Below are 144,179 nucleotides of genomic sequence, written 5' to 3' on the forward strand. Positions count from 1 at the left end.
GAAAATCGCGATTTAGCCAGCTAGCTGACTAGCTAACATTAGCCAGCTAGTTGACTAGCTAACATTAGCCAGCTAGTTGACTAGCTAACATTAGCCAGCTAGCTGACTAGCTAACATTAGCCAGATAGCTGGCTAGCTTTATGGGTGTTGTGACATGAGTATGAAATTGTAATTCTGGTTGTTTTAGGGACTCATGAAACAACCAACAAACCAGGCTTTCGTTTTGTGTAACAGTGGATGTAAAGAATCTAGCTAGCTGAAGAATTTACTGCAAATTGAATGTACAATTTTGTAAGCTTGCCTTTTTGATATTTACCATGCAGATAGATGAAATAACGTAGCTAGCTATGTTCTTGCTTATTGTGCAGTGGATGATTAAAATACCTCTATGCCTATGGATGTGTAGCTAGCTATCTAGCCGATCTGTGTATGGACCCAAACGTTTGGTATACATATTAGTTCAGAACCTAGCTATGAACCTCAGCTATCATAGCCAGTTGTATCAACTTCAAAACAGCCTGAATGACATTAATGAAGCCTATGGATTGAGTAGAATATAATATCATGTTGTGCCAAGGATGCAAGTCGTATATACATGTAGTTATTACCATGCATGAGATCCCCACATTGTAGCCTGTACATTTAATATATTCACTGATCATGTACTCTACCTTGGCAAATAAAGGTGCAGTTTAGGTATGAATGTCTTTGAGATTATTTTTCAGTCATATCCAATACCAGGAGAATCAAATTCCAGTCTTTGAATGACGCTGTGTCTGCATGTATTACAATTATACACTTCAACAGTGTTTACCAATCTTGGTCCTGGGACATCAATGGTTACACATTGTATATAATAGACTAGAAACAGGATTTAACTAGTTAATTCATATATACAGAAATATAATGTTAAAAACAGAACACTACACTTCCTATGCATCATGTAAATACTCCAACATCGGTTCATCTCAACATCTAATGCCCTTCATCTGCATTGATCTGGTAAAACACAGGATAGGTGGAGTATTTCATCACATTACACTTCATTTCAACCAGTAGAGAATGTGAAACGCTTTATTGAAAAGCTCATTATCCAAGTGTTATAAATACAAGTTCAATCTGTACTTCAATGCACATCTGTTGTGCATTATAAAAACAGAGGAAGAAAGAGGAGGTGGAGAGAGAGGTGTAAAAGACAGAAAGGGAAAGAGGTAAGCACATAGGAGCAGGGAAGGCAGCACATGATTAATGAATCACAGTGCTACATAAATATTCTCTCAGCTCATCACAATTACATAATAGTGTCTCACATCGGCACAAAGGTTATCTTAAAAGCAGGTGAGGTGGTGATGATGGGACTGGGGGTTGGCATCCTCTCACATCAAAACATATCTGCAGACGAGAGACAGATGGAGAGAGCGAGCATGTTTAAGCCTTGTGTTTTTATTCTAACATTGTTAGTCATCAATCAGGAGGTGAAATGCAAAACTGACCTTGGATCAGTAAATCTGGGACTACTGCATCTATCTGTATTTCAATGTAAAGCATCTCTTTAATAATACTTCCTGTATAATATAAACTGACCTGGGATCATTAACTCTGGGACTACTGCATCTATCTGTATTTCAATGTAAAGCATCTCTTTAATAATACTTCCTGTATAATATAAACTGACCTGGGATCATTAACTCTGGGACTACTGCATCTATCTGTATTTCAATGTAAAGCATCTCTTTAATAATACTTCCTGTTGTCCTGACCATGTGACCTCTCACCTCTGATCATGCTGTGCCCTCTATGTAGCCAGTTCAGATGCAGGAGGGGTTCACCGACACAGCTGATATAACCTAGAGGACTTAGGGAGAAGGGGAGAGAGGGATGAAGTGAAGGAGAGAGACTGTTATTGAGAAAATAAGGTAGTTAAAGCCACAGTGTTCAACAGGAATCTGTGTGTGGCCTCACCTGGTGTCCACACCACACTTAGTGGCTGCAGAGTACTTTATGCTGAAAAACATGAACGGACACACAAGGACAAACAATATAGCGTAGTTATAGAAATAATGAAGTGTCTTACTATTCTCCATGGTTGGCCCTCTTGCCTATTCTTTGAAGGTGGAAGGAGCCACAGTTATACACCTGAGCCTGCTTACTGCACAACACAATCCATCAATCAGATTGATACATGAGTGTGTAGGTGTGGGTTATAGGGTGTCTAATTGTTCTACATTTCTTCAATATTAGTGATTTAAAATAGCCTGTTTTGTTTTTGCACAGACATCACACCCTCACCTAAACAGCACCCTCACCTGAGAAGTAGAAATCAAAGGGAGAGAAACTGTGAATTGAATAACTGCAGTTGACATAGCTAAGTAAATGGAAGAATACTCTTACTGCAATGTGAATAGCTCTTAAAAGAGCCTTTGGTTGTGCATAATGTAGTCTATGGTGTTGCCAGGGAACAGCACCCTCTTAAAATAGCCTTTGGTTGTGCATAGTGTAGTCTATGGTGTTGCCAGGGAACAGCAACCTCTTTGAAGAGCCTTTGGTTGTGCATAGTGTAGTCTATGGTGTTGCCAGGGAACAGCACCCTCTTAAACGAGCCTTTGGTTGTGCATAGTGTAGTCTATGGTGTTGCCAGAGAACAGCACCTTCTTTGAAGAAGTAGGAGGTGAAGATCTCCTGCACACGGATTGCCTCTCTTGCTGCGTTGTTGGATTCCATCCTTGAAACATCCTGCAGAGCAGCAGACTCCTCCTCTGGGACACGGCGGCGAGCTGCAGATCCCCTCCTGGTCCTCGTGTCCATCCTCATGAAGTTACGCAGGACACAGGTAGCCTTCACACACCTGAATTCCTCCAGAAGGCAGTCCCAGATGACCCTGGTCACCCAACCTTGCAGTGCCCTACACGGTAACTGTAGGCAATCGTTTTGAAGGAATCTCCAGTTACAAGGTATCTGTAGGAATATGGAAGACAATGTCATTATTAGACTTTTACATCACCAGGTCATTGTGGATTACTAAAGTATAATATCCCTGATAACAAATCATGATAACATTGGATTGATAGATGCATGGGCACATATATGTACATGTGTAGCATGTGACAATAACAGGATCATATCAAGGATAGCATCACAAATGAATACATAAATACCACTTGAAGCTTGATGATGAGTTGATCATTTGAATCAGCTGTGCAGTGCTGAGACAAAAACAACAATGTGCCTCTGAGTCCCCAGGACTGAGAACCACTGCTCTTCATTGGGACCTCTTCATATGTAGACTGGCTTTCAGAGAGCTCTTTATCTGAGGACAGAAAACCTCACAAGAAACACACTTCATTATAGTCAAATTACACCACACTGAATATTATGTTACTTTTATCTCCGTCCTCACTTCTAGGGACAGGAACTACACAAAAGTACCTGCCCTATCCAGAATAGCCTCCTCTCTCACTGACAGTTGGGGCTGCTATCCTTTCACCCTCCTCCATGGCTGGTAGCTAGCTACCTACAAAAGCATTTGGAGTTTGTTTTTTACAGTGATAAATACATCAAGATAGCTAGCTAATATGACGTTAGACAGCTGATGATATTTAATTCACTTAGCTATCTATCTATACAGACTGGTTACCTATTTAGATGTGATATGAAAGTATTGTGTGAAATTATTTTGATGTTAAAGTATTTTAAATTATTTTGATGTGATATGAAAGTATTGTGTGAAATAATTGTTATGTGATATGAAAGTATTATGTGAAATTATTTTGAGGAGTAACGGGGGCAGAGAATCAGCAGTAGAAACAATAACAAAGCGTACTCCCTGCCCGTTGAGAATCGATTCACATTTAGATGGAATATTTGACTATTTTAGCTGCCAGAGCCAGTCTACCTCTGAAAATAACATACAGTCCTTGGACCTTGAGGAGTAACGGGGGCAGCAATCAGCAGTAGAAACAATAACAAAGCGTACTCCCTGCCTGTTTCGGTAAAAAGCTGAGGGATGGGGCTGGAGAAATGCAACCATCCATGATATCAACATTCTAGTTAACCATGTTTTGGGGATATACCGTGTTTGTTTATATTTACTAACAAACATTGGAGTAAAAAAAAAGCTCATATTTTGGGTTCTGATGGGGTACGACAGTTGAAATAAGCTCATGAGGCATTTATAAGTGATTTCTTCAAGAAACAATGGGTACATATCATTAATGTATAAGTCCCAAAATGGATGTAACAACTGCTGATTCCCCCTTTAAGACTACATATTGGGCTAATCTAATAGGAGATATTGAGGACTACAGTATTTCAGGCATTGTCATTGGATGCATTTGATCAATTGTTAACGTTTTGTTGATGGTCCACTCTTGATGTTCAACATGTTACAGTGTAGCTTCAGCCATTCCTACAGAACAACATTAAAGTGTAGAACCCCTTTACTGCATATTGGTTCAACGACTGCAGAGACGGTACTTACTGGGGTTAAACAGATCTCCAACCTCCTCTTCTTCCTCCAATGTGACAGTTATCTCCCCCTCCTCTTTCACACCAAAAACTACATCCTCCTCTTTCTCATCTTCCTCCTCTTTAACTCTGAACGCGTCCTCCTCTTCTTTCAATGAAACGTCTTCCTCTTTCACTGTAACAGCCTCACCCTCTACTTCTTGTTTTACTGTGACATCCTCTTCTTCCTCCTCCTCTTTCACGACAATGTTCAGCCACAGACCTCCTTTCTCCGTCCAGCAGACCTTATCCTCTTCTTTAACAGGAGGGGAGAAGTTTATGGAGCTCATGTTCGGGGATGTTAGCTAGCTAGCTATCATTAGCGACTAGGCTAGTGCTAATTTAACCAGCCAGCTACTATAGCTGACTAATAAAAATTAACGTAATATTAAATTAAATAGGTTAACAAGTAGATAGGACAGAAGTGTGTCTAAAACACAGTAGGTAATATACACCGAAAGCGTATAAATAGCTTGAATCTTTCGGCTATGTTGGCTAGCAAGCTACCGAGGTGGTTGACGAGCTGTTTATGAAGAACCGTCCACTAGATTATACGTCACGCTGGCAGCGTCGCCTGAAAGACGCACATCGCCGTCTGCTGACTGGAGGGGAAACGCAGTTGAGGATCATATTTTATTTTCAGACAAAGATTATTGTAAATGGATTTAATTAAATAATACCATTATATTGAGACATACAAAGACAGGAATGTGTTGATTGATTAGTGCGGATAAAAAATGTTTACCACAGCATATTTAAGGCAGTTTCATTAAGTTATATTACATCTAAATTAGCAGCCAGCTACTGTAGGTCTATACTGCTCCTACATGGTGTAACAATACATCATGTAGATGTATATAATGAACAGACTCGGTCTATACTGCTCCTACATGGTGTAACAATACATCATGTAGATGTATATAATGAACAGACTAGGTCTATACTGCTCCTACATGTAACAATACATCAAATAGATGTATATAATGAACAGACTAGGTCTATACTGCTCCTACATGGTGTAACAATACATCATGTAGATGTATATAATGAACAGACTAGGTCTATACTGCTCCTACATGGTGTAACAATACATCAAGTTTTTTGTATATAATGAAAAGACTAGGTCTATACTGCTGCTACATTTTTGTATTATTATGTGTTATTTATTTCTCGTTTATTTAACCAGGTCGGCCAGTTGAGAACAAGTTCTCATTTTACAACTGCAACCTGGCCAAGATAAAGCAAAGCAGTTCGACACATACAACAACACATAGTTACACATGGAGTAAAACAAACATACAGTCAATAATACAGTAGAAAAATAAGTCTATATACAATGTGAGCAAGTGAGGTGAGATAAGGGAGGTGAAGGCAAAAAAAAAGGCCATGGTGGCAAAGTAAATACAATATAGCAAGTAAAACACTGGAATGGTAGATTTGCAGTGGAAGAATGTGCAAAGTAGAGATAGAAATAATGGGGTGCAAAGGCGCTAAATAAATAAATACAGTAGGGAAAGAGGTAGTTGTTTGGGCTAAATTATAGATGGGCTGTGTACAGGTGCAGTAATCTGTGAACTGCTCTGACAGTTGGTGCTTAAAGCTAGTGAGGGAGATAAGTGTTTCCAGTTTCAGAGATTTTTGTAGCTCGTTCGTATTAATGCAGATATTATGGACATTTTATTTAAAACATGTAATTAAACTATAATTGTAGCTCCTTTAATTTAGACCCAAAATGTATTTGCTATGTGTGCTAATGCCCGGCTATTAAAAGGAACAGGCAACTATTTGATACTCAGCCTCAGGAATGTTTGGTCACATGGAGTCAAGTGGTCACTAGATGTCTACGGTGCCAAAGAGAATTATAGTTGAGGGTGTTGGGAGTGTTAAGCGTGTTGATATAATGGTAATAATGTCACATGGAATCAAGTGGTCACTAGATGTCTACGGTGCCAAAGAGAATTATAGTTGGGGGTGTTGGGAGTGTTAAGTGTGTTGATATAACGGTAATAATGTCACATGGAATCAAGTGGTCACTAGATGTCTACGGTGCCAAAGAGAATTATAGTTGGGAGTGTTGGGAGTGTTGAGTGTGTTGATATAACGGTAATCAATCAATCAATCAATCAATTTTATTTTATATAGCCCTTCGTACATCAGATAATATCTCGAAGTGCTGTACAGAAACCCAGCCTAAAACCCCAAACAGCTAGAATGCAGGTGTAGAAGCACGGTGGCTAGGAAAAACTCCCTAGAAAGGCCAAAACCTAGGAAGAAACCTAGAGAGGAACCAGGCTATGAGGGGTGGCCAGTCCTCTTCTGGCTGTGCCGGGTGGAGATTATAACAGAACTATGCCAAGATGTTCAAAAATGTTCATAAGTGACAAGCATGGTCAAATAATAATCATGAATAATTTTCAGTTGGCTTTTCATAGCTGATCATTAAGAGTTGAAAAACAACAGGTCTGGGACAGGTGGCGGTTCCATAACCACCTGTTCCACTTCCATAATAATGTCACATGGAATCAAGTGGTCACTAGATGTCTACGGTGCCAAAGATAATTATAGTTGGGAGTGTTGGGAGTGTCCAGTGTGTTGATATAACGGTAATAATGTCACATGGAATCAAGTGGTCACTAGATGTCTACGGTGCCAAAGAGAATTATAGTTGGGAGTGTTGGGAGTGTTGAGTGTGTTGATATAACGGTAATAATGTCACATGGAATCAAGTGGTCACTAGATGTCTACGGTGCCAAAGAGAATTATAGTTGGGAGTGTTGGGAGTGTTGAGTGTGTTGATATAACGGTAATAATGTCACATGGAATCAAGTGGTCACTAGATGTCTACAGTGCCAAAGAGAATTATAGTTGGGAGTGTTAAGTGTGTTGATATAACGGTAATAATGTCAAAATTCCACTTTTAACAACCATCAGAATTGGTTAAAAAATGTTATGCCTGGTGCAGCAGTCTAAGGTACTAGATCACAGTGTTAGAGGTGTCACTATAGACCCGAGTGGTGCAGCGGTCTAAGGTACTAGATCACAGTGTTAGAGGTGTCACTATAGACCTGAGTGGTGCAGCGGTCTAAGGTACTGCATGGCAGTGCTAGAGGCGTCACTAGAGGCGTCACCCGGATTCGATCCCAGGCTTTACCACAACCTGCCGTGATCGGGAGTTCCATAGGGCGGCACACAATTGGCCAAGCGTCGCCCGGTGTTTCCTCCTACACATTGGTGCAGCTGGCTTCCGGGTTAAGCGGGAGGGTGTTAAGAAGCGCGGTTTGACGGGTTATGTTTCAGAGGACGCATGACTCGACCTTCGCCTCCTGAGCCCATTGGGGAGTTGCAGCGATGAGACAAGATCCACATTGGGGAGAAAAAACGGGCGTAAAATGATAAAAAATGCTTAAATAATGACAACAAACAAAGGTTGCATCCCAACGTGGCAATAAACAGTAGGCAAAGTGACCAGGACAAAATGAACTCAAACGTTTTACCATTGGAACACTTGATGTAATGATGTAATAATGGACAAAATGAACTCAAACGTTTTACCATTTTACCCTCCATTTACAACAACGTCACTGAGCACCATCACTGTCTTTCCTTCGTGGATCTCCTGCATGTTTACATATCTGGCATTACTCATCTCATATGTATATACTGTATTCTATTCTATTCTACTGTATCTTAGTCTATGTATTACTCATCTCATATGTATATACTGTATTCTATCCTATTCTACTGTATCTTAGTCTATGTATTACTCATCTCATATGTATATACTGTATTCTATCCTATTCTACTGTATCTTAGTCTATGTATTACTCATCTCATATGTATATACTGTATTCTATCCTATTCTACTGTATCTTAGTCTATGTATTACTCATCTCATATGTATATACTGTATTCTATTCATTAACAAATACTAAGAGGGACCAAGAGTCTTTTGATTGGTCAGTCATTGGGTTCATTTGTTGAAGTCAAATCAAGCTTTATTTATGCAGCACATTTCAGACATGGATGCAACACAATGGCTTCACAAGAAAAAACAAATAAAAAAATGAAATATTTAGTACACAACAAACAGAAGACTAACAACTGAAAGACTAATGAGCAGCCTAAGGAAATGCCATTGATTAAAATATTAATTGGATGCAATGCAAAGTTCAAGGTATTTTTTTTTTAGGAGGGGTTCATCTCTCCCTGGTACCATATAGAACAGAAACAGTAACTCATGCCCTGGAATGTGGTCTCTTTAGGTTTTAATCACCCAAAAGACATTGTAAATCTCCTGTCAGTGTTTTCTCCCAGAGGCCCATCCTCAGTAGAAGACACAGACACAATAGTTCTAAGAACCCTCTATTCTGTTGCATAAAACAACCAGTTGATGCAATAAAAGTATTATAACATAATGTTGCAGTTTTGCTCTCAGTGTCCACTGAAAGTTGACTAGTAACAACAACTGGGACCTAAAAGACACCCACCATGAGACCCACTAAATCTGCCCAAGAAGACGCAAACAAAAGAAAAAACCCACACCAAACTTAAAGACAGGAAGCAAACCAAAAAGGTGGAGCAACTAAAGGTGTTGACTCTCCACATCTATCAAGACAACTGGAGCACTGGACCAGACACTCTTAAATAGAACCTGGACCAGCACAGGTGAAACACCTTCCCACTAACGAGATGGACAAGCCAGCACAGGTGTAACACATACTGACTAACGAGGTGACACCAATCAGTGCGCCCTACGTGCTAACGAGCTAGACGTGGAAAAGTCCAACCTCAAAACATAAATGAAAAACCAAAGACTGTAACACCTTCCCCCCTTAAGAGAATGCTCACCACCAACAGAAAACAACTTCCATTTCACATTATAATCAACTACAATGCTTCACCTTCACCAATATAAACATGGTGTCTACTGACCAACAATTAAAAACAAGGAAAAAAACGTATTTTTCTAGCTTTTCAAAACTAGCTTCTAGAATTCTTGTCTTCCTAAAACTCACTAGATTCTAGAACTCTCGTCCCCTTGGAACACATGGAACTAAAAAAAAACACATGGAAATGGAAGATATATTTTACCTCACTGGTTAGAGGACAACCTGCATTTTGGAGTGATGCATTTAAATTTAGGGGTCGCTAAACAAAGGAACGCAACACTTATTTGTCATCACTCATCGATATCATGTTGAAATCAACTGTGTGACAGGATGGAGATGAGGTTGCACGTCCTGTTAAAACTAATAGCTCAAAAACCACACGGAATCTGGGAGTAATGTGTACATCCCTGGTTAGAGGACAACTTGTAGAAAACGGCTAGCTACATTTTGAGGTGTTGCATTTTGATTCAAGTGGGTCACCAACACGGTAAATGTAACACAGCTCTTTTTGTGTTAGTCACTTTTTGTTAAATCACATAAATAGTACTCTTTCATTTCAGAGCCTGGATTTTCCCCCTGATGCTAATATCCATATCATGTTGAAATCAATAGAACAGGGGACAAATGTTTAGGGTTCTACATTGTGACATCATTAAAATACTCCTTCTACAATTTTAAAACATTCTACATTGTGACATCATTAAAATACTCATACTACAATGTTAAAACATTCTACATTGTGACATCATTTCATTGATATCACGAAATAACTCCTTTGATCAGAGATCTTTGTCTCTTGTCAGCTATAAGATTTCTCTCCTGTGTGTATTCTCTGGTGTAGAGTCAGATGGCCAGATGTAGTAAAACTCTTCCCACATTGACCACAGCTGTAAGGTTTCTCTCCTGTGTGTGTTCTCTGGTGTATAGTCAGAGTGCTAGATGCACCAAAACTCTTCCCACATTGACCACAGCTATAAGGTTTCTCTCCTGTGTGTATTCTCTGGTGTAGAGTCAGATGGCCAGATGTAGTAAAACTCTTCCCACATTGACCACAGCTGTAAGGTTTCTCTCCTGTGTGTGTTCTCTGGTGTATAGTCAGATTGCTAGATGTAGTAAAACTCTTCCCACATTGACCACAACTATAAGGTGTCTCTCCTGTGTGTGTTCTCTGGTGTAGAGTCAGATTGCTAGATTTAGTAAAACTCTTCCCACATTGACCACAACTATAAGGTTTCTCTCCTGTGTGTGTTCTCTGGTGTATAGTCAGAGTGCTAGATGCACCAAAACTCTTCCCACATTGACCACAGCTATAAGGTGTCTCTCCTGTGTGTGTTCTCTGGTGTTGAGTCAGATTGCCAGAATGACCAAAACTCTTCCCACATTGATCACAGCTGTAAGGCTTCTCTCCTGTGTGTATTGTCTGGTGTCGAATCAGATGGCAAGATTGACCAAAACTCTTCCCACATTGAACACAGCTAAATGGTTTATCTCCTGTGTGTGTTCTCTGATGAATTTTAATGCCTGATGAGGTGAATCTCTTCCCAGAGCTGCTGTGAGTTCTCTTCCCTGTGGATCTCTGCAGGTGTTTATTGAGGTGTTCTGATCTGGAGAGACTCTTCTCTGCCTCTTCAGCATCATGAGGTTGTTGAGGCTCCCCAGAGGATCCACGATAGTGAAGTATCTCTCCTGTGTGAACAACAAAGTCAGACAGATGGTTAAAGGCCCACAACAGCGGAAATCCATTGTAAAAGGTGATGCCAAAAGCGTAGCCATGATGTTGTACAACAACTGACGTCTGTAATGAATGTTAAAGTTATTTGACAATTGTCTTCTTATGGCTGCAAGGGGCAGCACTGAGTAACCTGGAAAGAGGTGGCCATTTCAAACGGCCTCCTACTCAATTCTTGCTCGTACAATATGCATATTATCGTTACTATTGGATAGAAAACACTCTCTAGTTTCTTTAACCGTTGGAATTATTTCTCTAAGTGAACCAGAACTCTTTCTGCAGCCCATTTCCTATCCGGAAGTGAGATTTCCAAAAGCGAGGTCTCTCTTCAAGAGCTTGTCTATAAAAGGGCATGTCACTTGGGACTATAGAAACACGTCATACACCTTCCCTTGGGTGTCATGCGGAAGTGAGAGCAGAAAGGACTTGAATATCTCGTTCTGGGATTGAATACAACCTCTTGGAGTGAGAGGTACGCCATAATTGTTTTTTTTGAAGCCTGAAGTTTGACCTGGAATTGCCTCCTGGAAAACCGTCGTTATAGGTGAATATGATCTCCGGCTCGGATTTTTTTGATACATGTGAACAAATCATCATAATGTATGTTTTTTCAATATAGTTTAATCAGATTATTGAAATTTTTTCGGGAGTTTTACCGTGTTCCGTCGTATGACTGTGTTTACGTCTGAGAGATTTGTGCCACTTGGCTACTTTCAATGCTAATTGAAGAGGGATATTTGCCATTCTGAATCCAAACAACGACTCATCTGGACAGAGGACACATGTTTCAACATTCTGATGAAAGATCAGCCAAAGTAAGACTCATTTTATGATGTTATTTCATATATCTGTCGTGCATGTGAACGGGTCGTGGGCGCCCAAATGTGTCTCTCTATTGTGGCTACGCTAATATAGCGATACATTTTGTTTTCGCTGTAAAACATTTAATAAATCGGAAATATTGTTTGGAATCACAAGTTGCCTATCTTTCAATTGCTGCAAACTATATATTTTTCGGAAATGTTTTATGATGAGTAATTAGCTATTTGACGTTGGTGTCTGTAAATATTATGGCTGCTTTCGGTGCACTTTCTGATTGTAGCTGAAATGTAAAATATGATTTATACCTGAAATATGCAAATTTTTTGAAAAAAAATATGCTATACAATAAATATGTTATCAGACTGTCATCTGATGAATTTGTTTCTTGGTTAGTGGCTATTTATATCTTTATTTGGTCGAATTTGTGATAGCACCTGATGGAGTAAGAAACTGATGGAGTTATAAAAGTGGTGTCATTTGCTAACGTGGTTAGCTAATAGATTTACATATTTTGTCTTCCCTGTAAAACATTTTAAAAATCGGACATGTTGGTTTGATTCACAAGAAGTTTATCTTTCATCTGGTGTCTTGGACTTGTTAATGTGTGAAAGTTAAATATTTTAAAAAAATAGCTTTTGAATTTTGCGCCCTGCACTTGAGCTGGATGTTGTCATAAGTGTACCGATATCGGGCCAGCCAGCCTAACAGGTTAAAATGAGCAACAATAATCATATTTTGTATTGTTTTCACATTAGTAGTAGAATCGATGATTGTAGGCTAGAAATAAGTTATTCATGTTGTTGAAACTCTAAGCAGTGAGCCAGACGACTTTTGGTCTCCAATATAGGCCCCTTTCTGTGTTTAATAAAATTGCGGCACGAGGGCAAAGCACATACAATTTGATTGTAGAAACACCTCCCTGCTAATGAGGAAACCACTAGTTATGGATGTAGTATATCTGGTAATGAGGAAACCGCTAGTTATGGATGTAGTATATCTGCTAATGAGGAAACCACTAGTTATGGATGTAGCATATCTGGTAATGAGGAAACCACTAGTTATGGATGTAGCATATCTGCTAATGAGGAAACCACTAGTTATGGATGTAGCATATCTGGTAATGATGAAACCACTAGTTATGGATGTAGTATATCTGGTAATGAGGAAACCGATAGTTATGGATGTAGTATATCTGGTAATGAGGAAACCAATAGTTATGGATGTAGTATATCTGGTAATGAGGAAACCACTAGTTATGGATGTAGTATATCTGGTAATGAGGAAACCGATAGTTATGGATGTAGTATATCTGGTAATGAGGAAACCACTAGTTATGGATGTAGCATATCTGGTAATGAGGAAACCACTAGTTATGGATGTAGCATATCTGCTAATGAGGAAACCACAAGTTATGGATGTAGTATATCTGGTAATGAGGATAGCGCTAGTTATGGATGTAGCATATCTGGTAATGAGTAAACCACTAGTTATAGATGTAGTATATCTGGTTGTAGAAACTCCTTCCCGCTAGTGAGGATTATAGTTATAGCAAAGATTTTAGTTTTTCACAAAGTATTCTGAATGTGAATGGGTGAAAACTCAGGGGAGTAGCCTCCATTTCCAGGTTGCTTATGAGTGCATTTCACACTACTTTGGATTATAATTGTAAGGCTCGTTTGAATGTCCTGCTTAATATAATGTTTGTTTGATCATCGCAAATCAACCGCTTTGTACTTAAAAAACCCTTCAACCAGTAAAATGCTCTTTGTCTTTTCCATCAGCCTGACAATGAGGGTTTGTACACTGTTTGCCAAATTGTCCCATAACTTCACCTAACAACAAATATAGGAAAATAGCTCTGTGTGTTGTACAATAGCCTATCCATCAAGGAACAGTTCTCTACACATTATGAGCTAAGTATCTCTGTGTGCAAACAGACTAACGAGACCCTACTGTAAATCAAGCAGACAATAACATTATAAACACCAATTTGTTAGGGATGTTGGATCCAACGTGGAGCACGGCATAACTGTCTTTACCAGAGTAATGAATGAAGAAGCACTTTGGTTGTTGTTGCATGTCGTGATGTTTGTCATGTGACTGGCATTCAGAAAATTATTTCCTGCATCAGCTGATGATAGTTGAACATGTGACTAACTAAACAGCTACAGTATTAAGAATGATGTGTAATTATTGAAGAACCACGTTCATGACAGTATCCATTTGGGTGTTGTCAATAAAGTTAAGGTGACTCTAGGTTAGAACCATTTGATTAAGCAAACTCTGAAATTATTTTGGATTTCTGTGCCCATGAAAACTGTTTTCCCAGCGTAACATAAGGAGACACTAAATGTTACATAGTTAGAGTGCATTTCAGAGATCTGAATACAAAAAACTGTCCTAACAGGACAATAACCTGTAATGCGTTATCATTCTAAATGTACTGAATAAAGGAACAGTTCTCTGTGCTTTATCTTGGACTTATTTTTCTACTGTATTATTGACTGTATGTTTGTTACACTCCATGTGTAACTCTGTGTTTTTGTAAGTGTCGAACTGCTTTGCTTTATCTTGGCCAGGTCACAGTTCTAAATGAGAACTTGTTCTCATCTTGCCTACCTGGTTAAATAAAGGTGAAATAAATAAATAAAATAGATCAGCAACGGTGGCTTGCAAACAGTGGATAGTAAGTAGCCCACCTTTGGAATAACTATGTTAAGTCATAACTGTAGTATCCTGTATAACTATGTTAAGTTATAACTGTAGTATCCTGTATAACTTTGTATAGTTATAACTGTAGTATCCTGTATAACTGTAGTATCCTGTATAACTGTAGTATTCTGTATAACTATGTATAGTTATAACTGTAGTATCCTGTATAACTGTAGTATCCTGTATAACTATGTATAGTTATAACTGTAGTATCCTGTATAACTGTAGTATCCTGTATAACTATGTATAGTTATAACTGTAGTATCCTGTATAACTGTAGTATCCTGTATAACTATGTATAGTTATAACTGTAGTATCATGTATAACTGTAGTATCCTCTATAACTATGTACAGTGATCCCTCGTTTATCGCGGGGGTTACGTTCCGAAAATGACCCGCGATAAGTGAAATCCGCGAAATAGAAAACTTTTTTTTTTTTTTACAATTAGCAACTATTACATGTATACAAATACAGTGACTCACGTGTAGGCCGTTTCACTGCTCTTCAGACTGGGCCGCTGCATCCTGACTGCGCTCTGCAGTGTTCTCTTCTTCTGAAGCCCGCGGTGCAGGTGTGTTTGTTCGGGAGAAGAACATAGTGATAGGCAGCTGTTGTCGCTCTTTTTTCTTCTTTGCAAAAAGATCCTTGTACACCGACATGCCACCATCGATTACGTTGGAGAACTGTAATGAACGGCTCATCAAAGGGTCCCATTCCTCAGCTACTCGCTTAAGTTCAGTGGCCATTCGCACCATGGTTGCTAAGCGACCAAGCGTTAGTCCTTCCTCCTCATCTCTCGTGTCCTCTTCTCCCTCTTCTCTTTCATCGTCGCTTTGTGGCTTTGTCATTTCTGCCAGCTCTGCATCGGTCAGCGGCTGTGCGTCTCCATCAATCAGGGCGTTTATGTCATCCGGACTCATGTCATTAAAGCCGTCTCCTCCAATCTGTTTAGCCAGATTCACAGCTGTTTCTACGGCAGAGTGGTGGACCTCGTCAAGCGAGCCTCCGGTTGCGTTTTGCACTGCCTCTGGCCATAGTTTTTTCCAGCAGGCCTTCAGAGTTTCCGTTTTCATTTCCTGAATGGCCCTCTGAATGTTTTGGAGACACGATGCGATGGTGTATCCACGCCAGTAGTCCTTCAGTGAGAAATCTTGATACGAGTCCATAGCGTCAACAAGATGTTGCAGGGTGTTGCGCGTATAGAGAGCCTTGAAAGCACGGATGACTCCTTGGTCCATGGGCTGAATCAGGGATGTAGTGTTTGGCGGCAGAAATTCGATTTGCACACCATCATATGCCAAATCATTATCGTGACCTCCGGCGTTGTCAAGGAGCAGAAGCACTTTAAAGTTCAGTCCCTTTCCTCTCAAATAACACTTGACCTCCGGGATGAAACAGTTTTTGAACCAATCCAGATTGAGCGCTTTTGTCATCCAAGCCTTTGCATTGTACATCCAGTAAACAGGCAAATCATCCTTATTTTTGTTTTTCAGCGCCCTGGGATTTTTAGACCTGTAAATCAGCCCCGGTTTAATCATGAAACCTGCGGCATTTCCGCACATAACCAGGGTCAAACGGTCTTTGTGAACTTTAAATCCTGGGGCTTTGGCTTCTTCCTGCATGATGAAGGTGCGGGAGGGCATTCGTTTCCAAAATAAGGCAGTCTCATCCATGTTAAAAACTTGTTCGGGCTTATATCCCCCCTCCTCAATGATCGCCTTGAATTTATTGTTCACGAAGGCTTCTGCCTCAGCGGTATCCGCAGACGCCATCTCACCGTGCAGACAAACATTTTTAAGTCCAAAGCGTTTCTTAAACTTTTCAAACCAGCCCTTGCTTGCATTAAATGCGCTTGGCACTTTGTCAGCAGCACTTGCTGGGGGCCTGGCATCCTCTCCCACTGTGTCAGCAGCACTTGCTGAGGGCCCGGCATCCTCTCCCTCTTCCCCGTCACTGACAGCAAAGTTTTCATACAGCATTCTCGCTTTTGTGCAGATAACGTTTGTATCCAGGGTTATGGTTTTTTTCCTGCAGTCATTAATCCACAGAGCTAATGCCGTCTCCATCCGTACCATGGTCTTGTTGCGGACAGTTACAACCCTTTTTGCATTCGTATTAAAATTGACTGCTGCTGTCGTCCTTATGTTGTTTTCCTCCTTCTTTATGTAACGAACGGAAGATTCATTGATTCCGTAATGGCGAGCAACGGCTGCATAGCTTTTACCTTCCCTTAGCATGTCCAGAAGTTTAACTTTATCTGAGATAGGTAGCATCTTCCGCCGTTTGGGCCCATCCGCAGGTGCTTTTGTCGGTCCAGGCCGTTTCGTCGACATTATGGGTTTAGGAGATGTTCGAAATTACAAGATAATTTGGCCAACTTAATGTAAATTTGCCAAGCTGTTTTATGTACGTACACATAACTGCACGAGACGACAAAATGATAGCACAATTCGTAGCATGTTTTGATACAAGAAGCGGGAGTGAGTTTTTAGCGAATCAGAATGCAGAGCACAATGCACAAAAAAAAAAAAAAAAATGCATTATGAAAATCCGCGAAATAGCGAATCCGCGATAAGTGAACCGCGAAGTGGCGAGGGATCACTGTATAGTTATAACTGTAGTATCCTGTATAACTATGTATAGTTATAACTGTAGTATCCTGTATAACTATGTATAGTTATAACTGTAGTATCCTGTATAACTGTAGTATCCTGTATAACTATGTATAGTTATAACTGTAGTATCCTGTATAACTATGTATAGTTATAACTGTAGTATCCTGTATAACTATGTATAGTTATAACTGTAGTATCCTGTATAACTGTAGTATCCTGTATAACTATGTATAGTTATAACTGTAGTATCCTGTATAACTGTAGTATCCTGTATAACTATGTAGTATCCTGTATAACTATGTAGTTATAACTGTAGTATCCAGTATAGTCTGGGAGGAGGTGAAACCACTCAGGCTTATTTGATGTGATCTAATGTTTTGATCATGTAGTTTTCCTTACAAGCATTCAGTCACCAAAGGGGGTTCGGTCATTCCTTTGTTTATATACTGTCTCATTGACAAAAATATTTTGGATCATTTGTTTACATCATTCCTTTGTCTCGACATATACAGTAAACGTGCTGAGGTTCTACTGTTGCCAAGGAGACACATTTTATTATTTATTTACAGTTTGGAGGGTTGGGGGTCTGACATCCAGGAGACACATTTTATTATTTATTTACAGTTTGGAGGGTTGGGGGTCTGACATCCAGGCGACACATTTTATTATTTATTTACAGTTTGGAGGGTTGGGGGTCTGACATCCAGGAGACACATTTTATTATTTATTTACAGTTTGGAGGGTCGGGGGTCTGACATCCAGGAGACACATTTTATTATTTATTTACAGTTTGGAGGGTTGGGGGTCTGACATCCAGGAGACACATTTTATTATTTATTTACAGTTTGGAGGGTTGGGGGTCTGACATCCAGGCGACACATTTTAGTTCTAATGGTGCCGTTCTGTTATTCTTTTCAGCTTCTTTTTCCAAGCATCTTACATTACTCTGAGACTAGTTATCCTGGGATCTTACATTACTCTGAGACTAGTTATCCTGGGATCTTACATTACTCTGAGACTAGTTATCCTGGGATCTTACATTACTCTGAGACTAGTTATCCTGGGATCTTACATTACTCCGAGACTAGTTATCCTGGGATCTTACATTACTCCGAGACTAGTTATCCTGGGATCTTACATTCCTCTGAGACTAGTTATCCTGGGATCTTACATTACTCTGAGACTAGTTATCCTGGGGAATAGTTTCAATACATTTGCAAAAAATCGAAACCTGTTTTTGCTTTGGCATTATGGGGTATTGTGATGTCATTATGGGGTATTGTGAAACATTTTAGAATAAAGGGATGCACCGATATTACATTTTTGGCCAATACCGACATCCAATATTTTCCTTGCCCAAAAAAAACGATACCGATAACCGATATTTAAAACTCTAGAGGCCTTTTAGGCATTCTACTACAGCACTCTAATAGTTAACACACGGACTCAGCAGTCTAAGCCACTGCATCTCAGTGCAAGAGGCGTCACTACAGTCCCTGGTTCGAATCCAGGCTGTATCACATCCGGCAGGGATCGGGAGTCCCACAGTAGTTGTCTGTTATTGGTGTAGAGTGGACGACAAAGGAGAGTGAACGACAAAGGAGAGGGATCCCACATGTGGATATGATACAAATTATCATTATTACTGGAAAATATTCATTTAAAATCCAGGAACTTTACAACTTTAGCTCTCTAGGTCAAGCCAGTAGGTTACAGTAGGTTGTATCTCTCTAGGTCATGCCAGTAGGTTACAGTAGGTTGTATCTCTCTTGGTCACGCCAGTAGGTTACAGTAGGTTGTAACGCTCTAGGTCATGCCAGTAGACTACAGTAGGTTGTATCTCTCTAGGTCATGCCAGTAGGCTACAGTAGGTTGTATCCAAGTGGAAACAATTATCAACCCAATGTGGGAAGTGTCGAATTTGGTCAACAACAAAATGAATGGCTTATTTGCTACGTGAGGTTTACTTGATCCAACAGAAGGTTCGTAGTGCTTAAGTTGTTATGTGGACACGTGACATACCGACAACTTTGATAAAAAACACTATAGGAGTTGTCTGCAGATCGCTATGCATATTCATGCTAGTAGCTTAGCATCTCTCTCCATTGAATACAGGCGGTGCATATTCATGCTAGTAGCTTAGCATCTCTCTCCATTGAATACAGGCGGTGCATATTCATGCTAGTAGCTTAGCATCTCTCTCCATTGAATACAGGCAGTGCATATTCATGCTAGTAGCTTAGCATCTCTCTCCATTGAATACAGGCGGTGCATATTCATGCTAGTAGCTTAGCATCTCTCTCCATTGAATACAGGCGGTGCATATTCATGCTAGTAGCTTAGCATCTCTCTCCATTGAATACAGGCGGTTGACGACAACAACCCTCATAGAATATAAACAATAGATTACAATAAAAAGATTAATCCACTAATCCAAAGAAAGGATAGGCGGGAGCTAGATAACCCACAGTGCTACAGTAGGTTTTAACTCTCTAGGTCATGCCACTATATGACAATCACAACATGCCATGCCCCCAGTCTGCGGTCAGCAGATATATATTTGAGAAGGGTCTATGTTAAGTCACTTTTTGGAAACGGAACGGAGAAAACAAGGGGTAGCTTGCGCTCCAGTCGTCTGATTCTAGACATATCAGTCATCATCCCAGGGCCCTCCGTTGAAGAGGTATTGACGAGCCAACTCCGAATATCCAAAGTTAAAAACACATTTAAGGCGGTACTTACTGGTGTTAATCAGATCTCCTCTCCTCCTCTTCATCTTTCAATGTGACAGTAATCTCCCCTTCCTTCTTCACTCCAAAAACTTCCCCCTCTTCTTTTACTGTAACATCCTCCTCCTCTTTCACTCTGAACGCTTCTTCCTCTTCTTTCACTGTAACGTCTTTCTCTTCTTCTTTCACTGTAACAGCCTCATCCTCTACTTCTATTTTTACTGTGACCTCCTCCTCTTTCGCGACAATGTTCTGCCCCAGAGCTTCTTCCTCCGTCCAACAGACCGCCTCTTCTTTAACAAGAGGGGAGATGTTTAGTGAGCTCATGTTCAGGGATGTTAGCTAGCTAGCTATCATTAGCGACTAGGCTAGTGCTAATTTAACCAGTCAGCTACTGTAGCTGACTAATACAAAATAACGTATTATTAAATAGGTTAACAACTAGATAGGACCTAAGTGTGTCTAAAACACAGTAGTTAATATACACCGAAAGCGTCTAAATTGCTTGAATCTTACGGCTATGTTGGCTAGCAAGCTACCGAGGTGGTTGACGAGCTGTTTATGAAGAACCGTCCCCTAGATTATACGTCACGCTGGCAGCGTCGCCTGAAAGACGCACATCGCCGTCTGCTGACTGGAGGGGAAACGCAGTTGAGGATCATATTTTATTTTCAGACAAAGATTATTGTAAATGGATTTAATTAATAATACCATTATATTGAGACATACAAAGACAGGAATGTGTTGATTGATTAGTGCGAATAAAAAATGTTTACCACAGCATATTTAAGGCAGTTTCATTAAGTCAAACTAAATCTAAATAATTAGCAAGCTACTGTAGGTCCATACTGCTCCTACGTGGTGTAACAATACATCATATAGATGTATATAATGAACAGACTAGGTCTATACTGCTCCTACATGGTGTAACAATACATCATGTAGATGTATATAATGAACAGACTAGGTCTATACTGCTCCTACATGGTGTAACAATACATCAAGTTTTTTGTATATAATGAAAAGACTAGGTCTATACTGCTGCTACATTTTTGTATTATTATGTGTTATTTATTTCTCGTTTATTTAACCAGGTCGGCCAGTTGAGAACAAGTTCTCATTTTACAACTGCAACCTGGCCAAGATAAAGCAAAGCAGTTCGACACATACAACAACACATAGTTACACATGGAGTAAAACAAACATACAGTCAATAATACAGTAGAAAAATAAGTCTATATACAATGTGAGCAAGTGAGGTGAGATAAGGGAGGTGAAGGCAAAAAAAAAGGCCATGGTGGCAAAGTAAATACAATATAGCAAGTAAAACACTGGAATGGTAGATTTGCAGTGGAAGAATGTGCAAAGTAGAGATAGAAATAATGGGGTGCAAAGGCGCTAAATAAATAAATACAGTAGGGAAAGAGGTAGTTGTTTGGGCTAAATTATAGATGGGCTGTGTACAGGTGCAGTAATCTGTTTACTGCTCTGACAGTTGGTGCTTAAAGCTAGTGAGGGAGATAAGTGTTTCCAGTTTCAGAGATTTTTGTAGCTCGTTCGTATTAATGCAGATATTATGGACATTTTATTTAAAACATGTAATTAAACTATAATTGTAGCTCCTTTAATTTAGACCCAAAATGTATTTGCTATGTGTGCTATTGCCCGGCTATTAAAAGGAACAGGCGACTATTTGATACTCAGCCTCAGGAATGTTTGGTCACATGGAGTCAAGTGGTCACTAGATGTCTACGGTGCCAAAGAGAATTATAGTTGAGGGTGTTGGGAGTGTTAAGTGTGTTGATATAATGGTAATAATGTCACATGGAATCAAGTGGTCACTAGATGTCTACGGTGCCAAAGAGAATTATAGTTGGGGGTGTTGGGAGTGTTAAGTGTGTTGATATAACGGTAATAATGTCACATGGAATCAAGTGGTCACTAGATGTCTACGGTGCCAAAGAGAATTATAGTTGGGAGTGTTAAGTGTGTTGATATAACGGTAATAATTTCAAAATTCCACTTTTAACAAACTTCAGGATTGGTTGAAAAAAGGTTATGCCTGAGTGGTGCAGCAGTCTAAGGTACTAGATCACAGTGTTAGAGGTGTCACTATAGACCCGAGTGGCACAGCGGTCTAAGGTACTAGATCAGTGTTAGAGGTGTCTGTCACGATCGTGTGGCGGATTGATGGACCAAAACGCAGCTTTAGGAAAATAAGCCATCTTCTTTTATTTTAAAGATGACGAAAAATAAACACGAAACACTTAATACAAACTAACAAAACAACAAACGATCGTGAAGCTAATAAACGTCGTGCACATACACAGGCTACAAACGTTCTGACATAGACAACTACTCACAACCAATGAGAGCCTATGGCTACCCTAAATAAGGCTCCCAATCAGAGACAACCGAAATCAGCTGTCTCTAATTGGGAACTCATTCAGGTAACCATAGACTCTCCTAGACAACTAAACATACATAGACAACACTAGACACCTGTACTCAACACAAACCCATATACTACACCAACAACCCCTTTACCATAGAAACACCCAAAACAAACAAAACACAAACATTCCCCATGTCACACCCTGACCTAACTAAAATAATAAAGAAAACAAAGAATACTAAGGCCAGGGCGTGACAGTGTCACTATAGACCCGAGTGGTGCAGCAGTCTAAGGTACTAGATCACAGTGTTAGAGGCTTCACTATAGACCCGAGTGGTGCAGTGGTCTAAGGTACTAGATCACAGTGTTAGAGGTGTCACTATAGACCCAAGTGGTGCAGCGGTCTAAGGTACTAGATCACAGTGTTAGAGGTGTCACTATAGACCAGAGTGGTGCAGCAGTCTAAGGTACTAGATCACAGTGTTAGAGGTATCACTATAGACCCGAGTGGTGCAGCAGTCTAAGGTACTGCATCACAGTGTTAGAGGCGTCACTATAGACCTGAGTGGTGCAGCGGTCTAAGGTACTAGATCACAGTGTTAGAGGCGTCACTATAGACCCGAGTGGTGCAGCAGTCTAAGGTACTAGATCACAGTGTTAGAGGCGTCACTATAGACCCGAGTGGTGCAGCAGTCTAAGGTACTGTATCACAGTGTTAGAGGTATCACTATAGACCCGAGTGGCCCTGCGATCTAAGGTACTAGATCACAGTGTTAGAGGTGTCACTATAGACCCGAGTGGTGCAGCGATCTAAGGTACTAGATCACAGTGTTAGAGGTGTCACTATAGACCCGAGTGGTGCAGCAGTCTAAGGTACTAGATCACAGTGTTAGAGGTGTCACTATAGACCCGAGTGGTGCAGCAGTCTAAGGTACTAGATCACAGTGCTAGAGGTGTCACTATAGACCCGAGTGGTGCAGCAGTCTAAGGTACTAGATCACAGTGTTAGAGGTGTCACTATAGACCCGAGTGGTGCAGCAGTCTAAGGTACTAGATCACAGTGCTAGAGGTGTAACTATAGACCCGAGTGGTGCAGCAGTCTAAGGTACTGTATCACAGTGCTAGAGGTGTCACTATAGACCCGAGTGGTGCAGCAGTCTAAGGTACTAGATCACAGTGCTAGAGGTGTAACTATAGACCCGAGTGGTGCAGCAGTCTAAGGTACTGTATCACAGTGCTAGAGGTGTCACTATAGACCCGAGTGGTGCAGCAGTCTAAGGTACTAGATCACAGTCTAGAGGTGTAACTATAGACCCGAGTGGTGCAGCAGTCTAAGGTACTAGATCACAGTGTTAGAGGTGTCACTATAGACCTGAGTGGTGCAGCAGTCTAAGGTACTGTATCACAGTGTTAGAGGCGTCACTATAGACCCGAGTGGTGCAGCAGTCTAAGGTACTGTATCACAGTGCTAGAGGTGTCACTATAGACCCGAGTGGTGCAGCAGTCTAAGGTACTAGATCACAGTGCTAGAGGTGTCACTATAGACCCGAGTGGTGCAGCAGTCTAAGGTACTGTATCACAGTGTTAGAGGTGTCACTATAGACCAGAGTGGTGCAGCAGTCTAAGGTACTGCATCACAGTGTTAGAGGTGTCACTATAGACCAGAGTGGTGCAGCAGTCTAAGGTACTAGATCACAGTGTTAGAGGTGTCACTATAGACCAGAGTGGTGCAGCAGTCTAAGGTACTAGATCACAGTGTTAGGGGTGTCACTATAGACCCGAGTGGTGCAGCGGTCTAAGGTACTAGATCACAGTGTGAGAGGTGTCACTATAGACCCAAGTGGTGCAGCAGTCTAAGGTACTAGATCACAGTGTTAGAGGCGTCACTATAGACCCGAGTGGTGCAGCAGTCTAAGGTACTGTATCACAGTGTTAGAGGTGTCACTATAGACCCGAGTGGTGCAGCAGTCTAAGGTACTGCATCACAGTGTTAGAGGCGTCACTATAGACCCGAGTGGTGCAGCGGTCTAAGGTACTAGATCACAGTGTTAGAGGCGTCACTATAGACCCTAGTGGTGCAGCGGTCTAAGGTACTAGATCACAGTGTTAGAGGCGTCGCTATAGACCCGAGTGGTGGAGCAGTCTAAGGTACTAGATCACAGTGTTAGAGGTGTCACTATAGACCCGAGTGGTGCAGCGGTCTAAGGTACTAGATCACAGTGTTAGAGGTGTCACTATAGACCCGAGTGGTGCAGCGGTCTAAGGTACTAGATCACAGTGTTAGAGGTGTCACTATAGACCCGAGTGGTGCAGCGGTCTAAGGTACTAGATCACAGTGTTAGAGGTGTCACTATAGACCTGAGTGGTGCAGCAGTCTAAGGTACTAGATCACAGTGTTAGAGGTGTCACTATAGACCCGAGTGGTGCAGCAGTCTAAGGTACTAGATCACAGTGTTAGAGGTGTCACTATAGACCCGAGTGGTGCAGCAGTCTAAGGTACTAGATCACAGTGTTAGAGGTGTCACTATAGACCTGAGTGGCACAGCGATCTAAGGTACTGGTCCCGTGTGGCTCAGTTGGTAGAGCATGGCGCCTGCAACGCCAGGGTTGTGGGTTCATTCCCCACGGGGGGACCAGGATGAATATGTATGAACTTTCCAATTTGTAAGTCGCTCTGGATAAGAGCGTCTGCTAAATGACTTAAATGTAAATGTAAATGTACTGCATGGCAGTGTTAGAGTCGACACTAGAGGCATCACCCGGGTTCGATCCCGGGCTGTACCACAACCTGCCGTGATCGGGAGTTCCATAGGGCGGCACACAATTGGCCAAGCGTCGCCCGGTGTTTCCTCCTACACATTGGTGCAGCTGGCTTCCGGGTTAAGCGGGAGGGTGTTAAGAAGCGTGGTTTGACGGGTCATGTTTCAGAGGGCGCATGACTCAACCTTCGCCTCCTGAGCCCATTGGGGAGTTGCAGCGATGAGACAAGATCCACATTGGGGAGTTGCAGCGATGAGACAAGATCCACATTGGGGAGAAAAGACGGGCGTAAAATGATAAAAAATGCTTAAATAATGACAACAAACAAAGGTTGCATCCCAACGTTGCAATAAACAGTAGGCAAAGTGACCAGGACAAAATGAACTCAAACGTTTTACCATTTTACCCTCCATTTACAACAACGTCACTGAGCACCATCACTGTCTTTCCTTCGTGGATCTCCTGCATGTTTACATATCTGGCATTACTCATCTCATATGTATATACTGTATTCTATCCTATTCTACTGTATCTTAGTCTATGTATTACTCATCTCATATGTATATACTGTATTCTATCCTATTCTACTGTATCTTAGTCTATGTATTACTCATCTCATATGTATATACTGTATTCTATCCTATTCTACTGTATCTTAGTCTATGCATTACTCATCTCATATGTATATACTGTATTCTATCCTATTCTACTGTATCTTAGTCTATGCCCCTCTGACATCACTCGTCCATATTTTTATATATTCTTATTCCTTTACTTAGATTTGTGTGTATTAGGTATTTGTTGTGAGCTAGGAACACAAGCATTGAGTTAGATATTACTGCACTGTTGGAGCTAGAAACACAAGCATTAATTTAGATATTACTGCACTGTTGGAGCTAGGAACACAAGCATTAAGTTAGATACTACAGCACTGTTGGAGCTATGAACACAAGCATTTAGTTAGATATTACTGCACTGTCAGAACTAGAAACACAAGTATTTGGTTAGATATTACTGCACTGTTGGAGCTATGAACACAAACATTTAGTTAGATATTACTGCACTGTCAGAACTAGAAACACAAGTATTTGGTTAGATATTACTGCACTGTTGGAGCTATGAACACAAACATTTAGTTAGATATAACTGTTGGAAACACCCCATCTCTTTACATTTACTCTCTCTACATTGCTTATTTATATTCAGTGGCCTGACTGCATCCAGACTATGTCAAAGGCCCATCCTGGTAGATCTGAACCTAATGCAGCTTGGAGTGATCAGATGACAGAAGTCACATTTAGGTGCCAGGTGTAACAGGCTGTAGATGCTCCATATCCATTGCTTTGAGTGTTTTATATAATATGACTAAATATGTTAATTTCTGTGTTGCAGGGGCAGTCAAGAAATGGAACGGCAAGGCCACAGAACATGACATAAGCAGAGCTGTGGGAGAACACCTCCAGCCCCTGGTAGAGCCGGGGGTGGTGTTTACCACTCCACAAGCAGAGCTGTGGGAGACCACCTCAAGCCCCTGGTAGAGCCGGGGGTGGTGTTTACCACTCTACCAGCAGAGCTGTGGGAGACCACCTCAAGCCCCTGGTAGAGCCGGGGGTGGTGTTTACCACTCCACCAGCAGAGCTGTGGGAGACCACCTCAAGCCCCTGGTAGAGCCGGGGGTAGTGTTTACCACTCCACCACGCCTTCAGCAGGCTGGAAAAGTGATACTGTTTTTCATACTAAGATGGACCATCAGTCTGTTGATTGGTCAGTCATTGGATTCATTTGTTGAAATCAAATCAAGCTTTATTTATACAGCACATTTCAGACATGCAACACAATGGCTTCTCAGGAGAAAACAATGAAAATAAACAGGAATATTTAGTACACAAACATAAGAGGATAAAAAACAATAATACCAACTTAAAGACTAATGAGCATCCTAAGGAAATGCCATTGATTAAAATATAAAAATTTCCAATCCAAAAATATAAGCTTGTTTTTTAGGATGGGCTCTGAAAGTCACTATGGGGGTGTCCACTGAAAGTTGACTAGTAACAACAACTTGGACCTAAAAGACACCAACCATGAGACCCACTAAATCTGCCCAAGAAGAGGCAAACAAAAGAAAAACCCACACCAAACTTATAGACAGGAAGCAAACCAAAAAGGTGGAGCAACTAAAGGTGTTGACTCTCCACATCTATCAAGACAACTGGAGCACTGGGCCAGACACTCTTAAATAGAACCTGGACCAGCTCAGGTGAAACACCTTCCCACTAACGAGATGGACAAGCCAGCACAGGTGTAACACATACTGACTAAAGAGGTGACACCAATCAGTGCGTCCTACATGCTAATGAGCTATACGTGCTGAAATCCAACCTCAAAACATAAATGGAAAAACCAAAGACTGTAACACCTTAAGAGAAAAAATATATCCTATATTTTTGTTGGACAACAGAAAACAATTTCCATTTCACATTATCAACTACAATGCTTCATGAGCCCAAACAAAACTCATCTCCAATACGGAAAAACGTGCAGTCAAAATAAATTGTGATCCATGGCAACGCACTGGCTAAACGCAAAACACAAATCTTTTTAACTCTTGAGACAATCAGCAACCAAGTTGTCCTTACAACAGACATGTCTGATTTCAAGAGGAAACTCCTGCAATATCCGTAGTAACTTTCCACCTCACTGCGAAGCTTCTCTCTCTTTACAGGGATCACTCGATAGGCATGTTGTTGGATCGGGGCCCAGTCCCCAATGTCATGCTCTAGTACATTTGGGTTGGCACATCTGAGAATGAACCCTGCTATTCTAAAAGAAGGGCAACAATGTCAATATATTTATACCCGAAAATTGTCAGTTGATTGCATAAACAATTATGATTACTAAAAGTTACATGAATTGTAAACATGAATTACCAAAGCCAAATGTACACCCCTTTGATTATATGTATTGTCAATAATTCACTTAATGGTAAGGAATGGTATAATAAAAAATGTTTGAAAAAAATATTTGATTGCATAGTCTTATTTTCAATTACTTTTCAATTACATTTTGCTAGGTGGGATAGCCTCAATGTCAAAACACAGTTTTAACATGTCCAAATTAATAACCAATATGCAGAAACAGTTTGGGATAAATTGAAAACCTAAACATAACATGTGCTATTTACACAAACATCTGCCACAATAATCATATTTCCAGAAACGTTGTTTTGACAAGTAGCAATAAATCACTGATATCAATTAGGGGGGAAATCAGGTTGTACGTGATGTTGGAATGCATTTAAATGTAGGGGTCGCTAAACAAAGGAACGCAACACTTATTTGTCATAACTAATAAATTTCATGCTAAAATCATTTGTGCGACTGTGTTCTCTTGTGCATTGTCAGATAGCTAGATGTAACAAAACTCTTCCCACATTGATTACAGCTATATAGTTTCTCTCCTGTGTGTGTTCTCTGGTGCACTGTCAGTTCACTAGATTGACAAAAACTCTTCCCACATTGACCACAGCTATAAGGTTTCTCTCCTGTGTGTTTTCTCTGGTGTATAGTCAGAGAGCCAGATGTAGTAAAACTCTTCCCACATTGATCACAGCTATACGGTTTCTCTCCTGTGTGTATTCTCTGGTGCACTGTCAGTTCACTAGATTGACAAAAACTCTTCCCACATTGACCACAGCTATAAGGTTTATCTCCTGTGTGTCTTCTCTGGTGCACTGTCAGATAGCCAGAAGTAGTAAAACTCTTCCCACATTGAACACAGCAATAAGGTTTATCTCCTGTGTGTAGTCTCTGGTGTATAGTCAGATTGCTAGATGTAACAAAACTCTTCCCACATTGATCACAGCTATAAGGTTTCTCTCCTGTGTGTGTTCTCTGGTGTGTAGTCAGATTGCTAGATGCAGTAAAACTCATCCCACATTGAACACAGCTATAAGATTTCTCTCCTGTGTGTATTTTCTGGTGTACTGTCAGAGAGTCAAATGTAGTAAAACTCTTCCCACATTGATCACAGCTATAAGGTTTCTCTCCTGTGTGGGTCCTTTGATGAATTTTAATGCCTGATGAGGTGAATCTCTTCCCACAGTCAGAGCAGCAGTGAGTTCTCTTCCCTGTGGATCTCTGCAAGTGTTTATTGAGGTTTTCTGATCTGGAGAGACTCTTCTCTGCCTCGTCAGCATCATAAGGTTGTTGAGGCTCCCCAGAGGATCCACGATAGTCCCGTATCTCTCCTGTGTGAACAACAAAGTCAGATGATTAAAGGCCCACAACAGTGGAAATCCACTGTAAAAGGTGATGCCAACAGCGTAGCCATGATGTTGTACAACAATTGACGTCTGTAATGAATGTTAAAATTATTTGACAATTGTCTTAAAATGAGCAAGAATAGTCATATTTTAGTAGTAACATCGATGATTGTAGGCTAGAAATAAGTTATTCATGTTGTTGAAACTAAGCACTGTGCCAGACGACTTTTGGTCTCCAATATAAGCCCCTTTCTGAGTTTAATAAAATTGCGGCACGAGGGCGATGCACATGCAATTTGGTTGTATAAACTCCTCCCTGCTAATGAGGAAACCAACAGTTATGGATGTAGTATATCTGTCTGGAGCAAAACTGGTGAGCAAAGATTTTAGTTTTTCACAGTGTATTCTGAATGTGAATGGGGGAAAACTCAGGGGAGTGCATTTCACACTACTTTGGATTATAATTGTAAGGCTCGTTTGAATGTCCTGTGTAATATAATGTTTGCTACAGTATTTAGAAATATGTTTAATTATTGAAGAATCGCGTTAATGACAGTATCTATTTGGGTGTTGTCAATAAAGTTATGATTTTTTAAATGTATTTTTAATTACATTTTTCCCCCACCTTTATTTAACCAGGTGTCCAGTTGAGAACAAGTTCTCATTCACAACTGCGACCTGGCCAAGAAAAATCAAAGCAGTGCGACAAAAAAACAACACAGAGTTACACATGGGATAAACAAAAGTACAGTCAATAACACAATAGAAAAATCTATATACAGTGTGATGGAGTAAGGAGGTAAGGCAATAAACAGGCCATGCTATGGGTGGGTGTTGCTATGGTGACCAGTGAGCTGAGTTAAGGCGGAGCTTTACCTAGCAAAGACTTATAGATGACCTGGAGCCAGTGGGTTTAGCGATGAATATGTAGCGAGGACCAGCCAACGAGAGCATACAGGTCGTAGTGGTGGGTGGTATATGGGGCTTTGGTGACAAAACGGATGACACTGTGATGGACTGCATCCAGTTCGCTGAGTAGAGTGTTGGAGGCTATTTTGTAAATGACATCGCTAAAGTCAAGGATCGGCAGGATAGTCAGTTTTACGAGGGTATGTTTGGCAGCGTGAGTGTAGGAGGTTTTGTTGTGAAATAGGAAGCATATTCTAGATTTAATTTGGGATTGGAGATGTTTAATGTGAGTCTGGAAGGAGAGTTTACAGTCTAACCAGACACCTAGGTATTTGTAGTTGTCCACATATTCTAAGTCAGAACCGTCCAGAGTAGTGATGCTAGTCGGGCGGATGAGGGCAGCGATCGGTTGAAGAGCATGCATTTAGTTTTACTAGCGTTTAAGAGCAGATGGAGGCCACGGAAGGAGAGTTGTATGACATTGAAGCTCATTTGGAGGTTTGTTAACACAGTGTCCACAGAAGGGCCAGATGTATACAGAATGGTGTTGTCTGCGTCGAGGTGGATCAGAGAATCACCCGCAGCAAGAGCGACATCATTGATATATACAGAGAAAAGAGTCGGCCAGAGAATTGAACCCTGTGGTACCCCATAGAGACTACCAGAGGTCCGGACAACAGGTCCTCCGATTTGACACACTGAACTCTATCTGAGAAGTAGTTGGTGAACCAGGCGAGGCAGTCATTTGAGAAACCAAGGCTGTTGAGTCTGCCGATAAGAATGTGGTGATTGACAGAGTCGAAAGCCTTGCCTTAACCTTTATCACTAGACACCTCATAGTGAGCTACAGGTAGGAATCAGCAATGAATCCCAATAATGAGACACCTCTGGGGAGGGGTGTCAGCAACATAAACATTTTTTTTTTGATACACTGCCGATTTTGCAGGTTTTCCTACTTACAAAGCATGTAGAGATCTGTAATTTTACACTTCAACTGTGAGAGACGGAATCTAAAACAAAAATCCAGAAAATCACATTGAATGATTAAGTAATTAATTTGCATTTTATTGCATGACATAAGAATTTGATCACCTACCAACCAGTAAGAATTCCGGCTCTCACAGACCTGTTAGTTTTTCTTTAACCTGTTTGGCGTGCAAGTCCGACGTCGGTACACTTATGACAACAGCAGAGTGCAGGGCGTGAAATTCAAAAGATATTTTTTTTAAATATTTAACTTTCACACATTAACAAGTCCAAGACACCAGATGAAAAGGTACACATCTTGTGAATCAAGCCAACATGTCCGATTTTTTAAATGTTTTACAGGGAAGACACAATATGTAAATCTATTAGCTAACCACGTTAGCAAAAGACACCACTATTTTTACTCCATCAGTTTTTTACTCCATCAGTACAAATTCGACCAAATAAAGATTATAAATAGCCACTAACCAAGAAACAACTTCATCAGATGACAGTCTGATAACATATTTATTGTATAGCATATGTTTTGTTAGAAAAATGTGCATATTTCAGGTATAAATCATAGTTTACATTGCAGCTACAGTCAGAAATTGCACCGAAAGCAGACAGAAAAATTACAGACCCCAACGCCAAATAACTAAATACTCATCATAAAACATTTCTGAAAAATACATAGTGTACAGCAATTGAAAGACAGGCATCTTGTGATTCCAGACAATATTTCCGATTTATTAAATGTTTTACAGCGAAAACAAAATGTAGCGGTATATTAGCATAGCCACAATAGCCAGAAACACTTGGGCGCCCACGACCAGTTCACATGCACGAAATAGCATCATAAAATGTTTCTTACTTTTGGTGATCTTCCGTCAGAATGTTGGACAAGGTGTCCTTTGTCCAGAACAGTCGTTGTTTGGATCTGGAATGGCAAATTTCTCTCTTCATTTAGCATGGGCACTTGCCAAGTGGCACGGATCTCTCCAACGTAAACAAAGTCAGAGAACGGAACACGGCAAAACTCCCGAAAAAATTTCAATAATCTGATTAAACTATTTTGTAAAAACATACTTTACGATGATATGGTCACATGTATCAAATAAAATCTAAACCGGAGATGTTAGTCGTCCATAACGACGCTAGTCGTCCCTTCCCTTGTTAGTCGTCCCTTCCGCGCGCTCCAGAAACAGGAAATGGACGGTCACGTCATACAAAGAGCTTTAATTCCACCTCAGATCAAGATAAACACGAAATTTCTTCTCTCACCGCATCTTGACAACCAGGGGAAGGTGTATGAAGTGTACGTAGACTCTTACGTATCATGCCCATGTATAGGCAGGAAGTTGAACAGAGCATCGATTTCTGACATTCCACTTCCTGGTCAGGAAATGTGCTGCAGAATGAGTTCTGTTTCACTCAGAGAAATAATTCAAACGGTTTTAGAAACTAGAGAGTGTTTTCTATCCAATAGTAATAATAATATGCATATTGTACGAGCAAGAATTGAGTACGAGGCCGTTTGAAATGGGCACGATTTAACTGGCTACTCAATACTGCCCCTTGCAGCCATAAGAAGTTAAGAAGCCCTCCTGTTCCCCACTCATTACCTGTATTAACTGCACCTGTTTGAACTCGTTACCTGTATAAAAGACACCTGTCCACACACTCAATCAAACAGACTCCAACCTTTCCACAATGGCCAAGACCAGAGAGCTGTGTAAGGACATCAGTGATAAAATTGTAGACCTGCACAAGGCTGGGATGGGCTACAGGACAATAGGCAAGCAGCTTGGTGAGAAGGCAACAACTGTTGGCGCAATTATTAGAAAATGGAAGAAGTTCAAGATGATGGTCAATCACCCTCTGTCTGGGGCTCCATGCAAGATCTCACCTCGTGGGGCATCAATGATCATGAGGAAGGTGAGGGATCAGCTCAGAACTACACGGCAGGACCTGGTCAATGACCTGAAGAGAGCTGGGACCACAGTCTCAAAGAAAACCATTAGTAACACACTATGCAGTCATGGATTAACCTGTTGAGGCTAGGGGGTGCTGTTGTCACTATTTCTGGAAATCGTGTAATTTTTAAACGGCTTCCTACTCAATTCTTGCTCGTACAATATGCATATTATTATTATTATTGGATAGAAAACAGTCTCTAGTTTCTATAGCCGTTGAAATTTTGTCTCTGAGTGGAACAGAACTCATTCTACAGCAATTTCCCTGACATGGAGTCAGATTTCACACATTTTGGCCCCTGATCTGGAGTCAGTTTAAAGGCCACTGTGAACGCTATGAGCATACAGACACTGCTTACGTCTTCACCTGGATGCCTTTACGTGATGACGCTTTGAATGGCGTCGATTGCGCAATCACAGCCACTATAAATGAAAAAAACCTGTAGGTAGGAACTCTTTTCCAGATGCGTCGGGCGCGCGGTGGACACTGACCCTGCTCTTTTTCCAAGCATTAGTGTAGCCAGTTATATTTCTCCGGTCATGTTTCTACTCGTTATAGGAGTTAAAAACATCATAAGGTAGCTAATTTAAACCGTTTTATAGCAATTTATATCCGTTTAGTGCGATTTTGGGACATTTATTTCTGAGACACTGTGAATCTCTGGGCACGGTTCCAGTTCATGCCGAACGCAATGGGCATTTCTACATGGCAAGAGGACAGCTTTCGACCAAAAGACGATTAGACCGAAGAAAGGATTCTTTGCCCAAGATTCTGATGGAAGAACAGCTCAAAGTAGGAACAATTTATTATGATAAATCGTGTTTCTGTCGAAAAATGTTAGTGGCTTAGGACGCCATCTTGTTAGACATAGCTTCGCTTGGCGCAAACTGTATTGAAAAGTAAGGATAATTTAAAAAATGTAAATCAGCGATTGTATTAAGAATTAAATTGTCTATCAATCCCTGTCCACCCTATATTTTTTAGTCACGTTTATGAGTATTTATGTATACGACTAGATCACTGTCTAATATGGCGCACGACATTGTCTGACCAGCTGGGCAACTTTTGTCATTGTCTAACCATGATTTTGGTGGCTAAATATGCACATTTTCGAACAAACTGTATATGGATTGTGTAATATGATGTTACAGGAGTGTCATCGGAAGAATTCTGAGAAGGTTAGTGAAAAAATTAATATATTTTGGCGATGTTTACGTTATCGCTCTCTTTGGCTAGAATCAATGCTCTGGTAACGTTTGCATATGTGGTATGCTAATATAACGATTTATTGTGTTTTCGCTGTAAGACACTTAGAAAATCTGAAATATTGTCTGTATTCACAGGATCTGTGTCTTTCGATTAGTGTATGCTGTGTATTTTTACGAAATGTTTGATGATTAGTAATTAGGTAAACACATTGCTCTATGTATTTATTCTAGTCCATTTGTGACGGTGGGTGCAATTGTAAACTATGACATCTACCTGAAATATGCACATTTTTCTAACAAAACCTATCCTATACCATAAATGTTATCAGACTGTCATCTGATGAGGTTTTTTCTTGGTTAGTGGCTATCAATATCTTAGTTTAGCCGAATTGGTGATAGCTACTGGTGTTGGTGGACAAATAAAAGATGGTGTCTTATGCTAATGTGTTTAGCTAATAGATTTACATATTTACATATTGTGTCTTCCCTGTAAAACATTTTAAAAATCGGACATGTTGGCTGGATTCACACGATCTGTGTCTTTCATTAGCTGTATTGGACTTTAATGTGTGAAAGTTAAATATTTAAAAAATATTTTTTTTTTGAATTTCGCGGCCCGAAACACACAGCCAGGGCAACTAAGGAGTGGCTCCGTAAGAAGCATCTCAAGGTCCTGGAGTGGCCTAGCCAGTCTCCAGACCTGAACCCAATATACAATCTTTGGAGGGAGCTGATCTGTGTCTTTCATTAGCTGTATTGGACTTTAATGTGTGAAAGTTAAATATTTAAAAAATATTTTTTTTTTGAATTTCGCGTCCCGAAACACACAGCCAGGGCAACTAAGGAGTGGCTCCGTAAGAAGCATCTCAAGGTCCTGGAGTGGCCTAGCCAGTCTCCAGACCTGAACCCAATATACAATCTTTGGAGGGAGCTGAAAGTCCGTATTGTCCAGCGACAGCCCCGAAACCTGAAGGATCTGGAGAAGGTCTGTAAGGAGGAGGAGTGGGCCAAAATCCCTGCTGCAGTGTGTGCAAACCTGGTCAAGAACTACAGGAAACGTATCTCTGTAATTGCAAACAAAGGTTTCTGTACCAAATATTAAGTTCTGCTTTTCTGATGTATCAAATACTTATGTCATGCAATAAAATGCAAATGAATTACTTAAAAATCATACAATGTGATTTTCTGGATTTTTGTTTTAGATTCCGTCTCTCACAGTTGAAGTGTACCTATGATACAAATTACAGACCTCTACATGCTTTGTAAGTAGGAAAACCTGCAAAATCGTCAGTGTATCAAATACTTCTTCTCCCCACTGTATAGTGTTTTATGACAAACCTTTTTTACAAATACGTCAAGACACCAACTTAGACTTTACAGTGAAATGCTTTACTTACAAGCCCTTAACCAACAGTGCAGTTCAAGAAGAAGAAAACGTTTACCAAGTAAAATAAAAAGTAATAATAAAAAGTAACACAATGAGAATAACAATAACGAGGCTATATACAGGGGGCACCGGTACTGAGTCAGTGTGGAGGTTATATACAGGGGGCACCGGTACCAAGTCAGTGTGGAGGCTATATACAGGGGGCACCGGTACCGAGTCAGTGTGGAGGCTATATACAGGGGGTACCGGTACTGAGTCACTGTGGAGGCTATATACAGGGGGCACCGGTACTGAGTCACTGTGGAGGCTATATACAGGGGGCACCGGTACTGAGTCAGTGTGGAGGTTATATACAGGGGGCACCGGTACCGAGTCAGTGTGGAGGCTATATACAGGGGGCATCGGTACCGAGTCAGTGTGCGGGGTTACAGGCTAGTTGAGGTAATCTGTACATGAAGGTAGGGGAGTGTAGTAACTATGCATAGGTAAGAAACAACCAGTGAGTAGCAGCAGTGCACAAACGGGGGGAGGGGGGGGGGGGGGGTCAATGTAAATTGTCCGGTGGTGATTTATGAATTGTTCAGCAGTCTTCTGGCTTGGGGGTAGAAGCTATTGAGGAGGCTTTTGGTCGTAGACTTGGCGCTCCGGTACCACTTGCCGTGCAGTAGCAGAGAAAACAGTCTATAACTTGGGTGACTGGAGTCTCTGACAATTTTGTGGGCTTTCCTCTGTCACCGCCTATTATATAGGTCCTGGATGGCAGGAAGCTTTGCCACAGTGATGTACTGGGCTGTTCGCACTACCCTCTGTAGCGCCGAGCAGTTGCCATACCAGGTGGTGATGCAACCGGTCAGGATGCTCTCGATGGTGCAGCTGTATTACCTTTTGAGGATTTGGGGACCCATGCCAAATCTTTTCAGTCTCCTAAGGGGGAAAAGGTTTTGTTTTGCCCTCTTCATGACTGTCTTGGTATATACCCACGTGGGTGATTGAAAGATGAACTGAGGTCCACACTCCAGTCCAGTTGATGGTGGTAATGCACCTTAAAGTTGGTTTCCAACCACCATATAAAGTCGAAAGAAGAAAAAGAAGCCTAAAGGAAGGTGAAATTACGAGAAACGAATTTGGTTTATCGTTTGGGGTATTGCAACTGGTTACTTATTTTGATGTGATATGAAAGTATTGTGTGAAATTATTCTGAATTGATATGAAAGTACAGCGATTTATGTTTCTAGGAATGTATCGCAATTGAGAATGGATTCACATTTAGATAGAATATTTGACTATTTTACCTGCCAGAGCCAGTCTACCTCTGAAAATAACATACAGTCCTTGGACCTTGAGGAGTAACGGGGCAGCAATCAGCAGTAGAAACAATAACAGGTCTATTGCACAATAACAATAACAAAGCGTACTCCCTGCCCGTTTCGGTAAAAAGCTGAGGGATGGGAATGAAGAAATGTAACCATCCATGATATCAACATTATAGTTTTAACCATGTTTTGAGGATATACAGTGTTTGTTTATATTTACTGACAAACATTGGAATAAAAAAAGCTCATATTTTGGGTTCTGATGGGGTACGACAGTTGAACTAAGCTCATGAGGCATTTATAAGTGAATTCTTAAAGACACAATGGGTACATATCATTAATGTATAAGTCCCAAAATGGATGTAACAACTGCTGGTTGCCCCTTTAAGACTACATTTTGGGCTAAGCTAATAGGAGATATTGAGGACTACAGTATTGCAGGCATTGTCATTGGATGCATTTGATCAATTGTTAACGTTTTGTTGATGGTCCACTCTTGATGTTCTACACGTTACAGTGTAGCTCCAGCCATTCCTACAGAACAACATTAAAATGTAGAAACCCTTTACTGCATATTGGTTCAACGACTGCAGAGACGGTACTTACTGGGGTTAAACGGATCTCCAACCTCCTCTTCTTCCTCCAATGTGACAGTAATCTCCCCCTCCTCCTCTTTCACACCAATAACTGCGTCCTCCTCTTTCACATCCATCTCCTCTTCTTTTACTGTAACATCCTCCTCCTCTTTCACTCTGAACGCGTCTTTCTCTTCTTTCACTGAAACGTCTTTCTCTTCTTCTTTCACCGTAACAGCCTCACCCTCTACTTCTTGTTTCACTGTGACATCCTCTTCTTCCTCCTCCTCTTTCACGGCAATGTTCAGCCCCAGATCTTCTTTCTCCGTCCAGCAGACCTCCTCTTCTTTAACAAGAGGGGAGTAGTTTAGGGAGCTCATGTTCGGGGATGTTAGCTAGCTAGCTATCATTAGCGACTAGGCTAGTGCTAACTTAACCAGCCAGCTACTACAGCTGACTAATACAAAAAAACGTAATATTCAATTAAATAGGTTAACAAGTTGATACGATAGAAGTGTGGCTAAAACACAGTAGCTAATATACACCGAAAGCGTATAAATAGCTTGAATCTTTCGGCTATGTTGGCTAGCAAGCTACCGAGGTGGTTGACGAGCTGTTTCTGAAGAACCGTCCACTAGATTATACGTCACGCTGGCAGCGTCGCCTGAAAGACGCACATCGCCGTCTGCTGACTGGAGGGGAAACGCAGTTGAGGATCATATTTTATTTTCAGACAAAGATTATTTTAAATGGATTTAATTAAATAATACTATTATATTGAGACATACAAAGACAGGAATGTGTTGATTGATTAATGTGAATAAAAAATGTTTACCACAGCACATTTAAGGCAGTTTCATTAAGTTATACTACATCTAAATTAGCAGCTAGCTACTGTAGGTCTATACTGCTCCTACATGGTGTAACAATACATCATATAGATGTATATAATGAACAGACTAGGTCTATACTGCTCCAACATGGTGTAACAATACATCATATAGATGTGTATAATGAACAGACTAGGTCTATACTGCTCCAACATGGTGTAACAATACATCATGTAAATGTATATAATGAACAGACTAGGTCTATACTGCTCCAACATGGTGTAACAATACATCATGTAGATGTATATAATGAACAGACTAGGTCTATACTGCTCCTACATGGTGTAACAATACATCATGTAAATGTATAATGAACAGACTAGGTCTATACTGCTCCAACATGGTGTAACAATACATCATGTAAATGTATATAATGAACATACTAGGTCTATACTGCTCCAACATGGTGTAACAATACATCATGTAGATGTATATAATGAACAGACTAGGTCTTTACTGCTCCTACATGGTTTAAAAATACATCATATAGATGTATATAATGAACTGACTAGGTCTATACTGCTCCTACATGGTGTAACAATACATCATGTAGATGTATATAATGAACAGACTAGGTCTATACTGCTCCTACATGGTGTAACAATACATCATGTAGATGTATATAATGAACAGACTAGGTCTATACTGCTCCTACATTTTTATGTATTATTATGTGTTATTTATTTCTACTTTATTTAACCAGGTCGGCCAGTTGAGAACAAGTTCTCATTTACAACTGCGACCTGGTCAAGATAAAGCAAAGCAGTTCGACAAAAACAACAACACAGAGTTACATATAAACAAACATTCAGTCAATAACACAATAGAAGACAGAGAATATATTTGTATGTTTATGAATATTGTGAAACACGATCATTATCAATGATCAGAACTATAATTGTAGCTCCTTTAATTTAGACCCAAAATGTATTTGCTATGTGTGCTATTGCCCGGCTATTAAAAGGAACAGGCGACTATTTGAGACTCAGCCTCAGAAATGTTTGGTCACATGGAATCAAGTGGTCACTAGATGTCTACGGTACCAAAGAGAATTATAGTTGGGAGTGTTGGGAGTGTTAAGTGTGTTGATATAACGGTAAGGTCTGAATGCTTTCCGAATGCATTGCATATATAGGGGCAGTACTTAGTGACATCACTTCATGAAACAGGAGGTACAAATATATAACTTAGGTTCACAATATCAACATTCAATGTATCAAAATATATGACCAAGCTGGAAGTGGAAACGCCAGCACAGCCACAATCCTAGAGATTCACCGATGATCAACCTCCTCCTTCACATCTGACTCCCGATGATCAACCTCCTCCTTCACATCTGACTCCTGATGATCAACCTCCTCCTTCACATCTGACTCCTGATGATCAACCTCCTCCTTCACATCTGACTCCTGATGATCAACCTCCTCCTTCACATCTGACTCCTGATGATCAACCTCCTCCTTCACATCTGACTCCTGATGATCAACCTCCTCCTTCACATCTGACTCCCGATGATCAACCTCCTCCTTCACATCTGACTCCTGATGATCAACCTCCTCCTTCACATCTGACTCCTGATGATCAACCTCCTCCTTCACATCTGACTCCAGTGATCAATCCAGAGCGTCTTCTTTTTTAGGGGAACCCCGATGGACGACGTCATCCAATAGGACGCCATCACCACAACCGCCCACAAGTTAATTGTCATTGAGGTTATTAATGGGAAGAACATTAGCAATATATCCTTTCTGGTAACTTGTCTCGTTCAAAGGATTCACATTGGCAGGTGCACAGGGAGAAACACCATTAAAAAAACTCAGTTGATCTTAAACTGCGGAAACACTTTTGGAAGTCTTTAACTGCATCAAAGTCTGTGGCCTGTGATGTTGGGACAAATGATAGTCCCTTATTATACAAGAGACAAAATCCACAAATTCTACAGCACAACGGCAGAGTCATGTCTTCAGTGTAAAACTAACAATGACTCAATAATCCTTCTGGGAATGTTATGATGTCATAAAGTTATGGGAGGAGTTAGAAAGTTGGCTGTCAGAAGTACAGTTATACAATGTAAAATTACTTTTAATCCGTCTGTCTGTATATTTCAAAACATGACATTTGAGGGTGCAGTGAGATACCCCAGAGTTGGACGATACTTTTCTCATAAATCATCTTAAATATTATACTTAATTAAACCTGGAAATCAACCAATCCCCTGTTGTTAATTCAATAGAAAGGTAAAATGCTTTATTATCTAAAAGTTGAAAGTGACGGAGAGAAAAAAACTGGTGCTGATGCGGGCGCTGGCAGTGTTCTAGTGGGTCTGGGTAGGTGTGATGTAGTTAATGGAGATGGAGGTGTGTTCTAGTGGGTCTGGGCAGGTGTGATGTAGTTAATGGAGATGGAGGTGTGTTCTAGTGGGTCTGGACAGGTGTGATGTAGTTATTGGAGATGGAGGTGTGTTCTAGTGGGTCTGGGCAGGTGTGATGTAGTTAATAGAGATGGAGGTGTGTTCTAGTGGGTCTGGACAGGTGTGATGTAGTTAATGGAGATGGAGGTGTGTTCTAGTGGGTCTGGGCCGGTGTGATGTAGTTAATGGAGATGGAGGTGTGTTCTAGTGGGTCTGGGCAGGTGAGATGTAGTTAATGGAGATGGAGGTGTGTTCTAGTGGGTCTGGGCAGGTGAGATGTAGTTAATTTAATGGAGATGGAGGTGTGTTCTAGTGGGTCTGGGCAGCTGTGATGTAGTTAATGGAGATGGAGGTGTGTTCTAGTGGATCTGGGCAGGTGAGATGTAGTTAATGGAGATGGAGGTGTGTTCTAGTGGGTCTGGGCAGGTGAGATGTAGTTAATTTAATGGAGATGGAGGTGTGTTCTAGTGGGTCTGGGCAGGTGTGATATAGTTAATGGAGATGGAGGTGTGTTCTAGTGGGTCTGGGCAGGTGTGATGTAGTTAATGGAGATGGAGGTGTGTTCTAGTGGGTCTGGGCAGGTGTGATGTAGTTAATGGAGATGGAGGTGTGTTCTAGTGGGTCTGGGCAGGTGTGAGGTAGTTAATGGAGATGGAGGTGTGTTCTATTGGGTCTGGGCAGGTGTGATGTAGTTAATGGAGATGGAGGTGTGTTCTAGTGGGTCTGGGCAGGTGTGAGGTAGTTAATGGAGATGGAGGTGTGTTCTAGTGGGTCTGGGCAGGTGTGATGTAATGGAGAGGGAGGTGTGTTCTAGTGGGTCTGGGCAGGTGTGATGTAGTTAATGGAGATGGAGGTGTGTTCTAGTGGGTCTGGGCAGGTGTGATGTAGTTAATGGAGATGGAGGTGTGTTCTAGTGGGTCTGGGCAGGTGTGATGTAGTTAATGGAGATGGAGGTGTGTTCTAGTAGGTCTGGGCAGGTGTGATGTAATGGAGAGGGAGGTGTGTTCTAGTGGGTCTGGGCAGGTGTGATGTAGTTAATGGAGATGGAGGTGTGTTCTAGTGGGTCTGGGCAGGTGTGATGTAATGGAGAGGGAGGTGTGTTCTAGTGGGTCTGGGCAGGTGTGATGTAGTTAATGGAGATGGAGGTGTGTTCTAGTGGGTCTGGGCAGGTGTGATGTAGTTAATGGAGATGGAGGTGTGTTCTAGTGGGTCTGGGCAGGTGTGATGTAGTTAATGGAGATGGAGGTGTGTTCTAGTGGGTCTGGGCAGGTGGGGTTGTAGTTAATGGAGAATGTGGTGTGTTCTTGTGGGTCTGGGCCGGTGTGATGTAGTTAATGGTGATGGAGGTGTGTTCTAGTGGGTCTGGGCAGGTGTGATGTAGTTTTAATGGAGATGGAGGTGTGTTCTAGTGGGTCTGGGCAGGTGTGATGTAGTTAATGGAGATGGAGTTGTGTTCTAGTGGGTCTGGGCAGGTGTGATGTAGTTAATGGAGATGGAGGTGTGTTCTAGTGGGTCTGGGCAGGTGTGATGTAGTTAATGGAGATGGAGGTGTGTTCTAGTGGGTCTGGGCAGGTGTGATGTAGTTAATGGAGATGGAGGTGTGTTCTAGTGGGTCTGGGCAGGTGGGGTTGTAGTTAATGGAGAATGTGGTGTGTTCTTGTGGGTCTGGGCCGGTGTGATGTAGTTAATGGTGATGGAGGTGTGTTCTAGTGGGTCTGGGCAGGTGTGATGTAGTTTTAATGGAGATGGAGGTGTGTTCTAGTGGGTCTGGGCAGGTGTGATGTAGTTAATGGAGATGGAGTTGTGTTCTAGTGGGTCTGGGCAGGTGTGATGTAGTTAATGGAGATGGAGGTGTGTTCTAGTGGGTCTGGGCAGGTGTGATGTAGTTAATGGAGATGGAGGTGTGTTCTAGTGGGCCTGGGCAGGTGTGATGTAGTTAATGTTTGTATGATGTTGTCGTTTGTATGTTTTGTATTGTTTATAAAAAGATAAAAGAAAATATTTTTCCCAATGCAAAGTTACACCTCACTGTTCTATTTTTGGAGTTATTACATTAAACCAATCATAATTCAGAAGAATGCCAAAGTCAGGTGTGAAGTAATATGGAGGACCAGCCTATTCCCTATGATGTATACTACAACAGAAATAACTTCAAGTAGAGGCTTAACATGGTTAATACTCTTGCTCCGCTTTTGGGGGCACCCGAACTTGTCCAAGCCCCTTGGCGCTTTTCTTTGTCCACATCTGGTTGCTGGGTAGAGTAGCTCCTTCTTGTGTCTCCCCTTGATTCTTCACTCAAACAATTCCTAATATGGTACTGAACAGTCTCTCAACCCCCCTGGTTGGCCTAGAGTGATGCACCCCTCCCCTCTCCAGACTGACCACAGCTTTTATGGCCTGTGTTGGTCAGTCCTTACACACCTACACACATCTGTATTGTTTGTGTGTGTGTGTGTAACAAAACAAAATTCATCTTCAAACAATATGCTAACAGGCTATAGTGCATAAACATAAATCCTAACAAAATGTAGAACTTCAAATTAAGCCAATCGTATGCACTCATGACTTGAGTGATTTAAAGTAAACCAACGTTTTGGAAATACAAAACGCCATCTAACCAAATATCAAAGAATGTTATCTTAGTTAGCTATTTGCAGTTATCAGTTATATTAGCCAGTCAGCCAACGTTAGCTAAATGTAGTTATCTTAGCCAGCCAGCTAACGTTAGCTATTTGCAGTTATCTTAGCCAGCCAGCTAACATGAGCTATATGCAGTTATCTTAGCCGGCCAGCTAACATGAGCTATAAGCAGTTATCTTAGCCTGCCAGCTAACGTTAGCTATATGCAGTTATCTTAGCCGGCCAGCTAACGTTAGCTATATGCAGTAATCTTAGCTGGCCAGCTAACGTTAGCTATTTAGCCAACTAGCTATTAGCCTAACCAGGGTAGCCAATCAGCACGGTTATGGTCAGCGAGCTGGAGCCGGTTGATTTCAAGCAGGTTGATTTCCTCTGTCATTTTGAGCCCACGGCAAGAAGGCACCAGAGCCCACCGTGCTAACGGGTTCCCACTAGATAACACAACCACACAGTTAATGAAAAGCATGAGGTGACGCTTGAGCTAGATATCAACCTATCGAGCTAGTGACCTTCATGGTCTCTCAAGTCAGTGAGTCAACACAGGAAGGAGCAATGGATGGATAGTTCATTTATTTCCAAAGCTGCAATGATGGGACACACACAGTCTGGATGAATGATCAGTAGTGACGGGATATAAATAGCACTCCCACAGCAATTCTACATAAATCTGCCCTATAATATACTAACAAAAAAACAATTGAAATGTCTATCAAAGTCATTGTGATCGTATAGTGGATTTAACAATTCCTAATAATTCCTAATTTATAAATGAATCAATTGTTTCCATGTGTCTCATATTCACTACATCAGAATAAACTGTAATCCATTTTAGTATAAAAATATATCAAATTAACCTGGAAAATGACCCAATGTCCCCCTCTACAGGCGAGGAAGTGTAATACACCTAAACTAACAAAACCGGGCTAATAAACTGTCTGGTGTTCATGAATTTATAAAATATATACTTTATACATTTGTCATAAATGACCTGCATTGATGAGACACACAGTGTGGATGAATGATCAGTAGTCGACAGGGTAAAAATAGCACACCTAAAGATGATGCATTTTCCAGTTAGATACCAAATTGAAAGATCGAACTTTAGCATAAAACCCACATTGAAACTGAGATTTGGCAAATAACATATAAAGAGAGGCTTATTTGACGCCAAACCAACAACAGTAGTTACTAAAACATAAATGGCTAATGTATGATTTAAAAGGTGGATTTTATGATGTAATGTCAACTTTATATATTTCTATCCCGGGACTATTCCATTTTGAACTCACCCACAGCAATTCTCCATAAATCTGCTGTGGATTACCCAGAATCCCGAAATAAATTAATACATATGTGATAATTCAAAAACACAACTGGTTGTGCTTATAGGGAACCAGATCGTGAACACAACTAAGTTACTAAGTCTTTAACCACACTGTATTGTTACACTGGTGAGTAAAAACTCATGCTTCCTACACGAACTTTTTGTCTGAACATTATAATATATATTTTACGTCACACTAGCGTCATTGTCTTAAAGTCGCACATCTCCATCGCAGTCAGAGGTTCAGACTGAGCGTTACCCACTCCAGTCAGCTGATGGCGGTGTGCGATTTTAAGGCAATGCTGTTAGTGTGACGTATAATCTAGTGGACGGAACGCAATGCTGTTAGTGTGACGTATAATCTAGTGGACGGAACGCTTCTTTCAGCAGCAGCAACAGTTAGTCCGCCACCTCGGTAGCTTGCTAGCCAAAATAGCCGAACCAATAAAGCTCTTTAGACGCTTTAGTGTATATTAGCCACTGTATTTTAAACCCTTGTCTGTCGTCTAGTTGGTTAGTTATCCTATTTAATTTCATATTTACGGTGCTGTTGTTATTATTCAGCTAGCGGGCTGGTTAAGTTAGCATTAGCCTAGCTAGCTAACATCTCAGACCACGAGTTCACTAAATTACTCTCTTCCTGCTGAAGAAGAGACGGTCTGTTGGACGGAGAAAGAAGCTCTCATCAAAGAGGAGGAGGAAGAGAAGGATGTTACAATACAAAAACAAGTAGAGGGTGAGGTTGTTACCCTGAAAGAAGAAGAGAAAGACGTTTCAGTGAAAGAAGAGGAAGACGTTACAGTGAAAGAAGAGGCGTTCAGAGTGAAAGAGGAGGAGGGTGTTACAGTAAAAGATGAGGAGGATTCAGTTTTTGAAGTGAAAGCGGAGGAGGGGGAGAATACGGTCAAATCGGAAGAAGAGGAGGAAGAAACTGAATATCTGGGCTCGATTTCCCAAACGCAAGTTAAGGCATCCAGTGGTTCTAAAGATGAACTTAGCCATAAGATGGTTTTGAGAAACCGGGCCGTGATTACCACTGGTAAGTACTGTCTTAAAAACAGAGGTACAAACTCTGCAGTTGTTGAACTGATGTTTGGTGTTAAAAGGGAAATCTGCAATAGCCATTGATTCTTGGAGAATATAACACATGCCTCATGAGCTTAGTTAAATTGTTGTACCCCATCAGAATCCCAAATAAGCTTTTTTTACTCCAATGTTTAGAAACAATGTAAATCAACACTGTATAGCCTCAACATGGTTAAAACTATAATGTTGATATCATGGATGGTCAGTCCTTGCATCCATAGGTATGTCTATGAATTTGAGAGTAGTTAAATGTCTCCAGGCCCATCATCATCTTATTACCAAAACAGTGGTGGAATGACTGCTTTGTTATTGTTTCAACTTCAGATTGGTTGATTGATGTGTGGCTTTTTTAAAGAGACAACCTAGTATTTAAACAGCAACAAAATGGCTGCCAAGAGACTTGGTTTGGTAAACAGCTGAGGGATGGGGCTGGAGAAATGTAACCACTCTCAAATTCATAGAGAAAGCTATTGTAGCAACCCTAACTCATTACCCAGCGACCTCGTCAAGAAGTTCAGACATCTTGGTGTAACAGTTATAAGGTGTTGGCTTGACAGTCACTGGACCCAGGTTTGAGTCCAGCTCAGGGCTACCCCACGAATTCACTACACTATGAATACAAGGACTGGCCATGCATGATGTCATAATGATAGTTTAACCAGGTTTCTAGGCTATATATTATATTCTAGAATTCCTCCATGATGTCATAATGATAGTTTAACCAGGTTTCTAGGATATATAGTATATTCTAGAATTCATCCATGATGTCATAATGATAGTTTAACCAGGTTTCTAGGCTATATAGTATATTCTAGAATTCCTCCATGATGTCATAATGATAGTTTAACCAGGTATCTAGGATATATAGTATATTCTAGTATTCATCCATGATGTCATATTGATAGTTTAACCAGGTTTCTAGGCTATATCGTATATTCTAGAATTGCCAGTGAAGATTTCCTGTGAAGGCAAATTATTAGAGCTGTTGATAAGTCATTGTGTAATATTCAGCCAATTTTTTTTCATGCCTTTACATTAAAGGCAAGACATACCTAGATTCAATTACATTCATGAATTGGTTTGAAACCTTTGTTTTAAACCCTTCACAAAGTTGGTGCCTTGACGGATTTGTAAAAAATGGTTTATCATGAAACACTGTTTTTTAAATTTATTTAAGTGTAACCTTTATTTCAGTTAAGTCAGTTAAGAACAAATTCTTATTTACAATGACTGCCTACCCCGGACGATGCTGGGCCAATTGTGCGCCGCCCCATGGGACTCCCAATCACGGCCGGTTGTGATACAGTCTGGATTTGATCCAGGGTGTCTGTAGTGGCGCCTCAAGCACTGAGATGCAGTGTCCGCTGCGCCACTCAGGAGCCCCAAAATCATGTTCTAGTGCTGTCCCCAACTAAAATACATCTTGGTCAACCAAGAGTCATCTGTTCTTTCTACCAATCGCCCCATGTGTTTTTATAAAATCAAATATACGTACTGAATTTGTCTGGTGCTTTAAGCATTCTGTTGGATCAAATAATTAAGACACACAAATGACTCGAAGTCATAACTAGAGGGAGCCGGTCGTCAACACAACCCGACCAGAGGGAGCCGGTCGTCAACACAACCCGACCAGAGGGAGCCGGTCGTCAACACAACCCGACCAGAGGGAGCCGGTCGTCAACACAACCCGACCAGAGGGAGCCGGTCGTCAACACAACCCGACCAGAGGGAGCCGGTCGTCAACACAACCCGACCAGAGGGAGCCGGTCGTCAACACAACCCGACCAGAGGGAGCCGGTCGTCAACACAACCCGACCAGAGGGAGCCGGTCGTCAACACAACCCGACCAGAGGGAGCCGGTCGTCAACACAACCCGACCAGAGGGAGCCGGTCGTCAACACAACCCGACCAGAGGGAGCCGGTCGTCAACACAACCCGACCAGAGGGAGCCGGTCGTCAACACAACCCGACCAGAGGGAGCCGGTCGTCAACACAACCCGACCAGAGGGAGCCGGTCGTCAACACAACCCGACCAGAGGGAGCCGGTCGTCAACACAACCCGACCAGAGGGAGCCGGTCGTCAACACAACCCGACCAGAGGGAGCCGGTCGTCAACACAACCCGACCAGAGGGAGCCGGTCGTCAACACAACCCGACCAGAGGGAGCCGGTCGTCAACACAACCCGACCAGAGGGAGCCCCCCTCTGCTGCTGGACTTCGTAAATTCTGCCGTTCTGCTCCTGAAATTTTCAGTAATAGACTACACCAGCAGTCGGCAACCTTTTCCAGTTGGAGTGCCAATGTATCTGACCATTTTTACCAATCTGTGTGCCAGTAATGATTTTCAAATGCACATTTTCATGGAACAGTTTCATTTGAATTATAATAGTATCTCAAAATGATTGTCTGTGATTAATCTACATTCTATCAAAATCTAAATGAAAATTATACAAATCTAAAAGTAACTTTTATTGCCATTGCCAACTATGTAAAGATAGCCTACATAAGGCCAAAAAATAAAAACATGGCATTCTGCAGGTAGAAAATATCCTGATAAAAATAAATATCCTACAAATCACACTGGCTGCACATGGCCTGTCTACAACAAACTTGAAACATTGTATCAACTATCAACTGGGTCAGGAAACTCAGGGAGCAAGCTTGCAACATTGTATAAAATATTCTAGTCCCCCAGTTTCCTGCTCCAGTGAGTTCTGGACAGTAATCAGGTATTTTATGACATTTCCACTGGATCAGAGCATTACATTTTTCCCTTTTCTCCTGAGTGGTTATCGAAAGGGCGAGAGCTGGAAATATTTTATGAAAATACTTTGAGGAACTATTGTCACTTGCAATTGATTTTGATTAGACTTTGTTTACTTGCTGTTTGGATGTGAAGAAGAATTACTTTGAGAAGCTCCACAACTCATTAGTGGTGCAGCGTTAAGACAATGAGAAATACTATTAGACATCCCCAAATGGGCACATTTATAGGCCTACATTTGTGGGCAGGCCAGGTAGACTAGCCCTACTTCTATATGGGCAATTAGGTGTGCATCCTTACTCAACATTGACAGGAGTGTTTCAAACAAAAGACAATTAATAAATTGACAAAACTGATGCATCTTGCGGGGTAAGGTCTGGGTGATCTGCCATGGCTCGTTTCATTGAGTATTCGTTTGGGTCGGCATAGGGAATTAATCTATTTCTCCATAGTATGTTGTACGGAAGTTGACTGACTGAAAGGGAGTGTAACTTTGATTATAATTACTCTTCCCTTAAGGAGGGATTCGAGGTACAACACCTGTTTGTTCCCGCCCTTTCCTGGGTTGGTGAAGAGCGGCATTACATTTTAAGGAATAAATCCAAGCCTCACTCTCATCACCTGTGGACGGTGGTGCTTCCAGCGAGGCGTGGATTTAATAGTATGTTGTACCTAGTTTCCCTCCTTCAGGGAACAGTAGTTATAGTCATAACATGTGGATTTGATAGTATGTTGTACCTAGTTTCCCTCCTTCAGGGAACAGTAGTTATAGTCATAGCGTTACGCTTGTCATATGATGAACTTCAACTTAAATAAGGGATCTTGCTGTCGGACAGTTTTTTTGTATTCTGAAATGCACTCGAACTATATATAATTTAGTGGCTCCCTATGTTATGCTGGGAAAACAGTTTATGGGCACAGAAATACTAAATCATTTCAGAGTTTGCTAAATCCAATGGTTTTTAACAGAGTCATCTTGTAATCCAAGATGGCGTAGCATTAAGACGTGTTTGTTTTAAATGGGTTTTTTTTGTTGCTTTTTTTGTATATATTGCAATATATTTAAATCTTTTTTAAATTAAACATACCTTCCGGCAACCCGCCTCACCCATTATGATACGAATCTGCTATTTTTTTTTAGACCTTATAGCTAGAACCTCCATCAGTAGCTAGCCATCAGAAGCTAACCAGCTAATTAGCTACTAGTTATTTAGTCATTGTTAGCCACTGCTAGCAGCCTTTACCTTTTTAACTCAGACACCAGCCGCTTTTAGCCTGGATAATACCTGCCAGTCTACACAGCGCGATATCAACCCTGAGCATATCGGACTGTTTTTCTCCACTACATCACCGTATTCCTGCCGTATGCTCTGGACCATTACACCGGATAATCGCAGCTAGCTAGCTGCCAACGAGTGGCCCAGACCTGAAGCTAGCCTTGAGCCAGGCCCATCTCCCGGCCTGCTCAGTGGACCCTATGATCACTCGGCTACACAGCTGATGCCTCCCAGACTCTTCACTAAGACGACTAGAAGCCACTACATCACCAGATTCCTGCCGTAAGTTCTGGACCTTTGCACCGGATTGGCTACAGTGGCTAACGCCCTTGTCCGGAAGCTAGCACCAGTTAGCCTCGAGCCAGGCGCATCTCCCGGCTAGCGTAGTAATGACTACCTAACGGCTTCCCTGGTTCATATATTGCTGTTCACTGGACCCTATAATCACTTGGCTACATAGCTGATGCCTGCTGGACTGTTCATTAATCACGGGTCTCCATTTTGTTTATTTTGTTTCTGTCAGCCCCAACCTCGAACTCGGCCCTGTGTGTAGTTAACTGACCCTCTCTGCCCATTCATCGCCATTTTACCTGTTGCTGTTGTCTTAGCTGATTAACTGTTGTCTTACCCGTTGTTGTCTTAGCTAGCTCTCACAATCAACACCTGTGATTGCTTTATGTCTCATTTTATGTCTCTCTCTAATGTAACTATGCCTTAAATACTGTTGTTTAGGTTAGTTATCATTGTTTTATTTGACTGTGGAGCCCCGAGTCATGCCTCAGAGAACTCTTTTGTCCCACCTCCCACACATGCGGTGATCTCACCTATCATAACTGGTGCCTCCAGAGATGCAACCTCTCTTATCATCACTCAATGCCTAGGTTTACCTCCACTGTTCTCACACCCTACCATACCCCTGTCTGTACATTATGCCTTGAATCTATCCTACCACGCCCAGAAATCTGCTCCCTTTATTCTCTGTTCACAACGCACTAGACGACCAGTTCTGATAGCCTTTAGCCGTACCATCATCCTACTCCTCTGTTCCTCGGGTGATGTAGAGGTTACCCCAGGCCCTGTGTGTCCCCAGGCGCTCACATGTTGATGTTCTGACTATCCCGGTTTCCGAGCTGGTCACATCAGCCACGCTCAAGGTACTAAACGATATCATATCCACCATCGATACAAGACAGTACTGTGCAGCCGTCTTCATCGACCTGGCCAAGGCGTTCGACTCAACAGCCGGTAAGAACAACCGATCAATCAACAACCGATCGCTGCCCACACCAGCCCGACTAGCATCACTCTGGACGGTTCTGACTTAGAATATGTGGACAACTATAATCTCTCCTTCCAGACTAATATTTAGCTTCTCCAATCCAAAATTAAATCTAGAACCGGCTTCCTATTTCGCAAACAAAGCCTCCTTCACTCACGCTGCCAAACCTACCCTCGTAAAACGGACTATCCTACCGATCCTTGACTTCGGCGATGTCATTTACAAAATAGCCTCCAACGCTCTACTCAGCAAACTGGATGCAGTCCTTCACAGTGCCATCCGTTTTGTCACCAATGCCCCATATACCACCCACCACTGTGAACTGTATGCTCTTGTCAGCTATCCCTCGCTACATATTCATTGCCAAACCCACTGGCTCCAGGTCATCTATAAGTCTTTGCTAGGTAAAGTCCCCCATTATCTCAGCTCGCTGATCAGCATAGCAACACCTCCTTTGGCCACCTTTCCTGCCAGTTCTCTGCTGCCAGTGACTGGAACGAATTGCAAAAATCGCTGAAGTTGGAGACTTATATCTCCCTCACGAACTTTAAGCATCAGCTATCTGAGCAGCTTACCGATCGCTGCAGCTGTACACAGCCCATCTGTAAATAGCCCATCCAACTGCCTACCTCATCCCCATGTTTTTATTTACTTTTTTGCTCTTTTGCACACCAGTATTTCTACTTGCACATCATCTGCACATCTATCACTCCAGTGTTAATTTGCTAAATTGTAGTTACTTTGCTACTATGGCCTATTTATTGCCTTACCTCCTAACTCCATTTGCACACACTGTATATAGATTTTTCTATTGTGTTATTGACTGTACGTTTGTTTATCCCACGTGTAAATCTGTGTTGTTTTTGTCCCACTGCTTTGCTTTATCTTGGCCAAGTCGCAGTTGTAAATGAGAACTTGTTCTCAACTGGCCTACCTGGTTAAATAAAGGTGAAATAAGAAATAAAAAAAAAAAATAATCTTAACTTTATTGACAACACCTAAATGGATACTGTCATTGTGATTCTTCAATAATTACACATAAATCTTAATACTGTAGCTGTTTAGTTAGTCACATGTTCAACTATCATCAGCTGATCTAGGAAATCATTTTCTGAAAGACAGTCAAATGACAAACATCACGACATGCAACAACAACCAAAGTGCTTCTTCATTCATTACTCTGGTAAAGACAGTTATGCCGTGCTCCACGTTGGATCCAACATCCCTAACAAATTGTTTATAATGTTATTGTTTGCTTGATTTACTGTAGAGTCTCGTTAGTCTGTTTGGACACAGAGATACTTTGCTCATAATGTGTAGAGAACTGTTCCTTGATGGATAGGCTATTGTACAACACACAGAGCTATTTTCCTTTATTTGTTGTTTGGTGATGTTATGGGTCCTAGAGTAGGTCTATGTTAGGTGAAGTTATGGGTCCTACAGTATTGTTATGTTGTTGTTAGGTGAAGTTATGGGTCCTACAGTAGGTCTGTTATTGTTATGGGTCCTACAGTAGGTCTATGTTATTGTTAGGTAATGTTATGGGTCCTACAGTAGGTCTACTTCTTCGTTCATTACAGGTATATTTGTTGTTAGGTGAAGTTATGGGCCAATTTGGCAAACAGTGTACAAACCCTCATTGTCAGGTTGATGGAAAAGACAAAGAGCATTTTACTGGTTGAAGTGTTTTTTAAATAGAAAGCGGTTGATTTGCGATGATGACACAAACATTATATTAAGCAGGACATTCAAACGAGCCTTACAATTATAATCCAAAGTAGTGTGAAATGTACTCATAAGCAACCTGGAAATGGAGGTTACTCCCCTGAGTTTTCCCCCTTTCACATTCAGAATACATTGTGAAAAACTAAAATCTTTGCTTGCCATTTTTGCTCCTGGCAAATATACTACATCCATAACTAGTGGTTTCCTCATTACCAGATATACTACATCCATAACTAGTGGTTTCCTCATTACCAGATACACTACATCCATAACTAGTGGTTTCCTCATTACCAGATATACTACATCCATAACTAGTGGTTTCCTCATTACCAGATATACTACATCCATAACTAGTGGTTTCCTCATTACCAGATATACTACATCCATAACTAGTGGTGTCCTCATTACCAGATATACTACATCCATAACTAGTGGTGTCCTCATTACCAGATATACTACATCCATAACTAGTGGTGTCCTCATTACCAGATATACTACATCCATAACTAGTGGTGTCCTCATTACCAGATATACTACATCCATAACTAGTGGTGTCCTCATTACCAGATATACTACATCCATAACTAGCGGTTTCCTCATTACCAGATATACTACATCCATAACTAGCGGTTTCCTCATTACCAGATATACTACATCCATAACTAGCGGTTTCCTCATTACCAGATACACTACATCCATAACTAGTGGTTTCCTCATTACCAGATACACTACATCCATAACTAGTGGTTTCCTCATTACCAGATACACTACATCCATAACTAGCGGTTTCCTCATTACCAGATATACTACATCCATAACTAGCGGTTTCCTCATTACCAGATATACTACATCCATAACTAGTGGTTTCCTCATTAGCAGATATACTACATCCATAACTAGTGGTTTCCTCATTAGCAGATATACTACATCCATAACTAGTGGTTTCCTCATTAGCAGATATACTACATCTATAACTAGTGGTTTCCTCATTAGCAGGGAGGAGTTTCTACAACCAAATTGCATGTGCATCTCCTTCGTGCCGCAATTTTATTAAACACAGAAAGGGGCATGTATTGGAGACCAAAAGTCATCTGGCACACTGCTTAGAGTTTCAACAACATGATTAACTTATTTATATTCTACAATCTTAGATGTTACTACTAATGTGAAAACAAGACCAAATATGACTATTCTTGCTCCTTTTAAGACAATTGTCAAATAATTTTAACATTCATTACAGACATCAATTGTTGTACAACATCATGGCTATGCTGTTGGCATGACCTTTTACATTTACATTTACATTTAAGTCATTTAGCAGACGCTCTTATCCAGAGCGACTTACAAATTGGATTACCGCTGTTGTGGGCCTTAAATCATCTGTCTGACTTTGTTGTTCACACAGGAGAGATACTGAACTATCGTGGATCCTCTGGGAAGCCTCAACAACCTCATGATGCTGACAAGGCAGAGAAGAATCTCTCCACATCAGAACTCCTCCAGAAACACCAGCAGAGACCCACAGGGAAGAAATCTCATTGCTGCTCTGACTGTGGGAAAGGTTGCAAATCTTCATCAGAACTTCAAATACACCAGCGAGTACACACAGGAGAGATACCTTATAGCTGTGATCAATGTGGGAAGAGTTTTACTACATCAAGCCATCTGACAGTACACCAGAGAACACACACAGGAGAGAAATCTTATAGCTGTGATCAATGTGGGATGAGTTTTACTACATCTAGCAGTCTGACAGTACACCAGAGAATACACACAGGAGAAAAACCTTATAGCTGTGGTCAATGTGGAATGAGTTTTACTGCATCAAACCATCTGATTCGACACCAGAGAACACACACAGGAGAGAAACCTTATAGCTGTGATCAATGTGGGAAGAGTTTTGGTCAATCTAGCAATCTGACTCTACACCAGAGAATACACACAGGAGAGAAACCTTATAGCTGTGGTCAATGTGGGAAGAGTTTTGGTCGATCTGACCAGCTGACATCACACCAGAGAACACACACAGGAGAGAAACCTTACAGCTGTGATCAATGTGGGAAGAGTTTTACTACATCTGGCAATCTGACTCTACACCAGAGAACACACACAGGAGAGAAATCTTATAGCTATGATCAGTGTGACAAGAGATACTCTGATAAAAGATCTCTGATCAAACATCAGAAAATACATACATGAATGAGTTATTTTGTGATATCAATGAATTAATGAATTAATTTTAATGATGTCAAATGTAGAATGTTTTAACATTGTAGTATGAGTATTTTGATGTCACAATGTAGAATGTTTTAACATTGTAGTATGAGTATTTTAATGATGTCACAATGTAGAATGTTTTAACATTGTAGTATGAGTATTTTAAGGAGTTTCACAATGTAGAACCCGAATTCAATTGATTTCAGCGATATTTTATGATATGATATTAGCCTTGGGAAAAATCCAGGCTCTGAATTGAAAGAGTCACTTTTTGTTAAATCACATAAACAGTACTGACACAAAAAGAGCTGTGTTACACCATGTTGTTGACCCACTTGAATCAAAATGCAACACTTCTAAATGTAGCCAACTGTTTTCTACAAATTGTCCTCTAACCAGGGATGTACACATTATTCCTAGATTCCGTGTGGTTATTGAGCTGTTAGTTTTAACAGGACGTGCAACCTCATCTCCCTCTCGCACAATTGATTTCAACGTGATATCGATGAGTGATGACAAATAAGTGTTGCGTTCCTTTGTTTAGAGACCCCTAAATGTAAATGCATCACTCCCAAATGTAGCTGACTGTCTTCTGCAGGTTGTCCTCTAACCAGTGAGTTAAAATATATCTCCCATTTCCATTTGTTTTTTTAGTTGTTCGTTTCAACATCACGTACATCCTGATTTCCCCCCTAATCGATATCAGTGATTTATACATATTACTTTGTTATATATTATACATACAATACATATGAACAAACATTTGGTTTTGATATTTCATATTTCCAATTCATGTAACATTTAGTAATCATAATTATTTATGCAATCAACTGACAATTTTCGGGTATAATTATATTGACGCTGTTGCCCTTCTTTTAGAATATCAGGGTTCATGTTCAGATGTGCCAATCCAAATGTACTAGAGAATTGGGGACTGGGTCTTCCTGTCTTTAAGTTTGGTGTGGGTTTTTCTTTTGTTTCCCTCTTCTTGGGCAGATTTAGTGGGACTCATGGGTGGTGTCTTTTATGTCCCAGTTGTTGTTACTAGTCAACTTTCAGTGACACCCCCATAGTGTCTTTGAGAACCCCTCCTAAAAAACAAGCTTATATTTTGGGTTGGATATTGCATCCAATTAGTGTTTTAATCAATGGCATTTCCTTAGAATGCTCATTGGTCTTTCAGTTGTTAATCTTCTGTTTGTTGTGTACCAAATATTTTTGTTTATTTTCATTGTTTTCTCCTGTGAAGCCATTATGTTGCATCCATGTCTGAAATGTACTGTATAAATAAAACTTGATTTGATTTCAACAAATGAACCCAATGACTGACCTATCAACAGACTCTTGGTCCATCTTAGTATGAAAAACAGTATCAATCCCACTTTTCCAGCCTGCTGAAGGCGTGGTGGAGTGTTAAACACCACCCCCGGCCGGGGGCTTGAGGTGGTCTCTCACAGCTCTGCTGGTGGAGTGGTAAACACCACCCCCGGCTCTACCAAGGGCTTGAGGTGGTCTCCCACAGCTCTGCTTATGTCATGTTCTGTGGCCTTGCCGTTCCATTTCTTGACTGCCCCTGCAACACAGAAAGAAACACATTTAGTCATATTATATAAAACATTCAAAGTAATGGATGTGGAGCATCTATGGCCTCAGTTACACCTGGCACCTAAATGTGCCTTCTTCATTTGATCACTCCAAGCTGCATTCGGTTCAGATCTACCGGGATGGGCCTTTGACATAGTCTGGATGCAGTCAGGCCACTGAATATAAATAAGCAATGTAAAGAGATGGGGTGAATGAGTGGGGAAAAGTACATTTTACACAAATTACCTTCATAATATCAAAGAACAAATGTGTGTGCCTGAGGGGAAATAAACTTTCATACAGCCAAAAGGGGTGAGAAATTACACCAATACAATTTGCACTAACGTAAATAAACATAGATGATGGAACATATTCCCTTTTGCTTACGTAATGAACCACTAAGGGGACAAAAATATTTACCATCTAAACCATGTGTGACCTCTCACCTCTGGCTGTAGAAGTGTTCTTCCTAACCAGTCCCTCAACAGCTCTCTGACTGAGCTCTACCCTCACTGGGTCTTCAGAGGAGAGGAAGGCTGAGGAGGGATGGAAGGATGAATGGATCAGTCAGTCAATAAAGTGTAGAGCTGCTGTCTGACAAAATCACTATTTTAGTAGTTTATTAAAGTAAATAAGGCTTTATGACTGCTGAATACTAACTATCAATCACTTAGATCATGTATTTTCAGGTAGCGATACATCTTTGGGACGTCCGTAGCCCGTTGAAGTTGACTTTTAAAATGGTTAAGTTAGGGGTTAAGGTTAGGGTTTAGGGTAGGGATGTCTCAAGAATCCCTAGAGAATACCCAAGAGTTAACTTGTTGTCTGAAAATAAAATGTACATTTTCCTCACCTGCGTCCAGTCAGCAGATGCCGCTTAGGCCGGCCGTTGTGACTCCGTCAAGAATTCAGCAGAGCAAGTTTGTATGAAGGTCTGGTTATTAAATGGGTACATAGTTCAATAGTAATATCCTCTAAAACGCTCTGGTGACAAACTTTGCTGCCCTGTTTCCAGTTGTCCACATGGCTGGGAGAACCTATTCAAGTAAGTAAATAGATTTTGGAAATGTAAAGAAACAACGATGTATTATTAGCTAACTAGCTACAGTGCAGGCTAATTCAAATGAGCTGCTAAATGAGCTAGCTAGTTGGCTAGCTAGCTATCTAACCAACTTCAAATACTTTATAGATAGATAGCTAAGTGAATAAAACAATCACCAGCTACTTAACTTCATATTAGCTAGCTATCTATTTATCACTGTAAAAAACAAACTCCAAATGCATTTGTAGGTAGCTAGCTAACAGCCATGGAGGAGGGTGAAAGGATAGCAGCCCCAACTGTCAGTGAGAGAGGAGGCTATTCTGGATAGGGAAGGTACTTTTGTGTAGTTCCTGTCCCTAGAAGTGAGGACGGAGATAATAGTAACATAATATTCAGTGTGGTGTAATTTGACTATAATGAAGTGTGTTTCTTGTGAGGTTTTCTGTCCTCAGATAAAGAGCGCTATGAAAGCCAGTCTACATATGAAGAGGTCCCAATGAAGAGCAGTGGTTCTCAGTCCTGAGGACTCAAAGAGGGGCACATTGTTGTTTTTGCCTCAGCACTGCACAGCTGATTCAAATGATCAACTCATTATCAAGCTTCAAGTGGTATTTATGTATTCATTTGTGATGTCATCCTTGATATGAACTCTGAGATTTCCATACCCAACTATAACACTTTCCATCAAGATAGAACTGCCAAAGGGGGAGGAGTTGCAATCTACTGCAGAGATAGCCTGCAAAGTTCTGTCATACTTTCCAAGTCTATGCCCAAACAGTTCGAACTTCTAATTTTAAAAATTAATCTCTCCAGAAATAAGTCTCTCACTGTTGCCGCCTGCTACCGACCCCCCTCAGCTCCCAGCTGTGCCCTGGACACCATCTGTGAATTGATCGCTCCCCATCTAGCTTCAGAGTTTGTTCTGTTAGGTGACCTAAACTGGGATATGCTTAACACCCCGGCAGTCCTACAATCTAAGCTTGATGCCCTCAATATCACACAAATCATCAAGGAACCCACCAGGTACAACCCTAAATCCGTAAACATGGGCACCCTAATAGACATCATCCTGACCAACTTGCCCTCCAAATACACCTCTGCTGTCTTCAATCAAGATCTCAGCGATCACTGCCTCATTGCCTGTATCCGCCACGGGTCCACGGTCAAACGACCACCCCTCATCACTGTCAAACGCTCCCTGAAACACTTCTGCGAGCAGGCCTTTCTAATCGACCTGGCCCGGGTATCCTGGAAGGATATTGACCTCATCCCGTCAGTTGAGGATGCCTGGTCATTCTTTAAAAGTTACTTCCTCACCATATTAGACAAGCATGCTCCGCTCAAAAAATGCAGAACCAAGAACAGATATAGCCCTTGGTTCACTCCAGACCTGACTGCCCTCGACCAGCACAAAAACATCCTGTGGCGAACTGCAATAGCATCGAAGAGCCCCCGTGATATGCAACTGTTCAGGGAAGTCAGCAACCAATACACGCAGTCAGCCAGGAAAGCAAAGGCCAGCTTTTTCAAGCAGAAATTTGCATCCTGTAGCTCTAACTCCAAAAAGTTCTGGGATACTGTAAAGCCCATGGAAAACAAGAGCACCTCCTCCCAGCTGCCCACTGCACTGAGGCTAGATAACACAGTCACCACTGATAAGTCCGTGATAATCGAAAACTTCAACAAACATTTCTCAATGGCTGGCCATGCCTTCCACCTGGCGACTCCAACCTTGGCCAACAGCCCCGCCCCCCCCCCGCTGCTACTCGCCCAAGCCTCCCCAGCTTCTCCTTTACCCATATCCAGATAGCAGATGTTCTGAAAGAGCTGGAAAACCTGGACCCATACAAATCAGCTGGGCTTGACAATCTGGGCCCCCTATTTCTGAAACTGTCCGCCGCCATTGTCGCACCCCCTATTACCAGCCTGTTCAACCTCTCCTTCGTATCATCTGAGATCCCCAAGGATTGGAAAGCTGCCGCTGTCATCCCCCTCTTCAAAGACGGAGACACCCTGGACCCAAACTGTTACAGACCTATATCCATCCTGCCCTGCCTAGCTAAGGTCTTCGAAAGCCAAGTCAACAAACAGATCACTGACCATCTCGAATCCCACCGTACCTTCTCCGCTGTGCAATCCGGTTTCCGAGCCGGTCACGGGTGCACCTCAGCCACGCTCAAGGTACTAAACGATATCATAACCGCCATCGATAAAAGACATTACTGTGCAGCCGTCTTCATCGACCTGGCCAAGGCTTTCGACTCTGTCAATCACCATATTCTTATTGGCAGACTCAATAGCCTCGGTTTTTCTAATGACTGCCTTGCCTGGTTCACCAACTACTTTGCAGACAGAGTTCAGTGTGTCAAATCGGAGGGCATGTTGTCCGGTCCTCTGGCAGTCTCTATGGGGGTACCACAGGGTTCAATTCTCGGGCCGACTCTTTTCTCTGTATACATCAATGATGTTGCTCTTGCTGCGGGCGATTCCCTGATCCACCTCTACGCAGACGACACCATTCTGTATACTTCCGGCCCTTCCCTGGACACTGTGCTATCTAACCTCCAAACGAGCTTCAATGCCATACAACACTCCTTCCGTGGCCTCCAACTGCTCTTACACGCTAGTAAAACCAAATGCATGCTTTTCAACCGTTCGCTGCCTGCACCCGCACGCCCGACTAGCATCACCACCCTGGACGGTTCCGACCTAGAATATGTGGACATCTATAAGTACCTAGGTGTCTGGCTAGACTGCAAACTCTCCTTCCAGACTCATATCAAACATCTCCAATCCAAAATCAAATCTAGAGTCGGCTTTCTATTCCGGAACAAAGCCTCCTTCACTCACGCCGCCAAACTTACCCTAGTAAAACTGACTATCCTACCGATCCTCGACTTCGGCGATGTCATCTACAAAATAGCTTCCAATACTCTACTCAGCAAACTGGATGCAGTTTATCACAGTGCCATCCGTTTTGTTACTAAAGCACCTTATACGACCCACCACTGCGACCTGTATGCCCTAGTCGGCTGGCCCTCGCTACATGTTCGTCGTCAGACCCACTGGCTCCAGGTCATCTACAAGGCTATGCTAGGCAAAGTGCCGCCTTATCTCAGTTCACTGGTCACGATGGCTACACCCACCCGTAGCACGCGCTCCAGCAGGTGTATCTCACTGATCATCCCTAAAGCCAAAACCTCATTTGGACGCCTTTCCTTCCAGTTCTCTGCTGCCTGCGACTGGAACGAATTGCAAAAATCTCTGAAGTTGGAGACTTTTATCTCCCTCAACAACTTTAAAAATCTGCTATCCGAGCAGCTAACCGATCGCTGCAGCTGTACATAGTCCATCTGTAAACTACCCACCCAATTTACCTACCTCACCCCCATACTGCTTTTATTTATTTACTTTTCTGCTCTTTTGCACACCAGTATCTCTTCTTGCACATGATCATCTGATGATTTATCACTCCAGTGTTAATCTGCTAAATTGTAATTATTCGATTTATTGCCTACCTCATGCCTTTTGCACACATTGTATATAGATTCTCTTTTTTCTACCATGTTATTGACTTGTCTATTGTTTACTCCATGTGTAACTCTGTGTTGTTGTCTGTTCACACTGCTATGCTTTATCTTGGCCAGGTCGCAGTTGCAAATGAGAACTTGTTCTCAACTAGCCTACCTGGTTAAATAAAGGTGAAATAATTTTTTTTTTTTTTTTTTTAAATGATCCTGTTATTGTCACATGCTACACATGTACATATGTCTGCCCATGCATCTATCAATCCAATGTTATCATGATTTGTTATCAGGGATATTATACTTTAGTAATCCACAATGACCTGTTGATGTAAAAGTCTAATAATTACATTGTCTTCCATATTCCTAAAGATACCTTGTAACAGGAGATTCCTTCAAAACGATTGCCTACAGTTGCCGTGTAGGGCACTGCAAGGTTGGGTGACCAGGGTCATCTGGGACTGCCTCTTGGAGGAATACAGATGTGTGAAGGCTACCTGTGTCCTGCGTAACTTCATGAGGATGGACACGAGGACCAGGAGGGGATCTGCAGCTCGCCGCCGTGTCCCAGAGGAGGAGTCTGCTGCTCAGCAGGATGTTTCAAGGACGGTGTCCAACAACGCAGCAAGAGAGGCAATCCGTGTGCAGGAGATCTTCACCTCCTACTTCTTCAAAGAGGGTGCTGTTCCCTGGTAACACCATAGACTACACTATGCACAACCAAAGGCTCTTTTAAGAGGGTGCTGTTCCCTGGCAACACCATAGACTACACTATGCACAACCAAAGGCTCGTTTAAGAGCCATTCACATTGCAATAAGAGTATTCTTCCATTTACTTGGCTATGTCAACTGCAGTTATTCAATTCACAGTTTCTCTCCCTTTAACTGTGGCTCCTTCCACCTTCAAAGAATAGGCAAGAGGGCCAACCATGGAGAATAGTAAGACACTTAATTATTTCTATAATTACGCTATAATTGTTTGTCCTTGTGGGTCCGTTCATGTTTTTCAGCATAAAGTACTCTGCAGCCACTTAGTGTGGTGTGGACACCAGGTGAGGCCACACACAGATTCCTGTTGAACACTGTGGCTTTAACTACCTTATTTTCTCAATAACAGTCTCTCTCCTTCACTTCATCCCTCTCTCCCCTTCTCCCTAAATCCTCTAGGTTATATCAGCTGTGTCGGTGAACCCCTCCTGCATCTGAACTGGCTACATAGAGGACACAGCATGATCAGAGGTGAGAGGTCACTTGGTCAGGTCAACAGGAAGTATTATTAAAGAAATGCTTTACATTGAAATACAGATAGATGCAGTAGTCCCAGAGTTAATGATCCCAGGTCAGTTTATATTATACAGGAAGTATTATTAAAGAGATACTTTACATTGAAATACAGAGAGATGCAGTAGTCCCAGAGTTAATGATCCCAGGTCAGTTTTGCAGTTTTGCATTTCACCTCCTGATTGATGACTAACAATGTTAGAATAAAAAATTAAAACACAAGGCTTAAACATGCTCTCTCTCTCCATCTGTCTCTCGTCTGCAGATATGTTTTGATGTGAGAGGATGCCAACCGCTAGTCCCATCATCGCCACCTCACCTGCTTTTAAGATAACCTTTGGGCCAACTAGACACTGTTATGTAATTGTGATGAACTGAGAGAATATTTAGGTAGCACTGTGATTCATTAATCATGTGCTGCCTTCCCTGCTCCTATTTGCTTACCTCTTTCCCTTTCTGTCTTTTACACCTCTCTCTCCACCTCCTCTTTCTTCCTCTGTTTTTATAATGCACAACAGATGTGCATTGAAGGACAGATTGAACTTGTATTTATTACACTTGGACAATGAGCTTTTCAATAAAGCGTTTCACATTCTCTACTGGTTGAAATGAAGTGTAATGTGAGGGAGACTGGTAGGCGAAAACACAATAAATCGTTATATTAGCATACCACATATGCAAACGTTACCCGACCATTGATTCAAGCCAAAGAGAGCGATAACGTAATCATCGCCAAAATATATTAATTTTTTCACTAACCTTCTCAGAATCCTTCAGATGACACTCCTGTAACATCATATTACACAATCCATATAGAGTTTGATCGAAAATGTGCATATTTAGCGGCACAAATCGTGCTTACATAATGGAAATAGTGCCCAACTACTCAAGCAATCTGCCCGGCGCCATATTGAATATACAACTATTTATCGAAAACTATTCATAAACTTGACTAAAAAAAATACAGGTTGGACATGAAATGATAGATGCATTAGTTATTAATGGCCCTGGGGTCATCTCTCCCTGGTACCATATAGAACAGAAACATTAACTCATGCTCTGGAATAAGGTCTCTATAGGTTTTAATCACCCAAAAGACATTGTAAATCTCCTGTCAGTGTTTTCTCCCAGAGGCCCATCCTCAGTAGAACACACAGACACAATAGTTCCAAGAACCCTCTATTCTGTTGCATAAAACAACCATTTGATGCAATAAAAGTATTATAACATAATGTTGCAGTTTTGCTCTCAGTGTCCACTGAAAATTGACTAGTAACAACAACTGGGACCTAAAAGACACCCACCATGAGACCCACTAAATCTGCCAAGAAGAGGCAAACAAAAGAAAAACCCACACCAAACTTTAAGACAGGAACCAAACCAAAAAGGTAACGCAACTAAAGGTGTTGACTCTCCACATCTATCAAGACAACTGAGGCACTGGGCCAGACACTCTTAAATATAACCTGGACCTGCTCAGGTGAAACACCTTCCCACTAACGAGATGGACAAGCCAGCACAGGTGTAACAAATACTGACTAACAGGGTGACACCAATCAGTGTGTCCTACGTGCTAACGAGCTAGACGTGCTAAAGTCCAACCTCAAAACATAAATGGAAAAACCAAAGACTAACTAACACCTTAAGAGAATGCTCACCACCAACAGAAAACAACTTCCATTTCACATTATAATCAACTACAATGCTTCACCTTCACCAATATAAACATGGTGTCTGTCTAACAACAATTAAAAACAATATTTATTTTTCCCACAAAGAAACCTAAAACTAACTAGCTTCTAGAACTCTCTTTCCCTTGAAACGAGCCCAAACAAAACCCATCTCCAATAGGGAAAAACGTGCAGTCAAAATAGTGACCCATGGCAACGCACTGGCTAAACGCAAAACTTGCTGACTGCCCACCCTTGAGACAATCAGCAACCAACTCCTGCAATATCCGTAGTAACTTTCCACCTTACTTCTCTCTCTCTTTTCAGGGTTCACTCGATAGGCATGTTGTTGGATCGGGCCCCAATGTCATGCATTTGGGTTAGCACATCTAAGAATGAACGATTGTTAATAAAAATTGATTATAGACCAATTTATTATACTGCTTTCATGTGTGTATACACACAAACATCTGCAACAATTATCATATTACATGTATTTTTTTAAAACAAGCAGCTTTTTCAACTTGTAGAAAACAGCTAGCTACATTTTGAAGTGCTGCATTTTGATTAAAGTGGGTCACCAACCCAGTAAGTGTAACACAGCTGTTTTTTAGTTTGTCACTTTTTGTTAAATAATACTCTTTCAATTCAGAGCCTGGATTTTCCCCTGAGGCTAATATCCATATCATGCTGCAATCAATTGAACAGGGCAAAGGATAAGGTAGAACATCATTAAAATACTCCTTCTACAATGTTAAAACATTCTATATTGTGACATCATTAAAATACTCCTACTAAAATGTTAAAACATTCTACATTGTGACATCATTAAAATACTCCTACTACAATGTTAAAACATTCTACATTGTGACATCATTAAAATATTCCTACTACAATGTTAAAACATTCTACATTGTGACATCATTTCATTGATATCATGAAACAACTTCTTCATGTATGCATTTTCTGATGTTTGATCAAACACCTTTTATTAGAGTATCTCTTGTCACATTGATTACAGCTATGAGGTTTCTCTCCTGTATGTGTTCTCTGGTGTCGAATCAGATGACTTGATGTAGTAAAACTCATCCCACATTGATCACAGCTATAAGGTTTCTCTCCTGTGTGTGTTCTCTGGTGTGAAGTCAGCTGGCTAGATGTAGGAAAACTCTTCTCACAATGATTACAACTATAAGATTTCTCTCCTGTGTGTGTTCTCTGGTGTATAGTCAGAGAGCTTGATGTAGAAAAACTCATCCCACATTGATCACAGCTAAAAGGTTTCTCTCCTGTGTGTGTTCTCTGGTGTGGAGTCAGATGGCTAGATGTAGTAAAACTCTTCCCACATTGATTACAGCTATAAGGTTTCTCTCCTGTGTGTGTTCTCTGGTGCACTGTCAGAGAGCCAGATGTAGTAAAACTCTTCCCACATTGATCACAGCTATAAGATTTCTCTCCTGTGTGTGTTCTCTGGTGTATAGTCAGAGAGCTTGATGTAGTAAAACTCATCCCACATTGATCACAGCTAAAAGGTTTCTCTCCTGTGTGTGTTCTCTGGTGCACTGTCAGATAGCCGGATTTAGTAAAACTCTTCCCACATTGATCACAGCTGTAAGGTTTCTCTCCTGTGTGTGTTCTCTGGTGCACTGTCAGATAGCCAGATGTAGTAAAACTCTTCCCACATTGACCACAGCTATAAAGTTTCTCTCCTGTGTGTGTTCTCTGGTGTTGAGTCAGATGGCAAGATTGACCAAAACTCTTCCCACATTGATCACAGCTATTAGATTTCTCTCCTGTGTGGATCCTTTGATGAATTGTAATGCCTGATGAGGTGAATCTCTTCCCACAGTCAGAGCAGCAGTGAGTTCTCTTCCCTGTGGATCTCTGCTGGTGTTTATTGAGGCGTTCTGATCTGGAGAGACTCTTCTCTGCCTCGTCAGCATCATGAGGTTGTTGAGGCTCCCCAGAGGATCCACGATAGTCCCGTATCTCTCCTGTGCGAACAACAAAGTCAGATGATTAAAGGCCCACAACAATGGAAATCCACTGTAAAAGGTGATGCCAACAGCGTAGCCATGATGTTGTACAACAATTGACGTCAATGTTAAAATTATTTGACAATTGTCTAAAAATGAGCAAGAATAGTCTTATTTTAGTAGTAACATCAATGATTGTAGACTAGAAATAAGTTATTCATGTTGTTGAAACTCTAAGCAGTGTGCCAGACGACTTTTGGTCTCCAATATAGGCCCCTTTCTGTGTTTAATAAAATTGCGGCACAAGGGCGATGCGCACACAATTTGATTGCAGAAACACCTCCCCGCTAATGAGGAAACCGATAGTAATGGATGTAGTATATCTGCTAATGAGGAAACCACAAGTTATGGATGTAGTATATCTGCCTGGAGCAAAAATGGTGAGCAAAGCTTTTAGTTTTTCACAATGTATTCTGAATGTGAATGGGGGAAAACTCAGGGGAGTAACCTCTATTTCCAGGTTGATTATGAGTACATTTCACACTACTTTGGATTATAATTGTAAGGCTCGTTTGAATGTCCTGCTTAATATAAATGTTTGCTACAGTATTAAGAATTATGTGTAATTATTGAAGAACCGCATTAATGACAGTATACATTTGGGTGTTGCTAATAAAGTTAAGATTTCTTTGTATTTCACCTTTATTTAACCAGGTAGGCCAGTCGAGAACAAGTTCTCATTTACAACTGCGACCTGGCCAAGATAAAGCAAAGCGACAAAAAAACAACAGTTACATACACTTGGGATAAACAAACGTAGAGTCAATAACACAATAGAAAGTCTATATACAGTGTGTGCAAATGGAGTAAGGAGGTAAGGCAATAAATAGGCCTTAGTAGCGAAGTAATTACAAATTAACACTGGAGTGATAGATGTGCAGATGATGATGTGCAAGTAGAAATACTGGTGTGCAAAAGAGCAAAAAAAGTTAATAAAACATGGGGATGAGGTAGGCAGTTGTATGAGCTATTTACAGATGGGCTGTGTACAGCTGCAGCGATCGGTAAGCTGCTCAGATAGCTGATGCTTAAAGTTAGTGAGGGAGATATGTCTCCTACTTCAGCGATTTTTGCAATTCGTTCCAGTTATTGGCAGCAGAGAACTGGAAGGAAAGGCGGCCAAAGGATGTGTTGGTTTTGTGGATGACCAGTGAGATATACTTCCTGGAGCGCGTTCTATGGGTGGGTGTTGCTATGGTGACCAGTATTCTGAGTTAAGGCGGCCTAGCAAAGACTTATAGATGACCTGGAGACAGTGGGTTTGGCGACGAATATGTAGCAAGGGCCAGCCGACGAGAGCAGTGGTATATGGGGCTTTGGTGACAAAACGGATGGCACTGTGATAGACTGTATCCAGTTTGCTGTGTAGAGTGTTGGAGGCTATTTTGAAAATGAAATCGCCGAAGTCAAGGATCGGTAGGATAGTCAGTTTTACGAGGGTATGTTTGGCAGTGGGAGTGAAGGAGGCTTTGTTGCGAAATAGGAAGCCAATTCTAGATTTAATTTTGGATTGGAAATGCTTATTATTAGTCTGGAAGGAGAGTTTACAGTCTAGCCAGACACCTAGATATTTATAGTTGTCCACATATTCTAAGTCAGAACCGTCCAGAGTAGTGATGCTAGTCGGACGGGTGTGGGCAGCGATCGGTTGTTGATTGATCGGTTGTTCTTATCGGCTGTTGAGTCTGCTGATAAGAATATGGTGATTGACAGAGTCAAAAGCCTTGGCCAGGTCGATGAAGACGGTTGCACAGTACTGTCTTTTATCGATGGCGGTTCTGATATCGTTTAGTACCTTGAGCGTGGCTGACGTGCACCCTGACGTGCACCCATGACCAGCTCTGAAACCAGATTGCATAGCGGAGAAGGTACGGTGGGATTTGAAATGGTCGGTAATGTGTTTGTTAACTTGGCTTTCGAAGACCTTAGAAAGGCAGGGTAGGCTAGATATAGGTCTGTAACAGTTTGGGTCTAGAGTGTCACACCCTTTGGAGAGGGGGATGACCACGGCAGCTTTACAATCTTTTGGAATCTCGGACGACACGAAAGAGAGGTTGAACAGACTATATATATGTATATACACTGCTCAAAAAAATAAAGGGAACACTAAAATAACAAATCCTAGATCTGAATGAAATATTCTTATTAAATACTTTTTTCTTTACATAGTTGAATGTGCTGACAACAAAATCACACAAAAATAATCAATGGAAATCAAATTTAGCAATCCATGGAGGTCTGGATTTGGAGTCACACTCAAAATTAAAGTGGAAAACCACACTACAGGCTGATCCAACTTTGATGTAATGTCCTTAAAACAAGTCAAGATGAGGCTCAGTAGTGTGTGTGGCCTGTATGACCTCCCTACAACGCCTGGGCATGCTCCTGATGAGGTGGCGGATGGTCTCCTGAGGCATCTCCTCCCAGACCTGGACTAAAGCATCCTCCAACTCCTGGACAGTCTGTGGTGCAACGTGGCGTTGGTGTATGGAGCGAGACATGATGTCCCAGATGTGCTCAATTGGATTCAGGTCTGGGGAACGGGCGGGCCAGTCCATAGCATCAATGCCTTCCTCTTGCAGGAACTGCTGACACACTCCAGCCACATGAGGTCTAGCATTGTCTTGTATTAGGAGGAACCCAGGGCCAACCGCACCAGCATATGGTCTCACAAGGGGTCTGAGGATCTCATCTCGGTACCTAATGGCAGTCAGGCTACCTCTGGCGAGCACATGGAGGGCTGTGCGGCCCCCAAAGAAATGCCACCCCACACCATGACTGACCCACCACCAAACCGGTCATGCTGGAGGATGTTGCAGGCAGTAGAACGTTCTCCACGGCGTCTCCAGACTCTTGTCACGTCTGTCACATGCTCAGTGTGAACCTGCTTTCATCTGTGAAGCATTGGAAAGGCTTTTCTCCTCTGTATCCTCTCATGAGCTATTCGTGAAAATCTATTTTTGGGAGCAGAAAATGCTTTTCTCCTGTGTGTATTCTCTCATGCCTTTTCAGGTTAGTTAACATGGTAAACTCTTTCTACACTGGGAGCATTGGAAAGGCATTTCTCCTGTGTGTATCCTCTCATGAGCTTTCAAGTGCCCTATCTTAGTAAAACTCTTTCCACACTGGGAACATTGGAAAGGCTTTTCTCCGGCGTGTGTCCTCTCATGCAGTTTTAGGTTCCCTAACCAGCAAAAACTATTTTCACAGTGGGAGCAGTGGTGTTGTCTCACTGGTTTGGGCGTCTCTGGGTCTGGTTCCCCTGAAGGATTCTTCTCGCTGTCAGAGTGAGAGTCTGGTTCCTCTCCTTGCAAAGACACACAGAGTATGTCGTTAAACAGAGACCTAAATGAAACCTCCACATGATAAAACTGTCTTCCTATGAGGTTTAATCTAGACTTGATCCCCCAATAAAAGATCAGAACTGGTCATCACAGAGTGGCTGTAGTGCTTTGCATGCTGGGTAAATCCATTTTAATTCAATACATTTTTGACAGCATCCCTTTTGATTTAAAAAAATCTTTCCTTACATGTTTGACTATGGAAGAAGTGGTAAGAAAGTGACTTCATGTAACTGAATGTAAAAACATTCATGAGATTTACAGTACCAGTCAAAAGTTTGGACACACCTACTCATTCAAGGGTTATAATGATTTGTTTTACCATTTGATCTACATTGTAGAATAATAGTGACGAAATCAAAACTATGAAATAACACATACGGAATCATGTAGTAACCAACAAAAAGTGGTGAACAATTCAAAATATAGCCACCTTGATGACAGCTTTGCACACTCTTGGCATTCTCTCAACCAGCTTCACCTGGAATGCTTTTCCAACAGTCTTGAAGGAGTTCCCACATATGCTGAGCACTTTTTGGCTGCTTTCCTTCACTCTGTGGTCCAACTCATCCCAAACCATCTCAATTGGGTTGAGGTCAGGTGATTGTGAAGGCCAGGTCATCTGGTGCAGCACTCCATCACTCTCCTTTTTGGTCAAATAGCCCTTACACAGCCTGGAGGTGTGTTGGGTCATTGTCCTGTTGAAAAACAAATGATAGTCCCACTAAGCCAAACCAGATGGGATGGCGTATCGCTTCAGAACGCTGTGGTAGCCAGACAGGTGCGTGCCTTTCCAAATCATGTCAATCAATTGAATTTACCACAGGTGGACTCCAATCAAGTTGTAGAAACATCTCAACAATGATCAATGGAAACAGTATGCACCCGAGGTCAATTTCAAGTCTCATAGCAAAGGGTCTGAATACTTATGTAAATAAGGTATTTCTGTTTTTTATTTTTAATAAATGTGACATTTTTTCTCCAAACCTATTTTCTCTTTGTCATTACGGGGTATTGTGTGTAGACTGATGAGGATTTTTATTTATTTAATCCATTGTAGAATAAGGCTGTAATGTAACAAAATGTGGAAAGACAAGTGACAAAAAGGGGGTTAAAGACTTAAAGACATGTAAAAAAAAATAGATATAATTTTTTACATCTCTTAGATATCAGACAGACACTTCAGAACAAACTTCCTTTAGATGTTCTGGGGGAAACAATGTTACTATGGTTACTGTTGTTCCATGTTGTGAATGTTATCCAATGTGTTACTATGGTTACTGTTGTTCCATGTTGTGAATGTTATCCAATGTGTTACTATGGTTACTGTTGTTCACTGTTGTGAATGTTATCCAATGTGTTACTATGGTTACTGTTGTTCCATGTTGTGAATGTTATCCAATGTGTTAGTATGGGTTATAGCAGTATGGATAAATATTTTTTGTTGATACTTCCATGGGTCTTACAGTTCAAAATCAAATAGAAAAATGATCCTTGGTATAACCTTATAAAACAGTACAATACAGGGGAAGCCCTTCATGTTGTTTAAACCTTAAAACAATTCCATATAGCTTAGAAGAACCTCCCCCTCAGACAGGGCTTAGACTGTAATGGGTTAAAACTATCTGAGACTTACATTACTCTGAGACTAGTTATCCTGGGATCTAACATTACTCTGAGACTAGTTATCCTGGAATCTAACATTACTCTGAGACTAGTTATCCTGGGATCATACATTACTCCGAGACTAGTTATCCTGGGATCTAACATTACTCTGAGACTAGTTATCCTGGGGAATATTTTTAATAGATTTGCAAAAAATCTAAACCTGTTTTTGATTTGGCATTATGGGGTATTGTGATGGCATTATGGGGTATTGTGATGGCATTATGGGGTATTGTGATGGCATTATGGGGTATTGTGTGTAGATTGATGAGGATTTAAAAAAATAATCAATTTTAGAATAATGGGATGCACCGATATCACATTTTTGGCCAATATTTTCCTTGCCCCCAAAAAACGATACCGATAACCGATATTTAAAATTTTAGCGGCCTTTTAACATTCTAGTACAGTTAAAGAGTTAAACACACACCCGGACGCAGCGGTCTAAGTCACTGCATCTCAGGGCAAGAGGCGTCACTACAGTCCCTGGTTCCAATCCAGGCTGTATCACATCAGGCCGTATGTGAGGCTGTATCAGGCTATATCACATTATGACTGCCTTGCCTGGTTCACCAACTACTTTGCAGACAGAGTTCAGTGTGTCAAATCGGAGGGCATGTTGTCCGGTCCTCTGGCAGTCTCTATGGGGGTACCACAGGGTTCAATTCTCGGGCCGACTCTTTTCTCTGTATACATCAATGATGTTGCTCTTGCTGCGGGCGATTCCCTGATCCACCTCTATGCAGACGACACCATTCTGTACACTTCCGGCCCTTCCTTGGACACTGTGCTATCTAACCTCCAAACGAGCTTCAATGCCATACAACACTCCTTCCGTGGCCTCCAACTGCTCTTAAACGCTAGTAAAACCAAATGCATGCTTTTCAACCGTTCGCTGCCTGCACCCGCACGCCCGACTAGCATCACCACCCTGGACGGTTCCGACCTAGAATATGTGGACATCTATAAGTACCTAGGTGTCTGGCTAGACTGCAAACTCTCCTTCCAGACTCATATCAAACATCTCCAATCCAAAATCAAATCTAGAGTCGGCTTTCTATTCCGCAACAAAGCCTCCTTCACTCACGCCGCCAAACTTACCCTAGTAAAACTGACTATCCTACCGATCCTCGACTTCGGCGATGTCATCTACAAAATAGCTTCCAATACTCTACTCAGCAAACTGGATGCAGTTTATCACAGTGCCATCCGTTTTGTTACTAAAGCACCTTATACGACCCACCACTGCGACCTGTATGCCCTAGTCGGCTGGCCCTCGCTACATGTTCGTCGTCAGACCCACTGGCTCCAGGTCATCTACAAGGCTATGCTAGGTAAAGTGCCGCCTTATCTCAGTTCACTGGTCACGATAGCTACACCCACCCGTAGCACGCGCTCCAGCAGGTGTATCTCACTGATCATCCCTGAAGCCAAAACCTCATTTGGACGCCTTTCCTTCCAGTTCTCTGCTGCCTGCGACTGGAACGAATTGCAAAAATCTCTGAAGTTGGAGACTTTTATCTCCCTCAACAACTTTAAAAATCTGCTATCCGAGCAGCTAACCGATCGCTGCAGCTGTACATAGTCCATCTGTAAACTACCCACCCAATTGACCTACCTCACCCCCCATACTGCTTTTATTTATTTACTTTTCTGCTCTTTTGCACACCAGTATCTCTTCTTGCACATGATCATCTGATGATTTATCACTCCAGTGTTAATCTGCTAAATTGTAATTACTCGATTTATTGCCTACCTCATGCCTTTTGCACACATTGTATATAGATTCTCATTTTTCTACCATGTTATTAACTTGTTTATTGTTTACTCCATGTGTAACTCTGTGTTGTTGTCTGTTCACACTGCTATGCTTTATCTTGGCCAGGTCGCAGTTGCAAATGAGAACTTGTTCTCAACTAGCCTACCTGGTTAAATAAAGGTGAAATAAAATAAAATAAAAAAGGCCGTGATTGGGAGACTCATAGTAGTTGTCTGTTATTGGTGTAGAGAGGAAGACAAAGGAGAGGGATCCCACATGTGGATAGGAAGACATAAATGATCATTATTACTGGAAAATATTCATTTAAAATCCAGGAATTGAACAACTTTAGCTCTCTAGGTCAAGCCAGTGGGTTACAGTAGGTTGTATCTCTCTAGGTCATGCCAGTAGGTTACAGTAGGTTGTATCTCTCTAGGTCATGCCCGTAGGTTACAGTAGGTTGTAACTCCAGGTCAAGCCAGTATGCTACAGTAGGTTGTATCTCTCTAGGTCATGCCAGTAGGCTACAGTAGGTTGTAACTCTCTAGGTCATGCCAGTAGGTTACAGTACACTACAGTAGGTTGTATCTCTCTAGGTCATGCCAGTAGGTTACAGTAGGTTGTATCTCTCTAGGTCATGCCCGTAGGTTACAGTAGGTTGTATCTCTCTAGGTCCTGCCAGTATGCTACAGTAGGTTGTATCTCTCTAGGTCATGCCAGTAGGTTACAGTAGGTTGTATCTCTCTAGGTCATGCCAGTAGGTTACAGTAAGTTTAATCTCTCTAGGTCATGCCAGTAGGTTACAGTAGGTTGTAACTCTCTAGGTCATGCCAGTAGGCTACAGTAGGTTGTAACTCTCTAGGTCATGCCAGTAGGTTACAGTAGGTTGTATCCAAGTAAAACAATTATCAATCCAATGTGGAAAGAAGTTTCGTAATGATTAAGTTATGTGGACACGTGACATACCGACAACTTTGATAAAAACACTATAGGAGTTGTCTCCAGATCGCTATGCATATTCATGCTAATAGCTTAGCATCTCTCTCCATTGAATACAGGCGGTTGACGTCAAACACCCTCATATAATATAAACAATAGATTACAATAATAAGATTAATCCACCAATCCAAAGAAAGGGTAGGCGGGAGATAGACAACCCACAGTGCCGCTTTGTGGACAACGACTCCCCTTGTTTGGGCGGCGAGACGTCTTGTCAGTATATCCATAATCTTTGGTGTAGCAAACCCAACTCTCACATGGCACTATTGGGGGGCACGGTGTGTAGTAAAACATCACTGCGGTCAGAAGATAGACCCTTCTCAAATATATATGTTAAGTCACTTTTTGGAAACGGAACGGAGAAAACAAGGGGTAGCTTGTTCTCTATGTCGTCTGATTCTAGACATATCAGTCATCATCCTGGGCCCTCCGTTGAAGAGGTTGATGAGCCAACTCCGAATATCGAAAGTAAAAAACGATTTTAAGGCGGTACTTACTGGTTTTAATCAGATCTCCTATCTCCTCTTCATCTTTCAATGTGACAGTAATCTCCCCTTCCTCCTTCACTCCATAAACTACATCCACCTCTTTCTCTTCCTCATCCTCTTCTTTTACTGTAACATCCTCCTCCTCTTTCACTGAAACGTCTTCCTCTTCTTTCACTGTAACGTCTTTCTCTTCTTCTTTCACTGTAACAGCCTCACCTTCTACTTCTTGTTTTACTGTGAAATCCTCTTCTTCCTTCTCCTCTTTCGCGACAATGTTCAGCCCCAAAGCTTCTTTCTCCGTCCAGCAGATCACCTCTTCTTCAACGAGAGTGGAGTAGTTTAGGGAGCTCATGTTCGGGGATGTTAGCTAGCTAGCTATCATTAGCGACTAGGCTAGTGCTAACTTAACCAGCCAGCTACTATAGCTGACTAATACAAAATAACGTAATATTAAATGAAATAGGTTAACAAGTAGATACGACCTAAGTGTGTCGAAAACACAGTCGGTAATATACACCGAAAGCGTATAAATAGCTTGAATCTTTCGGCTATGTTGGCTACCGAGGTGGTTGACGAGCTGTTTATGAAGAACCGTCCACTAGATTATACGTCACGCTGGCAGCGTCGCCTGAAAGACGCACATCGCTGTCTGCTGACTGGAGGGGAAACGCAGTTGAGTATCATATTTTATTTTCAGACAAAGATTATTTTAGATGGATTTAATTAAATAATACTATTATATTGAGACATACAAAGACATGAATGTGTTGATTGATTAGTGCGAATAAAAAATGGTTACTACAGCACATTTAAGGCAGTTACATTAAGTCATACTACATCTAAATAATTAGCAAGCTACTGTAGGTCCATACTGCTCCTACATGGTGTAACAATACATCATGTAGATGTATATAATGTACAGACTTGGTCTATACTGCTCCTACATGGTGTAACAACACATCATATAGATGTATATAATGAACAGACTAGGTCTATACTGCTCCTACATGGTGTAACAATACAGCATGTAGATGTCTATAATGAACAGACTATGTCTATACTGCTCCTACATGGTGTAACAATACATCATGTAGATGTATATAATGAACAGACTAGGTCTATACTGCTCCTACGTGGTGTAACAATACATCATATAGATGTATATAATGAACAGACTAGGTCTATACTGCTCCTACATGGTGTAACAATACAGCATGTAGATGTCTATAATGAACAGACTATGTCTATACTGCTCCTACATGGTGTAACAATACATCATGTAGATGTATATAATGAACAGACTAGGTCTATACTGCTCCTACGTGGTGTAACAATACATCATGTAGATGTATATAATGAACAGACTAGGTCTATACTGCTCCTACATGGTGTAACAATACATCATGTAGATGTATATAATGAACAGACTAGGTCTATCCTCCTCCTACATGGTGTAACAATACATCATGTAGATGTATATAATGAACAGACTAGGTCTATACTGCTCCTACATTTTTGTATTATTATGTGTTATTTATTTCTCGTTTATTTAACCAGGTCGGCCAGTTGAGAACAAGTTCTCATTTACAACTGCAACCTGGCCAAGATAAAACAAAGCAGTTTGACACACACAACAACACAGAGTTACACATGGAGTAAAACAAACATACAGTCAATAATACAGTAGAAAAATATGTCTATATACAATGTGAGCAAGTGAGGTGAGATAAGGGAGGTGAAGGCAAAAAAAGGCCATGGTGGCGAAGTAAATACAATATAGCAAGTAAAACACTGGAATGGTAGATTTGCAGTGGAAGAATGTGCAAAGTAGAGATAGAAATAATGGGGTGCAAAGGAGCTAAATAAATAAATACAGTAGGGAAAGAGGTAGTTGTTTGGGCTAAATTATAGTTGGGCTATGTACAGGTGCAGTAATATGTGAGCTGCTCTGACAGTTGGTGCTTAAAGCTAGTGAGGGAGATAAGTGTTTCCCGTTTCAGAGATTTTTGTCGCTCGTTCGTATTAATGCAGATATTATGGACATTTTATTTAAAACATGTAATTAAACTATAATTGTAGCTCCTTTAATTTAGACCCAAAATGTATTTGCTATGTGTGCTATTGCCCGGCTATTAAAAGGAACAGGCGACTATTTGAGACTCAGCCTCAGAAATGTTTGGTCACATGGAATCAAGTGGTCACTAGATGTCTACGGCGCCAAAGATATTTATAGTTGGGGGTGTTGAGTGTGTTGATATAACGGTAATAATGTCACTTGGAATCAAGTGGTCACTAGATGTCTACGGCGCCAAAGAGAATTATAGTTGGAAGTGTTGGGAGTGTTAAGTGTGTTGATATAACGGTAAGGTCTGAATGCTTTCCGAATGCATTGTATATATAGGGGCAGTACTTAGTGACATCACTTCATGAAACATGAGGTACAAATATATAACTTAGGTTCACAATATCAACATTCAATGTATCAACATATATGACCAAGCTGGAAGTGGAAACGCCAGCCCAGCCACAATCCTAGAGGTTCACTGATGATCAACCTCCTCCTTCACATCTGACTCCTGATGATCAACCTCCTCCTCCACATCTGACTCCTGATGATCAACCTCCTCCTTCACATCTGACTCCTGATGATCAACCTTCTCCTTCACATCTGACTCCTGATGATCAACCTCCTCCTTCACATCTGACTCCTGATGATCAACCTCCTCCTTCACATCTGACTCCTGATGATCAACCTCCTCCTTCACATCTGACTCCTGATGATCAACCTCCTCCTTCACATCTGACTCCTGATGATCAACCTCCTCCTTCACATCTGACTCCTGATGATCAACCTCCTCCTTCACATCTGACTCCTGATGATCAACCTCTTCCTTCACATCTGACTCCTGATGATCAACCTCCTCCTTCACATCTGACTCCTGATGATCAACCTCCTCCTTCACATCTGACTCCTGATGATCCACCTCCTCCTTCACATCTGACTCCTGATGATCAACCTCCTCCTTCACATCTGACTCCTGATGATCAACCTCCTCCTTCACATCTGACTCCTGATGATCAACCTCCTCCTTCACATCTGACTCCTGATGATCAACCTCCTCCTTCACATCTGACTCCTGATGATCAACCTCCTCCTTCACATCTGACTCCTGATGATCAACCTCCTCCTTCACATCTGACTCCAGTGATCAATCCAGAGCGTCTTCTTTTTTTGGCCAATCCCGATGGACGACGTCATCGAATAGGACGTCATTACCACAACCGCCCACAAGTTAATTGTCATTCAGGTTATTAATTGGAAGAACATTAGCAATATGTTCTGTCTGGTAACTTGTCTTTCGTTCAAAGGATTCACTTTGGCAGGTGCACAGGGAGAAACACCATTAAAAAAACTCAGTTGATCTTAAACTGCGGAAACACTTTTGGAAGTCTTTAACTGCATCAAAGTCGGTGGCCTGTGATGTTGGGACAAATGATAGACCCTTATTATACAAGAGACAAAATCCACAAATTCTACAGCACAACGGCAGAGTCATGTCTTCAGTGTAAAACTAACAATGACTCAATAATACTTCTGGGAATGTTATGATGTCATAAAGTTATGGGAGGAGTTAGAGAGTTGGCTGTCAGAAGTACAATTATACAATGTTAAATTACTTTTAATCTGTCTGTCTGTATATTTCAAAACATGGCATTTGAGGGTGCAGTGAGATACCCCAGAGTTGGACGATACTTTTCTCATAAATCATCTTAATTATTATACTTAATCAAACCTGGAAATCAACCAATCCTCTGTTGTTAATTCAATTCAAAATTCAAAAAAAGAGAAATTAAATGGTGCTGATGAATGCGCTGGCTGTGTTCTAGTGGGTCTGGGCAGGTGTGATGTAGTTAATGGAGATGGAGGTGTGTTCTAGTGGGTCTGGGCAGGTGTGATGTAGTTAATGGAGATGGAGGTGTGTTCTAGTGGGTCTGGACAGGTGTGATGTAGTTAATCGAGATGGAGGTGTGTTCTAGTGGGTCTGGACAGGTGTGATGTAGTTAATGGAGATGGAGGTGTGTTCTAGTGGGTCTGGGCAGGTGTGATGTAGTTAATGGAGATGGAGGTGTGTTCTAGTGGGTCTGGGCAGCTGTGATGTAGTTAATGGAGATGGAGGTGTGTTCTAGTGGGTCTGGGCAGGTGTGATGTAGTTAATGGAGATGGAGGTGTGTTCTAGTGGGTCTGGGCAGGTGTGATGTAGTTAATGGAGATGGAGGTGTGTTCTAGTGGGTGTGGTGTAGTTAATGGAGATGGAGGTGTGTTCTAGTGGGTCTGGACAGGTGTGATGTAGTTAATAGAGATGGAGGTGTGTTCTAGTGAGTCTGGGTAGTTGTGATGTAGTTAATGGAGATGGAGGTGTGTTCTAGTGGGTCTGGGCAGGTGTGATGTAGTTAATGGAGATGGAGGTGTGTTCTAGTGGGTCTGGACAGGTGTGATGTAGTTAATGGAGATGGAGGTGTGTTCTAGTGTGTCTGGACAGGTGTGATGTAGTTAATGGAGATGGAGGTGTGTTCTAGTGGGTCTGGGCAGGTGTGATGTAGTTAATGGAGATGGAGGTGTGTTCTAGTGGGTCTGGGCAGCTGTGATGTAGTTAATGGAGATGGAGGTGTGTTCTAGTGGGTCTGGGCAGGTGTGAGGTAGTTAATGGAGATGGAGGTGTGTTCTAGTGAGTCTGTGCAGTTGTGATGTAGTTAATGTTTGTATGATGTTGTAATTTGTATGTGTATGTTTATAAAATATCAAATTAAATATATGTTTTAAGTCCCAATGCAAAGTTACACCTTATTACATTTAACCAATCAGAATTCAAAAGAATGCCAAAGTCAGGTGTGAAGTAATATGGAGGACCAGCCTATTCCCTATGATGTAAACTACAACAGAAATAACTTCAAATGTAGAACTTCAAATTAAACCAATCATTTGAACTCATGATTTCATGAAAATCCCCCAAATCCAAAATATAAAGATTACAAGATTATTATTGTCAGTCAGCTAGCGCGCTAGCAGTAAGCCAAGGTTGTAAAAGTTACAAAACTCCCATAGTCTACTTCACAGAGAACATGCTGAAAAGTAGTGATGGGGAAACAAAGCTTCCTGAAGCATTGATGCTTTCCAGCCAATTGTGTCAAAAAATAGGTTCATTACTCAAGGCTTTGAGCGAAACAGAATTTAGAACAGCCACATTATTATAGATGAAGTCACACGCCGTAGCAGCGTAGCCATTATGTCATATATTAAACCACTGGCCATGTTCGAGAGCATCAAATCCATGCTGCGTTGTGGGTAAAACGGTGACTAGCTGACTGATTTATAAATAATAATGAGTAGTTATTTAGGATGCAAGGTGATTTGTAAATGTGTCAGTCAGCAGTCAGCAGCCACCTGCACTGTCGGCTGCAATGTCGAACGAGCCCAATACCAAACCAATCAGGTGTTCAACGAAATGATTCTTCAGACGTCATTGATCACGTGCTGCTGATAAAGAGACACTGCTTTGAATTATGCCGCTTAGCGACTTCAGTACATGCCTCATAGCTCTAGTCTCAAACTTAACCCCGTTCTTGCTGAAGAAGAGAAGGTCTGCTGGATGGAGAAAGAAGCTCTCGTGAAAGAGGGGGAGGAAGAGGAGGCTGTTACAATACAAAAACAAGTAGAAGGTGAGGCTGTTACCGTGAACGAAGAAGAGAAAGACGTTACAGAGAAAGAAGAGGAAGACGCGTTCAGAGTGAAAGAGGATGACGAAGTTTCAGTGAAAGAAGAGGAGACTGACGATGAACGTAAGTACTGTCTTAACAGAAGAACAAACTCTGTGATTGGAAGTTGAACTAATGTGTGGTGTGCTTGGTGTTAAAGCGGAAATCTGCAATTGTTACATCCATATTTTGACTTTAAAATTATATATATATATATATATTTTTTTATATCCATTGATTCTTGAAGAATATAAAACATGCCTCATGAGCTTAGTTCAACTGTTTGCCCCATCAGAACACCAAATAAGCTTTTTTACTCCAATGTTTAGAAACAATGTAAATCAACACTGTATAGCCTCAACATGGTTAAAACTATAATGTTGATATCATGGATGGTCAGTCCTTTCATACATAGGTCTGTCTATGAATTTGAGACTAGTTACATTTCTCCAGCCCCATCATCATCTTATTACCAAAACAGTGGTGGAATTACATCTTTGTTATTGGTTGAACTGCAGATTGGTTGATTGATTGTTGAGTGGCTTTTTTAAAAGGAGCAACCTAGTTTTTAAACAGCAACAAAATGGCTGCCCAGAGTCCTGAGCTGTGTTAGAATACTCATACTAACTGCACTATTTGTGATGTTAATAGAGTATATAGTCTGCTTATTGGTCATAGTATGATGTAGTTAGTATGCCAAAAGTTCCCAGCCAAAAGTCGTACTAAATTCGCCAAAATATGACGTATACACGCAGTACTTTAATGCAATTCTTCAGGAAATGAGCGTGGCTTTAACGTTTTCAGATTTGAAGAAAATGGGGAAAAATATGCAGCTGAAGTCCAACGAGAGAGCGGATACAAATGAACTGCTTTAAATAATTATGACAAATGTTGAGCAATGTAATAAAGTAATGACTTTTCAAATAAGTTTATTTACACGTTATATGACTATTGTTGTTCACTTGACAATCTTAAGACAAATGTGAAATGATGAACATTCATTACAGACATCATTGTTTGTACAACATCATGGCTACACATCACCTTTTACAGTGGATGTCTGCTGTTGTGGGCCTTAAACCATCTGTCTGACTTGTTGTTCACACAGGAGAGAGAGGTGACTATCGTGGATCCTCTGGGGAGCCTCAACAACCTCATGATGCTGAAGAGGCAGAGAAGAGTCTCTCCACGTCGAAACACCAGCAGAGAACCACAGGGAAGAAATCTCATTGCTGCTCTGACTGTGGGAAAGGTTGTACATCTTCATCAGAACTTAAAATACACCAGAGAACACACACAGGAGAGAAACCTTATAGCTGTGATCAATGTGAGATGAGTTTTACTACATCTAGCTCTCTGATTCGACACCAGAGAACACACACAGGAGAGAAATCCTATAGCTGTGATCAATGTGGGAAGAGTTTTACTACATCTAGCTCTCTGACTATACACCAGAGAACACACACAGGAGAGAAACCTTATAGCTGTGATCAATGTGGGATGAGTTTTACTACATCAGGCAATCTGATAACACACCAGAGAACACACACAGGAGAGAAGCCTTATATCTGTGATCAATGTGGGATGAGTTTTAATACATCAAGCCATCTGATTCGACACCAGAGAACACACACTGGAGATAAGCCTTATATCTGTGATCAATGTGGGATGAGTTTTACTACATCAAGCCATCTGATTCGACACCAGAGAACACACACAGGAGAGAAGCCTTATATCTGTGATCAATGTGGGAAGAGTTTTACTACATCTAGCCAACTGACTTCACACCAGAGAACACACACAGGAGAGAAGCCTTATATCTGTGATCAATGTGGGATGAGTTTTACTACATCAAGCCATCTGATTCGACACCAGAGAACACACACAGGAGAGAAACCTTATTGCTGTGATCAATGTGAGAAGAGTTTTACTACATCTTACTATCTGACTGTACACCAGAGGACACACACAGGAGAGAAACCTTATAGTTGTAATCATTGTGAGAAGAGTTTTCTTACATCTAGCCAGCTGACTTCACACCAGAGAACACACACAGGAGAGAAACCTCATAGCTGTGATCAATGTGAAAAAAGATACTCTGATAAAAGATCTCTGATCAAACATCAGAAACTGCATACATGAAGTTGTTTCATGATATCAATGAAATAATGTCACAATGTAGAATGTTTTAACATTGTAGTAGGAGTATTTTAATGATGTCACAATGTAGAATGTTTTAACATTGTAGTAGGAGTATTTTAATGATGTCACAATGTAGAATGTTTTAACATTGTAGTTTGAGTATTTTAATGATGTCACAATGTAGAATGTTTTAACATTGTAGAAGGAGTATTTTAATGATGTCACAATGTAGAATGTTTTAACCTTGTAGAAGGAGTATTTTAATGATGTTCTACCTTATCCTTATCCTTTGCCCTGTTCAATTGATTGCAGCATGATATGGATATTAGCCTCAGGGGAAATCTAGGCTCTGAATTGAAAGAGTATTATTTAACAAAAAGTGACTAACAAAAAAAGAGCTGTGTTACACTTACTGCGTTGGTGACCCACTTTAATCAAAATACAGTACTTCAAAATGTAGCTAACTGTTTTCTACAAGTTGAAAAAGCTGCTTGTTTAAAAAATACATGTAATATGATCATTGTTGCAGATGTTTGTGTATATACACACATGAAAGCAGTATAATAAATTGGTCTATAATCAATTTTATTAACAATCTGACATCACTCCAGCATTTCTTGACAACATTCAAATGATAATTGTCTTTATTCCACTACTGAAGAAGCATGACTCAAATCACCTCATACTTCAAACATTCAGCCTGACAAAAGATACATGTTTTATTATTCCATGCCTCACCCTTAAGTGAAGTATTGCCAATACATATTAACAAAGGGGTGTACATTTGGTTTTGATTTTCATATTTACAATTTATGTAACATTTAGTATTCATAATTATTTATGCAACCAGCTGACCATTTTTGGGTACAATTATATTGACAATGTTGCCCTGCTTTTAGAATATCAGGGTTCATTCTCAGATGTGCTAACCCAAATGCATGACATTGGGGACTGGGCCCGAACCAACAACATGCCTATCGAGTGAACCCTGAAAAGAGAGAGAGAAGTAAGGTGGAAAGTTACTACGGATATTGCAGGAGTTGGTTGCTGATTGTCTCAAGGGTGGGCAGTCAACAAGTTTTGCGTTTAGCCAGTGCGTTGTCATGGATCACTATTTATTTTGCAACTGCACGTTTTTCCGTATTGGAGATTGGTTTTGTTTGGGCTCGTTTCAAGGGAAAGAGAGTTCTAGAAGCTAGTTAGTTTTAAGTTTCTTTGTGGGAAAAATATATATTGTTTTTAATTGTTGTTAGACAGACACCATGTTTTTATTGGTGAAGGTGAAGCATTGTAGTTGATTATAATGTGAAATGGAAGTTGTTTTCTGTTGGTGGTGAGCAAACTTGTCCAACAAAAATTATAGGATTTACTTGTTGTCTTAAGGGGAAAGGTGTTCCAGGCTTTCGTTTTTCCATTTATGTTTTGAGGTTGGACTTTAGCATGTATAGCTCGTTAGCACGTAGGGCGCACTGATTGGTGTCGCCTCGTTAGTCAGTATGTGTTACACCTGTGCTGGCTTGTCCATCTCGTTAGTGGGAAGGTGTTTCACCTGAGCTGGTCCAGGTTCTATTTAAGAGTGTCTGGCCCAGTGCCACAGTTGTCTTGATAGATGTGGAGAGTCAACACCTTTAGTTGCGCCACCTTTTTGGTTTGCTTCCTGTCTTTAAGTTTGGTGTGAGTTTTGCTTTTGTTTTCCACTTCTTGGGCAGATTTAGTGGGTCTCATGGTGGGTGTCTTTTAGGTCCCAGTTGTTGTTACTAGTCAACTTTCAGTGGACACAGAGCAAAACTGCAACATTATGTTATAATACTTTTATTGCATCAAATGGTTGTTTTATGCAACAGAATAGAGGGTTCTTAGAACTATTGTGTCTGTGTTCTACTGAGGACGGGCCTCTGGGAGAAAACACTGACAGGACATTTACAATGTCTTGTGGATGATAAAACCTAAAGACCGCATTCCAGAGCATGAGTTAATGTTTCTGTTCTATATGGTACCAGGGAGAGATGATAGTTTGATGTAAATAAAGATAGCTGAGAAGTGGAACTGTCATTGTTTCTGACAAGATCTCTCATTGACCTCGGGTTCAGCCACCAGGGGGCACCAAACCTCTTTGAAAAGTTCATGTGAATAGTTACCACTTCTCAGGAGATGATAGACTTAGCCTTTCAAATGTTTTGTAATGATAGGATGGCTATTGAACTTTAACCTGGTTTTCTTGTATGTACCAGTTCATGAAATCACACATTTGACCTTTATGCTCACTGAGTCTGTACATAGTCAAAGCTTTCCTTAAGTTTGGGTCAGTCACAGTGGTCAGGTATTCTGCCCTTTCTCCGCCTCTCTCCCTTTTCACTCCCTCTCTCCGCCTCTTTCCCTTTTCACTCCCCTCTCTCCGCCTCTCTCCCTTTTCACTCCCTCTCTCCGCCTCTCTCCCTTTTCACTCCCCTCCGCCTCTCTCCCTTTTCACTCCCTCTCTCCGCCTTTCTCCCTTTTCACTCCCTCTCTCCGCCTCTCTCCATTTTCACTCCCCTTTCTCCGCCTCTCTCCCTTTTCACTCCCTTCTCTCCCTTTTCACTCCCTCATTCCGCCTCTCTCCCTTTTCACTCCCTCTTTCCGCCTCTCTCCCTTTTCACTCCCTCTCTCCGCCTCTCTCCCTTTTCACTCCCTCTCTCCGCCTCTCTCCCTTTTCACTCCCTCTCTCCGCCTCTCTCCCTTTTCACTCCCTCTCTCTGCCTCTCCCTTTTCACTCCCCTCTCTCCGCCTCTCTCCCTTTTCACTCCCCTCTCTCCCTTTTCACTCCCCTTTCTCCGCCTCTCTCCCTTTTCACTCCCTCTCTCCGCCTCTCTCCCTTTTCACTCCCTCTCTCCGCCTCTCTCCCTTTTCACTCCCCTCTCTCCGCCTCTCTCCCTTTTCACTCCCCTCTCTCCCTTTTCACTCCCCTTTCTCCGCCTCTCTCCCTTTTCACTCCCTCTCTCCGCCTCTTTCCCTTTTCACTCCCCTCTCTCCGCCTCTCTCCCTTTTCACTCCCCTCTCTCTGCCTCTCTCCCTTTTCACTCCCCTCTCTCCGCCTCTCTCCCTTTTTACTCCCCTCTCTCCGCCTCTCTACCTTTTCACTCCCTCTCCCTCTCCAAGAACTTCCCATTTGAATCAATAAGGATTGCAGTTGTGGGTGACTATCTGGGTGGAGCAGACTGGGAGGCTGGTATTCTGACCTGGGCTGGAGCAGACTGGGAGACTGGTATTCTGACCTGGGCTGGAGCACACTGTGCTGGAGCAGACTGGGAGACTGGTATTCTGACCTGTGCTGGAGCAGACTGGGAGACTGGTATTCTGACCTGGGCTGGAGCACATTGTGCTGGAGCAGACTGGGAGGCTGGTATTCTGACCTGTGCTGGAGCAGACTGGGAGACTGGTATTCTGACCTGGGCTGGAGCACACTGTGCTGGAGCAGACTGAGAGGCTGGTTGGCTGACCTGGGCTGGAGCAGACTGAGAGGCTGGTATTCTGACCTGGGAGGCTGGTATTCTGACCTGGGCTGGAGCACACTGTGTTGGAGCAGACTGAGAGGCTGGTTGGCTGACCTGGGCTGGAGCAGACTGAGAGGCTGGTATTCTGACCTGGGCTGGAGCAGACTGAGAGGCTGGTATTCTGACCTGGGCTGGAGCACACTGTGTTGGAGCAGACTGAGAGGTTGGTATTCTGACCTGGGCTGGAGCAGACTGAGAGGCTGGTATTCTGACCTGGGCTGGAGCACACTGTGCTGGAGCAGACTGGGAGACTGGTATTCTGACCTGTGCTGGAGCAGACTGGGAGACTGGTATTCTGACCTGGGCTGGAGCACATTGTGCTGGAGCAGACTGGGAGGCTGGTATTCTGACCTGTGCTGGAGCAGACATGGAGACTGGTATTCTGACCTGGGCTGGAGCACACTGTGCTGGAGCAGACTGGGAGACTGGTATTCTGACCTGGGCTGGAGCACACTGTGCTGGAGCAGACTGGGAGGCTGGTATTCTGACCTGGGCTGGAGCAGACTGGGAGGCTGGTATTCTGACCTGTGCTGGAGCAGACTGGGAGACTGGTATTCTGACTTGGGCTGGAGCAGACTGGGAGGCTGGTGCAGTGTCATCAGGCTGTGTGGTGGAGGCCATCCTGTTCTCGGGTTCTGCTTGTGTTATGCCAACCACCAGGTCATTAGAACCACCAGGTCATTAGAACCACCAGGTCATTAGAACCACCAGGTCATTAGAACCACCAGGTCATTAGAACCACCAGGTCATTAGAACCACCAGGTCATTAGAACCACCAGGTCATTAGAACCACCAGGTCATTAGAACCACCAGGTCATTATTACCACCAGGTCATTATTACCACCAGGTCATTATTACCACCAGGTCATTAGAACCACCAGGTCAGGGAGAAGAGGATGATCTGAGAGTCAGTCGACTCTCACACTCTCACTAGATTAATTTCTGAGAACATCTGAAAAGATCATTTGTACACATTTGTATGCTAATAGATGTCATTTTGTATTGACTGCTATGTAGGTTAAATGTACACTTCAAATGCAGCTGTCCTACAACATATCTGTACCTTCTTCTTGATCCCAATTGCATTGTGTCCATGTTCTGTCCTATAAGAATTTCAAAGGAAGAGAAAATGTGTCAAGCAATTAAATATATATATTAAATAAATATTGAAAGATAAATGGCATTGACATACAATGTAATGTAAAATAGAAGAACATATTGGAGAAAGCACTAGCCAATACAGTACTGCCATACAGGCCTAATATCACATTTCAAGATATCTTTGTACACAAATTGTTCAATATTTTATCATTATACAAAAGAGGTAGTCTAGACACTGTATTAATACCATTATGCATTTGAATCCCATCTACAGCTACCATCTAAGATATTCATTTCCCTCCACAAGGGGGCGGACATGTAACGTTTCCAAAATGGGATAGTATTGTAGCGACCCGCACAGACAGCTGTGTGTTATGTGTTAGGCTCATAGGCGGAAATCCCAGGGGGGACGGGGGGGACACGACCCCCCCCATCTTGGGAAAAATATGATTTGTCCCCCCCAATATATCACTGTAAACAGAACTATGTAATTTCAATAATATTAATAATACGCAATGAAAGCAGTTGTGCTGATTATAGACACTTAATAGCGCATTTAAATTTCAAAAGATTGCGACCCCCCCCCCCGCCCTTTGCCGCACAATGGTTTGATCCACTGCCAGTTCTTTAGCTGATAAGGTAATAGAGAGTTCATATCTACTGTCCGAAAGGGACATGTACGTAACTGACGTGAGGTTAATCCAGTCAATCCATAGCAGGTCCATAGCAATGTTATTTATTTATTTTTATGTTGGCAGGGTTCACACACTAGGGGAATTTGCAGAGCTAGCGCGCAAACTAAAGCAAACATTAACTATCAAGCTAGCTAGTACCTATTCCATTTATGTGGCGTCGTCAAAGATGGAATCTTTGCTATCGTCAGTTTATTCCAAGATCAGCATGCAGCTGTAGTGCTTCGACGTCCCTGTGATAAGGTTAGCAATAAACTGAAGTCCAAACTGAACAGAACAGAACTACACTCTCTTCTACCATTGTCTTAAATATATATAATGGTCTCGTTGCAAAAGATAAATTGTCGCTAGTGAACTTTTTTTATTTTATTTTATTTCACCTTTATTTAACCAGGTAGCAAAGATTATAGCAAACACACAGAAACGGAATTGGTGCTCGCTAGCTTTACAAATTCAGCTATTGTTGGAAGCCAGCCAATATGAAACAAACTATTTAAATTACAAAAGGTTGCAGCATGTGTTGTGTAAATGTGTGTGTGCAGCTAGGCCAGCCAGCCAGCCAGGTAGAAAAATGGCAGAAAAAAGTAAGAAGACGGACATCAGAGTATTTGTCAGTACACCAAAACGCATAGTAAGAACTCTAGTATCCTAATATCTCAAAGACTAGTTGATAAAATGTTCATAAGAAAGAAGTGAAATGCTAATGGAAATGTTTCACAATGATGTCATTAGGCAGAGCAGGCAACAGATGGCACACAGACAGCAGAGTTGGGGACAGATTGGCAGACAGGGAGTCTCAGGTAAGTTTGTTGAGTCTTTGTTTGGCAACATTATGAAAGGTTCTCAATTTTTTTGACTTGTAAAATAGGGACATAATTGGAAAATGCCATGGATACCCCCACTCTCAACTTAAACTGGTGACTAAACTAAGATTTGTTTACGGCAATGGTATTGCTGTTGTGATTAATTGTGTAGTTTTGGGTACCGGTAGTTAGGAGTACGGCAAACACCTTATTTATTTTCTAGGAGACAGACTGAGTCAGTTAGGGTGGTGAAAGGGAAAGAGCCAGGGAGAGAGACTTCAGAGGACAGTGTCACAGCCACGGCAGGACCAAGTGTCACCCTTGTTGCCAGCAGCACCAGTATAGGGGACAGTGGCACAGCATTGTCCAGTTACCACAGTGATGGCACAAAACCATATCAGCCACACCCACAATTTATAGAACCGCAAACTCTTGCCAACAGAGTGTTGACGTTTCAAGAGAGATGGTTTCGCGATTTCCCCTGGCTACATTATAATCCATCAATAAAAGGAGTGTTGTGTTTTCACTGTAGCCAAGGGTTTTCAAGCCAGCCATCTTTTGGCCAAAGAGCTGATGCTGCCTTCATTAGTGCAGGATTTAGGAACTGGAGAAAAGGCATTGAAAAATTCACAGCACATCAAAATTGCCAAACCCACCGCCACTTTGTAATTGTAACAGCACACCAGCTAAATCCAATCAGTGTCCAGTTATGTCCAGCGCGTGGGGTAAACAGCAGGATGACGCAAGGCATTGCTTGATGAAAATTGTTAGTTCGGTGCGGCATGTAGTAAGACAGGGACAAGCCTTTAGAGGCCACACGGATGACAGTGGGAATTTATACCAGATTTTGAAACTTAGGGCAGAAGAGGATGATCCCATTTTACTGAAGTGGTTAACAGAGCGTACCACAATGTACACAGGCCCAAAAGCACAGAATGAAATTCTGAACATCATGGCCAATAGTCATTCGAGGCATTGCAGCTGAGATTAGGTCTCTTCCGATTGTACAATTTTCATTAATTGTTGATGGTACTCAAGATGTCTCTGGTGCTGAACAGGAGAATGTCTGTCTGCGTTATGTTGACCATGACCTTGTCCCTCACAAGGAGTTTATTGGGCTATACAGGGTGTCGGAGACAACAGGCGAGGGCATTGCGAAAGTGCCAACTGATGTGTTGTTGAGGAAACCCGCAAACATATGCTCGGTTCTTTTGTTCAGTAGTGTGTATAGCAGTGGTTCTCAACCTTTTTGGGGTACTGGAACCCCTGCATATTTTGAGGCAAGGCAGGCAAGGTTTTGAGCGGTCCTCAGGGACCTCCACCCCCTCTATATTATATGTAAACTTACTGGAAACCTTGTGGTACTGACTACATTCATTACACTTTTTTATTTCACGGACCCCTTGCAATTAGTCCATGGACCCCTGTTTGAGAACCCATGGTGTAATTGATAGTTGTTCTTTTGTTTAGTAGTTTTCAGTACACTTACAAATGATTTATTTCATGTTATTTTATTTAAAATGGCATACTTTGTGCGACATACTTGTCCATAGCTGCTGTTTGAAGAGTTGAGACACTGAAGGATATTTTGTTTGATTTATTTGGGTTTTTCATTGAAGTAGTTATTTTGCTTTTAGAACTGTACTTATTTTAAGCTTTTTGTTCTTGCAAAGATATTGTAGACTCAGGCCAGGTGCACATATTTAATGACTATATAAATGTATCAGAAAGTCAAATTAAAAGGTCAATTCAATACGGAGACCAACTTTGTGATGGTTCTCAATGGAGATTCTTTTAGATGTGATCACACCATGTTCATTGTATTTATGAAAACTACACCCATACAGTGTACAGTACCATTGTCACCTACTGACCTTTCTTGATATTGCTGGTTGTAAGTACGAATACCTGCATACATACTGGACTGGTAAGGAGCACTGCTATAACTATTATTAGTAGTAGAATTATAATGATTTAAACATTTGAACAAGTTGGGAAAACCCTTCAGTTAACTACTGTACCTATCAATTATCCAGTTGTAGGAATTATGGTTCCTCAATATACATTTAACAACGTATGCTGTGTGTTACAGCACTACTTTTGGTGTCCCCCTCAGGAATTGCTCTTGAGAAAATTTAATGTAATTGTCCCCTCCCTTGTGAGTTAATAGTATTGCATGCTGTAGCAGGCTATATAAAGAGGAAGACCTCCATTGACGATTCAGTTCGTTGTAACATCTCGTCTGGACAGGTCACCGTCCTTAGTTAGTTAGTTAACGTTAGCTAGTTCATTATCACAAACGTGAGAACTTCTCTAGATTGGAAACTTACGTTATTGAGTGTAAAGCCATGTTGGCTTTATGGAAACGATATACAATATATGGGAAAGAATATAGTTGAGGGAAATAATCCAAACCTAGTTGTGCCTAGTTAGGACATAACGTTAGCTAGCTAGATAACGGTACTGTACTGTAGCTCATACAACGCCGACGGTCAAACCCGGCTTTCTAATATTTACGGTAATTAACTATAGTAACGTTATGGAAGCTATTCACAGAAAACCATAATTGTCTTCGTTACTCATTATTAGTATGTTATATTATTATAATAAATTATTTCGAGACATATTCAGAGCCAAACATCAACCCAACTTAACCTTTTTAACTTGTTGTCGCATCCAAACTTGTCACCATCGTTTTCAGTTGTAATTGCGAAGTTCCCGGAAGAAGTCCAGCAACAACGGAGGTTCCTCGATGAACCCACCTTCTAACAAGTTCTTTGAAGAACCTTTTGGGGCTGTTTTTCATTGACCAAGAACCCTACGGTTCTTAGGGGATCTGAGAACAACTCCAGTTGAACCCTTCATTTTTAGAGTTGTAGTCGGCTCTATTTACTCTCAGATTCAAAACATGCTGATTAGCATCAACGATCAAGTCAGCTGCTGCTGCTCCAATACAGTATGAGGTGAGACGTTGAACTGACGTTGAACCGGGCAGGCAGCTGCTGCTGCTCCAATACAGTATGAGGTGAGACGATGAACTGACGTTGAACCGGGCAGTCAGATGCTGCTGCTCCAATACAGTATGAGGTGAGACGGTGAACTGATGTTGAACCGGGCAGTCAGCTGCTGCTGCTCCAATACAGTATGAGGTGATACGGTGAACTGATGTTGAACTGGGCAGTCAGTCATTCATTCTGTACTATGAGTCTATCAAATCAAATTGTATTAGTCACATGCGCCGAATACAACAGGTGTAGTGAAAAGAGAACTCGAAAATAAGTTGTTGAAATTGTAGGGTACCAGCTATAGGTGAGCACCATCTGTATATAGGTTTTATTCTTTATCTAAAAAGCCCCACCTCGTCTGCCCGTCTCCATTCCAAGCTTTTAACAGGGAGTGTCTGTCTCCCCAGTGTCTTGCTCGGCTCAGAGTACTCTCACGCCTTCCTGCCCATATCTGAATCTCCCTTCCCTCCCGGATGTATCTGTTCTCTTTTCATGTCTCATCCATGTATTTATTATTTATCATCACTTCGGATGGGGCCACAGTGTCTCCTGACCGCTCCTGTCTCAGCCTCCAGTATTTATGCTGCAGTAGTTTGTGTCGGGGGGCTAGGGTCAGTTGGTTATACCTGGAGTACTTCTCCTGTCTTATCCAGTGTCCTGTGTGAATTTAAGTATGCTTTCTCTAATTCTCTCGTTCTCACTTTCTTTCTCTCTCTGAGAACCTGAGCCCTAGGACCATACGTCAGGACTACCGGGCATGACGACTCCCTGCTGCCCCCAGTCCGCCTGGCCTTGCTGCTATTCCAGTTTCAACGGTTCTGCCTGCGGTTACGGAACCCCTACCTGTCCCAGACCTGCTGTTTTCAACTCTTAATGATCGGCTATGAAAAGCCAACAGATTTATTCCTGATTATTATTTGACCATGCTTGTCATTTATGAACATTTTGAAAATCTTGGCTCTCTCTAATTTTCTCCTAATCTCTTTCTTTCTCTCGGAGGACCTGAGCCCTGTGACCATACGTCGGGACTGCCGGGCGTGGTGGCTCCTTGCTGTCCCCAGTCCGCCTGGCCTTGCTGTTGTTCTGCCTGCGGTTATGGAACCGCCACCTGTCCCAGACCTGTTGTTTTTCAACTCTTAATGATCGGCTATGAAAAGCCAACTGAATATTATTCATGATTATTATTTGACCATGCTTGTCACCTATGAACATTTTTGAACATCTTGGCATAGTTCTGTTATAATCTCCACCCGGCACAGCCAGAAGAGGACTGGCCACCCCTCATAGCCTGGTTCCTCTCTAGGTTTCTTCCTAGGTTTTGGCCTTTCTAGGGAGTTTTTCCTAGCCACCGTGCTTCTACACCTGCATTCTAGCTGTTTGGGGTTTTAGGCTGGGTCTTTGTACAGCACTTCGAGACATTAGCTGATGTACGAAGGGCTATATAAAATAAACTTGATTGATTGAATCCTTAGAGTGAAATGCTCACTTACAAGCCCCTAACCAACAATGTAGTTTTAAAAAGTACAAATAAGAATAAGAAATAAAAGGAACAAGTAATTAAAGAGCAGAAGTTAATTATCAATAGCTAGAATATATACAGGGGGTACTGGTACAGAGTCAATGTGGAGGCTATATACAGGGGGTACCGGTACAGAGTCAATGTGGAGACTATATACAGGGTGTTACGGTACAGAGTCAATGTGGAGGCTATATACAGGGGGTACCGGTGCAGAGTCAATGTGGAGGCTATATACAGGGGGTACCGGTACAGAGTCAATGTGGAGACTATATACAGGGGGTACCGGTACAGAGTCAATGTGGAGACTATATACAGGGGGTACCGGTACAGAGTCAATGTGGAGACTATATACAGGTGGTACCGGTACAGAGTCAATGTGGAGGCTATATACAGGGGGTACTGGTACAGAGTCAATGTGCGGGGGCACCGGTTAGTCGAGGTAATTGAGGTAATATGTAAATGTAGGGTTATTAAAGTTCTTAAAGTGGCTATGCATAGATAATAACAGACAGTGGAGGGGGGGGCTTCCTCTGACACCGCCTGGGATAGAGGTCCTGGATGGCAGAAAGCTTGGCCCCAGTGATGTACTGTGCTGTACGCACTACCCTCTGTAGTGCCTTGCGGTTGGAGGCCGAGCAGTTGCCATACCAGGCAGGGATGCAACCAGTCAGGATGCTCTCGATGGTGCAGCTGTAGAACCTTTTGAGGATCTGGGGACCCATGCCAAATCTTTTCAGTCTCCTGAGGGGGAATAGGTTTTGTCGTGCCCTCTTCACGACTGTCTTGGTGTGCTTGGACCATGATAGTTTGGGGCCCCTGTGTTGAGGTTTAGCGTTGCGGATGTGTTGTTACCTACCCTTATAAACCACAAGAAAAATTTAATTTCACAAAAATAAGGATATTTAATATTTTCATGTTCAGAAGTCATAACTCATCACCTGCTATGTAAAAGAGACAGAAGAATGCACAATGGTCAATGCTATCCGGGATCCTTGGGACATCCCTATCCTAAACCCCTACCTTAACCATTTTAACTGTCAACTTCAACAGGCTAGGGACGTCCCAAGGATGTATCTCTACCTGAAAATACATGATCTAAGTGATTGATAGTTGGTATTCAGCAGTCATAAAGCCTTATTTACTTTAATGAACTACTAAAATAGTGATTTTGTCAGACAGCATAGACAGCAGCTCTACACTTTATTGACTGACTGATCCATTCATCCTTCCATCCCTCCTCAGCCTTCCTCTCCTCTGAAGACCCAGTGAGGGTGGAGCTCAGTCAGAGAGCTGTTGAGGGACTGGTTAGGAAGAACACTTCTACAGCCGGAGGTGAGAGGTCACACAAGTTTTAGATGGTAAATATTTATGTCCCCTTAGCGGTTCATCACATAAGCAAAAGGTAATATGTTCCATCATCCATGTTTATTTACATTAGTGCAAATTGTTCACTGATATTGGTGTAATTTCTCACCCCTTTTGGCTGTATGAAAGTTAATTTCCCCTCAGACACACACATTTGTTCTTTGCTATTATGAAGGTAATTTGTGTAGAATGTACTTTTCCCCACATCTCTTTACATTGCTTATGCATATTTGATGGCCTGACTGCGTCAAAGGCTCATCCTGTTAGATCTGAACCTAATGCAGCTTGGAGTGATCAGATGACAGAAGTCACATTTAGGTGCCAGGTGTAACTGAGGCCATAGATGCTACACATCCATTACTTTGAGTGTTTTATATAATATGACTAAATATGTTTCTTTCTGTGTTGCAGGGGCAGTCAAGAAATGGAACGGCAAGGCCACAGAACATGACATAAGCAGAGCTGTGGGAGACCACCTCAAGCCCCTGGTAGAGCCGGGTGTGGTATTTACCACTCCACCAGCAGAGCTGTGGGAGACCACCTCAAGCCCCTGGTAGAGCCGGGGGTGGTATTTACCACTCCACCAGCAGAGCTGTGGGAGACCACCTCAAGCCCCTGGTAGAGCCGGGGGTGGTATTTACCACTCCACCAGCAGAGCTGTGGGAGACCACCTCAAGCCCCCGGTAGAGCCGGGGGTGGTGTTCACCACTCCACCACGCTTTCAGCAGGCTGGAAAAGTGGGATTGATCTGTTTGAACCATTTGTTTGTTTCAGTTTTCAGTAGTTGGATCCTTTGACGTATTGTTGATTTCAACAAATGAACTGGGTTGGTTGAAAAGTGATACTAAAACATACATACCAGCACTATTTTGACATAGTGGGAGATATACTGAATTTATACTGTTTTTCATACTAAAGATGGACCAAGATATGTGCTGCATTTGCACAGAATGGTTTAGCAAGAGTCTGTTGATTGGTCAGTCATTGGGTTCATTTGTTTTTTAATTTGTTCAAATCTAGCTGGATGCAAGGATGCATGGATGCAACACAATGGCTTCACAGGAAAAAACTATGAAAATAAACAGAAATATTTAGAACACAAACATTAGAGGATAAAAAACAATAACAACTTAAAGACTAATGAGCATCCTAAGGAAATGCCATTGATTAAAATGTTAAAATATCCAACCCAAAATATAAGCTTGTTTTTTAGGAGGGGCTCTGAAAGACACTATGGGGGTGTCCACTGAAAATTGACTAGTAACAACAACTGGGACCTAAAAGACACCAACCATGAGACCCACTAAATCTGCCCAAGAAGAGGCAAACAAAAGAAAAAACTCACAGACAGGAAGCAAACCAAAAAGGTGGCGCAACTAAAGGTGTTGACTCTCCACATCTATCAAGACAACTGGAGCACTGGGCCAGACACTCTTAAATAGAACCTGGACCAGCTCAGGTGAAACACCTTCCCACTAACGAGATGGACAAGCCAGCACAGGTGTAACACATACTGACTAACGAGGTGACACTAATCAGTGCGCCCTTATTGCTATCGAGCTATACGAGCTAACGTCCAAACATAAATGGAAAAACCAAAGACTGTAACACCTTCCCCCTTAAGACAACAAATATATCCTACATTTATGACTCAATTTATTAGGATTGTTAATAAAATTGATTATAGACCGATTTATTATACTGCGTCAATGTGTATAGGCTGCAAGTATGTTGAAATTCAATGTTTTTCCCCCCAACTTTCACTTTCAACTAAAACCAAACTTATATTGTATGCCGGGCATAGTCTTATTTTCAACAACATTTTACTAGGTGGCATAGCCACAATGTCACAGTTTAAACGTGTCCAAATGCAGAAACACTTTGTGATAAATTGAAAACATAAACAAAAAATGTACTATATATACAAACATCGGCCACAATAATCATATTACTTAAACAAGCTCCTTATAAACTGCACAAGCACCAAAAACGCTGTTGACAAGTAGCAATAAATTAGCAATAAATCACGGGTATCGATTAGGGGGAAAATCAGGTTGTTCGTGCTGTTGAAACTAACACAACTAAACAAAACACGTGGAAATGAGAGATATATTTTACCTCACTGATTAGAGGACAACCTACAGAAAACAGTCAGCTACATTTGGGAGTGATGCATTTAAATTTATGGGTTGCAAAACAAAGGAACGCAACACTTATTTGTCATAACTCATCTATATCATGCTAAAATCATTTGTGCGACAGGAGGAAGATGAGGTTGCACGTCCTGTTAAAACTAACAGCTCAAAAAGCACACAGAACTGGGAGTAATGTGTACATCCCTGGTTAGAGGACAACTTGTAGAAAACAGCTCACCACATTTTGAGGTGTTCCATTTTGACTCAAGTGGGTCACCAACGTGGGAAGTGTAACACAGCTATTTTTGTGTGAGTGACTTTTTGTTAAATCTCATAAATAGTACTCTTTCAATTCAGAGCCTGGATTTTTCCTACAACTCCTTCATGCATGTATTTTCTGATGTTTGATCAGAGATCTTTTATCAGAGTATCTCTTCCCACACTGATCACAGCTATAAGGCTTCTCTCCTGTGTGTGTTCTCTGGTGCACTGTCAGCTCTCCAGATTGACCAAAACTCTTCCAACATTGATCACAGCTATAAGGTTTCTCTCCTGTGTGTATTATCTTGTGTCGAGTCAGATGGCAAGATCGACCAAAACTCTTCCCACATTGAACACAGCTGTAAAGTTTCTCTCCTGTGTGTGTTCTCTGGTGTCGAGTCAGATGGCAAGATCGACCAAAACTCTTCCCACATTGAACACAGCTGTAAGGTTTCTCTCCTGTGTGTGTTCTCTGGTGTAGAGTCAGATGGCAAGATCGACCAAAACTCTTCCCACATTGAACACAGCTGTAAGGTTTCTCTCCTGTGTGTGCTCTCTGGTGCACTGTCAGCTCTCCAGATTGACCAAAACTCTTCCCACATTGAACACAGCTATAAGGTTTCTCTCCTGTGTGTATTCTCTTGTGTTGAGTCAGATGGCAAGATCGACCAAAACTCTTCCCACATTGAACACAGCTGTAAGGCTTTTCTCCTGTGTGTGCTCTCTGGTGCACTGTCAGCTCTCCAGATTGACCAAAACTCTTCCCACATTGATCACAGCTATAAGGTTTCTCTCCTGTGTGTATTCTCTTGTGTCGAGTCAGATGGCAAGATCGACCAAAACTCTTCCCACATTGAACACAGCTGTAAAGTTTCTCTCCTGTGTGACCTCTCTGGTGCACTGTCAGCTCTCCAGATTGACCAAATCTCTTTCCACATTGATCACAGCTATAAGATTTATCTCCTGTGTGTATTCTCTTGTGTTGAGTCAGATGGCAAGATCGACCAAAACTCTTCCCACATTGAACACAGCTGTAAGGCTTCTCTCCTGTGTGTGCTCTCTGGTGCACTGTCAGCTCTCCAGATTGACCAAAACTCTTCCCACATTGATCACAGCTATAAGGTTTCTCTCCTGTGTGTATTCTCTTGTGTTGAGTCAGATGACAAGATCGACCAAAACTCTTCCCACATTGACCACAGATATATGGCTTCTCTCCTGTGTGTATTCTCTGGTGTGTTTTCAGATTACTTGAATTAGTAAATCTCTTCCCACATTGAGTACAGCTGAAAGGCTTCTCTCCTGTGTGGATTCGCTGATGAATCTTAATGCCTAATGAGGTGAATCTCATCCCACAGTCAGAGCAGCAGTGAGTTCTCTTCCCTGTGGATCTCTGCAGGTGTTTATTGAGGTGTTCTGATCTGGAGAGACTCTTCTCTGCCTCGTCAGCATCATGAGGTTGTTGAGGCTCCCCAGAGGATCCAGGACAGTCACGTCTCTTTCCTGTGTGAATGACAGTCATACAGATGGTTAAAGGCCAACAACAGTGGAAATCCACTGTAAAAGGTGATGCCAACAGCGTAGCCATGATGTTGTACAACAATTGACGTCTGTTTGAATGTAATGATTTGACATTTGTCTTAAAATGAGCAAGAATAGTCATATATTGTCTTGTTTTCACATTAGTAGTAACATCTAAGATTGTAGACTAGAAATAAGTTATTCATGTTGTTGAAACTCTAAGCAGTGTGCCAGACGACTTTTGGTCTCCAATATAGGCCCCTTTCTGTGTTGGCTAAAATTGTATGAGGAAACCGATAGTTATGGATGTAGTATATCTGCCTGGAGCAAAAATGGTGAGCAAAGATTTTAGTTTTTCACAACGTATTCTGAATGTGAATGGGGGAAAACTCAGGGAAGTAACCTCCATTTCCAGGTTGCTTGTGAGTGCATTTCACACTACTTTGGATTATAATTGTAAGGCTCGCTTGAATGTCCTGCTTAATATAATGTTTGCTACAGTATTAAGAACCACGTTAATGACAGTATCGATTTGGTTGGTGTCAATAAAGTAATGATTTTTTTAAATTATTTTTAATTAAATTTCGTTTTTCACCTTTATTTAACCAGGTAGGCCAGTTGAGAACAAGTTCTCATTTACAACTGTGACCTGGCCAAGATAAAGCAAAGCAGTGTGACAAAAACAACACAAGGTTACACGTGGGATAAACAAACGTACAGTCAATAACACATTAGAAAAATCGATTCTCTACACATTATGAGCTAAGTATCTCTGTGTGTAAACAGACTAACGAGACCCTACAGTAAATCAAGCAGACAATAACATTATAAACACCAATTTGTTAGGGATGTTGGATCCAACGTGGAGCACGGCATAACTGTCTTTACCAGAGTAATGAATGAAGAAGCACTTTGGTTGTTGTTGCATGTCGTGATGTTTGTTATTTGACTGTCAAAATTGTCCGACAGCAAGTTCCAGAATTTACGTTGAAGTTTATCATAAGCTGACTATAACTACTGTTCCCTGAAGGAGGGAAACTAGGTTTTCATAATGCTGACCCGAACGCAAACTAAATGAAACAGCCCCTTGCAGACCACCCAGACCTGACCCCGCAAGATACGCCAGTTTTGTCAATTTATTAAATTGTCTTTCATTTGAAACACTCCTGTCAATGTTGAGTAAGGACGCACACCTGATTGCGCATTTAGAAGTAGGATTAGTCTACCTGCCTATAAATGTGCCCATTTGGGGATGTCTGATAGTATTTCTCATTGTCTTAACGCTGCACCACTAATGAGTTGTGGAGCTTCTCAAAGTAATTTTTTCTTCACCTCAAACACCAAGTAAACAAAGTCTTAATGAAATCAATTGCGAATGACAATAGTTCCTCAAAGTATTTTCGTAAAATATTTCCAGCTCTCGCTCTTTCACCATTCGGCACTTGAGTGGTTACATTTCTCCAACCCCCATCCCTCAGCTGTTTAAAACCAAGTCTCTGGGCAGCCATTTTGTTGCTGTTTAAAGGAACCACACAACCCAGCAATCTGCAGTTCAAACAATAACAAATCTGTCTTTCCACCACTGTTGTGGTAATGAAATGATTATGGGGTTGGAGAAATGTAACTAGAGACAGACAGACCTATGGATGCAAGGACTGACCATCCATGATGTCAACATTATAGTTTTAACCATGTTGAGGCTATACAGTGTTGATTTACATTGTTTCTAAACATTGGAGTAAAAAACAAGCTTATTCTGGGTTCTGATGGGGTACAACAGTTGAACTAAGCTCACGAGGCATGTGTTATATTCTTCAAAAATCAATGGCTATAAATAAATAATTTAAAAGTCACAATAAGGATGTAGCAATTGCAGATTTCCCCTTTAACACCAAACATCAGTTCAACAACCGCAGAGTTTGTGTCCCTGTTTGTAAGACAGTACTTACTAGTGTTAATCAGGGAACGGTTTCCCAAAACCATCTTATGGCTAAATTCATCGTTAGAACCATTTGATGCCTTAAGATGTGTTTGGGAAACCGAGCCCAGATATCCAGTTTCCCCCTCCTCCTTTTTCGATGTAACAGTCATCTCTCCCTCCTCTTCTTTCACTCCATAAACTGCATCCTCCTCCTCTTTCACTCTGAACTCGTCTTCCTCTTCTTTCACAGTAACGGCCTCATCCTCTACTTCTTGTTTTACTGTGATATCCTCCTCTTTCACTCTGAACGTGTCTTTCTCTTCTTTCACAGTAACGGCCTCACTCTCTACTTCTTGTTTTACTGTGAAAACCTCATCTCCTTTAGCAGGAGAGTAGCTTATTGACCGCATGGTCGGGGATGTTAGCTAGCTAGGCTAATGCTAACTTAACAAGCCCGCTTGCTGACTAATAACAACACCGTAAATGTGAAATTAATTCGGATAACTAACTAGGCGACAGAAGTGGGTTTAAAACACAGTGGCTAATATACACTAAAGCGGCTAAAAGAGCTATATTGGTTCGGCTATTTTGTCTAGCAAGCTACGGAGGTGGCTGACGAACTGTTGCTGCTGCTGAAAGACGCGTTCGGTCCACTAGATTATACGTCACACCAACAGCATAACCTTACCATAGCCTTAAAGTCGCAGACCGCCATCTGTTGACTGAAGTGGATGACGCAGTTGAGTAAAATTTATATTTTATCTTCAGACAACAAGTTAAAGTGTAGGGAGAATTAGTTTTTACTCACCAGTGTAACAATACAGTGTGGTTAAAGACTTAGTAAGCTAGTTGGAGTCACGATATGGTTACCTATAAGTACAAACAGTTATGTTTTTGCGTTATTACATATTTATTAACTTATTTCGGGAAATCTTCTAAACTACCCACAATGCACTATTTCCCAAGGTCATATGGATGATCTACTCTGTGGTACTGAGTTTGTATACCAGTGTAACGGTGTAATGAAGCTACATGTTTTAAATATATTTAATCTTTATTTAACTAGGCAAGTCAGTTATTAAGAACAAATTCTTATTTGCATTGACGGCCTACCCTGGCCAAACCCCAACCCAGACGATGCTGGGCCAATTGTGCGCTGCCCTATGGGACTCCCAATCACGGCCTGTTATGATACAGCCTGGATTTGAACCAGGGTCTGTAGTGACGCCTCTAGCACTGAGATGCCATACCTTAGACCGCTGCGCTGCTCGTGTGTTTACATTACACTCGGTGTAATACACTCAGTGATTAAGGTATTTGATTCTGGGTAATCCACAGCAGATATTTGGAGAATTTGAAAATTGAGTGGTCCTGGGATAGAAATGTATAAAGTTGACATTACATCATAAAATCCACGTTTTAAATCATACATTAGCAATTTATGTTTTAGGAACTACTGTTGTTGGTTTGGTGTCAAATAAGCCTCTCTTTATATGTTATTTGCCAAATCTCAGTTTTCCATGTGGGTTTTATGCTAAAGATCCCTCTTTCAAGTTGGTATCTAACTTGAAAATGCATCTTCTTTAGGAGTGATATTTTTACCCTGTCGACTACTGATCATTCATCCACACTGTGTGTCTCATCAATGCAGGTAATTTATGACAAATGTATAAAGTATATGTTTTATAAACTCATGAACACCAGCCAGTTTATTAGCCAGTTTTGTTAGTTTAGGTGTATTATACTTCCTCGCCATCAGAGGGGGACATTGAGTAAATCTTCAGGTTAATTTGATATAGTTTGATAGTAAAATGGATGACAGTTTATTCTGATGGAGTAAATATGAGACACATGGAAACAATGTATTTATTTATTATAGTAAATTATGAATTAGTAGGAATTGTTAAATCCACTATATGATCACAATAACTTTGATAGACATTTCAAAAGATTTTTTGTTAGTATATTATAGGGCAGATTAATGTAGAATTGCTGTGGGAGTGCTATTTATATCCCGTCACTACTGATCTTTCATCCATACTGTGTGTGTCCCATCATTGCAGCTTTGGAAATAAATGAACTACCCATCCATTGCTCTTTCCTGTGTTGACTCACTGACTTGAGAGACCAGGAAGGTCACACCAGCTCGATAGGTTGATATCTAGCTAAAGCTTCACCTCATGCTTTTCATTAACTGTGTGGTTGTGTTGTCTAGTGGGAACCTGTCAGCACGGTGGGCTCTGGTGCCTTCTTGCCGTGGGCTCAAATCAAAAGAGGAAATCAACCTGCTCCTTTATGTTGTGTCAACTTTTCGATATGTTACTTTTGATACCGGAGCTACGAGCCTTGAAAGCAGTAAACTTCAAAGCAGTGTGCTGATGCCTGTATCACTTTATCAGCAGCACGTGAAGCTTCATTTCGTCGAACAACCACCTGATTAGTTTGGTATTGGGCTGGTTTGACACTGCAGGCGACTGATTGATCTACAAATCACTACTACATCAATAACCAGACCCACTAGAACACAGTTCCATCTCCATTAACTACATCACACCTGCCCAGACCCACTAGAACACAGTCCCATCTCCATTAACTACATCACACCTGCCCAGACCCACTAGAACACACCTCCATCTCCATTAACTACATCACACCTGCCCAGACCCACTAGAACATACCTCCATCTCCATTAACTACATCACACCTGACCCACTAGAACACACCTCAATCTCCATTAACTACATCACACCTGTCCAGACCCACTGGAACACAGCCAGAGCATTCATCAGCACCATTTTATTTCTCTCCGTCACTTTCAACTTTTAGATAATAAAGCATTTGACCTTTCTATTGAATTAACAACAGAGGATTGGTTGATTTCCAGGTTTAATTAAGTATTATATTTAAGATGATTTATGAGAAAAGTATCGTCCAACTCTGGGGTATCTCACTGCACCCTCAAAAGCCATGTTTTGAAATATACAGACAGACGGATTAAAAGTAATTTTACATTGTATAACTGTACTTCTGACAGCCAACTTTCTAACTCCGCCCATAACTTTATGACATCATAACATTCCCAGAAGGATTATTGAGTCATTGTTAGTTTTACACTGAAGACATGACTCTGCCGTTGTGCTGTAGAATTTGTGGATTTTGTCTCTTGTATAATAAGGGTCTATCATTTGTCCCAACATCACAGGCCACAGACTTTGATGCAGTTAAAGACTTCCAAAAGTGTTTCCGCAGTTTAAGATCAACTGAGTTTTATTAATGGTGTTTCTCCCTGTGCACCTGCCAATGTGAATCCTTTGAACGAGACAAGTTACCAGACAGGACATATTGCTAATGTTCTTCCCATTAATAACCTGAATGACAATTAACTTGTGGGCGGTGGTGGTGATGACGTCCTATTGGATGACGTCGTCCATCGGGATTCCCAGAAAAAGAAGACGCTCTGGATTGATCACTGGAGTCAGATGTGAAGGAGGAGGTTGATCATCAGGAGTCAGATGTGAAGGAGGAGGTTGATCATCAGGAGTCAGATGTGAAGGAGGAGGTTGATCATCAGGAGTCAGATGTGAAGGAGGAGGTTGATCATCAGGAGTCAGATGTGAAGGAGGAGGTTGATCATCAGGAGACAGATGTGAAGGAGGAGGTTGATCATCAGGAGTCAGATGTGAAAGAGGAGGTTGATCATCAGGAGTCAGATGTGAAGGAGGAGGTTGATCATCAGGAGTCAGATGTGAAGGAGGAGGTTGATCATCAGGAGTCAGATGTGAAGGAGGAGGTTGATCATCAGGAGTCAGATGTGAAGGAGGAGGTTGATCATCAGTGAACCTCTAGGATTGTGGCTGGGCTGGCGTTTCCACTTCCAGCTTGGTCATATATTTTGATACATTGAATGTTGATATTGTGAATCTATGTTATATATTTGTACCTCCTGTTTCATGAAGTGATGTCACTAAGTACTGCCCTATATATACAATGCATTCGGAAAGCATTCAGACCCCTTCACTTTTTCCACATTTTGTTACGTTACAGCCTTATTCTAAAATTGATTAAATCATTTCCCCCCTCACTTTTTCCATAATTTTTTCCCTCATCAATCTACACAATACCCCATAATGACATCACAATAAAAACAAGTAAATAAATGAAAAAACTAGATTTTCTTTAAAAAACAAGGACATGACTAAGTGACCCCAAACTTTGAATGGTAGTGTATATCTACATGATGTATTGGTACACCATCTAGGAGCAGTATAGACCTAGTCTGTTCATTATATACATCTACATGATGTATTGTTACACCATGTAGGAGCAGTATAGACCTAGTCTGTTCATTATATACATCTACATGATGTATTGTTACACCATCTAGGAGCAGTATAGACCTAGTCTGTTCATTATATACATCTACATGATGTATTGTTACACCATGTAGGAGCAGTATAGACCTAGTCTGTTCATTATATACATCTACATGATGTATTGTTACACCATGTAGGAGCAGTATAGACCTAGTCTGTTCATTATATACATCTACATGATGTATTGTTACACCATGTAGGAGCAGTATAGACCTAGTCTGTTCATTATATACATGATGTATTGTTACACCATGTAGGAGCAGTATAGACATAGTCTGTTCATTATCTACATGATGTATTGTTACACCATGTAGGAGCAGTATAGACCTAGTATGTTCATTATATACATCTACATGATGTATTGTTACACCATGTAGGAGCAGTATGGACCTAGTCTGTTCATTATATACATCTACATGATGTATTGTTACACCACGTAGGAGCAGTATAGACCTAGTGTGTTCATTATATACATGATGTATTGTTACACCATGTAGGAGCAGTATAGACCTAGTCTGTTCATTATATACATCTACATGATGTATTGTTACACCATGTAGGAGCAGTATGGACCTACAGTAGCTAGCTACTTATTTAGATTTAGTTTGACTTAATGAAACTGCCTTAAATGTGCTGTAGTAAACATTTTTATTCGCACTAATCGATCAACACATTCCTGTCTTTATGTCTCAATATAATGGTATTATTCAATTAATTCCATTTACAATAATCTTTGTCTGAAAATAAAATATGATCCTCAACTGCGTTTCCCCTCCAGTCAGCAGACGGCGATGTGCGTCTTTCAGGCGACGCTGCCAGCGTGACGTATAATCTAGTGGACGGTTCTTCATAAACAGCTCGTCAACCACCCCGGTAGCTTGCTAGCCAACATAGCCGAAAGATTCAAGCTATTTATACGCTTTCGGTGTATATTACCTACTGTGTTTTAGCCACACTTCTGTCGTATCTACTTGTTAACCTATTTAATTGAATATTACGTTATTTTGTATTAGTCAGCTATAGTAGCTGGCTGGTTAAATTAGCACTAGCCTAGTCGCTAATGATAGCTAGCTAGCTAACATCCCCGAACATGAGGTCAGTAAGCTTCTCCCCTCCTGTTAAAGAAGAGGAAGTCTGTTGGACGGAGAAAGAGGGTCTGGGGCTGAACATTGTTGTGAAAGAGGAGGAAGAGGAGGCTGTTTTTGGTATGAAAGAGGAGGAGGGGGAGATTACTGTCACATTGGAGGAAGAAGAGGAGGTTGGAGATCTGTTTAACCCCAGTAAGTACCGTCTCTGCAGTTGTTGAACCAATATGCAGTAAAGGGGTTCTACACTGTAATGTTGTTCTGTAGGAATGGCTGAAGCTTCACTGTAACGTGTAGAACATCAAGAGTGGACCATCAACAAGACATTAACAATTGATCAAATGCATCCAATGACAATGCCTGAAATACTGTAGTCCTCAATATCTCCTATTAGATTAGCCCAATATGTAGTCTTAAAGGGGCAATCAGCAGTTGTTACATCCATTTTGGGACTTATACATTAATGACATGTACCCATTGTTTCTTGTAGAAATCACTTATAAATGCCTCATGAGCTTAGTTCAACTGTCGTACCCCATCAGAACCCAAAATATAAGCTTATATTATCTCCAATGTTTGTCAGTAAAGATAAACAAACACTGTATATCCTCTAAACATGGTTAAAACTATAATGTTGATATCATGGATGGTTGCATTTCTCCAGCCCCATCCCTCAGCTTTTTACCGAAACGGGTAGGGAGTACGCTTTGTTATTGTTTCTACTGCTGATTGCTGCCCCCGTTACTCAAGGTCCAAGGACTGTATGTTATTTTCAGAGGTAGACTGGCTCTGGCAGATCAAATATTCCATCTAAATGTGAATTGATTCTCAATTGCGATACGTTTCTAGAAACATAAATCGCTGTACTTTCAAATCACATCAACATAAGTTCACACAATACTTAAATATCACATCAAAATAGTTTCACATTATACTTAAATATCACATCAAAATAATTTCAAATAATACTTTCATATCACATCAAAATAGGTAACCATTCGCGATGCCCCAAAAGGTAAACCAAATTCGTTTCTCGTCATTTCTCCTTCTTTCAGGCTTCTTTTTCTTTGGACTATATGGTGGTTGGAAACCAACTTTAAGGTGCATTACCACCATCAACTGGACTGGAGTGTGGACCTCAGTTCATCTTTCAATCACCCACGTGGGTATATACCAAGACAGTCATGAAGAGGGCACAACAAAACCTTTTCCCCCTCAGGAGACTGAAAAGATTTGGCATGGGTCCCCAGATCCTCAAAAGGTAATACAGCTGCACCATCGAGAGCATCCTGACCGGTTGCATCACCACCTGGTATGGCAACTGCTCGGCGCTACAGAGGGTAGTGCGAACGGCCCAGTACATCACTGTGGCCAAGCTTCCTGCCATCCAGGAACTATATAATAGGCGGTGTCAGAGGAAAGCCCACAACATTGTCAGAGACTCCAGTCACTCAAGTTATAAACTGTTTTCTCTGCTACTGCACGGCAAGTGGTACCGCAGGGCCAAGTCTAGGACCAAAAGCCTCCTCAACAGCTTCTACCCCCAAGACATAAGACTGCTGAACAATTCATGAAATCGCCACCAGACAATTTACATTGACCCCCCACACCCTCTCCATTTTGTGCACTGCTGCTACTCGCTGGTTGTTTGTTACCTATGCATAGTCACTACGCCCCCACCATGTACAGATTACCTCAACTAGCCTGTACCCCCGCACACTGACTCTGTACCGGTGCCCCCTTGTATATAGCCTCCACACTGACTCGGTACCGGTGCCCCCTGTATATAGCCTCCACACTGACTCGGTACCGGTGCCCCCTATATATAGCCTCCACACTGACTTGGTACTGGTGCCCCCTGTATATAGCCTCCACACTGACTCAGTACCGGTGCCCCCTGTATATAGCCTCCACACTGACTCGGTACCGATGCCCCCTGTATATAGCCTCCACATTGACTCAGTACCGGTGCCCCCTGTATAAAGCCTCCACATTGACTCGGTACCGGTGCCCCCTGTATATAGCCTCCACACTGACTCAGTACCGGTGCCCCCTGTATAAAGCCTCCACATTGACTCGGTACCAGTGCCCCCTGTATATAGCCTCCACACTGACTCGGTACCGGTGCCCCCTGTATATAGCCTCCACACTGACTCAGTACCGGTGCCCCCTGTATAAAGCCTCGTTATTCTCATTGTGTTACTTTTTATTATTACTTTTTATTTTAGTCTACTTGGTAAACGTTTTCTTCTTCTTGAACTGCACTGTTGGTTAAGGGCTTGTAAGTAAAGCATTTCACAGTAAAGTCTAAGTTCGTGTCTTGACGGATTTGTAAAAAACGGTTTGTCATAAAACACTATATATATATATTTAAATGTTGCTGACACCCCTCCCCAGAGGTGTCTCATTATTGTGATTCATTGTTGATTCCTACCTGTAGCTCACTATGAGGTGTCTAGTGATACAGGTTAAGGGCCCTGTTGGAGATTGGTGGTTGGTAGCGGAGTCGAGGGAACAAGCAGGGTTGGACATGGCCATGTTATTATCCCACACACAGTCTCTGTGGTTCATATGAACCCCATTCCTGGCTTATTACTCCATGCTTATTATAGAAAAAGTATTTAGGGGAAAACTATTTAGTAAACTGAAATAAAATAACAAACCTGATTGAAAAATGTAAACTATTCCAGAACTCTCTTTGACTCGAACTAAAATAGCCTAAAATAATATTATATTAAATAATAATATTATTTTCAGTTTGAATAATTTACATCTTGATTTTGGGCAAAAATAGAATTGGGTTTTAAATATTTTTGTGGTTTTAAAGCTTCTGAACCTGGTGGCTGGTAAATGCTGCCATGGGAGGGCAATGTTTCAAATAGATCTAGCTTGTGTATCACTATCACCTGCTATCACCAGAAATACTTTAAGAAATTAGGATATCAGAAACTCCTTTCGATTTGTATTAACATCTTAAAGAAAATAACATTGGCATGAATTACCCTCCGTGAACAAGAAGCACAACATTACAAATATTTTCAGAGATGTGAGGTAATTAACTTGTTCTCTGTAATATCGTATAGCTTTGCAATCGTGACATTAAGTACTTTCAAGGAAAATAGGCATGTTTCTCGACTCATACCCTGACTTTAAAAAGGGATTTTGTGAGAATTAGCTAAGGAACTGCGTGTCACAGCATGACAATGTGAACCCGATTGGTCGACCGTCTCTTGGACGGGCGTTATATACGCGTTGACATTTTCTGGAATAGTTAGTTTTTATTTGAAAACGTTTTTGTTTACTTGCCTGCCTATTGGATTTGGAATGCACTGTACTGTTCATCTCTGAAACTCACTGAGATAATTCCTTTGATCCAGCACTAGCAATACAGGGATATAACATCTACAGAAAAGACAGGAATGCTTATGGGGGAGGTGGTGCTGTATACAGGGCATTCGGGAAAGTATTCAGACCCCTTGACTTTTTTCCATGTTTTGTTACGTTAAAGCCTTTTTCTAAAATTGATTTAAATCTTTTTCCCCCCTTTCATTTAGCAAATTTATTTGGCAGACATGCATTTAGGGAGTTTCTCCCATCCTTCTCTGCAGATCCTCTCTAGCTCTGTCAGGTTGGATGGGGAACATCACTGCACAGCTATTTTCAGGTCTCTCCAGAGATGTCAGATCGGGCTCAAGTCCGGGCTCTGGCTATGTCACTCAAGAACATTTAGAGACTTCTACAGAAGCCACTCCTGCGTTGTCTTGGCTGTGTGCTTAAGGTCGTTGTCCTATTGGATGGCGAACCTTTGCCCCAGTCTGAGGTCCTGAGCGCTCTGGAGCAGGTCTTTCATCAAGGATCTCTCTGCACTTTGCTCCGTTAATATTTCCCTCCATCCTAACTAGTCTCCCAGTCCCTGCTGCTGAAAAACATCCCACAGCATGATGCTGCCACCACTATGCTTCACCGTAGGGATGGTGCCAGGTTTCCTCCAGACGTGACTCTTGGCATTCAGGCCAAAGAGTTCCATCTTGGTTTCATCAGACCAGAGAATCTTGTTTCTCATGGTCAGAGTCGTTAAGGTGCCTTTTGTCAAACTCCAAGTGGTCTGTCATGTGCCTTTTACTGAGGATTGGTTTCCATCTGGCCACTATCCCAGAAATGTCTGATTGGTGGAGTGCTGCAGAGATGGTTGTCCTTCTGGAAGGTTCTCACATCTCCACAGAGGAACTTTGCAGCTCTGTCAGTGACCATCAGGTTTTTGGTCACCTCCCTGACCAAGGCCCTTCTCCCCCAATCACTCAGTTTGGCCGGGTGACCAGCTCTAGGAAGAGTATTCCATTTATGAATGATGGAGGCCACTGTGTTCTTGGGAACCTTTCCCCAGATCTATGCCTCGACACACTCCTGTCTTGGAGCTCTACGGACAATTCCTTCAACCTCATTGTTTTTTTTTCTCTGACATGCTCTGTCAACTCTGGGACCTTATATAGACAGGTGTGTGCCTTCCAAATCATATCCAATCAATTGGATTTACCACAGGTGGACTCTGAACAAGTTGTAGATACATCAAGGATGATTAATGGAAACAAGATGCACCTGAAAGCAATTTCGAGTCTCATAGCAAAGGGTCTGAATACTTATGTAAATAAGGTATTTCTGTTTATTATCTGTTGTCATTATGGGCTATTGATGACACCCCTCTGAAACAAGATAACCATCAGGAAAAAAGTAAGTATTTTAGTTTTTTTTAACCTGTTTTCACATTTGTCTTAATTATTGACGATTCTATTTTGTGTAGATGAATGAGGATTCTATTGTTTGTAGATTAATGGTTGGTTTATCAAATGCCTCACCTGGTTCACCAACTACTTCTCTGATAGAGTTCAGTGTGTCAAATCGGAGGGCCTGTTGTCCGGACCTTTGGCAGTCTCTATGGGGGTGCCACGGGGTTAAATTCTCGGGCTATTCTGTATACATCTGGCCCTTCTTTGGACACTGTGTTAACAAACCTCCAAACGAGCTTCAATGCCATACAACACTCCTTCTGTGGCCTCCAACTGCTCTTAAACGCAAGCAAAACTAAATGCATGCACTTTAACCGATCGCTGCCCGCACCTGCACGCCCGAATAGCATCACTACTCTGGACGGTTGTGACTTAGAATGGCTGGCCCTTCGCTACATATTCGTCTCCAAACCCACTGGCTCCAGGTCATCTATAAGTCTTTGCTAGGGAAAGCTCCCCCTTAACTCAGGTAACTGGTCACCATAGCAACACCCACCCATAGCACGCGCTCCAGGAGGTATATCTCACTGGTCATCCCCAAAGCCAACACCTCTTTGGCCGCCTTTCCTTCCAGTTCTCTGTTGCCAATGACTGGAACGAATTGCAAAAATCACTGAAGCTGGAGACTCTCCCTTACTAACTTTAAGCATCAGCTATCTGAGCAGCTTACCGATCGCTGCAGCTGTACACAGCCCATCTGTAAATAGCCCATCCAACTGCCTACCTCATCCCCATGTTTTTATTTACTTTTTTTGCTCTTTTGCACCCCAGAATTTCTACTTGCACATCTATCACTCCAGTGTTAATTTGTTAAATTGTAATTACTTCGCTACTATGGCCTATTTATTGCCTTACCTCCGTACTCCATTTGCACACACTGTATAAAGATTTTTCTTTTGTGTTATTGACTGTACGTTTGTTTATCCCACGTGTAACTCTGTGTTGTTTTTGTCGCACTGCTTTGCTTTATCTCGGCCAGGTCGCAGTTGTAAATGAGAACTTGTTCTCAACTAGCCTACCTGGTTAAATAAAGGTGAAATAAAATATTAATAATAAATATCGTAACTTTATTGACAACGCCCAAATGGATACTGTCATTAACTCGGTTCTTCAATAATTACACAATGGATCCAACATCCCTAATAAATTGATGTTTATAATGTTATTGTCTGTTTGATTTACAGTCGGGTCTCGTTAGTCTGTTTGGACACAGAAATACTTAGCTCATAATGTGTAGAGAACTGTTCCTTGATGGATAGGCTATTGTACAACACACAGAGCTATTTTCCTATATTTGTTCCTATTTTAAGTTATGGGTCCTACAATAGGTCTATGTTGTTGTTAGGTGAAGTTATGGGTCCTACAGTAGGTCTATGTTATTGTTAGGTGAAGTTATGGGTCCTACACTAGGTCTATGTTATTGTTAGGTGAAGTTATGGGTCCTACAGTAGGTCTATGTTGTTGTTAGGTGAAGTTATGGGTCCTACAGTAGGTCTATGTTGTTGTTATGGGTCCTAGAGTACACTATCTATGTCATGCATTTACATTTACATTTAAGTCATTTAGCAGACGCTCTTATCCAGAGCAACTTACAAATTGGTGCATTCACCTTATGACATCCAGTGGAACAGCCACTTTACAATAGTGCATCTAAATCTTTTAAGGGGGGGGGGGGGGGGGGTCAGAAGGATTTCTTTATCCTATCCTAGGTATTCCTTAAAGAGGTGGGGTTTCAGGTGTCTCCGGAAGGTGGTGATTGACTCCGCTGTCCTGGCGTTGTGAGGGAGTTTGTTCCACCATTGGGGTGCCAGAGCAGCGAACAGTTTTGACTGGGCTGAGCGGGAACTGTACTCCCTCAGTGGTAGGGAGGCGAGCAGGCCAGAGGTGGATGAACGCAGTGCCCTTGTTTGGGTGTAGGGCCTGATCAGAGCCTGAAGGTACTGAGGTGCCGTTCCCCTCACAGCTCCGTAGGCAAGCACCATGGTCTTGTAGCGGATGCGAGCTTTAACTGGAAGGCAGTGGAGAGAGCGGAGGAGCGGGGTGACGTGAGAGAACTTGGGAAGGTTGAATACCAGACGTGCTGCGGCGTTCTGGATGAGTTGTAGGGGTTTAATGGCACAGGCAGGGAGCCCAGCCAACAGCGAGTTGCAGTAATCCAGACGGGAGATGACAAGTGCCTGGATTAGGACCTGCGCCGCTTCCTGTGTGAGGCAGGGTCGTACTCTGCGGATGTTGTAGAGCATGAACCTACAGGAACGGGCCACCGCCTTGATGTTAGTTGAGAACGACAGGGTGTTGTCCAGGATCACGCCAAGGTTCTTGGCGCTCTGGGAGGAGGACACAATGGAGTTGTCAACCGTGATGGCGAGATCATGGAACGGGCAGTCCTTGCCCGGGAGGAAGAGCAGCTCCGTCTTGCCGAGGTTCAGCTTGAGGTGGTGATCCGTCATCCACACTGATATGTCTGCCAGACATGCAGAGATGCGATTCGCCACCTGGTCATCAGAAGGGGGAAAGGAGAAGATTAATTGTGTGTCGTCTGCATAGCAATGATAGGAGAGACCATGTGAGGTTATGACAGAGCCAAGTGACTTGGTGTATAGCGAGAATAGGAGAGGGCCTAGAACAGAGCCCTGGGGGACACCAGTGGTGAGAGCACGTGGTGAGGAGACAGATTCTCGCCACGCCACCTGGTAGGAGCGACCTGTCAGGTAGGACGCAATCCAAGCGTGGGCCGCGCCGGAGATGCCCAACTTGGAGAGGGTGGAGAGGAGGATCTGATGGTTCACAGTATCGAAGGCAGCCGATAGGTCTAGAAGGATGAGAGCAGAGGAGAGAGAGTTAGCTTTAGCAGTGCGGAGCGCCTCCGTGATACAGAGAAGAGCAGTCTCAGTTGAATGACTAGTCTTGAAACCTGACTGATTTGGATCAAGAAGGTCATTCTGAGAGAGATAGCAGGAGAGCTGGCCAAGGACGTCACGTTCAAGAGTTTGAGAGAAAAGAAAGAAGGGATACTGGTCTGTAGTTGTTGACATCGGAGGGATCGAGTGTAGGTTTTTTCAGAAGGGGTGCAACTCTCGCTCTCTTGAAGACGGAAGGGACGTAGCCAGCGGTCAAGGATGAGTTGATGAGCGAGGTGAGGTATGGGAGAAGGTCTCCGGAAATGGTCTGGAGAAGAGAGGAGGGGATAGGGTCAAGCGGGCAGGTTGTTGGGCGGCCGGCCGTCACAAGACGCGGGATTTCATCTGGAGAGAGAGGGGAGAAAGAGGTCAGAGCACAGGGTAGGGCAGTGTGAGCAGAACCAGCGGTGTCGTTTGACTTAGCAAACGAGGATCGGATGTCGTCGACCTTCTTTTCAAAATGGTTGACGAAGTCATCTGCAGAGAGGGAGGAGGGGGGGAGGGGGAGGAGGATTCAGGAGGGAGGAGAAGGTGGCAAAGAGTTTCCTAGGGTTAGAGGCAGATGCTTGGAATATAGAGTGGTAGAAAGTGGCTTTAGCAGCAGAGACAGAAGAGGAAAATGTAGAGAGGAGGGAGTGAAAGGATGCCAGGTCCGCAGGGAGGCGAGTTTTCCTCCATTTCCGCTCGGCTGCCCGGAGCCCTATTCTGTGAGCTCGCAATGAGTCGTCGAGCCACGGAGCGGGAGGGGAGGACCGAGCCGGCCTGGAGGATAGGGGACATAGAGAGTCAAAGGATGCAGAAAGGGAGGAGAGGAGGGTTGAGGAGGCAGAATCAGGAGATAGGTTGGAGAAGGTTTGAGCAGAGGGAAGAGATGATAGGATGGAAGAGGAGAGAGTAGCGGGGGAGAGAGAGAGCGAAGGTTGGGACGGCGCGATACCATCCGAGTAGGGGCAGTGTGGGAAGTGTTGGATGAGAGCGAGAGGGAAAAGGATACAAGGTAGTGGTCGGAGACTTGGAGGGGAGTTGCAATGAGGTTAGTGGAAGAACAGCATCTAGTGAAGATGAGGTCAAGCGTATTGCCTGCCTTGTGAGTAGGGGGGGAAGGTGAGAGGGTGAGGTCAAAAGAGGAGAGGAGTGGAAAGAAGGAGGCAGAGAGGAATGAGTCAAAGGTAGACGTGGGGAGGTTAAAGTCACCCAGAACTGTGAGAGGTGAGCCGTCCTCAGGAAAGGAGCTTATCAAGGCATCAAGCTCATTGATGAACTCTCCGAGGGAACCTGGAGGGCGATAAATGATAAGGATGTTAAGCTTGAAAGGGCTGGTAACTGTGACAGCATGGAATTCAAAGGAGGCGATAGACAGATGGGTAAGGGGAGAAAGAGAGAATGACCACTTGGGAGAGATGAGGATCCCGGTTTCACCACCCCGCTGACCAGAAGCTCTCGGGGTGTGCGAGAACACGTGGGCAGACGAAGAGAGAGCAGTAGGAGTAGCAGTGTTATCTGTGGTGATCCATGTTTCCGTCAGTGCCAAGAAGTCGAGGGACTGGAGGGAAGCATAGGCTGAGATGAACTCTGCCTTGTTGGCCGCAGATCGGCAGTTCCAGAGGCTACCGGAGACCTGGAACTCCACGTGGGTCGTGCGCGCTGGGACCACCAGGTTAGAGTGGCCGCGGCCACGCGGTGTGAAGCGTTTGTATGGTCTGTGCAGAGAGAAGAGAACAGGGATAGACAGACACTTAGTTGACAGGCTACAGAAGAGGCTACGCTAATGCAAAGGAGATTGGAATGACAAGTGGACTACACGTCTCAAATGTTCAGAAAGTTAAGCTTACGTTGCAAAAATCTTATTGACTAAAATGATTAAAATGATACAGTACTGCTGAAGTAGGCTGGCTAGCAGTGGCTGCGTTGTTGGCTTTGTTTGAAAGTGTAGATGGCTAGGTAACCACGATAGCTGGCTAGGTAACCTCGGTAACTGTCCAGATAATTAGTCTAAAACTACACAATTGTCTTTGCTGTCCTTGTATCTAAGACAACTATGTAGCTAGCTAACACTAGCCAGCTAACACTACACTAATCAAATCGTTCCGTTGTAATGTAATAGTTTCTACAGTGCTGCTATTCGGTAGAAGTTGGCTAGCTAGCAGTGTTAGCGGTGTTGACTAGCAGTATTGACTAGGTAGGAGAACGGCAGGGCGGCGTACGAAAATAGCTGGCTAGCTAACCGAAAATTACTCTAGGCTCCACAGTTATCTTAGATACAAGGACAGCAAAGACAACTATGTAGTTGTCATGCAACAACAACCAAAGTGCTTCTTCGTTCATTACAGGTTTATTTGTTGTTAGGTTAAGTTATGGGCCAATTTGGCAAACAGTGTACAAACCCTCATTGTCAGGCTGATGGAAAAGCTAGACAAAGAGCATTTTACTGGTTGAAGTGTTTTTTAAATACAAACCGGTTGATCTGCGATGATGACACAAACATTATATTAAGCAGGACATTCAAACGAGCCTAACAATTATAATCCAAAGTAGTGTGAAATGTACTCATAAGCTTCCTGGACATGGCGGTTACTCCCCTGAGTTTTCCCCTATTCACATTCAGAATACATTGTGAAAAACTCAAATCTTTGCTCACCATTTTTGCTCCAGGCAGATATACTACATCCATAACCAGTGGTTTCCTCATTACCAGATATACTACATCCATAACTAGTGGTTTCCTCATTACCAGATATACTACATCCATAACTAGTGGTTTCCTCATTACCAGATATACTACATCCATAACCATGGTTTCCTCATTACCAGATATACTACATCCATAACTAGTGGTTTCCTCATTACCAGATATACTACATCCATAACTAGTGGTTTCCTCATTAGCAGGGAGGAGTTTCTACAATCAAATTGCATGTGCTATGCCCTCGTGCTGCAATTTTATTAAACACAGAAAGGGGCCTATATTGGAGACCAAAAGTCATCTGGCACACTGCTTAGAGTTTCAACAACATGAATAACTTATTTATAGTCTACAATCATTGATGTTACTACTAATGTGAAAGCAAGACAAAATATGACTGTTCTTGCTCATTTTAAGACAATTTTCAAATAATTTTAACAATCATTACAGAATGTTGTATAACATCATGGCTACGCTGTTGGTGATGCACCTTTTACAGTGGATTTCCACTGTTGTGGGCCTTTAATCATCTGACTTTGTTGTTCACACAGGAGAGAGACGGGACTATCGTGGATCCTCTGGGGAGCCTCAACAACATCATGATGCTGACGAGGCAGAGAAGAATCTCTCCATATCAAAACACCTCAAGAAACACCTGCAGAGATCCACAGGGAAGAGAACTCACTGCTGCTCTGACTGTGGGAAGAGATTCACCTCCTCATCAGACATTAAAATTCATCAGAGAATCCACACAGGAGAGAAAACTTATAGCTGTGGTCAATGTGGGAAAAGATTTGCTTCATCTGGCTCTCTGACTGTACACCAGAGAATACACACAGGAGAGAAATCTTATAGCTGTGATCAATGTGAGAAGAGTTTTACTACATCAAGCAATCTGATTCAACACCAGAGAACACGCACAGGAGAGAAATCTTATAGCTGTGATCAATGTGGGAAGAGTTTTACTACATCTGGCCATCTGACTCTACACCAGAGAACACACACAGGAGAGAAACCTTATAGCTGTGGTCAATGTGGGAAGTGTTTTACTCAGTCAACCAGCCTGGTATCACACCAGAGAATACACACAGGAGAGAAACCTTATATCTGTGGTCAATGTGGGAAGAGTTTTACTACATCTGGCCATCTGACTCTACACCAGAGAACACACACAGGAGAGAAACCTTATAGCTGTGGTCAATGTGGGAAGTGTTTTACTCAGTCAACCAGCCTGGTATCACACCAGAGAACACACACAGGAGAGAAACCTTATAGCTGTGGTCAATGTGGGAAGAGTTTTTGTCACTCTAGCCAGCTGACATTACACCAGAGAACACACACAGGAGAGAAACCTTTTAGCTGTGATCAATGTGGGAATAGTTTTTGTCACTCTAGCCAGCTGACTTCACACCAGAGAACACACACAGGAGAGAAACTTCTCCGCTGTGATCAATGTGACAAGAGATACTCCGATAAAAGATCTCTGATTAAACATCAGAAAATACATGGAGTTGTTTCATGATATCAATGAATTAATGTCACAATGTAGAATGTTTTAACATTGTAGTATGAGTATTTTAATGATGTCACAATGTAGAATGTTTTAACATTGTAGTAGGAGTATTCTAATGATGTCACAATGTAGAATGTTTTAACATTGTAGTAGGAGTATTCTAATGATGTCACAATGTAGAAGCCTAAACGTTTGTCCCCTGTTCTATTGATTTCAACATGATATGGATATTAGCCTCAGGGGGAAAATCCAGGCTCTGAATTGGAAGAGTACTATTTATGAGATTTAACAAAAAGTGACTAACACAAAAAGAGCTGTGTTACACTTACCATGTTGGTGACCCACTTGAATCAAAATGCAACACTTCAAAATGTAGCGATCTATTTTCTACAAATTGTCCTCTAACCAGGGATGTTCACATTATTCCCAGGTTCCGTGTGGTTTTTGAGTTGTTAGTTTTAACAGGACGTGCAACCTCATCTCCCTCCTCTCCGCACTATTGATTTCAACATGATATCGATGAGTTATGACAAATAAGTGTTGTGTTCCTTTGTTTAGCGACCCCTAAATTTAAATGCATCACTCCAAAATGTGGCTGACTGTCTTCTGCAGGTTGTCCTCTAATCAGTGAGGCAAAAGATATCTCCCATTTCCATGTGTTTTTTTAGTTGTTAGTTTCAACAGCACCTACAACCTGATTTCCCCCCTAATCCATATCAGTGATTTATTGCTACTTGTCAAAACAACAGCGTTTTTGGTGCTTGTGCAGTTTATAAGGTGCTTGTTTTAAAAATACAAGTAATATGATTATTGTGGCAGATGTTTGTGTATATAGCACATTTTATATTTAGGTTTTCAATATATCAGAAACTGTTTCTGCACATTGGTTATTGATTTGGACACGTTAAAACTGTGTTTTGACATTGGGGGTATCCCACCTAACAACATGTCTTTGAAAAGAAGACTGACTTCCAATATTCTTTCAGTTGTGGTTGAAAGTGATAGTTGAAAATATGTATTTTCAGGTCTTTTTTTTTTAATTACTTGAAAACAACTTCATTTCAATGTACTTTCATGTAGCATAGTGGTTAGAGCGTTGGGCCAGTAATCGAAAGGTTCCTGGATCGAATCCCTGAGCTGACAAGGTAAAAATGTCGTTTTGCCCCCGAACAAGTCAGTTAACCCACTGTTCCCCGGTAGGCCGTCATTGTAAATAAGAATTTGTTCTTAGCTGACTTGCCTAGTTAAATAAAGGTGAATAAATAATATATATATATATATGGACGCAGAATAATAATCAATCGTCTATGATCAATTTTTTTTTACATTTCCTGCATCAGTTAAATAAAAAGTGGACGAGAGTTCTAGAAGCTAGTGAGTTTTAGGAAGACGAGAGTTCTAGAAGCTAGTGAGTTTTAGGAAGAGGAGAGTTCTAGAAGCTGGAGAGTTTTAGGAAGAGGAGAGTTCTAGAAGCTAGTGAGTTTTAGGAAGAAGAGAGTTCTAGAAGCTAGTGAGTTTTAGGAAGACGACAGTTCTAGAAGCTAGTGGAGTTTAGGATTCTTTAGAAAGAAAATTTTGAAAAAAAATGAATGTATTTTATTATTTAGTAATAAGTGTTTTTTTCTTGTTTTTAATTGTTGACAGCCAGTAGACACCATGTTTATATTGGTGAAGGTGAAGCATTGTAGTTGATTATAATGTGAAATGGAAGTTGTTTTCTGTTGGTGGTGAGTGAATTTGTCCATCAAAAATATAGGATATATTTGTTGTCTTAAGGGGAAAGGTGTTACAGGCTTTGGTTTTTCCATTTATGTTTTGAGGTTGGACTTTAGCACGTATAGCTCGTTAGCACGTAGGACGCACTGATTGGTGTCACCTCGTTAGTCAGTATGTGTTACACCTGTGCTGGCTTGTCCATCTCGTTAGTGGGAAGGTGTTTCACCTGAGCTGGTCCAGGTTATATTTAAGAGTGTCTGGCTCAGTGCTCCAGTTGTCTTGATAGATGTGGAGAGTCAACACCTTTAGTTGCGTCACCTTTTTGGTTTGCTTCCTGTCTTTAAGTTTGTTGTGGGTTTTTCTTTTGTTTCCCTCTTCTTGGTTAGATTTATTGGGTCTCATGGTGGGTGTCTTTTAGGTCCCAGTTGTTGTTACTAGTCAACTTTCAATCGACACCCCCATAGTGTCTTTGAGAACCCCTCCTAAAAAACAAGCTTATATTTTGGGTTGGATATTGCATCCAATTAGTGTTTTAATCAATGGCATTTCCTTAGAATGCTCATTGGTCTTTCAGTTGTTAATCTTCTGTTTTTTTTTATCCTGTTATTTTTGTGTACTAAGTATTTCTGTTTATTTTCATTGTTTTCTCCTGTGAAGCTATTGTGTTGCATCCATGTCTAAAATGTGTTGTATAAATAAAGCTTGATTTGATTTCAACAAATGAACCCAATGCTCAATCAACAGACCCTCCATCTTAGTATGAAAAACAGTATCAATCCCACTTTTCAAGCCTGCTACCAGGGGCTTGAGGTGGTCTCCCACAGCTCTGCTGGTGGAGTGGTAAACACCACCCCCGGCTCTACCAGGGGCTTGAGGTGGTCTCCCACAGCTCTGCTTATGTCATGTTCTGTGGCCTTGCCGTTCCATTTCATGACTGCCCCTGCAACACAGAAAGAAACACATTTAGTCATATTATATAAAACACTCAAACACAGTAATGGATATGGAGCATCTAGGGCCTCAGTTACACCTGGCACCTAAATGTGACTTCTGTCATCTGATCACTCCAAGCTGCATTAGGTTCAGATCTACCAGGATGGACCTTTGACATAGTCTGGATGCAGTCAGGCCACCGAATATGCATAAGCAATGTCAAAAGATGAGTGGGGAAAAGTACATTTTACACAAGTGACCTTCATAATAATTTAAATGTTATTTGTCACATATGTATGTTATTGCGGGTGTAGTTAAATGCTTGTGTTTCTAGCTCCAACAGTGCAGTAATATCTAACCAAATGCTTGTGTTTCTAGCTCCAACAGTGCAGTAATATCTAACCAAATGCTGGTGTTCCTAGCTCCAACAGTACAGTAATATCTAACTAAATGCTTGTGTTTCTAGCTCCAACAGTACAGTAATATCTAACTAAATGCTTGTGTTCCTAGCTCCAACAGTACAGTAATATCTAACTAAATGCTTGTGTTCCTAGCTCCAACAGTGCAGTAGTATCTAACTAAATGCTTGTGTTCCTAGCTCCAACAGTGCAGTAATATCTAAATAAATGCTTGTGTTTCTAGCTCCAACAGTGCAGTAATACCTAACTAAATGCTTGTGTTCCTAGCTCCAACAGTGCAGTAATATCTAACTAAATGCTTGTGTTTCTAACTCCAACAGTGCAGTAATATCTACCAATGTCACAACAAATACCTAATACACACAAATCTAAGTAATGGAATAAGAATAAATCAAATCAAATGTATTTATATTTATATAGCCCTTCTTACATCAGCTGATATCTCAAAGTCCTGTATAGAAACCCAGCCTAAAACCCCAAACAGCAAGCAATGCAGGTGTAGAAGCACGATGGCTTGGAAAAACTCCCTAGAAAGGCCAAAACCTAGGAAGAAACCTAGAGAGGAACCAGGCTATGAGGGGTAGCCAGTCCTTTTCTGGCTGTGCCGGGTGGAGATTACAACAGAACATGACCAAGATGTTCATAAATGACCAGCATGGTCAAATAATAATAATCACAGTAGTTGTTGAGGGTGCAACAGGTCAGCACCTCAGGAGTAAATGTCAGTTGGTTTTCATAGCCGATCATTGAGTATCTCTACCGCTCCTGCTGTCTCTAGAGAGTTGAAAACAGCAGGTCTGGGACAGGTAGCACGTCCGGTGAACAGGTCAGGTTTCCATAGCCGCAGGCAGAACAGTTGAAACTGGAGCAGCAGCACGGCCAGGGGACAACAAGGAGTCATCATGCCAGGTAGTCCTGAGGCATGGTCCTAGGGCTCAGGTTCTCTGAGAGAGAGAAAGGAGTCATCATGCCAGGTAGTCCTGAGGCATGGTCCGAGGGCTCAGGTCCTCCGAGAGAGAGAAAGGAGTCATCATGCCAGGTAGTCCTGAGGCATAGTCCTAGGGCTCAGGTCCTCCGAGAGAGAGAAAGAGAGAATTAGAGAGAGCATACTTAAATTCACACAGGACACCGGATAAGACAGTAGAAATAGTCCAGAAAAACAAACTGACCCTAGCCCCCCGACACAAACTACTGCAGCATAAATACTAGAGGCTGAGACAGGAGGGTTCAGGAGACACTGTGGCCCCATCCGATGATACCCCCAGACAGGGCCAAACAGGCAGGATATAACCCCACCCACTTTGCCAAAGCACAGTCCCCACACCACTAGAGGGATATCTTCAACCACCAACTTACCATCCTGAGAGAAGGCGCCAACCCAGACAGGAAGACCACGTCAGTGACTCAACCCACTCAAGTGACGCACCCCTCCTAGGGACGGCATGGAAGAGCACCAGTAAGCCAGTGACTCATATATATAAATATATGGACACGCAATATCAGAGCGGCAAAGACAGATACAGTAGAATAGGATAGAATACAGTATGTACATATGAGATAAGTAATACATAGACTAAGATACAGTAGAATAGGATAGTATACAGTATATACATATGAGATGAGTAATACATAGACTAAGATACAGTAGAATAGGATAGAATACAGTATATACATATGAGATGAGTAATACATAGACTAAGATACAGTAGAATAGGATAGAATACAGTATATGAGATGAGTAATACATAGACTAAGATACAGTAGAATAGGATAGAATACAGTATATACATATGAGATGAGTAATGCCAGATATGTAAACATGCAGGAGATCCACGAAAGAAAGACAGTGATGGTGCTCAGTGACGTTGTTGCAAATGGTGTTCCAATGGTAAAACGTTTGAGTTCATTCTGTCCATTATTACATCATTACATCAAGTGTTCCAATGGTAAAACGTTTGAGTTCATTTTGTCCATTATTACATCATTACATCAAGTGTTCCAATGGTAAAACGTTTGAGTTCATTTTGTCCATTATTACATCATTACATCAAGTGTTCCAATGGTAAAACGTTTGAGTTCATTTTGTCCTGGTCACTTTGCCTACTGTTTATTGCCACGTTGGGATGCAACCTTTGTTTGTTGTCATTTTTTAAACATTTTTTATCATTTTACCCCCGTTTTTTCTCCCCAATTTCGATCTTGTCTCATCGCTGCAACTCCCCAATGGGCTCAGGAGGCGAAGGTCGAGTCATGCGTCCTCTGAAACATGACCCGTCAAACCGCGCTTCTTAACACCCGCCCGCTTAACCCGGAAGCCAGCTGCACCAATGTGTAGGAGGAAACACCGGGCGACGCTTGGCCAATTGTGTGCCACCCTATGGAACTCCCGATCACGGCAGGTTGTGGTACAGCCCGGGATCGAACCCGGGTGACGCCTCTAGTGACGCCTCTAGCACTGCCATGCAGTACCTTAGATCGCTGTGCCACTCGGGTCTATAGTGACGCCTCTAACACTGCGATGCAGTACCTTAGATCGCTGTGCCACTCTGGTCTATAGTGACACCTCTAACACTGTGATACAGTACCTTAGACTGCTACACCACTCGGGTCTATAGTGACACCTCTAACACTGTGATACAGTACCTTAGATCGCTGTGCCACTCAGGCATAACCTTTTTTTAACCAATTCTGATGGTTGTTAAAAGTGGAATTTTGACATTATTACCGTTATATCAACACACTCAACACTCCCAACACTCCCAACTATCATTCTCTTTGGCACTGTAGACATCTAGTGACCACTTGACTCCATGTGACATTATTACCGTTATATCAACACACTGGACACTCCCAACACCACCAACTATAATTCTCTTTGGCACCGTAGACATCTAGTGACCACTTGACTCCATGTGACCAAAACATTTCTGAGGCTGAGTCTCAAATAGTCACCTGTCCCTTTTAATAGCCGGGCAATAGCACACATTATAGCAAATACATTTTGGGTCTAAATTAAAGGAGCTACAATTATAGTTTAATTACATGTTTTAAATAAAATGTCCATAATATCTGCATTAATACGAACGAGCGACAAAAATCTCTGAAACTGGAAACACTTATCTCCCTCACTAGCTTTAAGCACCAGCTGTCAGAGCAGCTCACAGATTACTGCACCTGTACATAGCCCATCTATAATTTAGCCTAAACAACTACCTCTTTCCCTACTGTATTTATTTATTTAGCGCCTTTGCACCCCATTATTTCTATCTCTACTTTGCACATTCTTCCACTGCAAATCTACCATTCCAGTGTTTTACTTGCTATATTGTATTTACTTTGCCACCATGGCCTTTTTTTTTGCCTTCACCTCCCTTATCTCACCTCACTTGCTCACATTGTATATAGACTTATTTTTCTACTGTATTATTGACTGTATGTTTGTTTTACTCCATGTGTAACTATGTGTTGTTGTATGTGTCGAACTGCTTTGCTTTATCTTGGCCAGGTTGCAGTTGTAAAATGAGAACTTGTTCTCAACTGGCCGACCTGGTTAAATAAACGAGAAATAAATAACACATAATAATACAAAAATGTAGCAGCAGTATAGACCTAGTCTTTTCATTATATACAAAAAACTTGATGTATTGTTACACCATGTAGGAGCAGTATAGACCTAGTCTGTTCATTATATACATCTACATGATGTATTGGTACACCATCTAGGAGCAGTATGGACATTGTCTGTTCATTATATACATCTACATGATGTATTGTTACACCATGTAGGAGCAGTATAGACCTAGTCTGTTCATTATATACATCTACATGATGTATTGTTACACCATGTAGGAGCAGTATAGACCGAGTCTGTTCATTATATACATCTACATGATGTATTGTTACACCATGTAGGAGCAGTATAGACCTACAGTAGCTGGCTGCTAATTTAGATGTAATATAACTTAATGAAACTGCCTTAAATATGCTGTGGTAAACATTTTTTATCCGCACTAATCAATCAACACATTCCTGTCTTTGTATGTCTCAATATAATGGTATTATTTAATTAAATCCATTTACAATAATCTTTGTCTGAAAATAAATATGATCCTCAACTGCGTTTCCCCTCCAGTCAGCAGACGGCGATGTGCGTCTTTCAGGCGACGCTGCCAGCGTGACGTATAATCTAGTGGACGGTTCTTCATAAACAGCTCGTCAACCACCTCGGTAGCTTGCTAGCCAACATAGCCGAAAGATTCAAGCTATTTATACGCTTTCGGTGTATATTACCTACTGTGTTTTAGACACACTTCTGTCCTATCTACTTGTTAACCTATTTAATTTAATATTACGTTAATTTTTATTAGTCAGCTATAGTAGCTGGCTGGTTAAATTAGCACTAGCCTAGTCGCTAATGATAGCTAGCTAGCTAACATCCCCGAACATGAGCTCCATAAACTTCTCCCCTCCTGTTAAAGAAGAGGATAAGGTCTGCTGGACGGAGAAAGGAGGTCTGTGGCTGAACATTGTCGTGAAAGAGGAGGAGGAAGAAGAGGATGTCACAGTAAAACAAGAAGTAGAGGGTGAGGCTGTTACAGTGAAAGAGGAAGACGTTTCATTGAAAGAAGAGGAGGACGCGTTCAGAGTTAAAGAGGAGGAAGATGAGAAAGAGGAGGATGTAGTTTTTGGTGTGAAAGAGGAGGGGGAGATAACTGTCACATTGGAGGAAGAAGAGGAGGTTGGAGATCTGTTTAACCCCAGTAATTACCGTCTCTGCAGTCGTTGAACCAATATGCAGTAAAGGGGTTCTACACTTTAATGTTGTTCTGTAGGAATGGCTGAAGCTACACTGTAACATGTAGAACATCAAGAGTGGACCATCAACAAAACGTTAACAATTGATCAAATGCATCCAATGACAATGCCTGAAATACTGTAGTCCTCAATATCTCCTATTAGATTAGCCCAATATGTAGTCTTAAAGGGGCAATCAGCAGTTGTTACATCCATTTTGGGACTTATACATTAATGATATGTACCCATTGTTTCTTGAAGAAATCACTTATAAATGCCTCATGAGCTTAGTTCAACTGTCGTACCCCATCAGAACCCAAAATATGAGCTTTTTTTTTACTCCAATGTTTGTTAGTAAATATAAACAAACACGGTATATCCCCAAAACATGGTTAACTAGAATGTTGATATCATGGATGGTTGCATTTCTCCAGCCCCATCCCTCAGCTTTTTACCGAAACAGGCAGGGAGTACGCTTTGTTATTGTTTCTACTGCTGATTGCTGCCCCCGTTACTCCTCAAGGTCCAAGGACTGTATGTTATTTTCAGAGGTAGACTGGCTCTGGCAGCTAAAATAGTCAAATATTCCATCTAAATGTGAATCGATTCTCAACGGGCAGGGAGTACGCTTTGTTATTGTTTCTACTGCTGATTCTCTGCCCCCGTTACTCCTCAAAATAATTTCACATAATACTTTCATATCACATAACAATTATTTCACACAATACTTTCATATCACATCAAAATAATTTAAAATACTTTAACATCAAAATAATTTCACACAATACTTTCATATCACATCTAAATAGGTAACCAGTCTGTATAGATAGATAGCTAAGTGAATTAAATATCATCAGCTGTCTAACGTCATATTAGCTAGCTATCTTGATGTATTTATCACTGTAAAAAACAAACTCCAAATGCTTTTGTAGGTAGCTAGCTACCAGCCATGGAGGAGGGTGAAAGGATAGCAGCCCCAACTGTCAGTGAGAGAGGAGGCTATTCTGGATAGGGCAGGTACTTTTGTGTAGTTCCTGTCCCTAGAAGTGAGGACGGAGATAAAAGTAACATAATATTCAGTGTGGTGTAATTTGACTATGATGAAGTGTGTTTCTTGTGAGGTTTTCTGTCCTCAGATAAAGAGCTCTCTGAAAGCCAGTCTACATATGAAGAGATCCCAATGAAGAGCAGTGGTTCTCAGTCCTGGGGACTCAGAGGCACATTGTTGTTTTTGTCTCAGCACTGCACAGCTGATTCAAATGATCAACTCATCATCAAGCTTCAAGTGGTATTTATGTATTCATTTGTGATGCCATCCTTGATATGATCCTGTTATTGTCACATGCTACACATGTACATATATGTGCCCATGCATCTATCAATCCAATGTTATCATGATTTGTTATCAGGGATATTATACTTTAGTAATCCACAATGACCTGGTGATGTAAAAGTCTAATAATGACATTGTCTTCCATATTCCTACAGATACCCTGTAACTGGAGATTCCTTCAAAACGATTGCCTACAGTTACCGTGTAGGGCACTGCAGGGTTGGGTGACCAGGGTCATCTGGGACTGCCTTCTGGAGGAATTCAGGTGTGTGAAGGCTACCTGTGTCCTGCGTAACTTCATGAGGATGGACACGAGGACCAGGAGGGGATCTGCAGCTCGCCGCCGTGTCCCAGAGGAGGAGTCTGCTGCTCTGCAGGATGTTTCAAGGATGGAATCCAACAACGCAGCAAGAGAGGCAATCCGTGTGCAGGAGATCTTCACCTCCTACTTCTTCAAAGAAGGTGCTGTTCTCTGGCAACACCATAGACTACACTATGCACAACCAAAGGCTCGTTTAAGAGGGTGCTGTTCCCTGGCAACACCATAGACTACACTATGCACAACCAAAGGCTATTTTAAGAGGGTGCTGTTCCCTGGCAACACCAAAGGCTCTTTTAAGAGCTATTCACATTGCAATAAGAGTATTCTTCCATTTACTTAGCTATGTCAACTGCAGTTATTCAATTCACAGTTTCTCTCCCTTTGATTTCTACTTCTCAGGTGAGGGTGCTGTTTAGGTGAGGGTGTGATGTCTGTGCAAAAACAAAACAGGCTATTTTAAATCACTAATATTGAAGAAATGTAGAACAATTAGACACCCTATAACCCACACCTACACACTCATGTATCAATCTGATTGATGGATTGTATTGTGCAGTAAGCAGGCTCAGGTGTATAACTGTGGCTCCTTCCACCTTCAAAGAATAGGCAAGAGGGCCAACCATGGAGAATAGTAAGACACTTCATTATTTCTATAACTACGCTATATTGTTTGTCCTTGTGTGTTCGTTCATGTTTTTCAGCATAAAGTACTCTGCAGCCACTAAGTGTGGTGTGGACACCAGGTGAGGCCACACACAGATTCCTGTTGAACACTGTGGCTTTAACTACCTTATTTTCTCAATAACAGTCTCTCTCCTTCACTTCATCCCTCTCTCCCCTTCTCCCTAAGTCCTCTAGGTTATATCAGCTGTGTCGGTGAACCCCTCCTGCATCTGAACTGGCTACATAGAGGGCACAGCATGATCAGAGGTGAGAGGTCACATGGTCAGGACAACAGGAAGTATTATTAAAGAGATGCTTTACATTGAAATACAGATAGATGCAGTAGTCCCAGAGTTAATGATCCCAGGTCAGTTTATATTATACAGGAAGTATTATTAAAGAGATGCTTTACATTGAAATACAGATAGATGCAGTAGTCCCAGAGTTAATGATCCCAGGTCAGTTTATATTATACAGGAAGTATTATTAAAGAGATGCTTTACATTGAAATACAGATAGATGCAGTAGTCCCAGATTTACTGATCCAAGGTCAGTTTTGCATTTCACCTCCTGATTGATGACTAACAATGTTAGAATAAAAACACAAGGCTTAAACATGCTCTCTCTCTCCATCTGTCTCTTGTCTGCAGATATGTTTTGATGTGAGAGGATGCCAACCCCCAGTCCCATCATCACCACCTCACCTGCTTTTAAGATAACCTTTGTGCCGATGTGAGACACTATTATGTAATTGTGATGAGCTGAGAGAATATTTATGTAGCACTGTGATTCATTAATCATGTGCTGCCTTCCCTGCTCCTATGTGCTTACCTCTTTCCCTTTCTGTCTTTTACACCTCTCTCTCCACCTCCTCTTTCTTCCTCTGTTTTTATAATGCACAACAGATGTGCATTGAAGTACAGATTGAACTTGTATTTATAACACTTGGATAATGAGCTTTTCAATAAAGCGTTTCACATTCTCTACTGGTTGAAATGAAGTGTAATGTGATGAAATACTCCACCTATCCTGTGTTTTACCAGATCAATGCAGATGAAGGGCATTAGATGTTGAGATGAACCGGTGTTGGAGTATTTACATGATGCATAGGAAGTGTAGTGTTCTGTTTTTAACATTATATTTCTGTATATATGAATTAACTAGTTAAATCCTGTTTCTAGTCTATTATATACAATGTGTAACCATTGATGTCCCAGGACCAAGATTGGTAAACACTGTTGAAGTGTATAATTGTAATGCAGACACAGCGTCATTCAAAGACTGGAATTTGATTCTCCTGGTATTGGATATGACTGAAAAATAATCTCAAAGACATTCATACCTAAACTGCACCTTTATTTGCCAAGGTAGAGTACATGATCAGTGAATATATTAAATGTACAGGCTACAATGTGGGGATCTCATGCATGGTAATAACTACATGTATATACGACTTGCATCCTTGGCACAACATGATATTATATTCTACTCAATCAATAGGCTTCATTAATGTCATTCAGACTGTTTTGAAGTTGATACAACTGGCTATGATAGCTGAGGTTCATAGCTAGGTTCTGAACTAATATGTATACCAAACGTTTGGGTCCATACACAGATCGGCTAGATAGCTAGCTACACATCCATGGGCATAGAGGTATTTTAATCATCCACTGCACAATAAGCAAGAACATAGCTAGCTACGTTATTTCATCTATCTGCATGGTAAATATCAAAAAGGCAAGCTTACAAAATTGTACATTCAATTTGCAGTAAATTCTTCAGCTAGCTAGATTCTTTACATCCACTGTTACACAAAACGAAAGCCTGGTTTGTTGGTTGTTTCATGAGTCCCTAAAACAACCAGAATTACAATTTCATACTCATGTCACAACACCCATAAAGCTAGCCAGCTATCTGGCTAATGTTAGCTAGTCAGCTAGCTGGCTAATGTTAGCTAGTCAACTAGCTGGCTAATGTTAGCTAGTCAGCTAGCTGGCTAAATCGCGATTTTCGTAAATACATTTTATGTTAAAAAAATACATAATCGTTTGTCTCTACATGAACTAACATTCCTGTCAACTGTACATGTTTTTGCATGATTTTTTTCTGACGTTATAATCCCTTACAGTTTTTGCTTCCATCCTAGTATTTCTGTCCGCCATCTTTGATTCAGCTCTGTGTAGGGGTACCCCTGTCTCCTAGTATTTCTGTCCGCCATCTTTGCTGAAGAAAGTATAACAGTCACTATTGCAGCAGCCTCCCCCGGTCCAAGTGCCGGCCCGGTAAAAAGTTTATGATGCGATGGAACGGTTGACGAAAATAAGAAATCAGAGAAAAAATATATTGACTGATATTGAATTATTTAGGGGGGGGGGGGGGTAATTAATATTTTAGGACTAGCTATGTTCCTGATTCCTACCTACCTTTTGTCTGAAAATTAAATTTACATTTTACTCAACTGCGTTTCCCACTCCAGTCAGCTAATGGCGGTCTGCGACTTTAAGGCAATGCTGCTACTGTGACGTGTAATCTAGTGGACGGAACGCTTCTTTCAACAGCAGCAACAGTTCGTCAGCCACCTCGGTAGCTTGCTAGCCAAAATATACGAACCAATAAAGCTCTTTAGACGCTTTAGTGTATATTAGCCACTGTATTTTAAACCCACTTCTGTCGTCTAGTTAGTTATCCGTTTTAATTTCATATTTACGGTATTGTTTTTATTATTCATCTAGCGGGCTGGTTAAGTTAGCATTAGCCTAGCTAGCTAACATCTCCAACCATGAGGTCACTAAGCTACTCTCTTGTTAATGAAGAGAAGGACTGCTGGACGGAGAAAGATGCTCTCGTCAAAGAGGAGAAGGAAGAGAAGGATATCACAGTAAAACAAGAAGTAGAGGGTGAGGCTGTTACAGTGAAAGAAGAAGAGAAAGACGTTACAGTGAAAGAAGAGGAAGAGGCGTTCAGAGTGAAAGAGGAAGAGGATGTTACAGTAAAAGAAGAGGAGGAAGAGAAAGAGGAAGCTGCAGTTTTTGGAGTGAAAGAGGAGGATGGGGAGATGACTGTCACATTGGAAGAAGAGGAGGAGGAAACTGAATATCTGGGCTCGGTTTCCCAAACGCATCTTAAGGCATCCAATGGTTCTAACGATGAACGGGCCCTGATTAACACTAGTAAGTACTGTCTTAAAAACAGAGACACAAACTCTGCAGTTGTTGAACTGTTTTATTTTTTTATTTAACCAGGTGGCTATGATGTCATAATGATAGTTTAACCAGGTAGGCCATGATGTCATAATGATAGTTTAGCCAGGTGACCATGATGTCATAATGATAGTTTAACCAGGTGGCCATGATGTCATAATGATAGTTTAACCAGGTAGGCCAGTTGAGAACAAGTTCTCATTTACAACTGCGACCTGGCCAAGATAAAGCAAAGCAGTGTGACACAGACAACAACATAGTTACACATGGAATAACATGGAATAAACAATAAACAAGCCAATAACACAATAAACAAGTCAATGACACAGTAGAAAAAAAGAAAGTCTATATATAGTGTGTGCAAAAGGCATGAGGTAGGCAATGAATAGTCCATAGTAGCGAAGAATTACAATTTAGCAGATTAACACTGGAGTGATAAATGAGCAGATGATGATGTGCAAGTAGAGATACTGGTGTGCAAAAGAGCAAAAAAGTACATGTACAGCTGCAGCGATCGATTAGCTGCTCAGATAGCTGATGTTTAAAGTTGGTGAGGGAAATATAAGTCTCCAGCTTCAGCGAATTTTGAAATTCGCTCCAGTCACTGGAAGGATGTGTGGTGTTAAAGGGGAAATCTGCAATTACCACATCCATATTTTGATTTTTAAATTAGTTATTTATAGCCATTGATTCTTGAAGAATATAACACATGCCTCATGAGCTTAGTTCAACTGTTGTACCCCATCAGAACCCAGAATAAGCTTTTTTTACTTCAATGTATAGAAACAATGTAAATCAACACTGTAAAGCCTCAAAACATAGTTAAAACTATAATGTTGATATCGTGGATGGACAGTCCTTGCATCCATAGGTCTGTCTATGAATTTGAAAGTAGTTACATTTCTCCAGCCCCATCCATCATCTTATTAGCAAAATAGTGGTGGAATTACAGCTTTGTTATTGGTTGATTGATTCTTGTGTGGCTTTTTTAAAGGGACAACCTAGTATTTAAACAGCAACAAAATGGCTGCCCAGAGACTTGGTTTGGTAAACAGCTGAGGGATGGGGGCTGGTATGGGGTCTGGAGAAATGTAACCACTCTCAAATTAATAGAGAAAGCTATTGTATCAACCGTAACCCAAAACCTAGCGACCTCGTCAAGAAGTTCAGACATCTTGGCATAACAGTTATAAGGTGTTGGCTTGACAGTCGCTGGACCCAGGTTTGAGTCCAGCTCAGGGCAACCCCCTGAATTCACTACACTATGAATACAAGGACTGGCCATCCATGATGTCATAATGATAGTTTAACAGGTTTCTAGGCTATATAGTATATTGTAGAATTCATCCATGATGTCATAATGATAGTTTAACCAGGTTTCTAGGCTATATAGTATATTCTAGAATTGCCAGTGTAGATTTCCTGTAGGGGTCAAATTGTTAGAGCTGTTGATAAATCATTGTATAATATTCAGCATTTATTTTCATGCCATTACATCAATACAGCCCAACCAGAAGAGAAGAAACTCTTCCTGAACCACCACCTCTTGCTGTCCTTCATACATTCTGAAGTTGCTGGTAATAAGCTACACAAGCAGTGTGCAACCTACATTTGGAGTGCAAATGTATCTTACCATTTCTACTGATCTGGTGACAGTTATGATTTTCATATGTTCATTTTACTGGAACAGTTTCATTTCATTTATAATAGTATCTCAATCATTGTCTGTGATTAATCTACATTCTATCTAAATGAAAATTATACAAATCTAAAAGTAACTTTTATTGCCATTGCCACCTATGTAAAAAATAGCCTACATAAAGCCAACAAATAAAAACATTGCTAATAACTGTCCTATAAATCACATGGCCTGTCCATAACGAACTTGAAACATTGTATAAAATATTCTGGGCCCTCAGCTTCCCGTGCCTGTGAGTTCTCGACCGACACAGCTGTAGGCTATTTGTGAAAGGGATAAGAAGTAATCAGGTGTTTTGACATTTCCACTGGATCAAAGCATTACGTTTTTCCCTTTTGTGCCGAGTGGTTATCGAAAGGGCGAGAGCTGGAAATATTTTACAAATACTTTGAGGAGTTATTCTCCTTTGCAATTGACTTTGATTAGACTTTGTTTACTTGCTGTTTGAGGTGGGGGGAAAAATGTGCTTTGAGACGCTCCACAACTCAGTGGTGGTGCATTAAGACAATCAGAAATAATATCAGACATCCCCATATGGGCACATTTATAGGCCTTCATTTGTGTGCAGGCCAGGTAGACTAGTCCTACTTCTATATGTGTAACCAGGTAGACTAGTCCTACTTCTATATGTGTAACCAGGTAGACTAGTTTTACATCTATATGTGTAACCAGGTAGACTAGTTTTACATCTATATGTGTAACTAGGTAGACTAGTCCTACTTCTATATGTGTAACTAGGTAGACTAGTTCTACTTCTATATGTTTAACTAGGTAGACTAGTCCTACTTCTATATGTGTTGTCGGGTAGCCTAGTTCTACTTCTATATGTGTAACCAGGTAGACCAGTCCTACTTCTTAATGTGTAACCAGGTAGACCAGTCCCACTTCTTAATGTGTAACCAGGTAGACCAGTCCTACTTCTTAATGTGTAACCAGGTAGACTAGTCCTACTTCTATATGTGTAACCAGGTAGACTAGTCCTACTTCTATATGTGTAACCAGGTAGACTAGTCCTACTTCTATATGTGTAACCAGGTAGACTAGTCCTACTTCTATATGTGTAACCAGGTAGACTAGTCCTACTTCTATATGTGTAACCAGGTAGACTAGTCCTACTTCCATATGTGTAACCAGGTAGACTAGTCCTACTTCTATATGTGTAACCAGGTAGACTAGTCCTACTTCTATATGTGTAACCAGGTAGACTAGTCCTACTTCTATATTTTTTGTTATTTAGACTAGGTCTACTTCTATATGTGTGACCAGGTAGACTAGTCCTACTTCTATATATGTAACCAGGTAGACTAGTCCTACTTCTATATTTTTTGTTATTTAGACTAGGTCTACTTCTATATGTGTGACCAGGTAGACTAGTCCTACTTCTATATGTCTAACCAGGTAGACTAGTCCTACCTCTATGTCTAACCAGGTAGACTAGTCCTACCTCTATGTGTAACCAGGTAGACTAGTCCTACCTCTATGTGTAACCAGGTAGACTAGTCCTACCTCTATGTGTAACCAGGTAGACTAGTCTTACTTCTATATGTGTAAGCATGTAGACTAGTCCTACTTCTATATGTGTAACCAGGTAGACTAGCCCTACTTCTATATGTGTGTAACCAGGTAGACTAGTCCTACTTCTATATGTTTAACCAGGTAGACTAGTCCTACTTCTATATGTGTGTACCCAGGTAGACTAGTCCTACTTCTATATGTTTAACCAGGTAGACTAGTCCTACTTCTATATGTTTAACCAGGTAGACTAGTCCTACTTCTATATGTGTAACCAGGTATACCAGTCCTACTTCTTAATGTGTAACCAGGTAGACCAGTCCTACTTCTTAATGTGTAACCAGGTAGACCAGTCCTACTTCTGAATGTGTAACCAGGTAGACTAGTCCTACTTCTATATGTGTAACCAGGTAGACTAGTCCTACTTCTATATGTGTAACCAGGTAGACTAGTCCTACTTCTATATGTGTAACCAGGTAGACTAGTCCTACTTCTATATGTGTAACCAGGTAGACTAGTCCTACTTCTATATGTGTAACCAGGTAGACTAGTCCTACTTCTATATGTTTAACCAGGTAGACTAGTCCTACTTCTATATGTGTAACCAGGTATACCAGTCCTACTTCTTAATGTGTAACCAGGTAGACCAGTCCTACTTCTTAATGTGTAACCAGGTAGACCAGTCCTACTCCTGAATGTGTAACCAGGTAGACTAGTCCTACTTCTATATGTGTAACCAGGTAGACTAGTCCTACTTCTATATGTGTAACCAGGTAGACTAGTCCTACTTCTATATGTGTAACCAGGTAGACTAGTCCTACTTCTATATGTGTAACCAGGTAGACTAGTCCTACTTCTATATGTGTAACCAGGTAGACTAGTCCTACTTCTATATGTGTAACCAGGTAGACTAGTCCTACTTCTATATATGTAACCAGGTAGACTAGTCCTACTTCTATATTTTTTGTTATTTAGACTAGTTCTACTTCTATATGTGTGACCAGGTAGACTAGTCCTACTTCTATATGTCTAACCAGGTAGACTAGTCCTACTTCTATATGTGTAACCAGGTAGACTAGTCCTACTTCTATATGTGTAACCAGGTAGACTAGTCCTACTTCTATATGTCTAACCAGGTAGACTAGTCCTACTTCTATGTCTAACCAGGTAGACTAGTCCTACCTCTATGTGTAACCAGGTAGACTAGTCCTACCTCTATATGTGTAACCAGGTAGACTAGTCCTACCTCTATATGTGTAACCAGGTAGACTAGTCCTACTTCTATATGTGTAAGCATGTAGACTAGTCCTACTTCTATATGTGTAACCAGGTAGACTAGTCCTACTTCTATATGTGTTGTCGGGTAGCCTAGTTCTACTTCTATATGTGTAACCAGGTAGACTAGTCCTACTTCTTAATGTGTAACCAGGTAGACCAGTCCTACTTCTATGTGTAACCAGGTAGACCAGTCCTACTTCTATATGTGTAACCAGGTAGACCAGTCCTACTTCTATATGTGTAACCAGGTAGACCAGTCCTACTTCTATATGTGTAACCAGGTAGACCAGTCCTACTTCTATATGTGTAACCAGGTAGACCAGTCCTACTTCTATATGTGTAACCAGGTAGACCAGTCCTACTTCTTAATGTGTAACCAGGTAGACCAGTCCTACTTCTTAATGTGTAACCAGGTAGACCAGTCCTACTTCTTAATGTGTAACCAGGTAGACCAGTCCTACTTCTTAATGTGTAACCAGGTAGACCAGTCCTACTTCTATATGTGTAACCAGGTAGACTAGTCCTACTTCTATATGTGTAACCAGGTAGACTAGTCCTACTTCTATATGTGTAACCAGGTAGACTAGTCCTACTTCTATATGTGTAACCAGGTAGACTAGTCCTACTTCTATATATGTAACCAGGTAGACTAGTCCTACTTCTATATTTTTTGTTATTTAGACTAGTTCTACTTCTATATGTGTGACCAGGTAGACTAGTCCTACTTCTATATGTGTGACCAGGTAGACTAGTCCTACTTCTATATGTGTAACCAGGTAGACTAGTCCTACTTCTATATGTGTAACCAGGTAGACTAGTCCTACTTCTATATGTGTAACCAGGTAGACTAGTCCTACTTCTATATTTTTTGTTATTTAGACTAGGTCTACTTCTATATGTGTGACCAGGTAGACTAGTCCTACTTCTATATATGTAACCAGGTAGACTAGTCCTACTTCTATATTTTTTGTTATTTAGACTAGGTCTACTTCTATATGTGTGACCAGGTAGACTAGTCCTACTTCTATATGTCTAACCAGGTAGACTAGTCCTACCTCTATGTCTAACCAGGTAGACTAGTCCTACCTCTATGTGTAACCAGGTAGACTAGTCCTACCTCTATGTGTAACCAGGTAGACTAGTCCTACCTCTATGTGTAACCAGGTAGACTAGTCCTACCTCTATGTGTAACCAGGTAGACTAGTCTTACTTCTATATGTGTAAGCATGTAGACTAGTCCTACTTCTATATGTGTAACCAGGTAGACTAGCCCTACTTCTATATGTGTGTAACCAGGTAGACTAGTCCTACTTCTATATGTTTAACCAGGTAGACTAGTCCTACTTCTATATGTGTGTACCCAGGTAGACTAGTCCTACTTCTATATGTTTAACCAGGTAGACTAGTCCTACTTCTATATGTTTAACCAGGTAGACTAGTTCTACTTCTATATGTGTAACCAGGTATACCAGTCCTACTTCTTAATGTGTAACCAGGTAGACCAGTCCTACTTCTTAATGTGTAACCAGGTAGACCAGTCCTACTTCTGAATGTGTAACCAGGTAGACTAGTCCTACTTCTATATGTGTAACCAGGTAGACTAGTCCTACTTCTATATGTGTAACCAGGTAGACTAGTCCTACTTCTATATGTGTAACCAGGTAGACTAGTCCTACTTCTATATGTGTAACCAGGTAGACTAGTCCTACTTCTATATGTGTAACCAGGTAGACTAGTCCTACTTCTATATGTGTAACCAGGTAGACTAGTCCTACTTCTATATGTGTAACCAGGTAGACTAGTCCTACTTCTATATATGTAACCAGGTAGACTAGTCCTACTTCTATATTTTTTGTTATTTAGACTAGTTCTACTTCTATATGTGTGACCAGGTAGACTAGTCCTACTTCTATATGTCTAACCAGGTAGACTAGTCCTACTTCTATATGTGTAACCAGGTAGACTAGTCCTACTTCTATATGTGTAACCAGGTAGACTAGTCCTACTTCTATATGTCTAACCAGGTAGACTAGTCCTACTTCTATGTCTAACCAGGTAGACTAGTCCTACCTCTATGTGTAACCAGGTAGACTAGTCCTACCTCTATATGTGTAACCAGGTAGACTAGTCCTACTTCTATATGTGTAAGCATGTAGACTAGTCCTACTTCTATATGTGTAACCAGGTAGACTAGTCCTACTTCTATATGTGTTGTCGGGTAGCCTAGTTCTACTTCTATATGTGTAACCAGGTAGACTAGTCCTACTTCTTAATGTGTAACCAGGTAGACCAGTCCTACTTCTATATGTGTAACCAGGTAGACCAGTCCTACTTCTATATGTGTAACCAGGTAGACCAGTCCTACTTCTATATGTGTAACCAGGTAGACCAGTCCTACTTCTATATGTGTAACCAGGTAGACCAGTCCTACTTCTATATGTGTAACCAGGTAGACCAGTCCTACTTCTATATGTGTAACCAGGTAGACCAGTCCTACTTCTTAATGTGTAACCAGGTAGACCAGTCCTACTTCTTAATGTGTAACCAGGTAGACCAGTCCTACTTCTTAATGTGTAACCAGGTAGACCAGTCCTACTTCTTAATGTGTAACCAGGTAGACCAGTCCTACTTCTATATGTGTAACCAGGTAGACTAGTCCTACTTCTATATGTGTAACCAGGTAGACTAGTCCTACTTCTATATGTGTAACCAGGTAGACTAGTCCTACTTCTATATGTGTAACCAGGTAGACTAGTCCTACTTCTATATATGTAACCAGGTAGACTAGTCCTACTTCTATATTTTTTGTTATTTAGACTAGTTCTACTTCTATATGTGTGACCAGGTAGACTAGTCCTACTTCTATATGTGTGACCAGGTAGACTAGTCCTACTTCTATATGTGTAACCAGGTAGACTAGTCCTACTTCTATATGTGTAACCAGGTAGACTAGTCCTACTTCTATATGTCTAACCAGGTAGACTAGTCCTACCTCTATGTCTAACCAGGTAGACTAGTCCTACCTCTATATGTGTAACCAGGTATACTAGTCCTACCTCTATATGTGTAACCAGGTAGACTAGTCTTACTTCTATATGTGTAAGCATGTAGACTAGTCCTACTTCTATATGTGTAACCAGGTAGACTAGTCCTACTTCTATATGTGTTGTCGGGTAGCCTAGTTCTACTTCTATATGTGTAACCGGGTAGACCAGTCCTACTTCTTAATGTGTAACCAGGTAGACCAGTCCTACTTCTATATGTGTAACCAGGTAGACCAGTCCTACTTCTATATGTGTAACCAGGTAGACCAGTCCTACTTCTATATGTGTAACCAGGTAGACCAGTCCTACTTCTATATGTGTAACCAGGTAGACCAGTCCTACTTCTATATGTGTAACCAGGTAGACCAGTCCTACTTCTTAATGTGTAACCAGGTAGACCAGTCCTACTTCTTAATGTTTAACCAGGTAGACCAGTCCTACTTCTTAATGTGTAACCAGGTAGACCAGTCCTACTTCTTAATGTGTAACCAGGTAGACCAGTCCTACTTCTTAATGTGTAACCAGGTAGACCAGTCCTACTTCTATATGTGTAACCAGGTAGACTAGTCCTACTTCTATATGTGTAACCAGGTAGACTAGCCCTACTTCTATATGTGTAACCAGGTAGACTAGTCCTACTTCTATATGTGTAACCAGGTAGACTAGTCCTACTTCTATATGTGTAACCAGGTAGACTAGTCCTACTTCTATATGTGTAACCAGGTAGACTAGTCCTACTTCTATATATGTAACCAGGTAGACTAGTCCTACTTCTATATTTTTTGTTATTTAGACTAGTTCTACTTCTATATGTGTGACCAGGTAGACTAGTCCTACTTCTATATGTGTAACCAGGTAGACTAGTCCTACTTCTATATATGTAACCAGGTAGACTAGTCCTACTTCTATATTTTTTGTTATTTAGACTAGTTCTACTTCTATATGTGTGACCAGGTAGACTAGTCCTACTTCTATATGTCTAACCAGGTAGACTAGTCCTACCTCTATGTCTAACCAGGTAGACTAGTCCTACCTCTATGTGTATCTAGGTAGACTAGTCCTACCTCTATATGTGTAACCAGGTAGACTAGTCTTACTTCTATATGTGTAAGCATGTAGACTAGTCCTACCTCTTTATGTTTTGTCGGGTAGACCAGTCCTACTTCTATATGTGTAACCAGGTAGACTAGTCCTACTTCTTAATGTGTAACCAGGTAGACTAGTCCTACTTCTATATGTGTAACCAGGTAGACTAGTCCTACTTCTATATGTGTAACCAGGTGGACTAGTCCTACCTCTATATGTGTTGTCGGGTAGACCAGTCCTACTTCTATATGTGTAACCTGGTAGACTAGTCCTACTTCTATATGTGTAACCTGGTAGACTAGTCCTACTTCTATATGTGTAACCAGGTAGACTAGTCCTACTTCTATATGTGTAACCAGGTAGACTAGTCCTACTTCTATATGTGTAACCAGGTAGACTAGTCCTACTTCTATATGTGTAACCAGGTAGACTAGTCCTACTTCTATATGTGTAACCAGGTAGACTAGTCCTACCTCTATGTGTAACCAGGTAGACTAGTCCTACTTCTATATGTGTAACCAGGTAGACTAGTCCTACCTCTATGTCTAACCAGGTAGACTAGTCCTACCTCTATGTGTACCCAGGTAGACTAGTCCTACCTCTATGTCTAACCAGGTAGACTAGTCCTACCTCTATGTGTACCCAGGTAGACTAGTCCTACCTCTATATGTGTAAGCAGGTAGACTAGTCTTACTTCTATATGTTTACGCATGTAGACTAGTCCTACTTCTATATGTGTAACCAGGTAGACTAGTCCTACTTCTATATGTGTAACCAGGTAGACTAGTCCTACTTCTATATGTGTCACAAGGTAGACTAGTCCTACTTCTATATTTGTCACAAGGTAGACTAGTCCTACTTCTATATGTGTCACCAGGTAGACTAGTCCTACTTCAATATGTGTAACCAGGTAGACTAGTCCTACCTATATGTGTAACCAGGTAGACTAGTCCTACCTCTATGTGTAACCAGGTAGACTAGTCCTACTTCTATATGTGTAACCAGGTAGACTAGTCCTACCTCTATGTCTAACCAGGTAGACTAGTCCTACCTCTATGTGTACCCAGGTAGACTAGTCCTACCTCTATGTCTAACCAGGTAGACTAGTCCTACTTCTATATGTGTAACCAGGTAGACTAGTCCTACTTCTATATGTGTCACAAGGTAGACTAGTCCTACTTCTATATTTGTCACAAGGTAGACTAGTCCTACTTCTATATGTGTCACCAGGTAGACTAGTCCTACTTCAATATGTGTAACCAGGTAGACTAGTCCTACCTATATGTGTAACCAGGTAGACTAGTCCTACCTCTATGTGTAACCAGGTAGACTAGTCCTACTTCTATATGTGTAACCAGGTAGACTAGTCCTACCTCTATGTCTAACCAGGTAGACTAGTCCTACCTCTATGTGTACCCAGGTAGACTAGTCCTACCTCTATGTCTAACCAGGTAGACTAGTCCTACCTCTATGTGTACCCAGGTAGACTAGTCCTACCTCTATATGTGTAAGCAGGTAGACTAGTCTTACTTCTATATGTTTACGCATGTAGACTAGTCCTACTTCTATATGTGTAACCAGGTAGACTAGTCCTACTTCTATATGTGTAACCAGGTAGACTAGTCCTACTTCTATATGTGTCACAAGGTAGACTAGTCCTACTTCTATATTTGTCACAAGGTAGACTAGTCCTACTTCTATATGTGTCACCAGGTAGACTAGTCCTACTTCAATATGTGTAACCAGGTAGACTAGTCCTACTTCTATATGTGTAACCAGGTAGACTAGTCCTACTTCTATATGTGTAACCAGGTAGACTAGTCCTACTTCTATATGTGTAACCAGGTAGACTAGTCCTACTTCTATATGTGTAACCAGGTAGACTAGTCCTACTTCTATATATGTAACCAGGTAGACTAGTCCTACTTCTATATTTTTTGTTATTTAGACTAGTTCTACTTCTATATGTGTGACCAGGTAGACTAGTCCTACTTCTATATGTGTAACCAGGTAGACTAGTCCTACCTCTATGTCTAACCAGGTAGACTAGTCCTACCTCTATGTCTAACCAGGTAGACTAGTCCTACCTCTATATGTGTAGCCAGGTAGACTAGTCTTACTTCTATATGTGTAAGCATGTAGACTAGTCCTACTTCTATATGTGTAACCAGGTAGACTAGTCCTACTTCTATATGTGTTGTCGGTTAGCCTAGTTCTACTTCTATATGTGTAACCAGGTAGACCAGTCCTACTTCTTAATGTGTAACCAGGTAGACCAGTCCTACTTCTTAATGTGTAACCAGGTAGACCAGTTCTACTTCTTAATGTGTAACCAGGTAGACTAGTCCTACTTCTATATGTGTGACCAGGTAGACTAGTCCTACTTCTATATGTGTGACCAGGTAGACTAGTCCTACTTCTATATGTGTAACCAGGTAGACTAGTCCTACTTCTATATGTCTAACCAGGTAGACTAGTCCTACCTCTATGTCTAACCAGGTAGACTAGTCCTACCTCTATATGTGTAACCAGGTATACTAGTCCTACCTCTATATGTGTAACCAGGTAGACTAGTCTTACTTCTATATGTGTAAGCATGTAGACTAGTCCTACTGCTATATGTGTAACCAGGTAGACTAGACCTACTTCTATATGTGTTGTCGGGTAGCCTAGTTCTACTTCTATATGTGTAACCGGGTAGACTAGTCCTACTTCTTAATGTGTAACCAGGTAGACCAGTCCTACTTCTATATGTGTAACCAGGTAGACCAGTCCTACTTCTATATGTGTAACCAGGTAGACCAGTCCTACTTCTATATGTGTAACCAGGTAGACCAGTCCTACTTCTATATGTGTAACCAGGTAGACCAGTCCTACTTCTATATGTGTAACCAGGTAGACCAGTCCTACGTCTTAATGTGTAACCAGGTAGACCAGTCCTACTTCTTAATGTGTAACAAGGTAGACTAGTCCTACTTCTTAATGTGTAACCAGGTAGACCAGTCCTACTTCTTAATGTGTAACCAGGTAGACCAGTCCTACTTCTTAATGTGTAAGCATGTAGACTAGTCCTACCTCTATATGTGTTGTCGGGTAGACCAGTCCTACTTCTATATGTGTTGTCGGGTAGACCAGTCCTACTTCTATATGTGTAACCAGGTAGACTAGTCCTACTTCTTAATGTGTAACCAGGTAGACTAGTCCTACTTCTATATGTGTAACCAGGTAGACTAGTCCTACTTCTATATGTGTAACCAGGTGGACTAGTCCTACCTCTATATGTGTTGTCGGGTAGACCAGTCCTACTTCTATATGTGTAACCTGGTAGACTAGTCCTACTTCTATATGTGTAACCTGGTAGACTAGTCCTACTTCTATATGTGTAACCAGGTAGACTAGTCCTACTTCTATATGTGTAACCAGGTAGACTAGTCCTACTTCTATATGTGTAACCAGGTAGACTAGTCCTACTTCTATATGTGTAACCAGGTAGACTAGTCCTACTTCTATATGTGTAACCAGGTAGACTAGTCCTACCTCTATGTGTAACCAGGTAGACTAGTCCTACCTCTATGTCTAACCAGGTAGACTAGTCCTACCTCTATGTCTAACCAGGTAGACTAGTCCTACCTCTATGTGTACCCAGGTAGACTAGTCCTACCTCTATATATGTAACCGGGTAGACTAGTTCTACTTCTATATGTGTTGTCGGGTAGACTAGTTCTACTTCTATATGTGTAAGCAGGTAGACTAGTCTTACTTCTATATGTTTACGCATGTAGACTAGTCCTACTTCTATATGTGTAACCAGGTAGACTAGTCCTACTTCTATATGTGTAACCAGGTAGACTAGTCCTACTTCTATATGTGTCACAAGGTAAACTAGTCCTACTTCTATATTTGTCACAAGGTAAACTAGTCCTACTTCTATATGTGTCACCAGGTAGACTAGTCCTACTTCAATATGTGTAACCAGGTAGACTAGTCCTACTTCTATATGTGTAACCAGGTAGACTAGTCCTACTTCTATATATGTAACCAGGTAGACTAGTCCTACTTCTATATTTTTTGTTATTTAGACTAGTTCTACTTCTATATGTGTGACCAGGTAGACTAGTCCTACTTCTATATGTCTAACCAGGTAGACTAGTCCTACCTCTATGTCTAACCAGGTAGACTAGTCCTACCTCTATGTGTAACCAGGTAGACTAGTCTTACTTCTATATGTGTAAGCATGTAGACTAGTCCTACTTCTATATGTGTAACCAGGTAGACTAGTCCTACTTCTATATGTGTTGTCGGTTAGCCTAGTTCTACTTCTATATGTGTAACCAGGTAGAC

General features: G+C 41.5%; 9 protein-coding genes across 31 annotated transcripts in view; 5 read left to right on the top strand and 4 right to left on the bottom strand.

Annotated features, from left to right (window-relative positions):
* Positions 1 to 1,058: 1,058 nt before the first annotated feature.
* On the bottom strand, positions 1,059 to 38,530 carry LOC129842377 (zinc finger protein 664-like). Of its 10 annotated transcripts, XR_008757574.1 has the most exons (6): positions 37,786 to 38,395; positions 3,156 to 3,322; positions 2,649 to 2,955; positions 1,963 to 2,004; positions 1,776 to 1,855; positions 1,059 to 1,392 (listed from the first exon to the last, which is right to left on the bottom strand). XR_008757574.1 is itself a non-coding variant. In XM_055910919.1 (5 exons), exons 1-5 carry the CDS (start codon positions 38,132 to 38,134, stop codon positions 1,382 to 1,384), a joined length of 906 nt encoding a protein of 301 aa, XP_055766894.1. In that variant the 5' UTR covers positions 38,135 to 38,395; the 3' UTR covers positions 1,059 to 1,381. The 10 variants fall into 10 exon arrangements, 3 of the variants coding, with proteins under 3 accessions (XP_055766894.1, XP_055766895.1, XP_055766893.1); XR_008757572.1 differs by lacking the exon at positions 1,963 to 2,004; XR_008757573.1 differs by having other exon boundaries at positions 1,776 to 2,004.
* Positions 8,462 to 20,566, bottom strand: LOC129842382 (zinc finger protein 239-like). Its single transcript, XM_055910926.1, has 2 exons — positions 20,014 to 20,566; positions 8,462 to 11,078 (listed from the first exon to the last, which is right to left on the bottom strand). Exons 1-2 carry the CDS (start codon positions 20,045 to 20,047, stop codon positions 10,192 to 10,194), a joined length of 921 nt encoding a protein of 306 aa, XP_055766901.1. The 5' UTR covers positions 20,048 to 20,566; the 3' UTR covers positions 8,462 to 10,191.
* A 6,770-nt stretch (positions 38,531 to 45,300) lies between the features above and the next one.
* On the top strand, positions 45,301 to 56,683 carry LOC129842386 (zinc finger protein 239-like). The gene is made up of 2 exons (XM_055910931.1): positions 45,301 to 46,057; positions 54,555 to 56,683. The coding sequence occupies exons 1-2, from the start codon at positions 46,024 to 46,026 to the stop codon at positions 55,346 to 55,348; spliced, it is 828 nt and encodes a 275-aa protein (XP_055766906.1). The 5' UTR covers positions 45,301 to 46,023; the 3' UTR covers positions 55,349 to 56,683.
* On the bottom strand, positions 56,673 to 75,358 carry LOC129842372 (zinc finger protein 180-like). Of its 2 annotated transcripts, none has more exons than XM_055910911.1 (2): positions 74,765 to 75,358; positions 56,673 to 56,939 (listed from the first exon to the last, which is right to left on the bottom strand). In XM_055910911.1, exons 1-2 carry the CDS (start codon positions 75,105 to 75,107, stop codon positions 56,818 to 56,820), a joined length of 465 nt encoding a protein of 154 aa, XP_055766886.1. In that variant the 5' UTR covers positions 75,108 to 75,358; the 3' UTR covers positions 56,673 to 56,817. The 2 variants fall into 2 exon arrangements, with proteins under 2 accessions (XP_055766886.1, XP_055766885.1); XM_055910910.1 differs by lacking the exon at positions 56,673 to 56,939 and adding an exon at positions 64,884 to 66,461.
* Positions 75,359 to 79,555: 4,197 nt separating this feature from the next.
* Positions 79,556 to 83,246, top strand: LOC129842375 (zinc finger protein 432-like). The gene is made up of 2 exons (XM_055910915.1): positions 79,556 to 80,593; positions 81,618 to 83,246. Exons 1-2 carry the CDS (start codon positions 80,341 to 80,343, stop codon positions 82,649 to 82,651), a joined length of 1,287 nt encoding a protein of 428 aa, XP_055766890.1. The 5' UTR covers positions 79,556 to 80,340; the 3' UTR covers positions 82,652 to 83,246.
* Positions 83,247 to 94,234: 10,988 nt separating this feature from the next.
* LOC129842369 (zinc finger protein 501-like) lies at positions 94,235 to 98,909 on the bottom strand. Its single transcript, XM_055910906.1, has one exon. The coding sequence runs from the start codon at positions 98,720 to 98,722 to the stop codon at positions 97,184 to 97,186; it is 1,539 nt and encodes a 512-aa protein (XP_055766881.1). The 5' UTR covers positions 98,723 to 98,909; the 3' UTR covers positions 94,235 to 97,183.
* Positions 98,910 to 105,722: 6,813 nt separating this feature from the next.
* LOC129842379 (gastrula zinc finger protein XlCGF17.1-like) lies at positions 105,723 to 120,276 on the top strand. 2 transcript variants are annotated; one of them, XM_055910923.1, is made up of 2 exons: positions 105,723 to 106,154; positions 116,878 to 120,276. In XM_055910923.1, exons 1-2 carry the CDS (start codon positions 105,965 to 105,967, stop codon positions 117,846 to 117,848), a joined length of 1,161 nt encoding a protein of 386 aa, XP_055766898.1. In that variant the 5' UTR covers positions 105,723 to 105,964; the 3' UTR covers positions 117,849 to 120,276. The 2 variants fall into 2 exon arrangements, 1 of the variants encoding a protein (XP_055766898.1); XR_008757575.1 differs by lacking the exon at positions 116,878 to 120,276 and adding an exon at positions 107,015 to 109,989 and having other exon boundaries at positions 106,069 to 106,154.
* Positions 120,277 to 125,084: 4,808 nt separating this feature from the next.
* LOC129842363 (uncharacterized) lies at positions 125,085 to 129,003 on the top strand. Of its 11 annotated transcripts, XR_008757567.1 has the most exons (6): positions 125,087 to 125,667; positions 126,823 to 126,989; positions 127,190 to 127,496; positions 128,058 to 128,099; positions 128,207 to 128,286; positions 128,670 to 129,003. XR_008757567.1 is itself a non-coding variant. In XM_055910900.1 (5 exons), exons 1-5 carry the CDS (start codon positions 125,352 to 125,354, stop codon positions 128,678 to 128,680), a joined length of 873 nt encoding a protein of 290 aa, XP_055766875.1. In that variant the 5' UTR covers positions 125,087 to 125,351; the 3' UTR covers positions 128,681 to 129,003. The 11 variants fall into 11 exon arrangements, 2 of the variants coding, with proteins under 2 accessions (XP_055766875.1, XP_055766876.1); XR_008757560.1 differs by having other exon boundaries at positions 127,190 to 128,099; XR_008757562.1 differs by lacking the exon at positions 128,058 to 128,099 and having other exon boundaries at positions 127,190 to 127,987.
* Positions 129,004 to 130,461: 1,458 nt separating this feature from the next.
* LOC129842362 (zinc finger protein ZFP2-like) overlaps positions 130,462 to 144,179 on the top strand; it is a 25,579-nt gene continuing 11,861 nt past the window's right edge. Inside the window, exons 1-2 of one of the 2 annotated variants that reach the window (XM_055910897.1) lie at positions 130,462 to 131,189; positions 132,725 to 132,796. In XM_055910897.1, the coding sequence (XP_055766872.1) occupies positions 130,799 to 131,189; positions 132,725 to 132,796 (463 nt within the window). In that variant the 5' untranslated portion in view covers positions 130,462 to 130,798. The remainder of the gene's footprint in view (positions 131,190 to 132,724; positions 132,797 to 144,179) is intronic. The other variant, XM_055910898.1, reaches the window with a different exon arrangement.

Source organism: Salvelinus fontinalis, unplaced genomic scaffold (genome assembly GCF_029448725.1).
Source record: "Salvelinus fontinalis isolate EN_2023a unplaced genomic scaffold, ASM2944872v1 scaffold_0036, whole genome shotgun sequence".
NCBI lineage: Eukaryota > Metazoa > Chordata > Actinopteri > Salmoniformes > Salmonidae > Salvelinus > Salvelinus fontinalis.

Bases quoted from the DNA above. Each gene is read 5' to 3' on its own strand.
- LOC129842386 (XM_055910931.1), top strand. From the start codon at position 46,024: ATGGTTTTGAGAAACCGGGCCGTGATTACCACTG. The intron at 46,058-54,554 runs GTAAGTACTGTC...TTGTTCACACAG, and splicing joins CCGGGCCGTGATTACCACTG to GAGAGATACTGAACTATCGT.
- LOC129842377 (XM_055910918.1), bottom strand. From the start codon at position 38,134: ATGAGCTCCCTAAACTACTCCCCTCTTGTTAAAGAAGAGGAGGTCTGC. The intron at 29,405-37,785 runs GTAAGTACCGTC...TTGTTCACACAG, and splicing joins TGGAGATCCGTTTAACCCCA to GAGAGATACGGGACTATCGT.
- LOC129842382 (XM_055910926.1), bottom strand. From the start codon at position 20,047: ATGAAGAGGAGGAGAGGAGATCTGATTAACACCA. The intron at 11,079-20,013 runs GTAAGTACCGCC...TTGTTCACACAG, and splicing joins AGGAGATCTGATTAACACCA to GAGAGATACTTCACTATCGT.
- LOC129842363 (XM_055910900.1), top strand. From the start codon at position 125,352: ATGAGCTCCATAAACTTCTCCCCTCCTGTTAAAGAAGAGGATAAGGTC. The intron at 125,668-126,822 runs GTAATTACCGTC...GTTTCTTGTGAG, and splicing joins TGGAGATCTGTTTAACCCCA to GTTTTCTGTCCTCAGATAAA. The intron at 126,990-127,189 runs GTATTTATGTAT...ATATTCCTACAG, and splicing joins TCATCATCAAGCTTCAAGTG to ATACCCTGTAACTGGAGATT.
- LOC129842375 (XM_055910915.1), top strand. From the start codon at position 80,341: ATGCCTCATAGCTCTAGTCTCAAACTTAACCCCGTTCTTGCTGAAGAA. The intron at 80,594-81,617 runs GTAAGTACTGTC...TTGTTCACACAG, and splicing joins AGAGGAGACTGACGATGAAC to GAGAGAGAGGTGACTATCGT.
- LOC129842372 (XM_055910910.1), bottom strand. From the start codon at position 75,107: ATGAGCTCCCTAAACTACTCCACTCTCGTTGAAGAAGAGGTGATCTGC. The intron at 66,462-74,764 runs GTAAGTACCGCC...TTGTTCGCACAG, and splicing joins AGGAGATCTGATTAAAACCA to GAGAGATACGGGACTATCGT.
- LOC129842379 (XM_055910923.1), top strand. From the start codon at position 105,965: ATGAGGTCAGTAAGCTTCTCCCCTCCTGTTAAAGAAGAGGAAGTCTGT. The intron at 106,155-116,877 runs GTAAGTACCGTC...TTGTTCACACAG, and splicing joins TGGAGATCTGTTTAACCCCA to GAGAGAGACGGGACTATCGT.
- LOC129842369 (XM_055910906.1), bottom strand. From the start codon at position 98,722: ATGACTATTCTTGCTCATTTTAAGACAAATGTCAAATCATTACATTCA.